At 36.8% G+C, this 144,179-nt stretch overlaps 3 protein-coding genes across 3 annotated transcripts; 1 reads left to right on the top strand and 2 right to left on the bottom strand.

Annotated features, from left to right (window-relative positions):
* Nucleotides 1-32,524: 32,524 nt before the first annotated feature.
* utp11 (UTP11 small subunit processome component) lies at nt 32,525-35,654 on the bottom strand. The gene is given in 9 exon segments (XM_051130465.1): nt 32,525-32,821; nt 33,017-33,127; nt 33,405-33,535; nt 33,897-33,990; nt 34,081-34,194; nt 34,302-34,391; nt 34,393-34,405; nt 35,169-35,230; nt 35,472-35,654. Coding segments are annotated over 9 exon segments (855 nt in total). The 5' UTR covers nt 35,628-35,654; the 3' UTR covers nt 32,525-32,737.
* A 5,131-nt stretch (nt 35,655-40,785) lies between these two features.
* fhl3a (four and a half LIM domains 3a) lies at nt 40,786-89,700 on the top strand. The gene is made up of 6 exons (XM_051130466.1): nt 40,786-41,071; nt 78,527-78,706; nt 81,976-82,150; nt 85,811-85,980; nt 86,387-86,573; nt 88,164-89,700. Exons 2-6 carry the CDS (start codon nt 78,551-78,553, stop codon nt 88,313-88,315), a joined length of 840 nt encoding a protein of 279 aa, XP_050986423.1. The 5' UTR covers nt 40,786-41,071; nt 78,527-78,550; the 3' UTR covers nt 88,316-89,700.
* An 18,566-nt stretch (nt 89,701-108,266) lies between these two features.
* Nucleotides 108,267-128,453, bottom strand: rspo1 (R-spondin 1). Its single transcript, XM_051130467.1, has 6 exons — nt 128,024-128,453; nt 123,439-124,011; nt 119,112-119,303; nt 116,457-116,597; nt 114,655-114,864; nt 108,267-109,130 (listed from the first exon to the last, which is right to left on the bottom strand). Exons 2-6 carry the CDS (start codon nt 123,533-123,535, stop codon nt 108,976-108,978), a joined length of 795 nt encoding a protein of 264 aa, XP_050986424.1. The 5' UTR covers nt 123,536-124,011; nt 128,024-128,453; the 3' UTR covers nt 108,267-108,975.
* Between the last annotated feature and the right edge of the window lie 15,726 nt (nt 128,454-144,179).

Here is a 144,179-nt window from a genome sequence, read left to right as displayed (position 1 = left end):
TGCTTGTTTCCTTCACTTCAAGTGGGCTGCAGCACCTGTCTGTGCCCATGTCTGGTGATGTAATGAATCCTCAGAACTGTATAGGAATATTTGGGGTTAAATAAAACTTGTGCTCTTAAGGTCTTAAGCATTTTGAGTTGCATCTCAAATCTTGTTTACAATAATACAGTTAGAAGATATTTTTGATGAAATCCAATCGATCTAACCCTGCATAGACAGCAACGCAACTACCATTTTCAGGGCCCAAAAAGGTAAGAACATTGTTAAAATAGTCTATGTGACATCAGTTCAACCATAATTTTATAAAGCTACTTTTTGTGCACAAAGAAAACAAAAATAACAACATTATTCAACAATCTCTTCTCTTCCATGCAGTGTTCACTTCGATGACAAATAATTTTCGTCAAGGACATTTTTTCACAGACGAAAACGAGAGTAAATTAAAAGAGACGAAACTAAAACACATTTTGAATGACGAAAATCTATTGACATTTTCGTCAACCAATAAAAACGAGATGAAAATGTTAGGGAGGGATGATTTGGGAAGAGATCCATTCAGAACGAATCTGCTGAGTGATTGAGATGTTAGATGCGTACATTTGAATTGTATCATAACCTATTGGTCTATCCGGTGGGACATAAGCTAGCATACACTTGCTGCACGTCTCATAAAACGTTAAAAATGTCGATATCTGGAAGTAAGAGAAGAGCAGCCATATGGATAAATTTGACAACGCAAAAGAGAACTTAATTCGGTCCGGTTTTCCTCTCACACAGTGCACGAGTACTCTTTCACGTCACATCCCTGGTGAAAAAACCAGCATATGCTGGTAGGTATGTTTTGATGCTGGGATGCTGGTTAGGTAGGTTTTGATGCTGGTTTAAGCTGGTCCTTTGCTGGTTTATGCTGGTCCTTAGCTGGTTTATTATTTAATTTTTTCCAAGTGGTTTTATTTCATTTTGTTATATAATGGCATATTGTGTGTCACCACAGTTAAATCAGTGTCTATCATGTTAAAACCTTAATATCAAACCTATATAATGGATTTGGAAATTTTAGAAAAATGCTTTATCGATGAATTACACTGTAACTTAACCCATTACATTTTAGCCAACTAAATTTACCATAGATGTAGTCGACTAAAATCTTATGATATTTAATCGACTAAAACTAGACTAAAACTAAAACAATTCAGATGACTAAAATATCACTAAAACTATATGCCATTTTAGTCAAAAGACTATGACTAAAACTATATCAAAATTTGCTGTCAAAATTAAAGGAGTCATCAGATGCCCATTTTCCACAAGTTGATATGATTCGTTAGGGTCTTAATGAGAAGTCTATAACATACTTTGGTTAAAATTTCTTAGTGGTAGTGTAAAAAACACCCTTTTTAGAGCGAGCCATTCTGTTGCATTTGCCTTTAAATGCTAATGAGCTCTGCGCCCTCTGTCCCTCTCTTCTGTGGACTGAGGAGCTGTTCTGTTTACTTAAGCCACATTTAGCCACGTTTAGCCCCGAAACTTGGTAACTGGCATATTATTAAGAAAGGCGATTTGCAAAGATGCATAAAAAATCCCTTATACTCAGTTCTGCTGTAGGTGAAACACAATCACAAATGATTCGCGTGAACATAGATGCATTTATGTAGATCGCCGGGTGCATATCCTTCAATAACAAAAGTAAGATTAATCCTGTCTTCAGCGGCTCAGATGTTGGGAGTAAATGGCGAATGCTATGTTCATTATTACATTCAACAATAAAACACCTCAATCGCTCAATCTGAGACATTCTTGTCTTCCCCTGCACCAGAGTCGAAACAATGACAGTTGGAGTCGGACTGTACACAGCTCACTCAGGGCGGGTCTAAGGTAAGACGGTCATGTCAATCAACTGTCGTGGGAGTGGCCTGGGTTTTTGTGACATCACACAGATGAGATACTGAGAAATTCTTGATTTAAAAAAGGGGATACCACTTGGTGGATTTTTATCATTATGGGGTGGTTGTGTACACACACTGCCAACACACATGTATGTTCAAGCATGTAAAAAAGTGAGTTTTGCTTCCGATGACCTCTTTAAGACTAATTCCGTGTCAGTTTTCGATGTGCGTTCAAGTTTTTTCTTTATAGAAAATTCTCGTAACTTCATAAAATTACAGTTGAATCACTGATTAGCCCATGGACTATTGTAACAATGTCCTTACTACCTCTCCGGGCCTTGAATGTGTCCGTTGCATTGCTGTCTGTGCAGGGTCAGAAAGCTCTCAGATTTCATTAAAAATATGTTAATTTCCCAAAGATGAATGAAAATTCTTGTTGCATTCATTTGCTCATGCGCTGATTTATAGTGCCTTACAATAGAATCAAGTGTCTTATGTGGAAAAAAGAACTTTGAATGCCGATATCAGAACAGTCCTGAATTCCTCTTGTCTAAGATGTGCTAACATTATGTTATAGTACAGATATCCAGCTGTAATTTTTTTAAAGCTAAAAGCTTTTTAGGAAGGTCGCAGGTTAATAACTCACCCCGAAGGCCTTCTTCTCAAAGGTGTAAGTCAAGCTATAGGTTTTCCAATACTTCACATTCAAAACCTAGCCTTTGTGTGGTGCCATCCTAGGGGTCCGCTCTTTCAAGACTTAAATCACAAGGTTGACTGTAGCTCTAGGAAAAAAGAAATAAAAAATAAAAAAATAAAATGCCATAGAATCTGAAAGAAGGCTATGCTAAACAATAGGAAGGTCACAAGGGCTGGGAGATCTTCAGGGTCTTTCAGACAATGGCTGTAGCGTATTGTATTTAGCACTTTTAAAAACTATAGAAACCAGATAAAAACACACTTGTTGTGCGGTGTGATTGTTTGTATTTCTACAGTTCTGCAAATGGTCTTGGTTCAACAACATGTTGCACATGAAGGTTTTTCTTTTTTAACAAGTAAAGAAGAAAACTTAATCAGATGTCTGTTTTCGCTACAAAACATGCAATATGCCATTCGTCCACAAACTCAACTTGACATTTCATATTTGAGGGTGATGACCAACTTCTTTGAAATCTCTTTCATTTCTCTGGGTCTTCTGGTTCAGGCCCACCCTCGCTGTCCTCCAAAGCACTGCCACAAGAGAGAAGAGCAATGTGCAAACGAGCCCTTCGGCTCACAACTGCCAAAATAACAACAACAACAAAAAGAAATAAATGAGAAAGATGAAACGAGGGGAGACAAGGAGGGAGCACGAGACGGAGCGAGATGAAATAGAGACCTGCCGCTGAGCTCAAGGACGCAGCGCGCGACTGCGTAATTAGAAATGTACACAGACGATTTAGATGCAGGGATGTGATTAGGGAAAGCAGCCCAGTCTTCATCTTAATCAGCTCACTTCTGAGAGCTCCTTATGGACGGGAGGGGGACACACTCTCAGAGAACAAGACTGAAACCATCCACTCAGTCAAACAGACTGAAGAACTGAGGGAGATACTGTGAAAGAGAAGGAGAGACGTGAAAAAAAGAGATGGAGAGTAGGAAAAGATTGACTGGCGACAAAGAGATTGAGAGCCGTAACAGGATAAAGACAGAGAAAGAGAGAGGAAAAGTGAAACTGGAAACATCAACAATGGTAACAGTGAACCATTCTCAAAAAACTACTGGTAATATATATATACACTACCGTTCAAAAGTTTGGGGTCAGTACATTTTTATTGTTTCTTTTTTTTTTTTTTTTTAAGAAATTAAAACTTTTATTCACCAAGGATGTATTAAGTTAATAATTAAAAGTTTATTAAAAGTTAATAATAAATAATTGACATTGTTATAAAATATCTATATTTTGAATAAACAGTGTACTTTGTTGTACATTGTTATTCATGAAAGAATCCTGAAAAAAAAAAAATCACAGGTTCCAAAAAATATTTGGCAGCACAACTGTTGATATTATCCAACATTGATCATTCTAATAATAAATCCGCATATTAGAATTATTTCTGAAGGATCATGTGACACTTAAGACTGGAGTAACAGCTGATAAAAATTCAGCTTTTTATCACAGGAATAAATTCTATTTTAAAGTATGTTAAAATAAAAAACATTTTGCAATATTACTGTTTTTTTTCTATATTTTTAATCAAATAAATGCAGCCTTGATGAGCATGAGAGACTTCTTTAAAGACTATTACAAGTCTTACTGACCCCAAACTTTTGAATGGTAGTGTATATATATATATATATATACAGTAGTCAACATTTGAAGTGGATCAAAACCTTTCATCAAAGTTGTATATATATACATATATATATATATATATATATAGCGCCTTGCAAAAGTATTCATTTTTTTTGTTTTATGTGCAGCCTTATGTTAAACTGCTTTAAATTACATTTTTCTCCCCACACCAATTTACACTCCATGCACCATAATGACAAAGCAAAAACAGATTTGTGACAACTTTGCAAATTTATTAAAAATAAAACACTGAAAGAAGTACATTGCATAAGTATTCATACATTCAGCACTTAGTTGAAGCACCTTTACAGTCTCAAGTCGTTTTGGGTGTGATGCGACAAGCTTTGCACATCTGCATTTGGCAATTATCTGCCATTCTCTGCCTCACCTCTTCACTTCTCAAGCTCTGTCAGCTTGGATGGGGGCTGGCAGACATTTTCAGGTTTCTCCGGAAATATTTGATTGCGTACGAGCCAAGGCTCTGGGTGGGCCACTCAAGGACATTCACAGAGTTGTCTATAAGCCACTTTTGCTGTGTGCTTAGGGTCATTGTCCTGTTGGAAGGTGAACCTTGAGGTTCTGAATGCTGTGGACTGGGTTTTCATTTCCACATGGGTTTTCATGTGTCTTCACTGAGAGGAGGATTAAGTTTGGTGCAGTGTTGCAGCGATGTTTGTCCTTTTGGAAGTTTCTTCCATCTGCATATATGATCATGGTGCTCAACTAGAGTGACCATCAGCTTGTTGGTCCCAGTATAACCAAGCCCCTTCTCCGTCAATTGCTCAGTTTGGCCAGGAGGCCAGCTCTAGGAGGAGTCTCTAGTTTTTTCAAGTGTTTTCCATTATGGATAATGGAGGCTACATGCTTCTGTGAACCTTCAGTGCAGCAGAATTTCTTTCTGAACTCTTCCCTAGATCTGTGCCTTGACGCAAGCCTGTTTCTGAGCTCTACAGGCAGTTATGTTGACCTCAGGGCTGGTTTTTGCTCTGATATGCATTTTCAGCTGTTAGACCTTTTCTGAGAGGTGTGTGCCTTTCCAAATCATACTCATTCAAATGAATTTGCCACAGGTTAACTCCACTCGAAGTGTAGTAACATCAACAAGTGATATGAATGATATGAATGTTCCTGTGCTAAATTTCAAGTGTCCCAGAAAAGGGTGTAAATACTTATGCAATGGAATAATTTCAGTCATTTATATCTAATAAATTTTAGAAAGGTGTTACAAACCTGTTTTGTGCTTTGTCATTATGGTGTATGGAGTGTAGATTGATGTGGAAAAAAGTAATTTAAATCAGTTTAGCAGTAGGCTGTAACATTACAAAACATGAAAAAAAAATGAAGAGGTATAAATACTTTCGCAAGGCACTGTGCGCGTGGAAGTGTGTGCGTATGTAAATATATATCTGTTTCCCTGAAAAATTGAATCATTTCAGAAATAAAATGGAAAATGAAATGTGTGATTTATAATACTAGTTTCCTGGACATATATGGACAAAAAGAGTAAAAAGTCAAAAGAATTTGTCAAGTAACCTAGAAAATGTGCTTCCGTGGTGAATTAACTGATATTTTTTAAACCTAATGTGACTGAATCAACCTGACTACATCAGGTTACATCAATGAAAGTAATAATGGCTCAGATCAGCTAATGGCACATCACTTTTTGCAGTGTATGCAAGTTCATATTAATGTGTACATACTATTGGGGAAGTGACTAAGAGGCATTATACGATGACTAAATAGTGGACAATAGAGGTAATCACAGACAGCAGAGGCACAGAGAACAAACAGAAAGCAGACAGATGCTAATGTCCACTATCCGTCACTGAAATGTGCCCACTCATCCACCTCTCTTAGACCGAGACAGAACAGTTCTGCTCATGAGACAAAAAAGAAAGACTGACACAAAGAGTCAAATAATGAGTGCGGGCATTTAAAAAAAATCACTCAGTCTCCATCCCTCTCTTTCTCTCTCCTTCTCCTCCTCACCAGCCATGTTATTGATCACCTTTAACCTCTGCTTTCAGCACTGTCAAAACTACCATTTAGGGCCTCCCCAGGGCCAAGCAGCCATCAATGACACCCCTGCCCCATAAATCATTACCAAGCCTGTGAGGGTCTGCTGCCCAGGGGCCTGACATTCAGGGGCAAAACCCAGCCGATATCCCCTCAACACGCCCCCAGGGGTCAGAGGTCATCCCGTCAACCCTGTGCCAGGCGCTCCCTCGGCCCACTGCTGGCACTCGTTTGATTTTTAAATCAAAACAAAGGTCAGGAAGATCGTCCTCTTGCTCTTTGCGCCACGCAAGTGACACTTTTACACCGTTAACACTCCTAATCGGGCTCACAGCCAACAGGACGCGGGCGTTCGACAGGGGAGGCAGGTGGTGTCAGAGGTGACGGCTCCAAATACTTCTGGAATAATCTATAAGTTTGGGTCAAAATAAGGTCTGGACCAGGTCGGTTTCAAGGAAATAAGATGATTCGCTAAAAGATACCATCAAATTTAGTAAACTAAGGTTTTATATTCAGCACTTTTTCACCACTGATGTGGATGTCTGTCTGGCATAAAAATATGGATTTTATGATTAACTGCAGTCTTGAACATTCCTAATATCAATAGCTACTTAAAACCTCAAGAATAATATTTTACTATAGCCTATGTCTATTATAAGTGGCTGCATTTGTACAGCATAATAAAAAATAAATATTTCAATGCTTTCTCTCGCAATTATATTGTTGGGTAGTTATAATGTATATAAATTGCAAGCATCAGAGAGCTGCAATTAATATACGGGTCATTAAAATCGCTTTTGAATGCGCGTTCATTTTTTATTTTCACTTTCGAGATCACACATACTCTGTGTATACTGCAAAGCAGCAATACTTACCACACATTTTACAAGATTAGATGTTTGTCAGAGGTGCTCAGGATCTGCAAATCATTCACCATTTTCCTAAACACTGTTTATGCGGTAAGTGAAATTGTATGTACTGTAATTAACCGCTAGCAATCAGCTAACCATGTCCTTTTAGTCACTCCATAGAATGTTATGTTTTCCGTTTTCCGTGCCTTTCTGAATACAGATTCACTAAAGCATTAGCAGAGGGAATTTATATGTAAACAAAATGGATATTATAAATGAAACACAGTTAATGTACTACTGAATACCTTGTTCAGCTCATTTATGCCATAAAAGGGCGCAGTAGTTTGACAAACTAAAGTTAATAGGTGGTCAAAAATACGTACAAGCAGTATTATTAAGATATTAGCCTAGTATTTCACTTACCTGAGCGGAAATGATGAGAACAAACACAAATATCAAGATTCTTGCCCTGGAAGTCCTGGTTCAGTTTGGTCAACCATAAACGCCTTTTGTTCCTCAGACAGTTTTTTGCACTCTTCTCCTTGATTTGTTATAATGTTTGGCAGTCTGTAGTACTCCAAATGTTTTTCCTGTTCCAACCGATTAGTACAGCCCAAAACATGACAATAATTGACCATTTTCACCAGCAATAATCAGCTAAATTTGTGAGTTCCGTTCGGTTCAGTGGAACTGTTTACATTCAGTGCCACCAATATGAGCGATTGATGACGCGTTGTGAAAACACTCTACTGGATTAAAATAGTAAAAAAGAAACTCAAAAGCTTTAATATACTGTTTAAAAAACAACTTTAAAAATGGAATGTACAATTTAAAAAGTTTTGTCAGGTACAGGCAGAAACAGTCACTTTTTGCAGTATATGCCAATACAAATCACTGCCCAATATAGGAACAGTACAAAGTTAAATGAATAGTTCAGTTCGTACATGTATGCACCCACACAGATCCATATTTACAGATAATTTTGCAAGAAAGAGAGAGTTACCTTTAAATGTCCTCAAGATTTCTCTCTCAGTCCATCAAATAATTCGATTCTCTCAGAAAGATTGAGAAAAATCTCTGCTACTCACAATCCAACCCCAATCAAACACTCTCATTTGCAAGTTGCAAGGTTTTGTTTCCCAAAACATGAATGATGAGCTGATATAGGTGACAGCTGGATGTGAAGAAGCTCGGCATCCCCTCAGGAGGAAAGCCTCATCCCCCTCATCTCTCCCCACACTGGAGGTGAAACAGAGAGGATTAATTGGTTTAGCGCCTTTTTCGCTATGCTTGGTCCCAGCAATTAAATATTGGCCCTGGGCCCTCTGTGACCATTAGCGTACAATGCTGTGTTAACTGGGGCCGCTCCGGTCTCGTGTTTGTGTGCGCGCGGGGCCACGACCGCATTAGCGAAGCGTTAAAATGTTAGCCGGACTAAAATTCATCTCCACGTTCTGAGGGCCAGCGGTAATTGATTGTTGCGCTCCGACTCGGCGAGGAGTTTCTCAAAGGGAGAGGAAAGAGAGTAAATAAGGGATTTCAAAAGCTTATCGGGTTTACTATTTACAGAAAAAGAAGGACGGGACGACGCACAAGAAGTTGAACACATGAAAGAAGAAAAAGCAAATAAAAAAAGCCAGCTCGCATTTTAAGTCTGTATACGCCGGGAGGAATAGTTTAGTGGGGTGGGTTTAGCGGCTTTCATATCTTTCTTTCCCTCTCTCTGTCTATGTCGCTTCCACTCCCTCAAGCCGTCAATTAGTGGGCCCAAGCTTCTGAGGGCCAGGCTCTTCCTCACATGTGCCTTTGTTGCAGTGACATTGACTCTCTCTCCCAGCAAGATGTTTGAAGGTTAGGATAAGACACTGTCCAGGTTATCCATGGGTGCTCTCTGGGGTGCTGGTCTATGCCTCCCAGGATGAATAGTGTGTTGAGGAAGCAGGCTAAAGGGCCTTTCAACTGCACCAGGCTGCTCGCACACAAGAGTAGCTTGGCTTGGGGCCAGTATTTGTGCACTCACAGAGTGCTTCAAGTTGTCTTCAAAGAGCTATTGAATGCTGGAGTGTCCAGCTGTGGAAACTGGACTGAAGAGTCAGTGGGGATGTGCTTGCCATCTCCGCAATATTAATCCGAAAAATGGCTAGTTAAGCTCACGGTGCATCAACGTGACAATTCGGATCATGGCGGCTGTTGTGGTGTTCAATGTCGGACTATCGTCTAGACTTTCTAGAGCATCTGTAGGACCACATCCATCACGGTGTCTACCTCACACACCCCCTACACCCTGCTGGGGGACCGGCGCCATAACTCAACCCTGACATGACCGTCGATGTACCCTCTCTAGGACCCGCTGCACTCGTTCGGGCAGGTCCAGCCGGCTCCTGTCCTCCACCAGCCCCCCCACCTCTTCTTCGGCTCCATCCATCAATCCTGCCATGCTCAACAGATGAGTGGCTTGTGTGCAAAATGCCAGGAAGCCCCAAAAGGGACCAATTGGTGGAGAGTGACAATTGTGATGGCCTTTTGAAAGAGCAGGTTGCCTATCGAGCAAGATGTCCTGTGTTCTTTTCGGTCAAGATTTAGTATTTATCCGGCATTAATAATGGAAAAAAAGAAGAATTTGTTGTGAAGTCTCAGCACTGAGTGTATTCATAATCTAGTCCGCCGCTTCAGAATGTGAGAAGGCTCTGACAATGGCACAATTGTATTCATGGCCCGCCGTTATTAATTATGTATGTTTCGATTGCTGGACAACAACAAAACAAGTGCATGGCATTATCAGTAACAATAACATTGACTATCGCTCCTACACAGTGTTGGGTTGAAAGTCTGTCTGTCTGGGTTCGGTCCAAATAGACCGGATGCAAAAAGCCCACTTTTTAACATAAATTTCCTGGCTGGAAAAAAAGTTGAAAACAGCTTGCTGGTCTAAAACTAAAACATAATATCACAAATAAGAAAAACATAACTGGGGGAAAAAACAAAAAACAAAATACATTTTCAAATGTAATGTAATTAGATATTTAAAATAAATTAAAACTATTAAAATATTAACCATTTAGAGACTTAACTTTGGCAGTCTTAATAAAGTAAAATAAAATAAAGCCATTTAGACATTTAAATTAAATTAAATTTAATTAAATTAAACTTTGGAAGCCTTAATAAAAATAAAAATAAATTAAATAAAAATAAAAATAAAATAAAATAAAATAAAATAAAATAAAATAAAATAAAATAAAATAACATTTTAAATACATTAAAACCATTAAAATTAAACCATTTAGAGAATTAGCTTTGGCAGCCTTTAAAATAAAATAAAATAAAATAACATTTTAAATACACTAAAACCATTAAAATTAAACCATTTAGAGAATTAGTTTTGGCAGCCTTTAAAATAAAATAAAATAAAATAAAATAAAATAAAACTATTTAGAGAATTAACTTTGGATTAACTTTGGTAGCCTTAAAAATAAAATTAAAAAAATACATTTAATTTAATTTAATTTAATTTAACTTAATTTAATTTACACCATTGAGAGAAATATTTAGAGAATTAACTTTGGCAGCCTCAGCCTTAAAAATAATAAAATAAAAAATCCTGGCCTAAATTCTGGTCTGGCCTCATAAAACCCACCAACAGACCAGCATGACCTGCCTGAGATAATAGGAAACCCTCTTGGTCTGGTCCAAAATGTTTTTGTTTTTTTTTCAGCAGGATTAACCCTTATATTGCATGTTGTAAGATGCAGAACATGAACCATTTTAATGACTGTTATACCAAATGCAAGGGTTTATGAGTTACCACAACCCATTAATAACTGGTTCAGCAAAACTAAACCGAATTGTTTACAGCCCACTCAATGGACCCACATAAGCACGTCTCAGGGTTCAAGGGTGAATGGCCCACCCACGTCACTACACGGTGAGGAGACACCCAGGAATGTTGAAGGTCAGCGCCACGCAAGACCATATCTCCAAACCCCACGGGACGCACGCCCCTGCCCTGTCACACCCCCATCAGTAGCCCATAACCTCTCCTGCCCTGCAATACCCTCAGTCCTGAGCATCTGCACCCGAAAGCCTGCGAGACCCCTGCGTTTGTCACTAAACTTCTGCGTCATAGCCGGCATACAAAAGCAACCCAGTGTTTGCGTGAGCATGCGAGCGCGCGCCTGGGCGCAGATGTCCCGCAGCGGTGCCGTGTCAATGCGTCTGTTGTGAACGCAGCAGGGAAACGCGTCGGAGGCCTGGCCTACACAGTGGCTGCCATCTGAATGGATGGAATTCAAGATGGCAACTCTGACGAGCTGAGCATGCAGACGAGAAACAATACCCCTCTCTTTCTTTCCCCTCGCTCTCTCTCACAGTGGCTTTTCATTATTCTTTCATCCCATTCTCTCTGCTCGCCAGAGTCCCATGCGGCACTTTCGCTGTGATGGAGACCCATCCGGGGTTCTTTGGTGCGCACGGATACCGGGCTTTACCCTGGCTGATTACTACGGAGAGGCCTTCAGATGTGTGTTAAATCACAGGGCTGGCTTATAGATTTTTAATGATGAAGTGGGTAAGGCTTGGGAAGTGAAGAATGGCTGAACAGGGTAGTGTTCCTCCTCTGATCTTCCTCTGTACTGTTCCATGCTCTCGTTTTCGCCACCTCATGCGCTTCGGCACACTGTCAAACGCACTATTCATATTTTAAAGATAAACGTGGCAGGATAGAAATAAATGTGTCATAACTACGCCCCGTTCGATGGAACGCTACAGAGGGGAGAGCGCTACCCTGAGGCGGCGGATGATTGATTGCGAACGATCATTCCATGATTGATCTATTGATTATGTGTCCGGCAGCCCTCACCCTGTTAACAGGAGACATATGGCATCACTCTGGGGACATTAGGAAGGCATGCCGCAGCCCATAATGCACCTCTTCCATTTGCCCTATAGTCTCCCAGCAGGTGAAAAGGAGTATGGAGAAGAAGTATAAGTACAGTGCATCAAGATATACATTATAAAAACTCATCTCCCAGCATGATCTGATTGATTCATTTGAATGAATCTCATGTTGCCCTCGGAGCACGTGTGTTTACATCAAACCCAACAAGGTTTGCAGCTAAAGATTAATGTGTGATCCAAAGGGCTCGCTGTGGATCACTAACACCATAATGGGGGTCTTTCGGCGCACGTGTCTTTTCCCACAATTAGCAAACAATGTAATTAGCGTAAAGCAAAGTAGTTTAAAACTAAGGGGTCTCTGGAGAACGTAACCGTAGACCGAGGCTGAAAGCCAGCCTGTAACTAATTATTCACATAGCTTCTTTGAAAAGATATTAGAAGGGATCTGTGTTGTATCATTTCAATATCTAAAATAGGAAACGGTGGGTTCAGATAATAAAGATTAAGAGGAATGGAAAAACATGAATTCTCATCAAATAGATAAAAATCACAGAGATGCCGATAAAAGCAGCTGATCTCCAGGTGAGTTCATGACAGCATTAAGTACAGAGTTGCGCAAAATTCAGAATTGAGGAAATGATATATAATGTTTATAATTGTATAGTTGTATATCTATCTATCTATTTGTTTGTTCTTAAGGCCTATAAATCAGTCGTTCTTCAACTTTCTGATTCACTTTCTGAGGCCCCTTATTGTCAAAAAATAAATAAATAAAAAAAATAATAATAATCTGAAGACCCCCTAAAATATTTGTGGAATTTTTATAACAAAGCTGCTTGTTTTTAAACATTAAATTTACAAAAACAAGGAGTTTAAATATAAATGTATTTGTTTAACTGAATATTTTAATAACCAAATGTGACCCTGGACCACACAATCAGTCATAAGGGTCAGTTTTGAAATTGAGATTTATACCTCATCTGAAAGCTGAAAAAAAAAAGCTTCCATTGATGTAAGGTTTGCTAGAACCGGACAAAATTGGGCCAAGATAGGCCAGATTTGAAAATCTGGAATCTGAGGGTGCAAAAAAATAATAATTTAAATACTGAGAAAATCACATTTAATGTTGTCCAAATGAAGTTCTTAGCAATGCATATTACTGCTCAATAATTAAGTTTTGATGAATTTACGGTAGGAAATTTACAAAATAAATTTATGGAACATGATCTTTACTTAATATCCTAATGATTTTTGGCATAAAATAAAAATCAATAATTTTGACCCATACAATGTATTTTTGGCTACAAATATACCCGTGCTACCTACCTATGCTAAGTTTTTGGGACTAAAAACCACATTCACTTGTCTCAAAATTTCCTGTTCACGCATCAGCTTACAGTAGCATCTCGAATACTGTCTGTATGAACGTGCAAATGAAGTCAAGCCCTATACCAGTAACCATAGCAACAGTGACCAAAGTAATAAAAGACGTCCAAAAAACTGAAAGTCTTATCACTTTCTGACACGACAAGAGTCCAATCGAGCCGCAAGTTCATCCATCAGTTTTCAGGACTCACAACCGTATTCTCTGAAAATTTGCATTGTGTGAACAGAACGGGACTGGACAACTGTCTGTCACATCATTCAGTGCGAGAGAGCCGTTCTGCCGCATAAACGCGCATCTAACATGCGCTGTGTGCTTCCATGTGTGGTTTTGGTAACTTACAGTCAGACTGAAGTCATTGCATTTGGAAACAAAGATGAAGTTCCTAAGGTGAATGCATACCTTGACTCCAGGGGTTAATAACTAAAGATCAAGTCAAAAATCTTGGTGTTATTCTGGAGTCAGACCTTAGTTTCAGTAGTCATGTCAAAGCAGTAACTAAATCAGCATACAATCATCTCAAAATATTGCAAGAATTAGATGTTTTCTTTTCAGTCAAGACTTGGAGAAACTTGTTCATGCCTTTATCAGTAGCAGGGTGGACTATTGTAATGGTCTCCTTACCGGCCTTCCCAAAAAGACCATTAGACAGCTGCAGCTCATTCAGAACGCTGCTGCCAGGATTCTGACTAGAACCAGAAAATCTGAACATATCGCGCCAGTCCTCAGATCCTTACACTGGCTTCCAGTTATTTTTAGGATTGACTTTAAAGTATTTTTACTTGTTTACAAATCACTCACTGGCCTAGGACCTAAATACATTGCAGATATGCTCAAATGTTCTTAAATTCCTTGTTTTTATTGTTGTGATTATTATTATGATTATTTTAACTCCTTTTATGTACAGCACTTTAAATTACCATTGTGTATGAAATGTGCTATGTAAATAAACTTGCCTTGCCTTGCCTTACAGTGAAAGAGAAATGAGCTATGTGTCATCTGAGAGTTTTAGATCCAGTCTTCACTGAAACTGCTCCAGTCAGTTTTGTGTTGTGTATGTGGCTCAAATGCTCCACTCTTCACCCAAATATAAAAGCTGCTGTTGGTTAATGAAGGTTTGATGGATGAACTCGCAGCTCGATTGGACTCTTGTCGTGTCAGAAAGTGATAAGACTTTGATATTACTTTGGTTACTGTCGCTATTGTTACTAGTCAGGAATACGGGCTTGACACCCATTGCACATTAATACAGACAGTATTCAAGATGCTACTGTAAGCTGATGTGCGAACAAGACATTGTAAGTAAATGTGTTTGTCAATCCCAAAAACTGACAGTGTGAACATGTCCATATATTCAGGATTTTTAAGACCATGGCTACATTCACACTGTCAGGTTTTGGAACTGACAACCGCATTTACTTACAGGTGTGAGTCTGGAAATGTCCTGTTCACACATTAGGTTACATCTTGAATACTGTCTTTATGAACATACAACGGGAGTCAAGCCCGTATTTTTTACCAGTAACCAAAGCAACAGTGACCAAAGCAATATCAAAGATGGCGACATCCATTAAAGGTAGTCTCATTACTTTTCGACATGACAAGAGTCCAATCGAGCCGTGAGTTCATCAATCAAACCTTCATTAACCGACAGCAGCTTTTATATTTGCGTGGAGAGAGGACCATTTGAGTCGCGTACATAGCACAAATTGACCGGTGAAGACTGGATCTAAAACTTTAAGATGACACACAGCTTATTTCTCCTCTAAGTTACTGAAGCTACACATGAAAGCACGCAGCACACGTTAGCCGTGCATTTGTGTGGAACACCTTTTCTTCCTCAGACATTTTTTTGCACTCTTCTCTTTGATTTGTTATAACTTTTCGCAGTCTGTAGTACTATAGTAATGTTTTTCCTGGTCTAAACGATTACTACAGCCTAAAACATGACAAGAACTGATCATTTTCAGCATCAGTAATCATCAAAATATGCGAGTTTCATTCGGTTCAGTGGCACTGTTTACATTCAGTGCTGCCAATATGGCTGAATGGTGACAAGTTGTGAAAACACTCTATTAAGAATTCGAATACAGGACTGACAACCATATTCTGCTGCTGTGTGAACATAACCAATGAGAATCCTGGTTCTGACAGTTGTCTAGGGACCAAATTAAAATTAGAAATATGAAATCAGCTTACATCTCAAGTTTTTGCTTATTTTAAAGCTTGTTTCATATTGCAGCCCTCTTGGAACTGTGCTGAGGGCCTCTAATGCCCTCTAAACCCTCAAACTTCAAGGCTTTCTAAACTTTTTTTTAAGATTTAAAGTTTGTCTTGACAAAGATTCCTTTCAGAGCTAAAATAAATAGTTATGTGAATTTCATTTAATTTTATTAGTATTTTCCTACATTCAAATTTGAATTACAACTCTTTACCGAACTACTTGCTCAATTCGGTTTCAAAAATTAAATTGGAATTTGAAAGGTATTCTCATTTCATTTCTGAATGGTGTATTCTCTGTATAATAGTAAACAAATGATTTAGTAAGAATGCATGTGAGAAAAGAGAAGGAGGGCGAGAGATAGCGAAAGAGTAAGAGCCAGAGAGCGAGAGAGTAAAAGAGAGCAACCAGCTCTTTGCAAAGCAGCCTCTTTGTTCCCAGGGATCCCAGCGGTGGGCGGATAGCCCCAGATGAGAGAGAAACATTATCTCTCCGAATAGACCCAGTGCACTGGTTCCAGAAGCTGCACTGGCACGATTCGCCCTGTCCTCTAGGTAATTAATTCTCTGAGTGGCCCTTGTCTCATGGGAACAAAGTGGCTGCTTGTTAGAGCAAAGTGTTCGAAGATCAACCAATCTCGCTGCAGACATGCCGCAGGACTACCACTGTTCAAGAGCGGCCACGTGTTGGCTATTCCACGCCCACAAAGGGCCTCTTCATCTCAAAATTTAGAGTCTCATAAAAACATTATTGTGCAGCATCGGGGATCATTTGTCCACTTCACAAAAGAATCGCAAACCAAAACATTGACCCCTCTGGTCTTTCGGGGTGCATTTTTTAAATTCTGACCCCCTCCCTGCCACTCTTGTGCCCACACTGACGTCCCAGCAGCGCTCCTACGCAGCCAAAGTCACCATGAAGGTATTTCAAAGGTTGCGTGGTCAAAGCCGCTACCATAGAGGCCATTATGTTTTGGCCCTCGCCTTGCTGTCAAACAGAGAAGGCTCTGTTGGGCGATTGCGTCCGTCTAGTGCGTTTTAAATGTCTTTCGCTCACTCTGATGGTTCCTAAATGCGTGTTTTTGTCCCTTGTTGGTTCACCTCTTCTCCTTTCAAACATAGCCATGAATCAACGGGGCCGACTCTCCATCAATAATATTCTAAATATGGCTGCTCCACATGGCTCCGCTCTTGCACACCGTGTACCTGCCAAGCGCTTGGGCAAGGTCATGTCAGCCTATTAACCATATTAAAACATCGCAATTATGGTAATTGGCAACTACTAATGCAACTTTAGGTAGCTTTGCTCTAGGCAATTAATCATAATGGATTAGCCACTAACGTGTAGGGGGAGGGAGTCGAGAGGTACAGGGTCACATGCTTTAGGCCCATCCGACTGGTCAGAGCTTGACCCTGATTACACTGAGCTCATTCAACTTCACTGCGCTCATCTAATTTGCAAACATCATAGAGAAAATAGACCTTGTGGAAAACTAGTCTTCGGAAAATTTCAGTTATGGCTTTAACATTGCTAGATGGCTAATCATGTCTAGTATATCTCAAGACAAGTGCCGTTTCTCAAACGGAAGGCTGCATCCTCCGGAGGTCGCATTTGTAGGCTGCATACGTCATAAAGAAGATCTTAATTTGTAATATTAACAGTTATAAATTTGACCATTATTCTTAGTGAAGCGTAAAAAAGTAATGCTCAGTTAACTGAAATAAACTAGGATTGATGACGTATGCAGCCTGCAAATGCAACCTCCGGAGGATGCAGCCTTCCGTTTGAGAAACGGCCATGGATTCTGTAGAAATACCTAACTCAGGTGATACATTCAAAGTGTAATCTACAGGTTGTTAAATATTTACCTTCACCTCGTCAATGAAGCCTCTGCGGGTATTTTGTGACTTATCTACCTGCTAAAGATTACATATAGACTACTTGTCAAACTACAAAAAACACACACACAACATTTTTATTTAGCAAGGGTTGCATTTATAAAAATTCACAGTAAACACATTTGTAATCTTACAAAAGATTACCAGACAAAAGTTTTTGGACAATAAGATTTTTAATGTTTTTTTTTAAAAAAACATTTGGCTAACCAAACCTGCATTTATCTGATTCAAAGTACAGCAAAAACAGTAACATTTAGAATTTTTTTTTTCTGTTTAAAAATAACTGTTTTCTATTTGAATATATTTTAAAATGTCATTCCTGTGGCTTCAAAGCTGAATTTTTAGCATCATTACTGCAGTCACATGATCCTTCAGAACTCATTCTAATATTCTGATTCGCAGCTTAGAAAACATTTATTATTATTATTACGCTGAAAACAGCTGAGTAGAATTTTTTTCAGGTTTCTTTGATGAATAGACAGTTCAGAAGAACAGCATTTATCTGAAATAGAAAATTTTGTAACATTATAAATGTCTTTATCATCACTTTTGATCCATTTAAAGCATTCTTGCTAAATAAAAGTATTAATTTCTATAATTTCTTACAGAAAAAAAAGAATATACGCGGCTATACTGACTCCAATCTTTTGAATGGTATAGTGTATAATGCTACAAAAGCTTTTTATTTCAGATGAATGCTGATCTTTGGATCTTTCTATTCATCAAAGAAAAATGTACTCTACTGTTTTAAATATTGATAATACTAAATGTTATAATGATTTCTGAAGGATCATGTGACACTGAAGACTGCAGTAATGATGCTGAAATTTTAGCTTTGATCACAGGAATAAATTACATTTTAAAATATATTCAAACAGTTATTTTAAATAGTAAAAATATTTCAAAATTTTACAGTTTTTGCTGTACTTTGGTTTAAATAAATGCAGTCTTGGTGAGCAGAAGAGAGAACTTTCATCAAAAAATCCTTAAAAAACATAATTTTTTACAAAAATAATAAGCAGCACAACTGTATTCAATTGTGATATTAATAAGAAATGTTTCTTGAAGGCACTGGAGCCTGAAGTAATGGCTGCTAAAAATTCAGCTCTGCCATCACAGGAATAAATTACATTATAAAATATATTCAAATAGAAAAGACTTATTTTAAATTGTAGTAATATTTCAGAATGTTCCTATTGTTACCCTTTTTAATTAAAATAATACATTTTTTAATAAAATAAATGCAGCTTAATAATACCTCTTTTAAAAAATCTTATCAACCATAAACTTTAACCAAAAAAATCGCAGAGTTTGATTGGGAGGAAAGGAAAGTGTCATCCCTTTTCGGTCCCTGTCGTTCCACAGTGCAGACCCCTCCACCCCTCCTCTCCAAGCGGCCCTGACTGTGTCTCTTCGGGAAGAGAGCGCATTCTCCTTTCATCCCCTTTAGAGGACAAACATCAGCCCCATCTTGCCGCCATCCATATTCATGAGCCTCTTATAAATATCTGATAGCGGCCGCTCTACAGCTGTTTAGCTCTGAAAGCAACGCTTAGCCCATGCACACACACATACACACACAGACTTTAACGTAAGCACTTACTGGTCTGTTCTCGGGCCCTCATCACCTAGTGTGCCCTGGCGGCCCCATGATAGCATCGGCTCATTGCCGGGGTATCACTCTCGGCTTAATTAAAGACTAAATGTGACCGCTAAATGAGAAGAGAATCCAAAAGAGCTGTGCTTACCTTCCACACGATAGCACAGCGCTTATCTAAAGAGAGAAAGAGACAGTGAGTGCATGATAGAGAGAGCAAGAGATGGCAAGGATATACAGATTTCAGTTAATTGTCACTTCCTCATCTCACCAAAGCACAGTACAAGGTGACTGCTATATCAATCATACATGCTTAAATTGTGTTTTGTGTGTATGCAATATATATATGCAATATGTATATACATTTTGAAATAAAATTGAATGTCTGTAGTTGTATGTGTGTATGTGACCCTGGGCCACAAAACCAGTCATAAGGGTCAATTTTTGAAATTGAATTTGAAATTTGTGAAAATACAATTTTTGAAATACCATCTGAGCTAAATAAATAAGCTTTCCATTGATGTATGGTTTGTTAGGATAGGACAATATTTGGCCGAGATACAACTATTTGAATATGTGGAATCTGAGGGTGGAAAAAAATCTAAATATTAAGAAAATCGATTCTTAGCAATGCATATTTCTAATCAAAATCAAAAAGTTTTGATATATTTACGGTAGGAAATTTACAAAATATCTTAATGGAACATGATCTTTACTTAATATCCTAATGATTTTTGGCATAAAAGAAATTATTTTGACACATGCAATGTATTTTTGGCTATTGCTACAAATATACTCGTGCTACTGGTTTTGTGGTCCAGGGTCACATAAATAATTAATATATAATTATTTATAGATTATAATTCTATAATATACAGGTATATACATTAATAGAAATTATATATATATATATATATATATATATAAATCATTTAAAAACATTAATTTAAATAAATATTGAATATTTCAATATTTAAAAACAATTTGAAATTTTATAAATTATATGATTACATACTGGAGTATGATTACATTCTCTCTCTCTCTCTCTCTCTCTCTCTCTCTCTATATATATATATATATATATATTATTATTATTTTTTTTTTTTTTTTCTTTAAATTTGAAATGATTCGCAATGACAATGAGGGCATTTATTCAGCAACTACAAATCAAACAAAATAGTCGAGATCTCATGACAGAGCACAAACAGGCTGAATGACACTTTCATTTACACCTAACATCTCACATGGATATTGATAAACTTCAGCTTGCTTGAAGCATGAACTTGTGTGCTAGGTCGCCAGATTGCAAAATATTAAGCAAAACACAGGGCAGAATATGATTTGCAAAACTGAACCATTGAAATCTGGCAACCACACACATGAAAGCTCCTGTAGCACAAGGTTATACAGCACACTCATTTTATAGCAATAATATTTTGTCTCCTTTATTTCGACAAAAATAAAAATACATTTTGGTTATAGTTTTTGATTTTTTTTAAATACATTTAAGTCTTGCCTTTTATCGTCAAAGATTTTTAGTCATCATATGAAAAAAAGCTTGTTGGTGTGCCATTTTCGTCATAGTTTCCGTTAACAAAATTAACACTAAATTCAATGTCTCAGAATTTAAATACAGGACTACATTATATATAGTTACTCAAAATATCAATTTTTATTTATTTTATTTATTTATTTGGGTTGTTTTGATTAAGTAATATTAACTTAAACAAATACAAGTATCAAACTAAATTAAATGTTCATTCAAAGTTTTTTTATATTTTATATATATTTTATATATATATTATATAAATATATATTAAAAGTTTGTTTTATAGCAAAAGTCATTTTTTGGCAAAAGAAAATAACTTCACATTTCAAGTTTCAGAGTTACAAAAAACAAAACAAAAACAAAAATAAACCACTGGTTTTATCACTCGTTTTGTAATCTCATCAGCTGACAATGTAGACACCTGACAAGCTTTGTTGTTGTGATCATAGACTGTATGGTTGATTACATGCAATACAGGGAGCAGCTTTTCTCTTACCAATAGTAACGTGCCGCTTTAGCAAGGTTCTGTGAAAATGTTTCAGCCTTTATTTTTATTTTGTGCTCTGAAGACGATATCACAGGTTTATCAAGTTCGTCGAAATTATCCATCCTCGATCACTTTTAGTCAGCTTTGACGAAACGTGACTGGCAGCCTCGTCACCTGACCTGAATACAGCGCGCTGATTGGCTTAAAGAGACTCACCGGCTTCTGTTCACAAACAGCAACGGCTCTTGTCGGCTTCTGCAGTAAAACGTGAACTCGTGATGCCTTGATAGTGGACAAAAAGTGACTTTTTTGCCACAATGTGTTTAGGGTTCAGATCGCGCTTCTTCTTTTTTAATTCTTCTTCTTTTTTTCTTCTTCTTCTTCTGGTGTTTATTGTTTTTTGCAAGTAAACTCTTCATATATAATAAGTATAGAAAGTTATTATAAAAGCTTATCAAATAAATGTGCATTCTTAAAAATAAAGGTTCCAAAAGGGGTTTTTTACAGAGATGCCATTGAAGAACCAGTTTTGGACCCCCAAATAACCTCTCACTCAAGGGTGTAAATTTCATCCAACAGCTGGAGGGGTTTCAAATTTCAAATTCACAAATTTCTCAACAGCAATTTTTATTACTTTATTATTTTGCGTCCTCCAAATAGTTTAGGTTTCGTCTGGGACTGAGGATGTCTCTTTTATTGATATTAAACCATAGCAAGCCAACTGATCTGCCACTTAACATCATATTGAGCAAAACCCAAAACACATGTAGGTAGGTGCACAATATTGGCCTAATACACCATGTTAGTTGTAGTGGGTGACAAGCTACGGTATTAAAAAGCTAACCTCGGTAACAAATTATAATCACTCATAGAAAAATACATGGGATATCATCATTTTTTGTCATGACTAATTTATTAATTATCCAGCATCATCTGTATTAAAGAGAAATAATCACCAGATGTTTAAAGTGAATAAAATAGCCTTGACAGCCTAAGTTACTTACACATAACCACTGAAAAGCTGTGCTCTCTCCCACTGGACTCCTGTGTGTGCATCGGTGAAGGGGGAAAGCAGACAGTGGACCAAACCACTGTGAAGCAAGGGAGGGGGCACTCAAAAAAAAATCTGTACTTAAAATGCTTTTTGGCGTAAATGTATGTACTAAAAACGCTTTTTTGCGTTTATATTGTTTTACTACTTACACAGTTATTTTAAGTATATTTCCATTATATTATTTACAAAATAATAATGACATTTTTAGGGGGGACAACCCTCAGATGGGGCGGTCCTGTCCCCCTTCCCCCCCCGTGATTTACACCTACACTCTCACTGAACAGATCTTAAAAGAACCATTTTTTATAGTGTGAAGAACATTTTGATAATGCAAAGAACCTTTTCCCAATGTAAACAACCTTTTATGGAATGAAAAGGTTCTTTGTGAAACCAATAATGCCAATAAAAAACCTTTATTTTTTAGGAGTGTAGCTCTCTCATACTTTGGGTCACCGGGAGGTTAAAAAAGGGTTAAAAAGCCCCTTAATACCTTTTTACATAAAAGCCACGTCAGTCATGCCAGTCACATACACAGAGAATTTTCCTGTCGGATTTTCTAACCAAAAGACATTGGATGGGTTGGACTCTTTACTAAATGCTAAGTTATAACTAGTTTATGAGGTGAGCACTATGTGTTCTCAACACAAGGCAGAAAAGAACATTCGTGCCTTCCTGAGAAACAGTTCTTTTTTCCCTCAGATAACGCTTCCAGTCCTCCTCCAACTCATTAGAAATGTTAGAATTGCTGATCCAGGCAAGAAAAAATGCGCTTTGCTTCGTTTTCCAGAATATCCTTGTTCTGTTTCCAAAACAAATAGCAAGAAATTTAAATATTGCTCTTGTGGTGTGTGAGTGTGTGTGTGTGTGTGTGAGGGGGAGGGTTAGAGAGCGAGAGAGCGAGAAAGACAGATTGTGAGGTTTAAGATAAGTATCACAGTACCCAGTGGACTGGATGGGTTTAAAGTATTAACATTAGAGAATACAGGACGAGGAGAAGCAGAACAAATCACAGGCAGGAAATGATAAGAAAGAACAGACACTAAGAGAAAAGAAACCACAAAGACTGAGGAACGTAAAGCACTGTGAACATATACAGAAAATAAACATATAGATATGAGGTGGGAGTTTCTTCTGAGAGAAAACAGCACAATTGATTTGAAGAGATAATAGGCAAAAAAATAAAAAGGGCCTATGAGGCACTGAGAGAGATTTTGCGGAGTCTGAGGGGAGAGAAAAGGAGAGATGGGGGATTTCTTTACCGCTCATTAGCCATGCACAGTGATCTGGCTTTTCTCCCACACCTCGCGGCTTATTACAGCCCGAGCCCTGCCTGCCAGCGCAGCCCCCCTCGCCTCCCTCCTCCCCCGGCCCCCACAATCACGCCTGCAATCACAGCCTCTAATTAGGTTAATTAATTTGTATCAGCCCTTGTAGGGACTTGGCTGATGAGGCAGCCATAAGAGTATCACTGCTTGGACCTCATTAAAATACAAGAAAGACGACGAGATACAGAGAATGTTGTTGTTTGTGTACGACAGGACAGGACAGGCTCGTAAAGCATTTCAGATCGGACCCCAACCCCGCTAACATACCCCCACCTGCTCTCTCCGTCCCACCTTGTATTATCCCTTAGGTGACGAGGCTGCCCCGTTCACCCGTAGACAGGGACGATATAGTGCTAGTGCTCGGGAAGGAGGGGCCTTTTTGAACAGAGGCATCACATTACAATCAGCGAGGGCCGCTCATCAGGACACTGACGAACACACTCTGATTAACAGCGCGATCTGATTACAGCAATCACACAGCCCGTAGGACCAGTCCCATGAGAGAGGAAGAGAGAGAGAGAGAGAGCAAGGTTTATTGGGAATGTGTGATACGTATATTGGAATGCAATAATAGGAATAATGCAATACAGAAACGTAGCAAATATCATAACATAAAAGTATTATTATACAGAATAATGCAGTAAATGTTAAAGATTTAAACCTCACGTTCTGCTTGGGCGTCTGAGAGACCACAAAGGCCTCAAAAAACATACTTAACACTAAAGTGTCAGGTTGATAATTAATATTTTAACAATATTTCAAAGCGATAACACCCGATCATACAAAATTGATGAAAAATGTTACATATGTTTGTGTTCTCAGAGAAACCAGATTTAAAGCATGAATAAATGTAAGGAACATTCGCTGACTGGTATACACACTGTAGCCATTTGTTTTATTGCACTTTCTACTAGTTTTGCAAAGGTAAAATCAACACCAAAAAGACGTAATGTTAGTAGAAAAGATTCTAGTCTGTAGGCATGCACTGATGCTAAAAGTCTGACCGACACCAATAAGTCAACAATAACTTTCTTCATGTTATGGCAATAACCGTTTATGGTCAATATTAAAATTCTAAATTATTTTGTCTAAATAAATGCAGTTTAAAACACTAAAAATTAATTATTCTAAATGCTACAAGTGACTTTAAGCATCACAAAGTTATACTGCAGATTATGAAAAATTAATAGATTTTTAAAAAATTATTATTGCTAATAATAAAACCCTAAACGCGACGGATAAGCTGATAATAATTTTCATGTTATTGCTGAAAACCGGTTATTGTCAATATTAAAATTCTACATTATTTAATCTAAATAAATGCAGTTAAAACACTGAAAAACAATTATTTTAAATGCTACAAATGAATTTGAGCATGAAGTTATAATGCAGATGATGAAAAATTAATAGTTTTTTTTTTCAAATCGCTAATGATAAAACACTGACCAATACCGATAAGCCGATAATACTTTTTTCAGTGCTATTGCTGAAAACAAGTTATGGTCAATATTAAAATTCTACATTATTTAATTTTTAAAAATATATATATTTTAAATGCTACAAATGAATTTGAGCATAAAGTTATAATATAGATGATAAAAAAAAAAAAAAAAAAATGTATAGTTTTTTTTTTAATTGCTAATGATAAAACCCTGACTGATACGGATAAGCCGATAATAATTTTCATGCTATTGCTGAAAACCAGTTATGGTCTATATTAAAATTGTACATTACTTAATCTAAAGAAATGCAGTTTAAAACACTAAAAATGTATTATTTTAAATGCTACAAATGAATTCGAGCATAAAGTTATAATGCAGATGATGAAAAATTTATATTTTTTTTATAATTGCTAATGATAAAACCTTGACAGAAACTGATAAGCTGATAATTTTCCATAATAAATAATCAGTTATGGTCAATATTAAAATTCTACATTATGTGGTCTAAATAAATGCAGATTAAAACACTAAAAAATAATATTAAAAATACTTTACATTTAGTTTAAATACTTAATGTGAATTTAAGTATTGCAGTTATAATTTATATATAGTGAAAAATTATTAGTTCTTTTTTTTTTTTTTTTTTTTTTTTTTTTAATCATTTGCTAATGATAAAACTTTGAACGATGCCGACAAGCCAATAATAATTTTCATGCTATTACTGATAACCAATTATGGTCAATATTTTTCTAAAAAAAATGCAGTTTAAAACACTAGAAACTAAAATGAATTATTTTAAATACTTTAAATACAAGTGAATTTAGCCATCACAAAGTTATAATGTACATTATGAAAAATTAATAGTTATTTTGAAATTTGCTAATGAAAAAAGTCTGAACGATACTGATAAGCTGATAATAATTTTCCATAATAAATAACCAGTTATGGTAAATATTAAAGTGATATATTATGTTGTCTAAATAAATGCTGATTAAAACTCCAAAAAATACAAATAATTATTTTAAATATTTAAAGTGAATTTAAGCATCACAAAGTTATAATTTAGATTATGAAAAAAATAAGTATTTTTTTTCATTTGCTAATGATAAAAGCTTGAATGATACTGTGTTTTGCTAAGTTAAAATCAACACCATACAGAAATACTGTTACTAGAAAGGATTCTAGTCAGTAGGACTATGCACTGATGCTAAAAGTCTGACCGATACCAGTAAGTCAATGATAACTTTATATAATATTTATAATATTAAAATTCTGAACTATTTAATCTAAATAAATGCAGTGTAAAACACAAAATTTAATTATTTTAAATGCTACAACTGAATTTTAAGCATTTAAGCATCATAAAGTTATAATGCAGATTATTAAAAATTAATAGAATAATTAAATAATTTATTCATTATCTACATGATAACTTTGTAATGCTTAAATTCACTTTAAGTATTTAAAATAATTAATTTAAATAATTATTTATTAATTTTAATTTTATAAAATTCTATATTATGTTGTCTAAATAAACACAGATTAAAATAAAAAAAAAATAATTAATTATTTTAAATACTTCGAGTGAATTTAAGCATCACAAAATTATGTACATTATGAACAATGAACAGCTATTTTGAAATTTGCTAATGATTAAAGTTTGACCGATACCGATAAGAAGTTTCATGCTATGGTTGATAACTGATTATGGTCAATCTTAAAATGTAATATTATTTTGCCTAAATCAATACAGTTAAAACTGTAAAACTGAATTATTTTTAAATGCTACAAGTGAATTTAGGCCTCATAGCATTATAATGTACATAAAAAGTAATGGTTATTTTGAAATTTGATCATGATCAGATTTTACAATGTTATTAAATTATTAGTGTTTTTTAAAGATTTGATTTAATTGAGCATTAGATGATGGCAAAGGTATCTTAATATAATTAAAAATAGAAAAATATCCAATAATCAACTTACAGTTATATTAAAAAAAAAACTAATAAAAATTAAAAGAACTGTAATATTGGCTAATAACCAATAAGGTACCGATATATTGTGCATTCCTGCCAGTCACATTTCTGAAATATTAATTCCTACATTGTGGTAAAAGTGTTAAAGCATGGGAACTTATTACAATAATTTGAAAGTAAAAATTACACATTATTTTTACACATCAATGGGGACTTTGGGAAAGGGTCAATTTCAGTACGGAAAGTTAAAGGGAAAAATCACTCATTAATTTACCTTTATGGCGTTCCAAACCTTTATGACTTTCTCTTTTTTTTTGCAGAACACAAAATAAGATATTTTGAAGAATCTTGGAGTTCAAACAACATTGGACCCCAGTGACTTTCATTGTATGGACAAAAATCAAGAAAATCAGAACACCATACAGGTTTAAACAAGATGATGGTGAGTTAATGATGAAAAAGTAGTAATGCTGGAGAGCAGTTTACAAAAACCTACAGGGAGGCTAAACAATGTAGCAAACAACAATAAGGCACATCCGTTAACGGGCCATAATAGACCATAAAGCCAGACTGTTGTTCTATAAGGCTGAGTGAAGCAGAGTGTGGAGGGATATGCAGAGACAGACAGACAATGACACCCGGCTGCCTGCAGACAAGGACAGATCCAGTAGTTAAAGTGTAATGAACACATCCCCCAGGCACACGGCTGCCAGTGGGAGAGTGATGGACTAACGGTAATACCCAGGCAGATGGGTGCGCGCCACGCCTTGTCCTGTCCTCTCACCCGCAGCGGGTCCCCCCCATGGGCCCGCCACGTCTGGGGAGCAGAGGGGGAAACTAGCTCCACCGGGGAGGAGGCCTTAGCGTGATTTAGACTCCCATGCAAATTTAATCAATTCGAGTGCCTCTTCCAAACAGGCTCATGGCTAATTAGTGACAATTTAAAGGGGTCTCTGTGATCCCACCTCACACACAAGCGCGCACACTCGCGCACAGTGAGGGTTATAAAGATTTTCCTTCAATCGCTTTCCCTCTGGCACAGAGACAAACCCCCACCCCTCGAGCTCTCGCTACAATCCGCTACTTCAAAAGCCATGTGACAAACTGCGGTGCGACTCAAAGGGGCAGATATAAGAACCTCAGCCATTTTTTCTCCACACGACCCGCCGATTCTACTGTTCACCCACCCGGTTACCCTGCACCGTAATTGGCAAATCGATTAGTGCTGTTCTTAACCTCACTCATGAAAGGAGTCTTTGAGGCACGGCAGAGGAGAGGCAGCTAAGGGCTTGACATCCAGCGGGCTCAGGTGCTGTAATAACAGCCAAGGCCAACGTTCTCCGGGTCAAAACTACTTCGAGTCACCCATGCTATTATGTACGGAGAGTGATTAAGAAACGGCCTTACTTCCAGTGTGTTTTGCGATGCTCAGTTCACTATACAGCTGTGAAAAGCTCTCGCATTAATTGCCTACACAATAATGCTTTCATATTATTCATGATATACTATGTGCGTCTGTAATTATAGTTTAATCCATGGAAACTGTTACAGCGTGATGTATTACATGAAAAAAAATCCAAATTAAGGAAAAAATAGAGAGATACAAATCAGCAATAAGCAAACCGCTCTGCTATGAAACGGTTCTTCCTAATCACTTACATACTGAGGGGCCCAACGTCATTTACAGCTCATTTTATTAGTGCCATTCAGAATCACTTCATATTAATTACTCAGGAGTCAGGTTAAGACATTATCCCAATTACACATACTAATGATTTCACTACGGTATCTTTTTTTTTTAAGATGTGAGAAACACTTGACAATTCTAATTGAAAATGAAAAATACATGACCTCTATATCCAGGTTCTTGATATATTTGAACCCCGCTTGTGGCCTTAAAAGTCTCACAGACTTTTGGTGTTCATGGCTAGGGGTTTAAACTGAATTTACTTTAAACAAAAGAAAAATGTCTTCATTTAAATTTGTCATGAAATTCCCCCTATTTTTTTTTTTTTTTTTTTTACTGGCCCTTAAAGGGATAGTTCACCCAAAAATGAAAATTCTGACTTCGATTATTCACCCTTATGTCAATCCAAAACCATCTTCGGAACAAAAATTAAGATATTTTTGATGAAATCCGAGAGTTTTCTGACCCTGCATACACAGCAACACAACTGACAAGTTCAGGGCCCAAAAGGTAGTGAGAACATCGTTAAAATAGTCCATGTGACATCAAAGGTTCAGCCGTAATGTTATGAAGCCTGTTATAAGAATACTTTTTGAGTATAAAGAAAACTAAAACAACAACTTTATACAACAATTTCTTGTCTTCCGTGTCAGTCTAAGTGTTGTGATGCAGGAGCCAGCGTTTTGATGTAGAACGTCCATCTCTCTTAGTTCATCATCTGGGGCCAGTTGTTAAAAACTTTTTAAAACTTGATCAGAATGATCTGGATTTGGAAATCCCATGTTTTGCGATCCAGGATCAGGTAACCCATCTTACTTTTGTGCCTGTTTTTCAAAAAGCAAAATTAGATTGGATCACCCTGATCCAGATTCCAGATCTGGATTACTAGTGCTCTACGGAGCCCCTAATGATGAAACAAAAGAAAAATGAGATATGGGGGGGAGCCAATGTTTTGCATTGCATTTACAAAAATAACTACTTCTGACCGGTCCATCTCTGATGATCGTGCCAATGTAGTTTACAATGTGTTTGAGATGTTGGCATGCACCAGAGACAATTTCATTTTACTGGAAAATGGAGTTAAAGGAGAAGTCCACTTCCAGAAAAAAAAAAAAAAAAAAAAAAAAAAACAGATAATGTACTCTCCCCCTTGTCAACCAAGATATTCATGTCTTTCTTTCTTCAGCCGTAAAGAATTTATGTTTTGTTTTGAAGGAAACATTTCAGGATTTTTCTCCATATGGTGCCCAGATTTTGAACTTCCAAAATGGAGTTTAAATGCAGCTTCAAATGATCCCAAATGCGGTCGAGGAAGAAGGGTCTTATCTAGCAAACCGATTGGTTATTTTCATAAAAATAATACAATTTATATACTTTTTTTTGTGTCAAACGCTCGTCTTGTCTCGCTCAACTTCAAAATTATCTTATATCACTGTTTTATCTTTTTTGTTAAGGATGTTTGATCATCTTTGCATGTTCACTTTGGTCGGTACTTCTGCAGCGATGTAGGATGATGTAGGATGTTTTCGACATACCCTAACTGTAATATAACCCTTAACACAGAGTTCAGGGAGAGCAAGACAAGAGGAGTGTTTGAGATTAAAAAGTATTTAAATTGTATTTTTTTTAAATGAAAATGTCCGATTGTTTCGCTAGATAAGACCCTTCTTCCTCGGCTGGGATCATTTGAAACAGCATTTAAACTGCATTTTGGAAGTTCAAAATCAGGGCACCATATCAGTCCATTACATGGAGAAAAATCCTGAAATGTTTCCCTCAAAAAACATAATTTCTTTACGGCTGATGGTTTCCAGTAAAATGACATTGTCTCTGGTGTATGCCAAACATCTCCAATCTTTTAGTCTGCTTAAAGCTATAATCGACTGCAAACCCATATTCAGCCAAATCTGCCTCCATCCAAACAACAACAAATTGATACAACCAAGACTTCAACTTATATTTTTTTTCTTTTACAGTAATTTGCTTCACTTGGATGTGCATCACAATATGGAAGAGTTGACTCATTGCTATTTTCATTACTTTGCGACTTTACTGAAAAATTGTTTGAACTCACATTTGGTCACTCGACCTAGTGTGCAATGCTCACATTTTACAATTTATCCATCTCTAACTGAATGATCACCGCCCCCAAAATATCCTGTTTAAATGTCACATTACATAAGCTAAATAAGTTGCAAACAGCATTTAACAATGACTTTAAAGATCTTAAAAGTGCACTCAGTAAATTATGTTGTGCCGACTCTAATATTGTAAAATGTATAACATGCATAAAAAACACTCCATGTACAATAAAACTTTTTGTAGGCAACTTCATGTTATGTGATTGTACAAAAGTTTAAATATTACAAAATAATTATGCCATTGCGTAACTTTTTAATTGAGGTAAAAAAAAAAAAAAGAAAAACACTGTACCTTTAAAAAAGCCATTTTTTCTTTGCATATTTGATCAAAAAAAACTCTTTACCCAAAACAACAAAGGTGACCTGTGGTCGTCAGTACAATTCATATTTACAACAACAGAATGAACAAACCAGCAAAAAGCGAGTAAACGCACTGAGGGTCAGCTCAGGCTTCCAATGGTATCCCATCAAATAAGCCTATTAAAAACTATTGTCATCTCAACGGTCTTGCCCCAATCCTTTAACATATAACTCGAGAGCTCCATAAGTGCCACAGGAGGCTTCTTTTACATCTCCTATAATGTGAATAACTTTGAAGGACTTTGACCAATATCTTTCACATCTAGGGGTCACTACCAACACTGCAATGGTAGACCTGCAGCCTTGACCCCTGTGCAAAATCTGATCTGAATGAAAGACAGGCTTCAGTAAGAACAGTGGCCTTCTGTGTAACGACAGACGGAAGCAGAGCGGAACTGCGCACACGGCTGCATGACCCTCCACTCCAAACCAAGGCGGTTGCAGTGACGAATGCCCGACCACATGACGCACAAGCACGCGCACACTCCGCCTGTCACTTCTTTTGGCTGAGAATTGTGCAAATACAGAAGGTCAATATTGATAGGTCACACGGAGCTGCTTTGTAAATATCACCAGGCTTAGACATGCATGTTCATGTCACTGTGAACATATAGCTGCAAATCCTTTTTAAAAAATGGAAAATTAAGAAGTGTATGTAAGAATTTTAAAATGTTGAGCGTATTACAGTACAGAAGCACTATGCATTCAACATTCATTACAAGCAGCTTTTCCTGTGGTCAGCATTGGCACAGACAGAGTCCTGGCCTGCTCCTCCCAAACACAGTGACATTTCCCTGTTCCTGATTCACCCCTCCTCTCTTTCCCAGGAGAGAGTAATGGATGGGGCCTGTTTATGAAGCCGCTGCCACCTGCATGATCAATCAAGCCACGCAGAGACGACACAAAAAGCTCAGTCTGCGCAGACAGCGCACAACCTTTCACATGAACAATTACACAAGCAGCAACAAGATTGGTACAAGAGTGTTTAAAAGTGGGCCAGTTCTGAGGAAATGAACTTTTGCTTGAACTCTAAAAGTATTATGTATTCAAATGAACATGCAATAAAGGACAAAAAAAAATTAAATGACTGTTGTAATATTTACTGAAAACTACTGGGACTATTATTAAGTCTCAATGTAAAGATAATGTAAATAAAGAAAAAAAATACATATGCTAAGTTTTTTTTTTTTTTAATTAATTGCATTTCTGAATTATGACCATAAACCATGTAATATTTGAACACCATGTAACTCTCAATAATTTAAAATTTGCAACTGAATTTTAAAGGCGTAATTAGTTACATTTTTAAAAGTGATGCCTACATCAAAAGACAGGAAAGTTGCTCATTTTGTATCATGGTTGTAGATTTGAAAAGATCAGATGAGATGTGCTAGTGCCATCTACTGTTAAATCCAACAAACTACAAAACATTAAAGACAAAATTTTATTTTATGGCAACAAACAATTTGCAATAAATATATACAAACTCCTTGCCTTACAGTGTGCAAGATTCCCAGCATGGTCTCTCTCATATGTTCTAGAAGTTAAAGACAAATCCACAGTCCACTTCATAGATTAAACTGCTGACTGGTGGCCACAAGACAAAACGAGATTCCTTGGCGTGCTGATTCAAAGACGTCATCTTTTCCTCTTGGCCTCAAATCTATAGACGGCAGGAGCACTTTTGGTTTCCTCACGGACCTTCACTTTCTTAACCTTATCCTGTCAGAGATAAAAGCACAATCCAGATGTCACACAATAATGAAAAATACATTTTGAAAACACAACCAATACTTTGTCGTATAAGTCAGACGAGTTTCTGAAAAAAAGGATAATTGGTAAATACATGCATTACTAAATTGAAATGATTAGTAAGTGCCTATGTTGAAGGGGTGAAATGTAGATAAATGCACTTACTTGAAGATCTTTTCTAGTCTGGATCTTTTGACTAATGACAAACATGTCCTTTTCTCTATCAATACGCTGTGAAAGTCTCCGATATTCAAGTTCCCGCTTCTTTGCAAGTTTCTGAGAAAGGGGGAATAAACTTGTTAAAACAAACATGAGAATAACAACAGTAAATGCAGCTAGTGAAGTCAGTGTGTGTATATGTATATATATATATATATATATAAAATGCATTATAATGCATTTATAAGTCATTATAATAACTTACTTTTAGAAAATATTAATAAATCTTTACTCTTTTTATTTATTTTTATTATAAGAAATAAGAGATTGGAGAAACACACACTAAAATACTTAGATTACATGTACACAGCATGCTATACAGTGACTGCATTACTTTTATTCTCAGAGGCTCCAGTTCTCCCACAATGCTTTTCTTTTCCAGGGTCTCAATTGTAGGTCTATTATATACTCGTCCCACCAGTTCGGGTACTGTGTTGAGGTGTGTGGCCAAGTCAAAGTCCTCCACTAGCATGAATAAGCAAAGTTTGAAAATATAAAAAAAATATAAAAATTAAAATAATTTCTAGTTCAACAAGGGGTCTGCAGCAGTACTGCATGTAGTTCACCAAGTATCATTTGATCTTAAACTTTTATGAAAATATACATTAACAAACATACAATCATACAGTATTTACTTCACCTGAAGCTAAACTTAAGAAGCCAGAGGCAAATGCTTTATATCAACCACATTAAAATGTATTAAGTGAAATTAAAATGTACATTACATCAATACTGATTATTTTACTGGCATATGATACTAGATAATTATACGGCAAGTTTAAAATACAAAGCTGAATTTCATACAATGTTTAATAAGTGCAGTTACCTTCTTTTTTTGATTCCACGTAAAAAACATGTTTATTTTTCTTTTCCTCGTTAACATCAAGAAAGTGGAGTTCTGACTTCATCCTTTCGATTTTCTGAAAAATAAAAACATTTAACCCATTATTCTCAACTTTAAAGAGATGAAGCCACACATGCACAGATATATAGAAAAAAAAAAGTCCTACCTTCATCTCTGACACTCGTTTCATTTCCACATATCTGATGTCCTGGGTCCTCATCACCTTCTTCTGCTCCTCTGTCATCACATCCTCCTTTGTTTTGATCATGTGAACTCCATCCTGAATAGCAGCAGAATAAACAGGGTTTCACAAAACCTCAGAGCAATAGAAAACTCATTGCAGTTTATGATGGCTAAAAGCAATAGTAGTATTAAGAGATGACAAACCTTTAAATGGTTGTGTATCATTTTAAAGTGAAATTCATCAGGGTTCTTATCCATGGCCTTCTTCTGCAAGGCCATGAGGGTCTTCTCTTTCCCGGTGGTATTCACTGCATTACAAATAACAGGTTGGACACAGCGGTTTGTAAATTGTACTGAATCCATGCTGAAGTCAAGTATTTCAACTCTATTCAATTGACAAACATAAAGTAATCTTTGATCTTATTATCTTATCAATTTAGTGCATTATTACACCTAAAGTCACTGTTATTACCTTGTACACGTATGTTATCTTGATTAACATACCTTATATTTACAACTATCTTTACTGTGTGTGACCCAGGACCACAAAACCAGTCATAAGTAGCACGGGTATATTTGTAGCAATAGCCAACAATAAACTGTACGGGTCAAAATTATTGATTTTTCTTTTATGCCACAAATCTTTAGGATATTAAGTAGAGATCATGTTCCATGAAGATGTTTTCTAAATCTCTTACCGTAAATATATCAAAACTTTTGATTAGTAACATGCATATCTAAGAATTTCATTTGGACAACTTTAAAGGCGATTTGCGCAATATTTTGATTTTTTGCACCCTCAGATTCCAGATTTTCAAATAGTTGTATCTCAGCCAAATATTGTCATATGTTAACAGAAAGCTTATTTATTCAGCTTTCAGATGATGTATAAATCTTAATCTCAAAAAATTAATCTAAAAAAAAAATGGTTTTGTGGTCCAGGGTCACAATGACAAATTGCTCCTCATCACAAACCATTTCAATGCTATCTCTTATGGGAGAGCATTTAAACCAGCAAACATAAAACATCAAATTTAAATAAATAAATAAATAAATAAAGTGGTTTCTTACTCTGCACGAAGTTTGTAGTCCTTCTTCTTCTCTAACAGTCCCAAATGTTTTCTGAAACCGAGCTGGGAAGGTAGAAATGTCACGTTAATAAACAAATCGTAAATATGGAGAGCCAAACCTTTTTGTTCACTGCTGGGGAAAGCTAAAGTGCTTCATCCGATTATCTTGCCACTACAATTACATACCTACATTATTTTATTGCTCAAACTAAAAATATAATCCGTTGTTCCACCAGTTTTGAGTCCTTCTAACGTTACAACATTTAGCAAAGCAGCATGCTAGTAAACAGTGTTTTAAACCTACCTGTGATCGCTCTTTGTGGTCTCGTTGTTTAGATTTCAAGGCTTTTCGAAAAGAAGACATGGCTGCAAATATCTGAAAACAAATCCAATTATTAATTATGAGAGGAAAAAACCTAGACAGGAATTTGTATGTACCCCACACCGCACAAACTCGCATGTACGGCTCTCAACTCACGTGGATACGATGGAGCGCAGTAGCGTGTTATTTCTCGGCGGCAGATTCGCGGAATTTTTTTACATGTAAAATCCTATTCCTGGTTAAGCGCATAATATTATTAATATTTGGATATTTTTTTAAAATACAAAAAAAAAAAAAAAAAACATATGACATAACAGCAATAGAATACATAGAATATAAACAATAGGTTAAAAGATAAATGTAATGGTAACGAAAATAAAAGGTATATTTTAATTACAAAAATATATAATTCTACAGTAGTCTAATTCTTGGTATTATTTAACCGTGTAAACGCGGCAACTAAACAAAAATATAGATATTGCCGTGTATTTGCCTGCTTTATTTGTAAAGTTTAGCGTAAAAGAAATGTTGTTCAACAATTGTTGACACCAGATGGCAGTGTACTCCACTGTAATTCACGCACACATATGCTATGATTCATCCAAAAAGTACCTTTAAATTTTGAATGAAACTTCCATTCAGTCAAAATTGTTTTTTAATCCAGTAAATTCTATGTTTTCAAATCCAGTCATTCACTCATGTTCCAAAAACTGCATTTACTCAGAGTCACAAAGCTCCAGTGAGAAGCTGTAGGCTAACCTTGACACTGAGCGTACACGACAACATTAGCAAAGCTTTATATGGCCATCTAATCAGTGATATCCATCACATGAGTTGTCTACTGTTTTGTAAGAGGAAGATAGCCAGGCTCACGGCAGGGAAGAACTCAATAACAAACCTTGGGTGCTGAGACACTTAGTTTATATATCCTGACCATTGTGTTGACACTTTAAATCACTTTGGTCATGATAATGACAGCTTTTATCTGCCAAAGAGATTGGTTAACACTAACAAATAATACTTGGTGTTTCTCAAACAGGGTCTTTAAAGGGTGTCCTACTCCATTCCAGGCATCTACTGTGAATCTTAACCAAAAGGACAGCTTTCGGCCATTAGAGTGACAAATGTCAGAGCTAAAGTCTGATGACGACACCTGTGTACCTCTTATAGCTCTGTAGGTCCAGTTTATCCATTACTTGGCTTGTCTTCTGAGAACGAAAGGGCGGCAAAAATAGCCATTTGGTGTGTCAAAACATGCGGGGCATGGGATATAAGCAAGGGCAGATTTGAAATAACAACCAGCTTTTCCTCTGGCGAAAAACACTGCGCATTACTCAGAAATACAGAACATCATGTTCTGGTGCTGTGAGCCTTTTCCCACTGTGTTTTGTAACACACAAGGCACTACAGGTACAGAGGAACTTACGAAATGAAACACTCAAGTTTCAGTACAAGGAACCTCAAATTGAACAAATGGAAAGTCTTTTGGACTTGAAGGACAAACACATTCTGTCCTCATATAATATGTTTTCCTCTTTTTCCTGTTTAATGTTTGAAAAAAAATCTCAATTTGTGAGATTTGCAAAACACGCTGATTCTTTGCTGAGAAGGAAACCCGTCATGGGGTCACTTTTTCCATATGATGTCATAGTCTTGATTGACCCAGGGTTTGTGGCGTATACAGACATATAAAACCAAGTGACCCGATGGACTTTTCCTACAGAAAATGAACCACAGTAAGGCATGTAAAACAAAAACATGAGATTTAAAGCATTTCCCTGACTGAATTTCAATCAGATTATATATGTTTCTCAACAAAAACAATCTTTAGGGAAAAACTAAGCATCCTAACCTGTGTTTAAAAGAGGGCAGAATGTTGAATGGGCAAAACGGGGGGTTATAGGTTTATGATAGCTTGGAGTTTCTGGAATGCCCTTGCTTGACAGATATATTACTGTTTGGTTTTTAATACAGGCCTTTAAAAATCACACAAATGACATAATGTTACTGGCCAGTAGCTGAGCTCAAGACCTTGGAATGCCTTTCTTAACCAATGTAAGTTTTCTATACACAAAGGGTGAGATTAATACAAATCAAGAGGAGCTCCTGTATGAATTACACTGTATTGTAGTACATAGGTTTCATCTAACTTTTGAGTGGTCATATTCAAGTAATAGATGTAGTTTGCTTGATTCCATTTGTACAAATTGTAAATTGTGGATAGTCTGGATTGTGGGAAATCTTATTTACGTTTTACTCCTGTGTCAGCGGGAAAGGATTTTGAGGAGTATTTTTTAAAACAGAGGAAACCATTTAACAGATTTAAAACTTATAATTTCAGGTTTTACCAAGGATGTTAACAACGCCGTCTGAACCCTAGATCCTTCCAGGAAGAGGCCTCTTTTGAATGTTTGGTTCTCACTCTCAAAATTCGACCACAAAATCCTGTAAAGAGTGGATATGGGACAATTAACAGTCACCCAGCTATTTACATTACTCAGTTTGAGCTGGCAGTACAAAATGTCAATAAAAAAGGGTTTTAAGGTCCTAAAGACATGTGAAACCTCTAAAGACATGACAGACAAGGACACCGTTGTGTATGTTTTTCAGGGAAAAGTGGAATGACTATCGTAAGCAGTGGAGGTATTTCACAATTTACACATGATTAAATTTGGTGTAATTTGATAAACCTTTCTTTTAAACTGTTAAAGAGTGGCAATAAAAGCTCAATGGCATTACAGTCCTGATGGTGAGAATCAGACATCTGGTACATCATAACGTGTTTAAGAGAAAAACATGTGGTCTCTGTCTAGTAATTTAATGAATTTGAATTACGTATGAACTCTTTGGTAAGGTCACATACAAGAGGCCACTGAACACCTGTTCTGAGACTACTAAGTCTATTTATTGTTAGCAAAACATACATACACTACCATTCAAAACAGTAAGATTTTTACTGTTTTTTAAAGAACCAAGCCTGCGTTTATTTGATCCAGTAACATTTTTAAATATTTTTTACTATTTAAAACAACTGTTCTCCATTTGAATATATTTTAAAACATAATTTATTCCTGTGATTTCAAAGCTGAATTTTTAGCATAATTACACCAGTATGTGACTGGTCCTTCAGAAATAAAATATTCTAATATATATATATATATATATATATATTATATATATATATATATATACATTATTATTATTATTATGTTGAAAACAGCAGAGTAGAAGTTTTTCAGGTTTCTTTGATGAACAGAAAGTTCAGAAAAACAGAATTTATTGTAACAGAAATATTTTGTAACATTATAAACGTCTTTAATATTACGTTTGATCAATTTAAAGCATCCTTGATAAATAAAAGTATTAATTTCTATCTTTTTTCTATCTTTATTTCAGATATGTTCTGATGTTTAGATCTTTCTATTCATCAAAGAATCCTGAAAAAAATATACTCAACTGTTTTAAATATTGATGATAATAATAATAATAACTGTAATGAGTAATGATGCTGGAAATTTAGCTTTGATCACAGGAATAAATTACATTTTAAAGTATATTCAAATAGAAAGCAATTATTTTAAATAGTAAAAATATTTCACAATATTACTGCTTTTGCTGGATCAAATAAATGTAGGCTTGGTGAGCAGAAGACACTTCTTTAAAAAAAAAACATGAAATATCTTACTGTTCAAAAACTTTTGACTGGTAGTGTAAGTAAACTCAAGATACAGCTACTAATTTAGTTTTTAGTTATATAATCTTTAATGATATGGCTGGACACAAATCGTTTTATTTACAACAATTGCTCAATGTTTTCTGTGGTTCCCTGAATTAGTACAAGGACAAAGTCACTTTATTTATTCTTGCAAGAGGCAAGTATCTTTATCCAAGTATTACATTACAAACATAACTGCATGGAGAAAACTAATATCAATGCAACACTTACCTCACTGTTATACAACAACACATGTAAGTGCCTGAAGTGTTTCCACAGAAAACTCTTGTGAATATCCTGTGGCAATAATTTGTTCATCCATTACAGTAGAGTGAGACAAAACTGTTTTAAATCATTAATCACATAATTTCCACCACATTGTCATTTTCATCACAACTATTTCACTATTACTAGTGAGCATAGCATTTTAATATTAAACACAGTAATGTGTTAAATAACATTCTGTAAAAAGCGATATTTTAAATATTTTTGGAATAAAAGGTTAATTTTTTGCAGCTAATATTAAATATTAAATTATAATTTTTTTAAATATTCTTTCATATTTTCACATTCACATTCATCACATCACACCATAGGAAATTGTTAATTGTTAGATTTTTTATATTTTAAGATACAAATCTATACAAACAAAGTAGCAAAAAATTACGGCATATTTAAGAAAGTTGAAAATTTTCCATTGATAAAAGTTTCCAGGCAGTTTACCATCATACTTAATAAAATAAAATAAAAAACCCAATGATATAAAACTATAAAAATAAAAGTTGAACATTAAAAATCAACTACCCTCATAACTAAAATACAACAACTCCCCAGAATATCCAAAGGAAGTTACAGGACATGTGCTCCACTGAACGAGACATCTGTGACCCCGGACCACAAAATCAGTCATAAAGGTCATTTAAAAAAAAGAGAGAGAGAGAGAGAGAGACAGATATATTTATACATGAATAAATAAGCTTTCCATTGATAGTTTGTTAGGATAGGAGAATATTTGGCCGAGATACAACTATTTGAAATCTGGAATCTGAGGGTGCAAAAAAATCGAAATATTGAGAAAATCCAAAAGTTCTTAGCAATGCATATTACTAATCAAAAATTAGGTTTTGATATGTTTATGGTAGGAAATTTATAAAATATCTTCATGGAACATGATCTTTACTTAATATCCCAATGATTTTTTGGCATAAAAGAAAAATCGATAATTTTGACCCATACAGTGTATTGTTGGCTTTTGCTACAAATCTACCCATGCTACTTAAAACTGGTTTTGTTGTCCAAGGTCACATTTGTTAGTGGACCAAGTCCACAAAAGTTGGAATGGTTAGACTGGTTAAGACAAAACAAATAATTTAACCTCTGTTAACTTAACCTAGTTTATATGCTCCATCCCCCATGAGCAGTGCGTTTACGGAGTGGAAAAAAAAAAGTTGCTCATTGTCAGAAAGATTCATCCCCCTCAGATGTGGGTGTCAAGTAACAGGTAAGAATTTGTGCAACTTTCATTAACTAGCCAGACATCTATTGCGCTGTAAGCTAACTACAAACGGCAAGTCAGATAACAAAACTGCCTCAATTTAAAAACCATTCAATGAAACTTTCTTCAGAAAAGAAGGAAGACCGTTTCATCCATTGGGGCGGGAGCTTGTGACTCGCTCAACTTCCTCTATAGTAGCGCGTGGAAGAGTTGAGCGAGAGCATTCTCTCATTCGGTGCTTTGAGGGAGAGCTGAACACTTCTGCACACCCGTGAGGAGCAACAGGACTACAGAGCTATTAAACAACAGGCCAGCTAAACTGACCCCAGCTCACTCGGGACACGGACAGAGTACTGAAAGAATTTTGACAGGGTAAGCGCAATACTTCTTTTCTTCCCCCCCCGTCATTTAAATTTAGAAACTCACGTCACAGAGAGCTAATGATTATCAACACGTTTTTTTTTTCATTCATAACCAGAGAGTAAAAATCGATGACTGGTTTGCTTGCGCGAGTTTTCATTCATCGAGGTTATGGAAGCATGTCCTGAAGAAGTATTACCAAGTTCATTGTTTTACCTCAGTACTTGTAAAATCTTATTCTTGACTCTGAACACTTACTTAGCTTACATGGATAAGAAAAAAGTGAAAAATAATAAAACAATGTTTGTAACTATGATGATAATTTGAATTTTAGATACATGGAAGAAATCCTAGCATCACCTGTTGAACGCTTATATTGGACTTTAATGTAAAATGTAATTCATATGCCATTTATTCCTGAGTGAGAGAAAGGCTAATTTATTTAATGTTTCATGACATGGTGAACGTTTTGTACTTCACACACTTCTCAGAGGAATCTGACACACGTGTCACGACATGACAAGTTTTCTGACAGCCAGACCTCAAGTCTGAGACCTCAATGCACACATGCAGATAACCATTAGAAAAAAACGTATAAGGCATACATATCGCGGTGGGCGTGACATATTTGTGAGTTTAGTCAAAAACAGATCCAGGTTGGAACTTGATTGCTCATTTTTGAACATCCCAGATCATCCCAGAACATGTTGCATTCCAATGTGTAGTGAATGGTTTGAGTAACCGCTCATAAGGTTTCCGGTGCATATTGCTTCAGATAGCACATTTTTACAGCCCTGTTTGGTGAGGCAATAATATGGAAGCTTGCTGAGAATGATAACTTTTTTATTGATTTATTTCATAATATGTGGTGTGTTACCTTAAGTTAAACATAAAACAGGAAATGAATTACACATATCAGTGAGTGATGTGATTATAAAGGCACACCTTGAGTGAGTGGAAACAGGTGAGTGGAAATAATTTATCTTTCATTGGGTGTGTCCTCTTAATATATCCAATCCGCGGATGATGACTAAACACCGTTTCATTTAAGTAATTTTTCATTTAAGCAATGCTTTCTGTCTTAGGAAAGTCTTGACAAGACAGACTGCAGTGAGTAGGTCAGAAAAGTTGACAGGAAGAACAGAACTGCGTCCTCTACTCATTTCCTCTTTCTTTTCTATTTTCAAACCCAGCTGCTGAGACTGACCTCTGTTCTCTGGCGTCCTGTAGACATTGCATACAGGCAGCCAGTCAATTGAATGACTCATCGAGTTTTTAACTCTTAAAGCATTTTTTAAAGTGTTGTACTGTGCGTTTTAAGTGTAGTATGACATGTGCTGGCGCGCATGTGTTTGTGTGTGCGTGAGAAAAAAGCAGAGAGATCTTTGAGGTGCATCACTGTCTTTTGGTGCATTAAGAAGCCTTTGAAAGTGTTTACATCAGAGCCAGATTCCCATTCTGTCTGCCGCCAGCCCTCTACCATTGCATTCCCATTCATTATTCCAAGAAGGGGAGTTCAGAGGTGCTTGTGGAGAAACAAAATCATCCCTTTGAAACTTAAGTTCCATCCGTCTCATATACATGCCATTAACTTTATGAGGCCTTAGTGTGTCTCACAGTATCACTGCCTGCACCATATCAACTTATTTTCATGTGCAATATGAAACTCAGTCCTTTATCCAAAACACTTGTTTGCATGCCATTTCTAAGCCACTTTTAGACGTTTTCAGTGCTTTATCTGCCACAAAACTATCTTAATTTGTCTTCAAAGTCTTCATTTTGTATGGGTCAAAATGATCGATTTTTCTTTTATGCCAAAAATCATTAAAATATTATCATATAGGATAAGTGAAGATCATGTTCAATGAAGATATTTTGTACATTTCCTACCGTAAATATATCAATTTTCTCTATATTTAGATTTTTTGAATCCTCAGATTCTGTTTTAAAATAATTGTATCTCGGCCAAATATTGTCCTATTCTAACAAATCATACGTCAATGGAAAGCCTATTTATTTCATTTTTAAAACCCTTTTGTGGTCCAGGGTCACATTTATAATTATATTATATATTATATATATATTATAAGATTTTATTTTATTTAAAGATATGATGCAACTTATGAAACTTTTGCAAGAATGCGTAAGTAAAATGCGTAAAATCAGTTTTGCCATCACAGGAAAAAAAAAATACATCAAACAATATATTTACATATATTACTGTTTTTACAAACCTAGGAGCCGGAGGTGCTTTTTAACATATTTTTGATCATATAAAAGCAGGCTTCTGAGAATTATAAACGTCTTTAAAAAGAAAAACCTATATTTTTACCTATATTATTTACATATTTTAGCAATTATTTTTAATTTAAATCACCAGCCATACAATTAAAAAAGATATAGAATGCTTTCATTCCAACTTTTTCCTTTCTCCACCATATTCTATACATATCGTAAAAAGTGCTTCATCAGAAGTGGCTTGTGAATAACTCATCATGTTGTCCATCAAAGAAATCCAAGTCCTTAAATTGGGCCATATTTTATTTTGTACTAACCACAACAGGGCTTCCTCTTATAAGAACCGTGGTTTCTGAAAGGTCTTGCTGTGCCAACAAAATATGGTTTGTTATTTTTATAAAGAGTCTTTTCTCTTGTGGTTCAAAATCCCTGCACTCTTTAGTAGTATGGAAGGTCCATAAAGTCCAAAAAAAGTCCATAAAGTGTGATGTTGTCATCTTCGGACTACATTTTTTGGTGTCTGGAATATTCAGGAGGTTGAAAATGCATTTGTTTTTTTTTCCCTGTTGGGTCAGGGTGATGTGACTGCAGTGTGATCATGGTCACATTCTTTGGAAGCACTTAGTTTTGTTTTCGGAAAGCTGTATCTTATACAGTGACTGTTGTTCATCAGACAGAAAGCAATGCATTTTATGATACAGCTTTCCATAGAAAGTTCTGTTGAATACTGCTTGAGAATTGCATTCTATGCATCCAAAAAAAGGCATACTGCTCTCGATATACATACTATATACAGCAGTGTTTGAAAGAATAGTGTGGTATTCTATTAAAAAACTACCACTTGTTTGGTCACAACAAACCGAATGTAGTTGCCAATTCACAAGTAATACAAAAAGAGCACACAAATGTGTCCAAGCCATAAACATTTATCAGACCATTTATATGTAAATCAATTGGACTGTACATCTGTCCAACAATAAAGCAGCTCTGTAGCCAAATGTGTAAGATAACGCAAAGCCAGAGACAACGAATCCTTTAATTCATTTCTAAAAAGAGTGCCAGATGAAGCAATGTGAATTCAGATGTCTTGAATGGCTAACACATGCCAGTACACTGTGTTTACTGTCTTCTTTACATCATCATCATGAGTTAGTGTGCCAACTCTGGGACCGTCCCATACACATCAGAGGCTCGCTGTGTGAAAATCTCTATTATTATCTCAGGATTCAGACTTTTTGTGTTCTACTGCCACATTTCTTTTAAAACTGCTCATGTGGGACATATAACTGGTTGTTTGGAGGGTTAACTTTGAATTAAGGGAAGTTACTGGGGGTTTCCTGCGGGGGACTCCAGGTGCATCTGTGATTCAGTGAGATGGTGGCTTCCTCCCAGGCTGAGGAAAAAGAATGGATGAAATCAGATCTTCACAGCCTGGGCCCCAAGAGACGCAACCCTCTGCTCGGTGTGCTATCTGCTCGCTTGTACTGTTTGTTTACCTTTCCCCTCTCTTCCTCTCGCAGGCCTTATTGTCCTTCATAGACAGTTAGTGTCTTGCTCTGAGCCACTTGTTGTTAAACCCATTTGTCTGTCTTTCTTCCGGTTATTTCTCCACAACACTTATCGTTTGCTCCAATATGCTGCCCTGTGTCACTGCGACCAAGGGGTCAAGATTCAGCTGGTTAAACCCCTTCTGGTGGACAATACTATATGTCTTCCTCTATTTTGTAAAAAAAAAACATTAACAGATCTCAGAATGGCTGTTTCTAAAAAACAGCCATCTGCTGTCAAAAATCGTCACAACCCTAATAGACAGTGCTAATAGTGTAGTCTGTTTTCCAAACAAATGAAGTTTGATTCTTAAACAAATGACCCTTATGAATTGCTTTGTTTTAGTGAATCAAAACCATAGTCTGCATCTAGTGTAGTCCGAATCTCAAACAAATGACTCTGATGAGCCGTCTTAGAGAATCAAAACCATAGATGGTGCAACTATTGTAGTTTGATTCCTAAACAAATGACTCTTATGAGTCACTTTGTTTTAGTGAATCAAAACTATAAACAGTGAAACTAATGTAGTTTGACTCTTAAACAAATGACTCTTATGAATCGCTTTGTTTTAGTGAATCAAAACCATAGTCTGCATCTAGTGTAGTCCGAATCTCAAACAAATGACTCTCATGAGCCGTCTTAGAGAATCAAAACCATAGATGGTGCAACTAATGTAGTTTGATTCCTAAACAAATGACTCTTATGAGTCACTTTGTTTTAATTAATTAAAACCATAGACAGTGCAACTAATGTAGTTTGATTCCTAAACAAATGACTCTTATGAGTCGCTTTGTTGTAGTGGATCAAAACCATAGACAGTGAAACTATTGTAGTTTGATTCCTAAACAAATGACTCTTATGAGTCGCTTTGTTTTAGTGAATCAAAACTATAAACAGTGAAACTAATGTAGTTTGACTCTTAAACAAATGACTCTTATAAATCGCTTTGTTTTAATGAATCAAAACCATAGTCTGCATCTAGTGTAGTCCGAATCTCAAACAAATGACTCTCATGAGCCACTTTGTCTTAGAGAATCAAAACCATAGATGGTGCAACTAATGTAGTTTGATTCCTAAACAAATGACTCTTATGAGTCGCTTTGTTTTAATTAATTAAAACCATAGACAGTGCAACTAATGTAGTTTGATTCCTAAACAAATGACTCTTATGAGTCGCTTTGTTGTAGTAGATCAAAACCATAGACAGTGAAACTATTGTAGTTTGATTCCTAAACAAATGACTCTTATGAGTCGCTTTGTTTTAGTGAATCAAAACCATAAACAGTGAAACTAATGTAGTTTGACTCTTAAACAAATGACTCTTATGAGTTGCTTTGTTTTAGTGAATTAAAATCATGGACAGTGTAACTAATGTTTTTTGATTCCTAAACAAATGACTCTTCTGAGTCACTTTGTTTTAGTGAATCAAAACCATAGTCTGCAACTACTGAAGCAAAACCTACATGCAACTAGTTTTTTTTTTATTTGTTTTCCCCCAAATAGGCAAATAGACTAAATCAATCACTAATGGAACCAGAATGGGAATCATTAAAGTCCTTACAATTCCCATCCTTTTTGGCCATTCAAAACTTGCTGAATCAGACCTTATGAGCGTGTTTAGCAATACCACATGGCATGTGTCTGTAAGCATGAGTTGCTTCAGTTAACATCTGTGAGTTACACGGATTAAGCAATTGCCATTTTTCTAATGCTTCATGCGTATTATGTCTGTCATACCAGCTGTATCACAAGCAACAGATGTTACTGTTCAATCCATCCATCCACACTCTTTTGTCACCCAGTCACAGTCCCTGAGTCACCTTTGACACACCTCATCTCTGTACAGTTCCAGGAATACAGTCACCCCAGAGGTGTGGGATGTAAGAGACGCTGTAAGCTGGGTTCTTTCACCCCTCGTCTTGCACACATATCACCAACTCCCAAGAGGAAATTTTCCCAAATCTGTCAGAGAGATGCATTCAACCTGACAATGAATACTCACACTGGAACGTAAACACTGGTCCGTACTTGTAACAGTCACATAAAACTTGTCTGGTTGGCATACTCAAAGCCATGACTGTCAAACTTACTCTAACATACTATCAAAATCAGAGTGAAATATGTGTATAACTGCAGGGAGTTTCCTGTAAAATCTGGATCCACTGCAAATAAAATCTGTAGTTGGATGTTGGAAAACCAAACCCATGGTGTACTGCAATAGAAATCACAATGCATTCATACATTTTTTTTATTAATATATATATATATATATATATATATATATATGTATATGTATATATATGTATATATATATATATATATACTAATGAAAGACTCGCCTGATCTTACCTGAGCACATTATAAATAATCAGGGATGTTGATACAAAATGCTCTGTTCATCTTCATGGCTGGGAATTTTTCTCCATCTGACAATGACTCACCACATGCTGGAAACTTACGGTTCAAACATCTGTCCCGCAGACTGATTATTTTGACTTGATTTATTCTTGCTGATAAATCAAACTGTTTTTAATGTTCCATCTGTTGTGCCACCCTCTTCGTCTTGATGAAATTAGTCAGGTCTTTGCACTCCGCACGGAGAACCTCAGTGACATCAGTTTTAAGTATTTAAAAAGCATTTCTGGGAGAGAAAACAAACACTGAGAGGTCACAGAACGAACTGTAGTAAGAAAACAACTGTAATGACAAAAACAAATTGGAGTAGGATTTACAATTTTCACTCAGCAATGTGTTTTTCACAAATAATTGCAAAGAAACATTGAATTAAACATGGAGTATTAAGGAAGAAAGACTACAATTAAAAGTGTACACAACACAAGCACTTTAAATTATAAATAAATTTACATTTTACTGTTAATAGTCTAATTATGGAAACATTTCTGTTTTCAAGCAAGTAACCTATTGTGAATGTAAGTAAATTATTTAATGCTGCTGTTGCCATTAAACTTATTAGCAACTTAATACTTAACCATGGTTCCCCGAGAGGGAACGAGATGCCGTGTCCCCATAGTGTCCGCTAGAGGACACAGCACAAGTTCCCAGGAAGGGCAATGTTTCAGGTTACGCATGTAACCATGGTTCCCCGAGAGGGAACGGGATGCTGCGTCCCCAAAGTGTCTACTAGAGGACGCAGCGCAAGTTCCCTAGAACTTGAACATAACACGGCAATGTAAAATACTTGTCATCATGTATTTCACACATGCTCAGTTTCAAACATGAAAAATGTGACTCCTGAGCTGTAATTTGTCAAGTAGGGTCAATTTGATCCAGTAAAAGCTTTGCTAGCTCTTCAGTGGTAAAAGCACAGAAGCATTAAGCGAATAGTAAACTAGATGTACAGTGTAGGAAAAAATTAAGACTAATATTTAGATTTGGGAAATAGAGACAGTGGGCCAGCTGTTTAAGCTTTTTACTGGGCCTAGAATCATCAAACGGAGCCATTAATACTCCAACAAGCCATTTTAAAGGATTAATCACAATCATTACATGTTACACGTGCAATTCACCACCACACAGTTCCTGTTTTTGCACAAGGCTTATCTTAATAAAGCTCTGAATCTCCCCATATGCACACATGTACAGATTCACATGTGTAGGCAGACACTTATTAAGCACATATAGGGTGCCAAGTCTGGATTGCAAGTGCTGATCACTTCCCAATGCTTAATTAGCCTCCACATCTGTAAGAGATGAAAGCAAATGGCTGTGACATCATTTCAGATGAGAGGAAATCTGACTCAAGTGTTTCCATTCCGTGTTTGTGCATCTGTTTTGTGTTTGTATGTAGTGATGAATGACTCATTTCGGTTGCTTTTGGACTTCTAAACAAACCTTGACTTCGACAGCATACGAGCTGTCATAATCTTTTATGGAGCATGATGAACCGCCTCACCCTTGCTGACCTACGGAGCACACTGCAGTGGAATGCGTAAAAAACCAGCGCTCACTGGGATCGCTTCTGAATTTTTTAGTCTCCTACCCATCCGATTTATGCTTATGTTTATGTGGTGCACAGCTGTGCAAGAGTGTTTCCCTCTTAAGTAAACAGCTGCGAAATACTTGCATCATGAAGAAATCTGGTAGTGCAATGCAGATGCATGTGTGAACGGTCAAATGCACTAGCATAAGTATGAGTGTACACATTCGGTTTGTCATAAGAATGTAAACAGGCAGAACAAAAAAAACTGTGCCTTGCAATAAAAATGCCAATGGTCTAGCTGCTTATGTCATATATAATTTTATTTATAGTTCTGTTTGAAATATATATTCCATTTGAAATGTATATTAGAATTTCTGTCATATATGTGGAATAATCACAAGTTTTATATTAAAGTTTTTGAGCAAAAAAAAAAAGTTGTATTTATTTGGTGAAATTTTATATTTTTAATATATTTTCAAGTCTATAAAATTTATTCCTGAGATGCAAAAGCTGAGTTATCGGCAGCCATTACTCCGAGCTTCAGTGTCACATGATCCTTCAGAAATTATTCTAATATTCTGATTGAATATTCAGTGTTCAGTTATTATCAGTTATTACTGGTACTCTGTTATTAATAATGATTTTATGGTGAATATGTTTTAATTAAACTGTTTTTAATATTTTTGTGTAAACCATGAAACATTTATTTGACATGAAAATATTTTGTAACATAAGTCAGTTTAATCAATTTTATGCAACCTTGTTGAAAAAAAAAATATTTTTTGGGGTACATTGACTATAAGAATTTTCCTTTGAGCAATAAATTAGCATATTAGAATGATTGCTAAAAGGATCATGTAACAATGTGATCAAGACTGGAGTAATGATGCTAAAAATACAGTCACAGGAATAAAGTACATTTTAAAAAAAGTTCTTTTAAATTCCAAAAATATTTTACAAATCTTACTGGGTGTCAAACCACCCAAATTTGAGAAACTTCCCGGCTCAAATTCTGTATTTTGCTAATATATATATATATATATATATATTTTTTTTTTTTTTTTTTTTTTTTTTGAAGAAAGATAGACATGCATAGTGATAAAAGCCAAAGTATTACATGTCATGGATAAATATTTACTGAGTAATCCACTTTTTTGTAAAGGGGGGTCAAAATGGTAATTTTCACTTGAGATTCAGAGCCTAATTACAGTTAAAATGACTTCAGAAAGATAGCAGCATCATAATTCTTATACAGAGATTGGTCGTTCTGTTAGTAAAATCTGTTGACTTCAGCAATCTTTGTTACATTATGTGCCAATGGTGACCATTCAAAAATTTTATTCTCAAGTTTGCATGCTTGTAACTCAAGAAGTATTGAAGCTATATCTTAATGTCCTTTTAGATATTGGGTCTTAACAAACTTTCCTGGCATCTTCATTTTTAAGGCCCTACATGGTTCGGTTCCAGAGATATTGGAATTTCAATATGACACCTGGGGTAAATTGTTAAACTGTACATATTTTAAATGGTCAAAAACCAAATGTTGGTCAATTTGTACAAATATGATGCTTCTTTTCTTATAAAGAGGAATGTCTGAGGAAGAAATAATGTTGAAACTAGAAATGTATCTCATTTCCTTCTGTCAAAACAACTGCATTAAACATACCTGTCTGCGTGTGTGCCTATAACTTAAGAAGTATTAAAGATATCATCATATGATTGTAGATTCTAGTCCTTAATAAACTTTTGGAATCTTCATTTAAGGCCCTGCATTATTCAGTCCCAGAGACTAAAGCGTAATTTTTTCCTCATCGTGTGACTCTGCAAAAAAAAAGTGTTTCGACTGCAGTTTTGCTAAATATTCCTCTTTCAAACTGCGTTTCCATTGGGCGTTTTTTATTCGCATTTTTAATTTGTGCATTTAAAGCGTAATGGAAATGCAGCTAATCCTACCTGGCACAGAGTTTTTTTAAGAGGGTTATTCTTTTGCAATTTTCCATGGAGCAGAGAAAGCGGAGGTAGCTGTCGCCTTTTGTAAGTGAACACCTTCACGAGACTTTCGCTGACCATGGCTCGGCACTTCACAGAAGCCCATAAATGGGAGAAGTGTCCTTGTTGTGTCTATAAAAGGATGGCGGCTATAGTGAATAGAAAGATGAAGATGATTTAGTGTAGAGGGCCTGGATAAGAGCAGAGGGATGAGAAAGCAAAGACACTTGTTGTCTGACACTTGTTGACAAGGCTCCCTTGAGCAAAACCTTGCGAATACAAAGAGTTCCTTTGAATGCTTCAATGACTTGTTTGCTGTTGCACATGAAGTTTACCAAACCATAATTACATTTTAAACACACTTCTCAACTATTGTCATATTTGGATACAGAGTATGTCCACAGGCGAATAGTGTCAAAACTCAATTGTTGCCATTATAATCAACAGCGCTGTATAGACTGCTGTGTTGACAGCCAGGTTGATTAAAAAGGGAACATTCTAGTTTTGTTGCATTACGTCATCATAATGATTGCATTATAAATGGTTATTTTCCTCTTGTAGCTTTGGAACATCTTTATGTGAATATGGGTATGTATTTCAAAAGTTTTGCATCTCTTGCCTAAAGAGAGAATTAGCATTTTGCCAAAACACACAAACCAAACAGTAAACCATATAATCTTGAGTAGTAAACAGTGTCTCTCCAAAAAGTTAAAGCAGTCCTGTATTACAATTTTTCCAAAATAGTAGGTCTTAGGAGGAGTTGGAGAAGTATTAAATGGACTTTGAATTGGAATGAGAGGTTCTTCACTGGAAACAATAACATTGTGTTTCTCCCCATGGTATGAAATTGCCATTCTTTTATATACAAGAGACAGAGGGATATTGAAGCGGTGCAGGAAAATGGATGAAATGCATAATTACACAAAACAAGAGCCGGATTGCCTACACTCAAATGCAGGAGAGCTGATACTAAAAGGCATTGCCTCAACATGAAAATATCCAACTGCTAAATATTAAGCTTAAAAGCCCTTTTTTCGTAATCATATACTGTTTATGATTATGAAAACAGAAATATTTAATAATGCGCATTATGCTCTACATACAGGAATATTACGTAGAGCGAGATGCTTTGAGTTTGAACTAGGCTGCAAGCTCAGCTCTAAAAACTGGAGTCTTTCCTATTAATATGCAGCTGTCTTGACAAAATCTATATTTTTGGATGATCTATGATGAGATTTTCAGAAAGCCATGTGCAGAACCTGGCGCCACTCGCCACCTAAGACCGATGTCTTTACGTCTGGATTTGGGTCTGTTTGGCTGTCTGCGTATTCATTTATCTGTGGTGAGCTGCTCCACTTGGCCTAAAAAATGCACAACTGCACCGTGGAACTCAGTTTGTCAAGTAAATCAAGCAGGTTTGTTTTAGTAAGTGGAACAGATGGAGGTTATAAAGGGTTGCAGGGTTTAATGAGGTTGGAAACATCATGGCAGAAAGCTGCGGATACTAACGGAGCTTTGAGAGGAAGGTACCCGAGTTTGATAGACACTTAGATGAGACCTTCTGATTTGATATCTGCATAATTATACAGTCTTATCTGCATTCGCCAAACTACCTATGCTAACGTTTTTTTGTTTCCACTCAAGAACGTACGTTTTATCACTTGCAATGAACAAGCCACTGAAGACAAATGGTGTTTTTGCATGGCTGCATGATAAAGAGAGTCCCACGTGACACAGCGAGATAAGACCATGATGAATTGCCCTTCTTATCCTCTGCAAAGTCAAAGAAATGTATTTTTTTTCCAACTTGCCCCATCAGACTTAAAAAAAATAATGTAAGCAATCAATGTAGAGTATTACAGTACTTACTGAGTGCCTTGAAACAGACTCGAATCTGACATAACTCTGCAGAAATTGATCCCACATCATAGTATATCGTTCCAGCTAAGTGAATATGTGCAATGCTAATTTGCATGCTAACTTCAGCCCTTTTGATGCATTGTGAAATGCTTTAGTTACACATATACAAGAAAACCAATTGTGATGGTACAACTAGCACAAAAATCCAAGGTTAAAGGGATAGTTATCCAAAAAATGAAAATTACACCATGATTTACTCACCCTCAAGTCATGCTAGGTGTACATGACGTTTTTCTTTCAGACGAATACAATCAGAATTATATTAAGAAATGTCCTGGTTCTTCCAAGCTTTATAATGGCAGTGAATGGGGGTTGAGATTTTGAAGTCTAATAAAGTGCATCCATCCATCATAAAAAGTACTCCACACAGCTCCAGGGGGTTAATAAAGGCCTTCTGTGAATCGATGCGTTGTAATGTAAGAAAAATATCTATATTATAAACCATAATCTCTAACTTCCTGCTAATTGTCGTATGCACATGTTCCAGCAGACGACGTAGGACGTAGGCATAGCGTAAGCTCTGGTGAGAAGTGACGAACACGGAAGCACAGTGAAGAGAGCAAATCAAAACACCGGTAATGAATTAGAAGTACAAAACGAGGATCTGTGAAGACAGATGTCGGAGAATTTTGATATAAGCCAAGAGGAGATTGATTTGTTTTTGCTGTATACAAAATGTGGTTCTTGCAAGACTAGCATATTTTCACCGGAATGAGTTTTAAATATGGACACGAACACACTGATTCACTTCAGAGGGCCTTTATTAACCCTCGGGAGCTGTGTGGAGCACTTTTATAATGGATGGATGCACTTTATTGGACTTCCAAATCTTAACACCCATTCACTGCCATTATAAAACTTGGAAAAGCCAGGACCTTTTTAAATATAACTTCAATTGTATTCATCTGAAAGAAGAATGTCTTATACACCTAGGATGGCTTGAGGGTAAGTAAATGGGGTAATTTTAGTAAATGCATCTTACAAAGTACAATAAATCAATAATATAGTATGTCTTTTTAACACAGGGGTGCCCTATCCTATTTCTGGAGATCTACCTACCTGCAGAATTCAGTTCCAATCAGTAATCCAACACACTTATCTCTAATTATCAAGTCCTCCTGAAGATTCTAATTAGCTGGTTCAGTTGTGTTTGATCAGGTTGGAAATGAACTTTTTAGTAAGGTAGAGGAACCAAGAACCAGGAACAGGATTGGGCACCCCTGTTTTAACATCCGCCAAATTAACATACCACTGATCCGGCAACCAACCACAGGCGCCATGGGAACTGCAGAAGAGATCGACAGGAGGTTACCCACAATTACCTCACCCACCTCGGAACTCTGCGACTTAGGTTTCTGCTGTCATTTGACCTAATTTTGGTACCTCTGAGATTCAAAACTAGGATGCCAATGAGAGGACACAGCTGCAGATATGACATTTTAGCAGTTTTTGTTGTAGCTGGATTGAGGAGTTATACAATGAAGGAGCTGGCGAATTAAACAACGACACGTACAGGCACAGTCAATGAGTGCAGAAGTCTGTGCTTGGAGTCTATGAGGTAATGCTTCTCCACTAGCCCCACCGTCTTGAGAATGACAGAAGGGATTTTGGGGGATGGTGTAGCGGATGGCGGGGGCACAACTGTTTGATTTATGGTCACCTTTGAAGTGAGCTCATTCCAGCAGCGTGGCCAGTGCTCTGCTTTCTGGTGCCTGGAGCGCAGTCCCCTGCGAATGGAAATGGGGAAAAAAAGACCCCTGGAGGTCGCCAACACCCACAGCCATTTGCATGCAAAGTATACGCTTCCTCATTTTATGGCAATTTATAGGCATGCGTCTAGCCATGTGCTAAAGTTTTTTTTTTTATTTCTTGGTTTGCTTTTCTGCGTGTGACATTTATCTTGAAGGTTACAGAAAAACGTGAACTGGAAAAGAGAAAGAGAGGACGAGGAAAAAGGGAGGTGGTCTAAATGAGTCCTTGGAGAGTCATAAAAGAGGACCAAGGGAGACATGTTTAAGCCCAGTCCAGCTGCCAATGGCGGTTGTGTTTTTCTTAGATCCTTCCACTGGAAAAAAAAAAAAAAAAAAAAAAGTGCGTTTGCACATGTGCGCACATGTACATGCAAGACTATATTTAGGAGCGCTAATTTCCTTCTGCAGTAAGTTGAAACAGTTTGGTTAATTCAGATTCTTTGTTTGTATATAAGCCTAATATGTCTGATAGCAGCTGTCATCTCTATATGAGGGCGGTTTAGCAAAGTGAATTAAATAAAACAAATTTTACACAAAGTAAACTTATGCAAATATGGTAGGGATGCAATGAAAAGTGTGTCCAATATTTCATACAATAAATTTGTGTATTTAGTCTAAAAAAATCTAAATCTTTTAAAAACTAAAATGCATTTAGGCATCAGACAATTTTTTTATAGTAATAATATGAAAAACAATCATTTTGCAATTTGCTAAAGATTACTTTTAATTGACTACACAGAAAAAAAGAACTCTCATATTGTCCGATAACAGGGACAATGGTCAGTTTAGCATAAGTATATTTGACCGCAGAATTCCTATACTGACCAAACTTAAGTATTCCAGAGCGCTATGAAACAAATCGTTTTTCTTCTATCCACAACTGGGAATTGGACCTGACAGTCTTGTCCAGATCATTTCCAGACTTTATCGCATTATATAATCTTATCTTGTCTGCTGGATTAGAAGCAGGCCAGTGTGGGGTTGTGGTTATACACTGTGGAAAGCAACCACCAACTGGGTTAGAGAAGAGATGTGTGTATGCAGCTGCTCGTAGTGTCAGCCCCTCCTGAACAACTCCCCCATTGTTTCTAGATCTTCTGCTGCGTTTATTTTCATTTTTGTGTGTGTGTGTGTGTGCATCACCATTATCATCCTCCCTGTCTGACTTGCTTTTTTGTCTGTATTACTGACAAACTGTGTTTGTTTGTCTATCTGTCAGATCCTGCGGGCAGATCTCTTGCTGAAGTGATATAGGAAGACGCCCCTGAGAAAACTGAGACTTTCGGTTGATATGCAATGAAAAGAACTAAATATAATGAAATGAGTAGGGCTGCTCCCTAATAGCTGACTAATCGTTAGTCGACGAGAAGAGGCTTTATATTAGTCACTTAGTCGCAGAAAAAAAAAAGTTGGTCTATGTGATAATATAGTACATCGGATAGGACATCCAAACGCTTACCTATCACTAATCGATCTCATATATGGCTTTTCATCTGAAAGATGTATTTAGTAGAAACTTTACATGGCCACTCAATCTAAAATGTGCACTATTCAAATGTCTGTGTGGTGTGTGGAATCTGAATAGTAGCGTGCTCAGTGCTTGACAGATTGAGGTGTCATGGGTGGTTGCGGTCACTTGCTCTTAAAATACTCCATCATTTTGGTCATACAGATAAATGTAATACATCTTTCGAATCTGTAAAGACTATTTGTGTGCAATCATAATGATGAACGTTGCACCTTTGTAAAATATTTAAAGCAAACAGGATGTGCTTTCTGTCTTGGTCTCTGTGAAACTTTGAAACTCTGAGTATACTGCTTACAGTCAGTGTCGCCGACTTCATCTCTTAAGCCAAAAACAAAGAAAGCACTAGTTTATCAATAAATTATTAAAATGTTAATGCAGCCTCTTCGCTGTTTTTCCTAGACGCATTCATAATTATCATATCTGCGCTGTGGCAAGCTTTTTTTGTGTGCGCTTGAGTGCTTAATAGGCTTTTATATGGAGCTATTATCCACCTTATTTTGGCTGTAAGAGTGGGAGCGGCATGTCTGTAAATTTAATGTGTCTGGCTTCCGGTCTTATCTGTGTCCAGCTATGTTTATCTGTACAAAACAGCTCATTTTGCGGCTTGATATTGCAAACTGGTGTGTCTTACCATATTATTTTAATGTATTATCTTAATTATGAACACAATAGCTTGGAGTGCAAACTGTTTTACCGTTTACGGCACTTCAATATTCTTCTCGTTATTTCTCCATGGCAGATTATGAACAGGAAGTCTAACACATTACCAGAAAACAGCTTACTTCCACATTAAAAAATAAGGTTGATATGGTTTATTACTAAACGTGCATCTAATAGTCAACCAAAAAAAATCTTTAGTCAAGCAGGTAGAAGTTTTACTTAGACTTTTAGAAGTTCAGATGTCTTATAGATTAGGTCTGAGATCAACTGACATAAAGGAAGACTGCCACAATGCAGCTGTGCTTTAGGCCACTTCACAACAGGAAGTCAGTATAGTTTCTGTGTTATTGCCAGCAGCTGAACAAAAGATAAAAGACATTAGACCTTTATGGCTGAAAATAAAAACAGGATACTTTTTTATATTTGCACTTTTTTTCTATATTTTGCTGTTAATTTTTCCCCTAAGGATTTTTAAAAATGAAGCTTTGCCATCACAGGAATAGATTACATTCTAAAATATATTCAAATATTTTTTAAAGGTAGTAATATTTCACAATATTACTGTTTTTCCTGTGATTTTGATTAAATGCAGCCATGGTGAGCTTTCTTCTTACAGAACTCAAACTTTTGAAAGGCAGTTTATGCAACACATAAGGCAAGATCACAAAGTTTGATTAAGTTACAATTAGTAAATTAGTAAATAAAATTAGTAAATAGTTTCGGTCCTTGATTCTGATTGGTTGAACCGCGTTCAAAGCTGTTGTAAATTACTCTACGAACATACACCTTTGTTTACTTCTGTGTGTACCTTTTTTGCTCTCTTTTATTTGGTGAAGCCTTACTACGTATATAGAATAACCATTTTATAAAAGCAATAAGCCCCGTGAAGCCGTGGTTTACAGTGAATTCATAACGGCTAAGGGGGCTTCACGTCGTGCCTAACAACGCCCCTCAGCTGTTATAAATTCACTGTAAACCACGGCTGCTTGGGGCTTATTGCTTTATTTACATATTGTATGCATATAAATGCATATAATAAAGGTGAGTGGACACAACCACCCTAATTTGCTAGAAATCCATCCTTTTTTTAATTCCCTTTTTTTAATTTATCAAGCCATTTTGATTTTCTGAGCAGTATGATGTCATACTGATCTGGCCCCGCCCACGACCGCAGACAGACTGTCCCATATTAGCATATTTCCACACTCAGCCAGTTGTACCCTGTCCGCCATTTTCTCCGCACTCAAGCATCTGTAGCAACAATGTCTCGTAAGCAATGCAGGTGTTTTGTAGTTGGATGTAACAGTAAACATAAGAGTCTTCATTTTCTCTCAATATCAGAACCACTGAAGACGCAGTGGATTAGTTTTGTTTTTGATGGTAACGTGCCACCAAATACACAAAAAATAGAAGAGAGGGGCAGGGTGAGCAGTAGCTCATTATCATTTAAAGAGACATGCACCAAAGTGGGTTAACTTGTTTTTGACAAGGTAAAAAGTGTTTACACGACCGTTTTAACACTTTTAACTAAAGAATCATACCAACTGATGACCCCTTTAAGGTAGATCTGTCTTTAAAGGTTTATAAGTTACTGTTAAAAATCAGGTTTACTGTGTAGAAAATGAATGGGATAAAATGCAACGGTTGCAATATATCCTACCAAACTTCCTGTTTCAGTAGCAAAGACTACAAAGTTCGGCTGTTCATTTAGAAACTGCACTGGAACATTTCATAAGCTGTTGGAACCTGTGAGACTTAATTTGGTTAAGTTCCATGAGGATAAGATATAACGTCTGTGTGTATGTGTTTGGGATGCCAATACAACTCACATGATGAAGGCGAACTTCACTGCTGGGTATTTTATTGCTCCGTGGAGCCAGGACACTGTTTATATGTTGCCAAGGAGAACTATAAACGGGATGGTAGAAAAATAAAAGGATAATATCCTGGAAAGACTTCTGATGGTAAATCATCCTGGACGCTTCCCATTTAGCAGGATCCCTTCATATGTTCTGGCATTATGAGTTTTTTCCCTTTCTGTCAGCTTGCCTCTGCCAGGGACAACGAGATCGGGAATCTGTCTGTTTCCTGCCGCACTGCTAATCTTTAGAAAAAATGTGATAACACAGTAGACAAACATTTAGTTCTCACAAGGCTAAAGTTTTTTGTGTGCTTAAGGCATTGCCTTAAATTTAGTCACCAGTGTCATTAGTTACTCACCATCATGATGTCCAGACCTGTAAGACTTCCTTTTGTATGTGGAACAAAAAGGTGAAAAAAATATTTTGAATCCAAGTTAATGAGTGGATCATAAGAAGCAGTTAACTGAATGATTCATTCATTTGAATCATTTAATCCAGTTCACAAAAGACTCTGGAATTGGATGAATTTGACTAATCTGATTATTAAGGTCAACAATCCAAATGATTTTCAGTGAATTATGGCCTAAAAATTCATTCTGTCTTGGAATATAGCACCATGAATTGTGATTCAATAAAAAAAGAAATCTGAATGAAGATTCTTTAAGATATTAAATGTTTTGCTCCAAAGAAAGTCACACAATTTTAATATTTCTTTTAAAAATACTCTTATAAAATAGTAGCGAAGAGCGAAGACGCATTTCACTCAGTCTGGCTATATTATTATATGGGTCAAATTTGCATCTGTTTTTTCAGGCTTGATTGCTTGCAGGTGCGCAGTCTGACCCAGCAACCGCTGCTGCTCTCATTCTGGTCAAGTTGACCTTGCTGAATTAGTGTTTTTCATAAAAACAAAAAAAGCTAAGTGAATCAAAGACCACCTAGGACTGCCTAGGTACCATTTTAAACCCAAATGAGCCCTATCTTTGTGCTCTGCAGTGGTCAAACCCACTGACATGCATTACGTAAAAGGGAGCATGCACTCCTTTACTGTACTGTGCTGTGCCAAACTCATAATTATTACAATCCTTCTAGGAGAAGGATTGCTTGCCATGAATAAAAACATTTGTTAAGCAAATCTATTATTAATAGAGATCAGATCTAATATTTATAGGTACACATCTAGAAATAAGGATCAGAGAGGAAACCTGTTTAGGAAAGGCCAGCTTTAACCACTCTGTGACCTTATTAAATTCCTGTGAACTTAAAATGATGTCAAATGTCAAAGTTTGTTGGGGTCAAAATACTTCAGTGGCGAAATGATGGCCGTGTGAATGCACATTTTGGCCCAAAGACAAAAGGCACTTTAAACTAATATGGCAGACTTTAGTGATCAATTATTTAAAATAATTAACCTAGAATGAAAAAGAATATATAAAACGGCCTGTTCCACTACTAATAAAAAGTCAAATGTCATTTTTTTAACACTGTTACATTAGTAAAAAAAAACTAAAACATATTAATATTATGTATAATAATATAATATAATATAATATAATATAATATAATATAATATAATATAATATAATATAATATAATATAAGTTATTTTAAGTTGTAATATATTTCACAATATTACTGTTTTGCTGCATAAGGTGTCATTGGTTAATTAATGAATTAACTAACTTGAACGAACAATGAACAATGCATTTATTATACTATTCATTAACCTTTGTTAATATTACTTAATAAAAATGCAGTTGCTCATTGTTTATGTTAGTTCATAGTGCATTAATGTTAACAAACATTTGTGTTTTTAAAAATGCATTAGTAAATGCTGAATTTAACAAATGCTTTACATTAACCAAAATTAATAAATGCTGTAGAAGTATTGTTCGTTTTTAGTTCATGTTAACTAAAGTAGTTAACTAATGAACCTTACTGTAGTGTTACTGTGTTCGAAAACTCGAAAACAGCAAAAAATCTTACTTATGCCAAAACTTTTAGACGTTAATGTAATAAAATTTATTATAAGGTTATAAAATGTATCCAGTTTAGATGAAAATACAAGTACAAACCAACATTTGGTCCCAAAATAGCTACACTGTTAAAAAAAAAAAAAAAAAAAAAAAAAGAAGAAAAAAAAATTGGTTTCAACTTAAAATAATTTGTTCCAGTTGTCACTTAAATTAACATTAAGTAACTTAGAATTTCAAGTTGAAAAATTTTAAGCCAGCAGGCTGACGAATTATAATATACAACTTTTTGAAAGATTTTTTTTTTTTTTTTTACAGTGATATTTTAATGTAATGCTAAAATTGGAACCCTGATACATATTCTGGTATAATTCTATATTCTAATCACAAATCATACTTAGAAACTGCACTTAGACATATTTCAAAACATGAAATAAAATGAAAACTTCCATTCACTGATAATTTACTGTAAAATAAAGGAGTTTCAGCCTATTCTCAAACCTAGACGTGGAAAGCGTGAAAAACAAAGTACTGCACTTTCAGCTAATTTGCTCTGTGTTGACATGAGAAGGAATGTAGGAGATAGCACCAAAAACCTTGGAGACTAGACCTAACAGGCCACACTCTGATGCCAACACATAGCGGTTGTGACTAGCAGAGAAAAGTACAAACAAAGAAAGCAAATAGGAAAGGCCTTGAACCCCCTCACAGCCTGCTAGGGAAGGAAAATCACAACTTGACTTGAATAATCACAACTATGTTCCAACTGTTCTCATTGTGTTCTTATAACATCAAACAGGTCAGAGCATATCAACTTCATGCAGAAATGTGGGGTGGAAAAGAGAAACGAGAGTGAAAACGGCATAAACGTTTTACGTTAAATTCTTGGTAATTGACTGGATGGATTTGGACTCTTCAGTTACACTTGTGTTTAGTCAATGCATAGTGTCTCAGTCATTTGACAACACTATAAACCGGGTTTGGAAAGTCAAACTTGAATGTTACGCTCAATCTACCTCAGCGGCGATTATTCTGACCAGTGTAAATAACTTGTCATGTTGAGGATGAAGCGGTGTGCTTAAGACCAGTTTCCATCACCAGCATCAAAAGACATCTGATCAAGGCAAGTGTTCCAGAGGTTAAAAAGCTCTCTACTACAGCATTTTGAAAAACCACCAGTGAAATTTAGGAGCCCACCCTTAGCCCAAGGAAATGCTTTACAAATGCCCCTTGTGTTTGCCAGACCACCTTTCTGTGTCTTTATTTTCTACTCGGCATGGAGAAGAACGAGTCCAGACATCTGACGTGTAGCATTGCCAAGCCTCTGCAGCTCTCTGCTCTAATCGTAGGGTTGCTCTAGGAATATACAGAGCGGGACGGGCAGTATTTTAGACATCCAGTGTCCACACTTCACATCTGATGAGTGATCAGCTTAGAGTTGGTCCTGTTCAAGTCAAGTGTAATGCAGCTTCAGTGGGAAAAAACTGATTTTGCTGTTTGAGTTTTGTAAGTCAATCTGTGCATTCATCACCAGTTTTGCTTTTATTTCCCTTTCCCTGTTTGCTTTCTTTTTTCTACTTTGCCTTTTTTTCTTCCTGTTGTTTTACCTTTTCTTTCCAATTCCCTTTAACATTGCTTTCTTTTATCATTCCAATTCACTTTTCCCTTCCTTACCCATTACCTTTTTTCTTGTATTCCTTTCCCTATTTTCTTTTTTCTTTTGCTTTCCTTTTCTTTCCCATTTCCTTTTACCTTAGCTTTCCTTTTCATTCGCTGCCGTTCTCTTTTCCTCTGGCTTTTTTACTTTGTTTTCATTTTTCTTTCCTTTTTCCTCTTTCCTTTTCCTTTTCCTTTCCTTTCTTTTCCTTTCCTTTTTCTTTCCCCTTTCCAATATACATTCCTTTTCTTTTCCTGTTTCCATTTCCAATTTTTATGTTCCTTTCCCATTTCCTTTTCCATTTGCTTTCTTTTATCATTCCACTTCACTTTTCCTTTCCTATTATTTTTTTCCTGTATTCCTTTTCCTTTCCTCCGTTCTTTTTTCCTTTGCTTTCTGTTTCCTTTCCCATTTTTACTGTTTGCTTTCTTTTTCTTTTCCATTTCCTTTTACCCTAGCTTTCCTTTTTCAATTGCTGTCCTTTTCTTTTCACCTGACTTTTTGACTTTTTCCTTTCCTTTCCTTTCCTTTCCTTTCCTGTTTACCTTCCTTTACCCTTTTCTTTTCTGCTTTCCAGTTTACTTTACTTTTCCTTTACTGTTTCCATTTGCTTTTCATTTTCTTGCAAGTTTTCCTCTTTCTTTTTTCCTTTGCTTTCCTTTTCCATTTCCATTTATTTTTCTGATTGATTTCCCTTTCCTTTGCCCTTTTGCTTCCCTCTTCCCTTTCCAATTTAATTTCCTTTTTCTTTTACTTCTGCTTTTTTTCTCTGCTTTTGCCTTACCTTTTTCCTGTTTTCCTTTCCGATTTCCATTCCTTTCCTTTCCTTTCCTTTCCTTTCCTTTCCTGTTACCTTCTTTTCCCATTTGTTTTCCACTTTTCAGTTTACTTTACATTTCCTTCCCTGCTTCCATTTGCTTTTTATTTTCCTTTCCCTTTTCCTTTTACCTTTGCTTTCTCTTTCCATGCTTTCCTCTCTTTTTTCATTTGCTTTTCTTTTCCATTTCCATTCCTTTTTCAGTTTGATTTCCTTTTTTCCCCTCCCCCCCTTGCTTCCTTCTTTCCTTTCCAATTTAATTTCCTTTTACTTTCTCCTTTTCCTTTCCCCTTACTTTTTTTTTCAGTTTTCCTTTCCCATTTCCTTTTCCTTTCCTTTCCTTTCCTTTCCAGTTTACCTTCCTTTCCCCTTTTCAATTTACTTTCCTTTCCTTTTCCAATTACTTTCTATTTTCCTTTCCTGTTTCCTTTTACCTTTGGTTTCTTTTTCCTTTGCTTTCCTTTTTGTTTTCTCTTTGCGCTCCTTATTCTTTTTCCCCACTTACTTTTACCTTTGCTTTCCTCTTTCTCTTTGCCCTTTTATTTTTTCCTCTTCCACTTCTTTTTTTCAATACATTTCCATTTGTTTCCATTTTCTCTGTCTCTTTTCCCTTTCCTTTTCATTATCCTCCCTGTCTTTTCCCTCCCACTGCCACTAGTTGCATGTGTTGATATTTACCTGATTTTATGTGACTTTAGGTTACAGTTCTTAAACATTACAGCAAAGGCGTATTTAGTTACAGAAGGTTGATGACACATGGAGGACAGTGACGCCAATGACCATGTTTGGTCATAAATTCTACTCCGCGTAGCCACTGGGAAACAGAAAAGCGAGCAGGCTCGTGGGATTACAATTGTGTTTGTTTGTTCTGGGAGCAATAATACACTCGCTGCCTCTTTCTTACTGTCTTACATTATCCTTTGAACACCCCCCTCCATCAGTATCCCAACCTTAGCCGTCTTCACCCCGGTTAAAATACTCCTCCTTGCTCTGACTCTCTCCACCGCTCTCATTTTGCCCTCCCTGTAATGCAACAAAGCTGTTGAGCATTTAATTCACCAGGTCTTTCTCTGGTTTGTCTTGGGTTCTGTAACCTGATACAACTCAAACCATACAAACCTCCTCTTTTTAAGCTTTTCTCTTCATCCCAGTCCGCCCTTCATACTGTCAGTTTCTATCTTTGTATTCTTCTTGCCTCTGAAGCACTTACCGGCAAATACCACAGAAAGTGAAGAAAAGACAGCCCTTCCTGCATTCTTCGGGCAGTGACTCTCCAAAACCTACTCTGGCACTCTGGAGTCAACTGCATACTTCTGTCAATAGAAAGCAGATGTTAAACTGTAATGTATGGCAGTTTTTTCCCCCTCTGTCTCTCACTACACAGAAAGAAATATGTAGGCAAGACCTTTTTTTTACCATCTACATGGATATAAATACAGATGATGAATAAATCTACCTCTATTTTCACCTTTCCTTGGCGCAGTAGCTTGAGCAGAAGCAGACCTGAAATACAGAGGTTACTGCGGTAGAAGCACTAACAAAAAAGTGTCACCCTGTTTAATTCAGAGCATTCTATGAAGTAATAAATATCATATGTCACTGCGCTACCTTTTCAGTATGTGTGCTACTAATCATCGCACCCCTCAAAAATAGCTACAGTACCATTTAGAAAGTTCAGTCCCTAAGATTTGTTATGTTGTTGAAAGAAGTCTCTTATACTCACCAAGGCTGCATTCGTTTTTAAAAATAAATACATTTAAAAATTTAAAAAGTAAGTAAAACGACTGTTTTTTATGGAAATGTTATACTTTTGTTAGGATTCATTGGTGAATAGAAAGTTCAACCAGCAGTTTTTCATTTTTTAAAAATGTAACATTATACATGTCTTTTCGATAAATTTAATTAATCATTGCTGAATGAAAGTATGATTTCTTTTTTAAAAAATGGTGTATTTATACACTACCAGTCAAAAGTTTGTGAACAGTAAGATTTTTAATGTTTTTTAAAGTCTCTTCTGCTCACCAAGCCTGCATTTATTTGATCCAAAGTACAGCAAAAACAGTATTTTCTTTTTAATATTTTTACTATTTAAAATAACTGCTTTCTATTTGAATATATTTGAAAATGTAATTTATTCATGTGATTTCAAAGCTGAATTTTTAGCATTATTACTTGTCACTTAATCCTTCAGAAATCATTCTAATATTCTGAATTGCTGCTCAAAAAAACATTATTATTATTATTATTATTATTATTATGTTGAAAACAGCTGAGTAGAACTTTTTCAGGTTTCTTTGATAAATAGAAAGTTCAGAAGAACTTCTGTGTATCTGAAATAGAAATCTTTTGTAACATTATAAAATGCCTTTATCGTAACTTTTTATCAATTTAAAGCATCCTTGCTAAATAAAAGTATTACTTTATATTTCCCCCCAAAAAAATGAAAAATTTGAATGGTAAAGTGTATAATGTTACAAAAGCTTTTTTTTTTTCAGCTAAATGCTGATCTTTGGATCTTTCTATTCATCAAAGAATCCTGAAAAAACTTACTTAACTATTGAATATTTATAATAATAATAATAATAATAATAGTAATAATAAAATGTTTCTTGAACAACAAATCAGCATATTACAATGATTTCTGAAGGATCACGTCACACTGAAGACTGGAGTAATGATGCTGAAAATTTAGTTTGATCACAGGAATAAATTACATTTAAAAATGTATTCAAATAGAAAGCAGTAAATTTAAATAGAAAAAAATATTTCACAATATTACTGCTTTTGCTGTATTTTGGATCAAATAAATGCAGGCTTGATGAGCAGAAGAGAAGTCTTTAAAAAACATTAAAAATCTTACTGTTCAAAAACTTTTGACTGGTAGTGTACTTACGTTTTCCCTATCGTACAGTGGATAATAAACCACACACACAAAAAGCAATCACATTACCACCTAGCTATGTGCTAAAAACACTCAGAACACCTTAACAACTGTATAACAACGTTAGTACAGAAACTGCCTAGCACTGTGGCGGTGACTTTTTGTATGAACAAGCACTGGTTAATTATACAGTAGCAGCAGCTTGAATATAAAGCAGCATGATCGTTTGTTTGTTTTGTTGCGCCTCTTTTTTGTTTTTTTCCCACTTCGGCTTAATGCCTCACTCATACAGAGCTGTAATTTAGAATAAAATTTTTGTGAAACAGAAAATTTCCTTCTCCTCCTTCTTCTCGCACAGGGGCTTTAGCTAGACACTGCTGACAGTGGCTTTGGGGCTTTGCTAATTGACTGTGCAGCCCTGTGTGTCCTTTTTAATGACTGCTGCGCTAGCCGTTAGCGAAACAGTCTTGGCACAGATCAAGTCTGAAATGTCAAACAGCTATAGTGGAAAAGCCAAAAGGGGTCAAATAAGACTGTTATTGTTGTGTAGGGAGTTAGAGTTAGCCTTGGATGATGACTTACAGACACATCCATATGCCTTTTGAAGGGTTTGTGAAGGTGATTTTCAGGGCATATATCCACACCTCCCTTCAGCTTAAAAGCTGGGAAAATGACATCCTTGTTAATGTTAGCTCCCGAAGCAGGTGCTCATTAATGCTCATTGATGTTTACGAGGTGAACTTGACTTTGCCATCCTCGTGCGGCACAAGGCTGTGTTTTAAGGGCTCAATGGAAATGACATGTTAGGCCTGGTGTATGTCTGTTTTTAAGGCTTGTTCCTGTTTCACATCTAGCATGCACTAAAACATGCTCAAAAATGAACAAACAGATCCGTACTGATCAGTCAACCAAGAGTACCTGCCTTCTTGCGTCAATGAGGCTAGCAGCGTTTTAATCTTTTGCAGGGGTAAATAATACTTTGGGTCGATAAAAAGGGTTAGAAAGAAAGAACGAAAGAAAAAGGATTTGTTTATGTGGGTTGTTGTCTGGTTTACGTCAAACCTTGTTGTTGCACAGCTGTCTCAGTGTGGATTATTTTGCTGATGATGGTCATTCTGAGGGATAACTGTGGTCTGTGACGTCTGCTCCACATGGCTGGGCCTGTAACAGAAGATGGATTCACGGTGTAAGTGAGATCAAGCCCTTTGCAGTTACGACATTTGGTGTCTGGCCAGTACGAATGTTAACTGTTATCACTGTCACACTAGAGAAAATGTGTAGGTTTTAAACTCTGTGGCGGCAGTCGAACAGATCATTTACTAACACTGTCAAAGCGTCCTCTCCAGGGAGAGTAAACAACAGAGGCCCAATTTCACAAGCACAACCATTAGCAATAGGCATATTTCACAGCAGGAGATCTTAAGCATTGGTCCAGAGATTTTTGCTGAAAGTTGTTTATTTATTCATTTATTTGTTTAGCCTTTTATTCAATCATAATTAATTTAGGAAATAAATAAATTGACAAAAATAAATAAACCCAATTATAATTGGATGAAAATCAATAGTGTATATATATATATATATATATAGTAAAAGTAGCTACTAAATCTAGTTATTTCAGTAAATCGAGAACAAAACTGGCAGTCTGGCAAACTTTTAGGTCAGTGAAGTTATTACGCCTCATTCACACGAGGCGTTAGCGCTTCTCATTTACTTTGAATGGAGTGATGTCAAGCGTTGCCCGAACTGAATTATGGGTCCGTTGCGTCGCGTCACTGGCCTCGCTTGCGACAGAAGTTACAAATTTTTCAACTTTTCAAGCACCAACGCAGGCGTCAGCCAATCAGTTTGCCTTATGCAAATATACTAGTGCAGATGCTAGCCAATCCCGTTCAGTGCAGACACTGGCCAATCAGCGCGAATGTTCAGACACGCCCTCTGTGAAGTTTTAACGCTGACGCCCCGCGGCGTTATTTCAAAGCATGCAATTTAGGCTGCCCTCGACTAAAGATTTTTCTGATTGACTAGTAGTTGTTAATTTTAACGTTTAGTGGACTATTAGTTACATTTTAATAAACCATATAAATTATATTAAAGGAGAAGAAGAAGTCCACTTCCAGAACAACAATTTATAGGTAATGTACTCACCCCCTTGTCATCCAAGATGTTCATGTCTTTTTTTCTTCAGTCGTAAAGAAATTATGTTTTTTGAGGAAAACATTTCAGCGTTTTTCTCCATATAATGGACTGCTATGGTACCCTGAGTTTGAACTTCCAAAAGGCAGTTTAAATGCGGTTGTAAACAATCCCAGCCGAGGAAGTAGGGTCTTATCTAGTGTAACGATCGGTTATATTCATAAAAATAATACAATTTATATACTATTTAATGTCAAACGCTCGTCTTGTCTTGCTCTCCCTGAACATGAATGACACACAGCAGCAATATTAGACTGCTGTCACTTTAAGAGCTTCCAAGATACAGTATACTGTTACACGTGTTTTCTTTCTCAACTGTTAGACCTAAATTACTGTTTACAAGGATGCATGGAAAGACAGACATTTTGACACATACAAGTGTCTGTATTTAACTATTATATAAAACGTCAAAATTCAATACTTCCGTGCTCTATGAACACCATCTTAATGTAAGCGTGCCTCTTTGACAGCGCTCAAAAAAAGTCTGTCAGACAGCACAGCTGATTGCATTTCAATGGCTTAAATCACTTGATTTTAAACCGCAATGCTTAAAAACATGTGCAAATGATACGTTTTCATGACCACAAAGTACAGCAACGTCACGCGAGCGTGTAACCGGCGACAAAGACAATAGCCCATAATCTCTACCAGTTGACAAATTTCTACCGGTTAATCGTGTCTACTGGTATATCGCCCATTTTGTAGTTTCTTCCAGTTTGAGTGTTTGAGAATATCAGCAAATGCAGAAAACAGCTATTTTATCTACTGTACTGTATTTAATATACCTAATGTAAGTGGAGATTATTATGTCTCATCTGTCACGCATCGAATACTCTGATAAAGATGATGTGTGAATGAGCGAGAGCAAACGTTCGGATTTGTTTTTGAATGTTATCTCCTCTTCATCGGCAATTGCCTCCCTGCTTCCTCCGATAAGACTCGCTCTCCCTCTCTTTCCTCCTTCTCTCTGCTGTTTTTGCCTTATCTGATGTGGCATGAGCCAAACCTAAAAGGCAATACCAAATGCACATGTAGATCTTCTCCACTGCAGCTTTCTCATTTTGAACTGATACTGTGACTTTACAACAGAAACTGAAACATTTTGTCAGGCAGACATCACTTCCATGTTGTCTCTGGATCCTGTCAGCTCTTAATTTTAGCACTTCAGATTTGTCAAGAGCATCTGACCTCTGAAATTCAATACGGAGTTGATGTACTGTCTTCATGTGTCATTTTAATGTGGCATTAGTGATAGGCTGTTACTGTGTTTGTTAAGGTGGATAGAAAAAATATATTATTTTGTTACAAATACCTGCTAAGAAGAGAGTGAGCAATACTAACTGTAATAAAGTTAAATGAATATACATTCCTTAGCCTCAGATGATATTCAGTAGTATCTGCTGGTGGTGTGTTTTCTGCTGACTGTAAATCAAATCTAGAGTTATCGCTGTTCCTGGAGCTGCTCCAATGGCAGACTGATCTCAGTGTGCTGCTGTCTGTTTATCCATATGCTGCATTTTCACTCGCCAGTTTGATTTATAAACCTTTGTGATCCCACCCAGCCTTCATCACTCTGTTTTGTCCTTAAAGCTTATAAAAGCTACATATTACATAAATGGTACCTACCACTCTTTCTCATATCTAACAGACAAAATTACATTCATCAGATTTGCCACAAGCCTCAAATTATGTGGCTGATCATGGCAACCTCAGTATTAATCTGACAGAATCTATTCTGCAACAGGACGCTTGACACAGAACAGGAAGTTATTCTGTTTACAGAATATTTAATGATAACTATATCTGACGACGCAGTAAAAGTTGGTGAGTTATTGAATTTAGAGTGTTTGCAATACTCACAGTGAGGTGGCAAGTAGCCATTGCCTCCTGTTGCCCAGGCAGACGTTTGACCGGCTGAGCTCTGGCTGGACCCTAGGAACAGGAAGGGCCCGGGTCAGTTTCCCAGCGGGAGGCACAGCCGGCCCGTTTAAAGTGAAGCGGAGCGTGATGGGAGTTTGGTCAGAGGATTAGTGCTGTTGTCTGTGAAACTACAGCGGGACGGGGGTCTGCGTGAACATGCTGCCCATGCCCCTACTGCCCCGTTCCCTTTCAGTCTGGCCTCTCTGAAGTTAGACAAACATGCCATTGTGGCCTTGTCATTCACCAAGAATCTCACAGACTGTTCTGAGAATGACCATCATATCCTTCAGATACAGATAGGACCAGAAGGCGACAAGATAGCTGCTTTAAAAATTTAAGAGCTGGCCTAAGGCAGCTAAAACCATTATTTCCTTCATAGCTGTGCAGGAAACAGCTTGACAACTGTCTACATTGGAAACCACAAAGCTGCATGTCATCTCAGAATGTTCATATTTAGTAGATATATAGCAGGGGCGTTACCTCCTGAGGAAGCAAGGAAGGTGAGTCTAAAATAGTGGATAAAAAGAAAATTCATAGTACAAAAATAAAACAATGCCAATATTACAAAATCGAACATTAAACACTTGTTTTTTTAAAGAAACATTGTCCAACTGCAATACCAGCAGGTAAAGTTACAACAGGAGTCCGTGTCTATCTGAGTTTTAACAGACCCGCTAATGCCTGTGGTGAGTTTGGTGGGGGTAATTCAAAAATTAATGGGTGAAAGTCACGTGAGAGGAGGCAATGCCTCTATTACGATTTGATTGGATATGACTGGTTATTAGAGATGCATGATATTAGCGAACCGATATCGGAATCGATTATGGCTTTAAATGTACATATCGGCATTGGCTCGATATGAAAAATTATGCCGATATGTCTTGCCGATAAGAGGAGTAACTCACATGTGCTCAGGGTGTGCTAGCGATTAGACTAGGTCAGCAATGTGACTCATTCTTGAAACTATGAGATTAGATTAACTTTTTGAATATCGCTGCATTTAATCTGAGAATGCACGTATAGAATGACACTTTCGTTGTGTTAGAGTAAACCGTAGTAGCATGTGCAGAGGAGGCAGCGGCAGCCTCCCCTGGGTCCTAAAATAAAAAACTATAGCTTACATGCATAAAAAAAACAATAATTTAAAAAAACAAACACGACACTTGTAAATTGAATAATTTTATATATTCTGAATTATTAATTTATGTGTAATATGTTACATTTTGTTAAACAAATTATGAGCTCTTTTAGATTGTGTTTCTGATTATATAAAGCAGTAATTTATGTTATAAAATCATGAGTATGTTTTGATTTAAAGGTCAGAAGCTATAGCTTAAATGAATTAAAAAAAATCACAAACACGATACGATACGATAATTAAATAATTTATATACTGATTTATTTATTAATGTGTAATGTTACATTTTTTTAAACAAATTATGAGCTCTAAAAGATTTTCAGAATTTTTTTCAGAACTCGTTTGCTTTAGACTATCTGCAATTGTTAAATCTTAAAACAAATTGTTAAAGTTACCACTGCATTTTTCTAAAAAAAAAAAAAAAAAAATGCAGCAATTGATATATAGTTTTTAGTTATTTTCAGAGCTTCAATGTACTGTCATTATGTCAACTTCATTATTGTTTATTTAATTCTAACCAATAAGTTCTTGTTAAAAACTAACCAAAATTAAAAATAATTAGCTAATAATTTCCACGCAGGAGTAACTTGATGATGTTTCGAAACAAAAGGAAATCAGCCAAAATGAGTTGAAAAATATCAGCATATCGGCAAAAATCCAATATTGTGCACCCCTGCTGGGTGTGTTCAGCTGTGATTGGTTCATGCAATAAATCCTGCATCTTTTGTTTGTGTGCGTTTTGCATTTAGTCTAAATTAACAATATAATGGGAAGACCAATTTTAAAAAGTAAATAAACAACTCACACTTAGATATAACCACTTACTGTTATGTAAAAATAAGACTTGAAATGGCATGACAACATGATCTGTGGAAGTTATTAGTGAGTAATTAGCTTTTTTTACTTTTTTTAAAAGTAAATCTCTGTCTGTGACCAATATTTACTGAGTTTTGATGACTGATGATCTGAAATTTTCAAAAATAGTTTAATAAATAGAATATTGATTACAGATAGACAGACAGACACATAGTACGTTAAACACATTTTCCATGAAGACATGGTGCGGTATGTTCTGATGGTTTGTCTAAAAGCAGTGACATTTTGCAGACTAGATTAAATAAACAGAGCTGATAGGTCACGGTGTTTTGTTGGACATCCTCAACCCTCAAGGACTGTTTTGCTCACAGTTTTGGTATTTTACCACAGGCCAGTTCATCAGTCACAAAACACTTTGTGCGAAGAAGAGGAAATTCCTGCTTACACTTTCAGCTGCAGTGTGTCAGAGGGTTCCTTGTTGTTCTGTACAAAATACCACGTTAGCTTTCAACCAAAGCCAACTCTGACTTTATAAGTAAAGGGAGAGGTCTCACTTCATTTTCCCAGCTTCTGGATTAAATCATTTCTGGACGTCTATAGCCCTGGGGTCACTGATGACATCATGCTCTCCACCTTAGTCCAAACTGCCCATTTACTCTCAAGTTGCTTGTTTCATTTGTTGCTCTCATAAGATGTTTTAGAAAGGAAGTAATAACAACCCCCGCTCTGACAAAATAAGTATATTTATATATCGTCTTAGCTGGAACAATATTTCCCTCCGTACAGTGAAGGGCTCGGTCCTACCTCATATTTAATGATTACCAGGAGGCGAGTTATTCTAACTAAAGCTCATGTCTCCCTAGAGACCGTAAACACACTTGTAGTCAGGCTGCAGAGCGCCTATTGTTGACGTTACTTGGGTGAACGATGAGGCCTTCAAAGTGTTCTTGATGGTCCTTCCTGGCGTGCGCAAACAGCCCGTCCTGTGTTTAGATTAAATTTGATGTGAAATTTTGCATATGCTCACCAAATCAAAGAAGAGATGCATAGACCTGTCAGATTTCATTAAAAGCAATGTATCTTCATCTCCACGTCTCCGTGACTTCTTTTTTAGAATATGCTACATTTAGAACTAAGCCAGGTTTCAGTTCTCCTTCTTGCAGTCTAATAAGTTGGCAGGAAGTGACAATCATTAGCTCTGGAGATCTGAAGAAAGATGAAGGAAATTGATGGCGGTCATGGGATGGATCCCAGGTGTTCACACACCTGCACAAAAGCTGTCTTTGGTTTTACTTGGGCTTTACTTGGCTTTACTTGTTCTGCCTGTTACTTGTCATCAAAGGGTACCAGTGTTGTTATCGTTAACTAAAACTGAAAAAAAAAAAAAAAAACTAACTAAAATAAAACTAAAACTACTAAAACCTATTTTTTAATTTTTAAGAATAAACAAAAAATGAATAAAAATAAAATATAAAACTATTAAATATTAATAATAGCATATAAATATTAAAATAAAACTGCATGGTATAATGATGTTACAGGTTCAGAATAAATAAAAGGAAAAAAATTAAAGGTACCACTTTCTTAGAAATGCTTTAATAGATTTAATTTGGTATTGAAAACATTCAACTTTAAACAAGTAATAGTATTGTTTTCTAACAACTTGAATATATGGGAGTTCAAGTGTACACATCTTAATAAATATAAATAAATAATTATTTACAAAAAATATATATTTTCAGGGTAAGGAGTATTTTAATTATACATATTATGATTTATTAAATAAGCAGTTTTTGGAGAGTACTAAGAAAAGACTTTACTTGGTTTTCCTGTTATTTGTCACCAAAGTGCACCAGTGTAGAGCTTAGATCGGGCCCAAAAAATTAAACCCGATCCTACCCGAGCCCGTGCACCTTGTGTCCGAGCCCGACCCGGTCCGACACATTAACTGTAATTATGAGCCCGAGCCCATTTTAAACCCGACTATTTTTTAATAGGTGAGCCGTTATAACAGACGTTCTCAACTACAATTCTAAGTTGTTTGAACTACAGAAATTAGTTTAGATTTATCTTAATGAAAAAATGCAACAAGGACGAAGCATGTAAACTGCATTGTTTGTTTATTCAGAATGGATCGCAAATAGATCTGAATGAAAAAAAAAAAAAGCCTAAAAAAACGTGAACAATGATAAACACAGAAAATGAAAATGTTTCCGTACCTCCGACTTTCCTCCAAACTTGCTCAAAGTTAATTCCCCCGTTTTAATTTTTTTTTTCTGTACGTCTTCAAGCTCCATGTTGCACTTAGGCTATACACATACACAATACAACACAGCTGGCCCGGTGTTATGTGTGCAAGTGGAGGAGACGCTGTCGCGGGAGCTAGAGCGTTGCTGCGCATGACACGCGTTGCAAATTGCGCAACTTTGTAGACCTACACGTGTTGCTCAGGCCGACTTTGCTAAAATATTCGTATAATATTTATAATTATGGCATAGCTCTCCACCCAATTAGGCTAATTAAGTAATGATTACAAAAAAAACACACACACAAATGCTTGATCATGGCCCCGCCCAGCCCGGCCCAGCCCGGCCCGGCCCGGCCCGAAGATAGTGGCAGGAAATATCGGCCCGACCCGGCCCACGGGTCGGGTCGGGTCGGGTCGGGTCAAGTCTGGGCTCGGTCTCGGGCAGAGAATCTAAACTCTACACCAGTGTGGTTATTGTTAACTACAACTTGTTAACTTAAAAAATAAATAAAACTAAAACTATTAAAACTTTAAAAAAATATAAATTATTTAGGAATAAAATATCATAAAAATGTCAAACAAACAAACAAAATTAAAATTAAACAAAAAATTAAAACTGAAAATATAAAAATAACCATATATAAATACTGTTAAAATAAAACTACTGGGCATGTTATGGTTAAGGATGTTAAAGGCTTTTCAGAATAAATAAAAGGAAGTTTAAAATGTATGCTAATTTCTTAGAAATACTTTAATTGATTTAATTTGATTTTAAAACATTTTTAAAGAAAAGTTTCAGTTTAACGACTAAAAAAAAAGTTATGTGCTGTAAACAAGAAATAATATTGTTTTCTTACACCTTGAATATGCAAACGTGAGTGTACACATCTTTAAAAAAATATTTTTTTACAAAAAAGTTTTTAAATATATGTTCAAGGTAAGAAGTATTACTAAAAAAAAAAGACTTCACTCGATTTTACACTAAACTAAACTTAACTAAAACAAAAAAATTGTTAATGAACATTAAGCTGAATTTTAAAATAGAAATTGAAACTACAGTTAATAAAGTTGAAGTACTAAAATTAAAGACTGAAATGAAACTGAAAGTACTAAAAAACAAAAATAAAAAAATGAAAATCTAAAATAAAAGTAAAAGCTAAATATAAAAGCTAATTCAAAATATTAATAATAATATATAAACCGTATATAGATATTACTAAAATAACACTGTTGACCATATCGTGATATAATAATGTTAAAGTTTTTATCTGAATAAATAAAAGGAAAAATCTCATTTAAAATGTATGCCAATTTTTTTTAAACCATTTGAAAAAAAAATTAAGACACATCTTCACATCGTACGTATCTTAAAATAAATTATTTTCAAAAAAGTTTTTAAATATATTTTTAGGGTAAAATGTCATTTTTATACATATTATGAATTATTAATTATCAAACGTTTTTGAGGAGAGTCACACCACATTACATTTTACAATCTGAACCATCCTAACCTTGTCTCTACAAAGCTAAATTATATTTTAAAAGAAAATTAGCATTTCTAATGTACTTTTGACTAAATTAATGACCAGAACAACAACAACAAAAACGTGCGTGATGATGTCATTGACCCGCCATGTGAGAAACACAGATAGCCTTGATGAGAACAGAGAAGGTTCATATTCCCTCAAACGCAGGTCTGTAATGATGTAAACCAGGGGCAGCCTCAGGCCACGGGAGCCTTTAACATTAACACTCCCTAATTTACGAGCAGATCCAGGGCAAAGAAGCTTTTAAAGCCAGCTCTCAGCTGAGAGTAAGTAGTATCATCGTAGTAAAAGAGTGTCAGCTGATTATTTATGACGCTTCGGGAGGTGCGTTGCCCTTTTTTTTATCTTAGCCTTTCACACCCACGATCATTTCAGCCCTTTGTCATGCCAGGGGAAAGAGGAAAGATGAAACACGGTGGTTGATATCTTTCATCTTGCATCCTGTGATTATACCCTTCTTGTGGGCGTGTGTAAGACAGGGAGTGCAAATAGATTCATTATTTCAGCAGTGGCTGATTATTATTATTAGCTGGGTGGAAACTGATACACCGAGCTTGTCTCTGCCAGGGAGGCCTATCACTTATCATAAGGCTTTCCTCCAACGTCTCGGTAATGTTTTGGCAACCTGATAGCGTTGCCGCAACGCTGTAACAATATTATTCCGTGACGGGCACTCGCAGAGCCGTACGCTCACGTTAAGGTCAAGCTGGTGTTTTTATTATGCTGTCGTTTTATGAGTTTACTGTAAATGGTTTTAACACCTCGCATTGTGAACGTGCGGTATGTTATTGCAGCGAATGTGAACAAATCTGATCTGTACTCCCCTATGAAGAGGTTCGCCTGATGTAAGACAGGCATTACAAAATAAAAAACACAAACCCATCTGTATTGTTTGGGATCAGTGTTTGTTCTTTCAAAAAAATTTAAGAGTTCTTGTCACTTTTGTGGTTCTCTAAACACTCTCTCTAGGTGGTCTGCGCATCCAAGGCAGAAGTGTTTACTTCACAAATATTTGCTGGTGAAGCATGCAAATGTGCAGACCTCCAACAGAATGGGGTCTTTTTCCAGTCAAGAATATAGTCTTACCTTTGTGATCTTGTAGGCCTTTTATCTTTCAGGCAGTGGATTGACACAGCAAAACTCCAGAAATGTGGTGAAACTTATAACAGAGAGGATATCAATGGCCAAAATGGACATTTACAGTTTACATGCACCTTGCAGAATCTGCAAAATAATGCATGTTATTTTTTAATTTAGTACTGACCTGAATAAGATATTTCACATAAAAGATGTTTACATATAGTCCAGAAAATAATAGTTGAATTTATAAAAATGACCTCCTTTAGAAGTTTACATATGCTTAATTCTTAATACTGTTTTGTTACCTGGATGAGCTGTGTTTTTTTGTTTAGTGATAGCTGTTCATGAGTCCCTTGTTTGTCCTGAACAGTTAAACTGCCCGCTGTTCTTCAGAAAAAATCCTTCAGGTCCCACAAATTCTTTGGTTTTTCAACATTTTTGTGTATTTGAACCCTTTCCAACAATGACTGTATGAATTTTGGATCCATCTTTTCACATTGAGGACAACTGAGGGACTCACATGCAACTATTACAGAAGGTTCAAACACTCACTGATGCTTCAGAAGGAAAAATGATGCATTAAGATCCAGGGGTGAAAACTTCTGAAAAGAATGGATTGGATGGAAGAATGTATATTTTTCTTATTTTGTCTAAATATTATATATTTTTTTCATTTACTACTGCCCTTTAGAAGCGAAAGAAGATAGTTACATGTTTCCCAGAAGACGAAATAAGTTTATCCTGATCTTCAAATTTAAAAAGTTTTCACCCCCCCTAGCTCTTAATGCATTGGGTTTCCTTTTGGAGCATCAGTGAGCATTTAAACCTTCTGTAATAGTTGCATATGAGTCCCTCAGTTGTCCTTGGTGTGAAAAAACGGATCTCAAAATCATACAGTCGTTCTTAGAAACTGTTCAAATACACAAAAATGCTGAAAAACCAAAGAATTTGTGGGACCTGGAGGATTTTTCTGAAGAACAGCAGGCAGTTTAACTGTTCAGGACAAACAAGGGACTCATGAACAACTATCACTAAACAAAAAAACAGCTGTGGATCATTCAGGTAACAACACGGTTAAGAATCAAGTGTACGTAAACTTTTGAACAGGGTCTTTTTTATAAATTCAACTATTATTTTCTTTTCTGGGCTATATGTAAACATCTCTTATGTGAAATATCTTATTCGGGTCAGTACTAAATAAAAAAATATACATGTATTTTGTATGACCCCTCTTATTACGGTAAAATAATTAACATTTTGCAGATTCTGCAGGGTGTATGTAAACTTTTGACTTCAGCTGTATGCAGACAACATTTTAGAGGGAAAAAGGCCTTTTTCAAAAGTTAAAGTAATTTTAACTAGCTACAGTGTCTTAAAAATACAATCATCACAGTATGAAACATTGAGAAACCTTGGTCTTTGCTTTGTGGCCAACCAAAACAAAGCTCTTAAAAAACAATGATCATCTCCAAAAAAAGGGGGGGGGTCCAACTTAGAAATGTCTAAAAGTGGGCTCCCGTTGAAGCGCCGCTACAGCTGCCACGTCACACGCAGCACAGAGTTGTGCGCTTGCTAAAATTTCAGCTTACTCCCTCTCGTTTCCCAGCTATCATCACAGAGCTATAAAACTTAATAGACGTTTTGCACAGTGCCTCATGACAGATCTGCCTGTTTGTGTTTGTTCGTGTGTGTCTTGCTCTCAGTGCGATGCAGCTGTGATTGAAGGCTCACCTCTCTGAATCTTGCTTGTGTGTTACAGGGAGTGACTCGGAACGGGAGCAACATGAGCGATCGCTTTGACTGTGACAACTGCAAGGAGTCCTTATACGGCAGGAAGTACATCCAGGCGGAGGACAACCCTTACTGCATCCCTTGCTACGACAGTCTGTTCGCCAACACCTGCGATGAGTGCAAAGAGCTGATTGGCCACGATTCAAGAGTGAGTTGAGCTTTTTAAAGGGATAGTTCTTCTAATTTGCACACCCTTGTGTCATGCAACTCGTATGACTTTGTTTTTTCATGTGGGGCACAAAAGAAGATATTTTGCAGAACGTTAAAGGGATAGTTCACCCAAAGATAGTTTACATTTGGTCATTAATTACTCACCCTCATGTCATTGCAAACCCGTAAGACCTTCGTTCATTGTCAGAAGACAAATTAAGATATTTCTAATGAAATCCGAGAGCTTTCCATTGATGTCACATGGACTGTTTTATCAATGTCCTTACTACCTTTCTGGGCCTTGAACATGTCAGCTGTGTTGCTGTCTATGCATGGATTTAATAAAAAATATCTTAATTTGTGTTCCAAAGACGAACAAAGGTCTTACGGGTTTGGAACAACACAAGGGTGAGTAATTGATGACAGAATTTTCATTTTTGGGTGAACTGTTCCTTTAAGAATGCTGCTCTTTTAAATACAATGAAAATAAGTATGGACTATTGCTTTAAGGAGTAATCACATTCCGAAATTGGCTCATTGTCAAAACTGACCGCATCTTCAGACCTCCAAAATCTGAACTTCTGACTGAACGATTCCCGCCATACAAATAGTGTCGGGTTCACTCTCTACAGCAAAATGTTGATTTTACAGGAGCATATCCATGGTGGTTGGAAAAATTTGAGACTCTATTACACTGTGAAAGCGTTTTTATGTGGTTTCAGGCTGAAACTGTCCTTTTAGCAGTTCTTTTGAGAGAGGCATTTATTGTCCAATTAGAAATGTCATTCAACTTCAGTCAGGGCAACAATGTTTAAAACCTAAGGCAAAACATTAGCAACCAATTGAGTCTTTAATCCTTCCCGTTTTGTGAGTAGCTAATCCCTTCAAAATTAAATGGAAACCAAACAATGCAGTTCATTTACCATCGTAGTAAACTCCCCACAGGAAATCACGAATCCATGTGCTTACAGACAAAGCGTCTGATGACTTACTGACAATGAGGGACAGCAGATGCTAAATTAAGGCGGTGTTTGTCTTGGCCATTTGCAGCATAGGTCATAAATTTCACCCTCCCTGTCTTATTACTATGTGTTTACATATTTTACATGAGGAGTTGACCCAGGCGCCATGTTCTTCACAGACACACACTTATAACTAGATGCACATGTGCTAACGTTTGAGAGGCTGAATAGCCATTACTTGAGATCTTAATCAGAAATGTACTTGGGATCAAGGAAAAGCGGTTTAATTTGTGGCCTCTTTTGACATTTTTTCTTATAAACACAGCTAATCTGTTGGTATGCCAACTTGTCTAACAGTAACCACAATTTTTTTATGTTCTAACAAGAAGACCCCAGTGCACCATCTTCTGCTAGTAAATTGACTCATCCTCATGTTGTTACAAACCCACTTACTTTCTTCTGTGGAACACTAAAGTACATTCTTCAACATTTTTTCTTTAGTGTTCCATTGACGAAAGAAAGTCAACTGACATGATTTTTGCACAAACTCTCCCTTTACAGTTGAGGTCAAAAGTTTACAGTTAAATGTTAATTTTACCAAAATAAGAGGGATCATACAAAATGCATGTTATTGTTTATTTATTACTGACTGAAAAGATATTTCAAGTAAAAGATGCTTACATATCGTCCACAAGAGAAAATAATAGCTGAATTTATAAAAATAACCCCATTCAAATGTTTACAACCCCTTGAATTTTAATACTGTGTTCTTACCTGAATGATCCACAGCTGTGTTTTTTGTTTAGTGATAGTTGTTCATGAGTCCCTTGCTTGTCCTGAACAAACTACCCGTTGTTCTCAAGAAAAATCCTTCAGATCCCACAGATTCTCAGATTTTCAGCATTTTGTGTATTTAAAAGTTTTCCAACAATGACTGTATGATTTTGAGATCCATATTTTCACACTGAGGACAACTGAGGGACTCTAACTATGCAACTATTACAGAAGGTTATAAACACTCACTGATGCTTCAGAAGGAAACACGATGCAGAGCCGGGGGGTGAAAACTTTTTGAATTTAAAGGTCACGGTAAATTAAACCTATTTTGTCTTGTGGGAAACATGTAACCATCTTCTGTAGCCCTTGAAGGGCAGTACTAAATGAAAAAAAATGATATTTACACAAAATAAGAAAAATGCACACATCTCCATTCTGTTCAAAAGTTTTCACCCCCCGGATCTTAATGCATTGTTTTTCCTTCTGAAGCATCAGTGAGTGTTTGAACCTTTTGTAATAGTTGCATATGACTCCCTCAGTTGTCCTTAGTGTGAAAAGATGGATCTCAAAATCATACAGTCATTGTTGGAAAGGGTTCAAATACACAAAAATTCTGAAAAACCAAAGAATTTGTGGGATCTAAAGGGTTTTTCTGAAGAACAGCGGGCAGTTTAACTGTTCAGGACAAACAAGGGACTCATGAACAACTATCACTAAACAAATACACTGCGGTTTTGGACAATACTGGCATGAATCCTTTTAAATTTGTGATAATTTTGCACTGATAAGGGACAACACAAACTACGAAAACATATTTTACTACACAGCATAAACTGTTTATACATAGAAAAAAATTTACATTTTCGATTAATCAAAATATCCACCATTAGCAGCTATTACAGCTCTGCATAATCTGGGCCTAAATTCATTGTATTCTAAACTTAATTGGCAATCAATTGTTGAAGCTATTAAGGTGTGCTGACCCAAAAATCTTTTAAAAACCTGGGCCAAGTTTAAACCAGTAACCAGGCATCACAGCTGCCAAAGGGGCATGTCTGACTTTGACATGTATATATTGCCATTATTATGTAATCAAAATGAAACTTATTACTGCTGGTCTTCAATGATAATGTCAAGTTACTTTAATGTATTTGCACCAAAAAATGATAAGGATTTATGCTGATATCGTCCAAAACCACACTTTGCCAGGGGTGTTTCCAAACTTCTGGAGGGCAGTGGAAACACAGCTGTAAATTCAGGTAAAAACAGTGTTAAGGATCAAGGGGATGTAAACTTTTGAACAGGGTCATTATAAATTCAACTATTATTTTCTCTGTGGACTATATGTAAACATCTATATGTGAAATATCTTATTTACATCAGCACCAAATAAACAATAACATGCGTTTTGCATGATCCCTCTTAGTTTGGTATAAAAACATTCTGCAGATTCTGAAACGGGGATGTAAACTTTAGACCTCAACTGTAAATGTTCATAACATCTCTCTGTTGTGTCCTTGTGATTCAGGAGCTATTTTACGAGGACCGTCACTACCACGAGCACTGCTTCCGCTGTTTCCGCTGTGACCGTTCACTGGCAGACGAGCCCTTCACCAGCCAGGACGATGCTCTTTTGTGCAATGACTGCTACTGCAACGAGTTCTCCTCCAAATGTGTGGCCTGCGATAAAACCGTCATGCCTGGTACGAATGACATCAGCACACCTCATCAGTCATAACTCATGTCTTTACCTGACAAATCCTGTTCAGACTGGTCTCAAATCTAGTCCCTTCGCAATCTGGCACCATTCCTTCAGTGTGTTCTCAATCATGTTGTGTAAGACTGCAAGTCTTCACACTACTGTAACAGACAGCTTGTCACGACCACGGGTATGCAGGTAACGTTAGAATCACAAACATGAAGGAGCCAAACACAGAGAAAGGGGAAAAGTTCTGCCAAAGTAAATGCAAAGCATCAGCAGCATGACTAAAACAAAGAGAGAGAGAGAAGTGAGGGAGTGTTGAGCGGTGAAGACCAGGTTAGATGTGACAAAATAATTGCCAGTCTGCCTGGCTTGCTGTCTCTCAGCCAAATCATTGCGCATGGCTGCCGTCCAAGCCTCTGATGATAGGAGGAGATAAGCCAGTAAACTATTTCAGCAAGTTTGCATCCATCTGAAATGCACGTAACAATTCCAAAAGGTTACGTATGTTATTTTACAAGGCTTGCAAAGTGAGCCCTGTATTGAAAGTCCTTTTATGTATTTTTCTGATGCCTGCAAGGCATTGATTTTCCATAAATGTGGTTGGATTTGTGGTTAGAGTTTGTTTCTAACCTAAGTATGAAACCTCTGCAATTTATTCAGCCTAAACCACTTGCACTACTCTTCACAAGTCTGGGGTCAGGTTGGGGTCAGCTGATTTTTTTCCTTCCAGCAAGGATGAATTAAATGGATTTAAAGTGATTTCTATTTCAAATCAATCATGTTCTTTTGAATTTACTTGTATATTAAACCTTTCTGAAATAAATGTATTCCACAATATATTAAGCAGTACAACTGTTTTCAACATTAAGCACAAATCAGCATATCATGTTGTTCCAAGACGTCCGTTTATCGTCCGATAATTTTGATGAAATCCAAGAGCTTTCTGACCCTGCATAGACAGCAACGCATGTTCAAGGCCTGGAAATGCAGTAAGAACATCGTTAAAATAGTCCACGTAACATCAGTGGTTCAACGTAATTTTATGAAGCTACAAGAATAATTTTTCTGTGCAAAGAATGCAGTGTCTGTGCAGGGTCAGAAATCTCTCAGATTTCATCAAAAATATCTTAATTTGTGTTCTGAAGATGAACAAAGGACATGATGGTGAGTAATAAAGACAGAATTTTCATTTTTGAATGAATTATCTCTTTAAAAAAATGTTACTGACCCCACACTTTTGAACGGTATAGTAATATCAATTAGTCGTCCTGGTTTTTGTAGCTTTTAACTTTGCACTGTTAGAATCTTCAGCACTGACAATGCAACCATGTTGTCATATTATTTGAATACTGAATTGTGATTGATCTTCTTCCTGACATGTATTTGCATAATGAAATCCTGTTGGTCTTTTCTTTCTTGCACCTATTTAACCAGCTGAAATCGAAATTTGACTGCAAAGACGTGTGCTAAATATCATGACAACGAGAAAGCAGTTCTGATGTGGTGTTTTCTATTTTGCTGCCTTGCAAGTACTGTTGTTCCAACCTGGAAATGTAAATCTAGTTGCTTCTGAGATTAAAAATGTGTAGCTGTTATTTTCTGAGGTGAATAAAAAAAGCTGTGAACAAATTACAACCTCTAAAAGCTGCCAAACCAAAAACAAGGAGATAAAAAAATATTCTGCCACAATTTTGAAAGTGCTACATTATAGGAAGAGAAACACATTGTTAGTGGTTAGGACCTCTGTTTGTGATGTACAGATGACAAAGGAAAGACAAAGGATGGAGGGCTCTGTTTCATAGTTTATACTTAGGTTTGATGAATGTGGTGACATATTTCGGGGTGAGTGAGCAGCCTTGCTGTAACTTGATATTTCTTCTAAGTATTCTAAGTGTTTTTTTTGTTATCCAGTGGATTACGACCTTTATCTGCTCTCTGTGTAAAGCTTTGGTGATTTGGGGGCCTCTTTAAGGAGGATTTTTCTTAAGTCTTTTGATCTGGGTACTGTGTGAAATGTTTAGTGGATTGTCTACGTCAACCTTTAACCTGCTAATCATTTGATGAGCCTTGACTGTCAGACCATCATTTTGTCACTTTGAAAGCTCAGATTCAGATTCGTCTTTGGTAGGGAATTCCCAGCGATAAGTAGTCTCAGGTGAGATCTCTTAAGAAACAAAGTCTTTCAAACTGGGTGACGTGACTGTTGGTGACATGCTCATCTGTAGGTCCCATAATGGGATAATGCAAAGAATCTAGGCAATTACGATGGGCTTCAAATGAGATCAAAATGATGCTATTACGTAACTGAGAGATCTGACATTTCTCAGAAACAAACACATCTCCCTGACTTTGAGGACTAAACAATGGCGTAACTGACCATGTTTATTTTGTAACAAATAAACACTATGCATTGGCGCAGACTGAACACCATATGTTTGAGTTAGTGTAAAACATGACATTCTGTTGCCAACAGGTGGTGCTATGATCAAAACTGAATATTGGCCTTTAGATGTGTTCCAGCCAGGACTCTTACTAAACGTGATGTTTGGTGCAGATTGGACATTGCATGTTTAAGTTAGTGTAAAACAAGACATTTCCTGTTGCCAGCAGGTAGCACTATGACATATAACAGTATATTGGCCTTTAGATGTGTTCAAGCCAGGAATCTTGTTGAACGGGTGAAATCTGGGGCAGATCGGACATTGTATGGCTAAGTTATAACAACATCCTTTTACACAGTGAAACATCAAACTTAGTCACGCCACCACAAACATACCCTTTAACGAAAGCGCAGGATCTTGTCAATTTAACATCGCAAAGACCCTTAGAGTAGACTGACCAAATATAATGTTGATGTCATTAAATCTGTAAGAAGAGTTGGTTAGTGCATAAAACATGCCACTTCCTGTTGCCAGCAGGTGGCGCTGTGACTAGAACTGAATATTGGCATGGGCATGTGTTCAGGACAGGACTCTTATCAAACATGTGAATCTTGGTGCATCTCAGACATTGTATTCCTGAATTATAACAACTTCCTTTTTTATGGCAATTTAACGTCACAAAGGGCTTTAGATTAGACTGACCAAATTTGGTGGTAATCTGTTTAAATCTCTAGGAGGAATTTGTTCAAATACAACGCCTGAAATGGCAGAAACGGCAATAAACTTACAGAGAAAATTCAAAATAAGAGACTTCCTGTTGGGTTTCAGACTTTGTAACGGGGGACTTTTTTATAGGTATTGTTGTATTACATATGTCTACTGAATTTCGTACATGTACGTGAAACGTAGCTCCAGAGGCACTTCGTTTAAATTTCATAGATGGTGCTATAGAGCCATTTTGACACACCTACTTCTGAAACCAACATCAGATGTGAATGTTCATGACTTCTGATGCGTGTGCAGAGTTTCATGAATTTTCGAGCATGTTTAGGCCCTCAAAAAATTCATTTTGGAGAATAAGAAAAAACTGAGCAATTACAATAGGGTGCTCACACCATCACCATAAATCAATCCAAATATATAGTCAATTCACTGCCATAGTTATTACATATGTAAAGTAGATTAGATTTTGTGGCAATGTGGTCAGAGCAGCTGTCGAAAACAAGGAAATTGTTTATTTTAAAGGCTTCCTTCCTTTTTCTCTCTCTCTCTCACAGGAACCAGGAAGCTCGAGTATGCCGGCTCCACATGGCATGAGGGCTGTTTTATTTGCAACAGCTGTCAACAGCCAATAGGCTCCAAGTCCTTTATCCCAGATAAAGATGACCACTATTGCGTACCCTGCTATGAGAACAAGTTCGCACCACGCTGTACTCGATGTAAACAGGTCAGTGGTGGAGTTTTACTAGCTTCTCTGCCTGAAATACATAACCATGTGTTCCTCATCAGTCCACGCACACATTCCTGCACAAAAAGTCAGAATTCTGACCTCATTTCTCCTTCCTGTTGCATATCAGAAGTCTTGCTGGTCACTGATTAACTCTGGCTGTCAATTTCACATCCTGTCCTGACAAAGCACCATCTGTGTGGAGTCTTGGCTCTATAGTTCTATGGAATTGCGTAGCATACAATTCCTGAATATTACATGTACAAGAGGTCTTATGCATAACAAACAATGGTAAATAAACAAATTTGAATGTCATACCTTGAATGTAGCTTGGTTTAGGTAAAAATTACAGAAGTCATGCTGACAGGTTACTGTTTGTGTCTCTGATGAACTTTCTCCACCTCAGGCCTTGGCTAAAGGTGGCGTGACCTATAGGGATGAGCCGTGGCATAAGGAGTGCTTTGTGTGCACAAGCTGTAAAGTCCAACTAGCTGGCCAGCACTTCACCTCCCGTGATGACAGCCCATACTGCCTCAAATGTTTTGGCAATCTCTACGCCAAGAAGTGTGAAGCCTGCAAAAAACCTATTACAGGTAAAATGGACATGGACGTCACTTTGGTTTAAAAACTGATAGGGACAGTGGTGCCACAAGTTTTATGTCAGGAATTACCAGCCTGATCTCATGACGAAAATGTACCTTTGGGAACTTTTTTTCAAGATGCGAAATACGTATCGACATGTACGTTTCATAAAGTATTTGATGTGAAATGTCCACTCAGTGGCGCAAAAAGCGTGTATTGTTCTTTTTATGTGACGTTGGTTTTGTATGTCACCACAGTTCTGACTTGAAATGTCTGTTAAGTGGCGCTATAACTCTAATACTTCGTGACGTTTTAAAATAACATACCACCTGCATTACACTTCAAGGGTTAGTTCACCTAAAAATGAAAATTAGCCCATTACTTACCCTCCAGGCATCCTAGGTGTATATGACTTTGTTTTTTCAGACAAATCCAATCAGGATATTAAAAATTATCCTGGCACTTCCCAGCTTTAGAACTGGTACGGGCGGGTGTTTCTCTTCATCAGTCCAAAACAAGTCCAATTAAGTGCATCCATCCATAATAAAAAGTGCCTTACGCGAGTTTGTGGGGTGAATAAAGTCCTTTTGTAATGAATCGATGCATTTTTGCGTCAACTGGTCGTACATGGAAGCATTTCCGGGCAGATGACATCAGCAACATCGGCGTTGTGTCGCCAAGAAATGACGGATTTATAAAGAAAAATGCTGGAAGATTTCGATAAAGGCCAAGAGGAGACTGTTTTTTCTTTTCTAAAGTAAGGAAACTAAGCTTTCTTTGCTCCTGTAAACAAACATTAGTTTGTGTGCAACTCACCAGCCCATGCACAACGGCAACATCCAACATCATCCGCTCTGAAGCGTTTCCATGTACGACCAGTTGGGGCAAACTAGATTAAAGTGATTATTACGTTTTAAATATGGATTTTTTTCCTACAAAAATGCATTGATTCGCTAGTCCTTTATTCACCCCCGGAGCCGTGTAAGGCACATTTTATTATGGATGGATGCACTTTATTGGATGCACTGTTTTGGACTAATGAAGAGAAACACCCACCCATGCCATTCTAAAGCTTGGAAGTGCCAGGATCATTTTTAATATAACTCCGACTGGATTCGTCTGAAAGTAGGAAGTCATATACACCTAGAAAGACTGGAGGGTGAGTAAATAATGAGCTAATTTAAATTTTTGGGTGAACTATTCCTTTAAACCTATCCAATAGTATGAGCAAAGGTATATGTGACATAAAAATTTAATCGCGAGAATGCCGATTTAGCTTGTTTTCCGATTTCTCATCTTTTAGCCCTTTCATCGCGAATTATGTTTTTCAAGGGATTCGTACCCAAAGATTCCACATCCTAAGTCTTATTCCATGCCAGCTGAGCTACCGAGCAACCACATTATGTCCTATACGGAGCTGTAATGTATGAAAACGATTACAAGTGCTTGCTGTTTTACCGCCTCTAGTATTCATTTCTGTTGGAAACTGCAGTGATATGTACAGTACTTATTGGCACGCATTTCGCGTCATGAGATCAGGTAGGGGATTACAGATGTGTTTGACATTATGTGATGAACTCATGATTTTTATTTCCTCTTAGGTTTTGGTGGAGGAAAGTACATTTCATTTGAGGAGCGGCAGTGGCACCAGCCATGCTTTAACTGCTCTCGATGCTCCGTGTCGCTGGTGGGCGCAGGCTTCTTTCCCGAGCAAGATGAGATCCTCTGTCGCAACTGCAACAGCAACTTATAGAACGCAACCCCTATCCACACACCTTACCTTCCCATATACATGCATACATGTACATGCACACATCTATTTTACACCGCTGTGCCTTCACATCTCATTTACGCCTATGCTGATACTGCTGTTTGACATCACATCAAACCAGCAATCTGCCACCACACACAACGGTCTGAGCTTTACCAGACTACTCAAAGAATAGGCTTGCTGGTTTACGACTGGATAAACAAGACTTTTAAAAGATGCACCAAAGATTGGTATTGAGTTGAGAAAGCCACGCAACGCTGAGTTCCAACTACAGTCTATCCAGAATCAACACTCCATAAACGTGTAGGTCTCTATGCACAGATAAAAATATCCGATCTGCCTACTAGTTATTCCCATCTTTATTTTTCCTGGCCAGCCAGAACTGTCATTAAGCTGGTAATGGTCATTAATGGGTGGATGTAGTCTGTGTTTGCAGCCTGTGAAAGAACTCAAACAGATTCCTTCATAAACACTCAAAGGTCAAAGGTTTGGCGTACTGTTAAAGTGACTTAACGCCTGTTTAGAATTGTTCCAAACACTCTGTGCCAAACAAAGTGTACATGAATGAAAGCACAACTGATTTTTAGTTTGGGGTACAATGAAAGTTACACTTTGAGAAAAGCTGAGCATCTAAGCATTCACACACCATATGTGTCACATAAATATGTGTGACTGCTGTAGTTAGTGAGCACTTTTTTCTAAAACGTCACTAAAGCCTTTTGTCTTTCTTAGCAGAACTTCAGCATCAAACAACATTTGATGCATTGCACATGCATTCAGTTCAATGGGAGTCTTCCAAAATGCATAGCAATGTCAGAAAAAATAACAGCTGAAATGTTTCTGCTGTCCAGAGATGTGTGGGAAAATGAAGTTTGCAATGCATTATATATATATATATACAGGTGGAAGACAGACTTGCATTTGCACTACTATAGCTTGAATTATCTATAAAAGCACAGAAACTTCGAGATACAGCACGCATTACACTGTATATACACAAACTACATATTACTTCATGTTCACTTTCTGTTTGATAATTCAGTTTCTTAAGTCTTTATAAACATGTCTCCTCCGTGTTAAGAGTGAGTGAATGAAATAATGTCAAAAATGATAGTATGCATGTTGTCAAACTTTGTCAAATCGAGACGTTAAGTATTGTTATTTTATTGATGCCAATTTTACTAGTTTCACCTTCTGAGTATTTCTAAATGTATGAGTATATATTCACTTTGAGCTTTATTGCAGGAGAGAAAGAGCTGGCTAATGTGCATTTCTTAATTAAGTGATTCAAGCTTTGTAAGTTTGAGGTGTGGTAAAAAAAATAATTGATTGTTTATTGATTGTTGATAAATATTTTATAAATGAAACCAATTGTAATGTCATTTTTTCAGAGACTACATTGTGCAAAAGCAGCAAAAACAATTATTTTTGGTAGAACAAATTGACTTAGGCCAAGGATCCCAAGATCCTACTAGTATCCTCTACAATTTTCAATCTCATTCAGGGTTACCTTGTGCCTCTAGATGGGTGTGTTTATGTGCAAACGTGCTGAGTGTGCTATTTCTTCGCCTTGATGAGGCATAAGAAGTTAAAACAAACACGTGGCCAAATCCGCTCTCTCTCAACACTGGTGAAGGTCTTCCTCCCCTTCTCTTTTTCAGCATTTTCACCAAAGAAGGAAATGGAAAAGGAGCACGGGAGATGGTGGTGGTGGGGGAGGGAGGCCTTCTGGTGGACGTCGGGAGAGCATGTGGGAGAGAACAGCCGAAAACGAAAATGAGAGGACGACAGAAAAGAGAGGGAGGGAAGATTGAAGCTTTTGGAGCTGGTCCATGGCACTTCCACTGGGGTTCAGTTACATACACACAGTCAAGAGGTTTATGGGAAAAAGAGAGGGCTAGTGAGGCAATGGAGGAGGGTTAGGAGGATCACATGAGTGGTGGGTGAATCATTACCAGGGAAGGCTTGTGGGAAAACCGGACACTCTGAAGTTGAAGTGATTCAAGGCTTCACCGGCTTAAGTGATTCCTGTATTTAATTCATCATGAAGTGATGAGGCCACCAAACCTGATATAGTCACTCAGATGAGTGATGAAGCCCTACAACTGCTGAAAAGTTGTGAATAGATTAACTTTTGTCTGACATTATACTGTCTGTATTAAATAAGCAAACCAACCATAATAAAGACATTTCACTCAAACTATAAAACTCATTTAAATGGATTTCACTTCAGTAAAATTACTAAAACTAACTGTGCCTGACACTCAAGTTAAGAGTATAGGAGTAGATCAGTATTGTGGGCCAAAACCAGCAGGTTAATGTTCTGCTGGTTAACATGACGTCGTTAGCCCCTGCTGGTAGATGTGGGTACTACGGTGCAACAATTCAAAAGTAGCCCTCTATTCTGTCAAAATACATTTAATTGCAAACAAGATATATATTGTTTGCAAACTAATAACATTTTATTATTGTATAGTAAATGTTTTATTAGTTTAAAAAAAGGAAAGGACCAAAAACAGGTCCCTGGGGAATGCCTTTTGTAAAAAGGGCTGGTGGGATTGTGTTATTGGGAGAAAAAAAAAAAAAAAAAACTGCATCAGGGTAAGAAGTGAACCTGAACTGTACTGTGTCTGCAATGCCAGTTGCTTAAATATATTACTGCAGGCTGATAACATTTTGTTATTGTATAGTAGGTGTTTTACCAGTTTACAAAAAGGAGAGGAGCGTGAACAAGTCCCCGGAGAACACCTATAGTAAAAAGGGCTGGAGGGATCGTGTTATTGGAAAAAAAAAAGCTACTAAAACCTGCATCAAGGTAAGAAGTGAACCAGAAGTGAACTGTGTCAGTGGTGCCAATTGTTTAAATATAGTAGTCAACATTTGAATTGGTTCAAAAAAGTTCAAAGTTGTCTTGAGACAAGAACGGGTATTTTTTGGTTTTAGGACAACCTCTTGTAAAAAGGTCTGGAGGGATTGCGTTACTGAAAAAAAAAAAAAACTACAACCTGCATCAGGGTAAGAAGTGAACCATGCCAGCGATGCCAATTGCTTAAATCTATTACTGCAGATTGACAACATTTTGTTATTGTACAGTAGATGTTTTACTGGTTTACAAAAACATATTACTGTAGACTGACAACATTTTGTTATTGTATAGTAGATGTTTTACCAGTTTACAAAAAAGGAGAGGACCAAGAACAAGTCCTGGGGGAACACCTATAGTAAAAAGAGCTAGAGGGGTTGTATTATTGAGAAAAAAAATAAATAAATCTTGTATCAGGGTAAGAAAGTGAACCATGTCAGCGATCCTAATTGCATAAATATATTACTGCAGACTGACAACATTTTGTTATTGTATAGTAGATGTTTTACCGGTTTACAAAAACATATTACTGCAGACTGACAACATTTTGTTATTGTACAGTAGATGTTTTACCGGTTTACAAAAACATATTACTGCAGACTGACAACATTTTGTTATTGTATAGTAGATGTTTTACCAGTTTACAAAAAAGGAGAGGACCAAGAACAAGTCCTGGGGGAACACCTATAGTAAAAAGAGCTAGAGGGGTTGTATTATTGAGAAAAAAAATAAATAAATCTTGTATCAGGGTAAGAAAGTGAACCATGTCAGCGATCCTAATTGCATAAATATATTACTGCAGACTGACAACATTTTGTTATTGTATAGTAGATGTTTTACCAGTTTACAAAAAGGAGAGGAGCTTGAACAAGTCCCTGGGGAACACCTATAGTAAAAAGGGCTGGAGGGATTGTGTTATTAGAAAAAAAAAAAGCTACTAAAACCTGCATCAAGGTAAGAAGTGAACCAGAAGTAATCTGTCAGCGATACCAGTTGCTTAAGTATAATACTGTAGACAGTATCGCATGCAAAGCCGTTCATGTTTGACAGTTCAAACTGAGACACCAAAAGGAGGAGGTCACTGACAACCTGTGGCGAACTGTCTCAGTGTTATGTCAAGTATGAAATCCAGACTGGAAAAGCTTATTTTAAACCTGGTGCAACGGAAACTGACAAGAAACAAACTCTCTCCAACCCATTTTCTTCAAAAGGGAGATGTAAGATGCATGTGTAATTATTTAAATCTGCAGGATCTAGATAACATTCCTTCAGGATTGGTGTGACAACACCAGTATTGTTGTTATATCTCACAAAAAAAGGGAGGATGAGTGAGGGATGTTGTTCTCTAGATAACTAGAGATGTACTAGATTAAAGAAGGTTTAGCGATAGAGGAGAGACTAAGACAGTGTTGCCAACTTAGCAATTTTGTTGCTAGATTTAGCAACTTTTGAAAAAAAAAAAAAAAAAAAAAAAAAAAAACCATCAATACAGAAAATTTCTTTAAATTAACACAGTACATTCTGCCATATTTTACAGACTTATTAAGTGTAGCATACTAACTAACTTCCAATACACTGCTTAAAAATATAATTGATCATAATGTGTAGATTTACTAGTTAATATGAAAAAAAAAATAATAATTTATTGTTCAAAAATGTGTAAATATTCCATAATTCAATGCTGTACTTAAAATAAATATATGATATTATTTATATTGTAATATTATTGTTTTGTTTTTTTGTTTGTTTGTTTTACTAACAAATCTAACCGAACATTTCAAATCATATTCATAATCATATTTTCTGCTGAGATTTGAGTGATCTGATTGTGTATTCTTGTGTTGTGACATCACAATCACATTTAGCAACTTTTAGCAACAAATTGTCTGGCCTTTAGCAACTTTCCCTGAAAATTAGTTGACAACACTGGACTAAGAATGTTTTTTTAAGTTTTTTAAACAAGCCTGCATTTAGTTGATCCAAAATACAGCAAAATCAGTAATGTGAAATATTTAACTATCTAAAATAACTGCTTTCTATTTGAATATATTTAAAAATGTATTCCTGTGATCAAAGCTAAATTTTCAGCATCATTACTCCAGTTGTCAGTGTCACATGATCCTTCTGAAATCATCCTAATTTGCTGATTTGCTGTTCAAGAAACATTTATTATTATTATCATCAATATTTAAATTAAAAATAAATTTAATTTTTTTCCAGGATTCTTTGATGAATAGAAAGATCCATTTATCTGAAATAAAAAGCTTTTGTAACATTATACACTAAACCACTGAAAACCTTGGAGTCAGTTTTTTTTTTTTTTTTTTAAATTTAGCAAGGATGCTTTAAATTGATCAAAAGTGATTTATAATGTTCCAAAAGATTTCTATTTCAGATAAATGCTGAACGTTTCAAAAATCTACTCTGTTTTCAACATAATGATGATAATAAATGTTTTTTGAGCAGCAAATGAGAATATGTATAATCAGAGGATCATGTGACTGGAGTAATGATGATAAAAATTCAGCTTTAAAATCACAAGAATAAATTACAATTTAAAATATAATCAAACAGAAAACGTTATTCTAAATAGTAAAAGATTTAAAAATTTTACTGTTTTTGCTGTACTAAAAATCTAAAAAACAGTAAGATCTAAAAATCTTACTGTGGTAGTGTAAACATTCAGAAAAAAGGAATAGTATTACATTTAAAGTGTTTTATTGTGTTCTATTGCTAGTTGCTATTTACAGCAGAAAATATGTAGTTAAAGATTGTTCTACATTACAGCGCGTGATAAAAATGTAAAAATGATTCTGATGAACTGGTTGTTTTAAATGAGTCAGTCAAAGTGATTTACTAAACTTCATCGAGAATTAGTGGTTAGTGAATCATTTTGTGATTATGCATTTTTTGGACATGTCCACACACACACACAAATATATACATACATACATTTTGTGTATACTATATTTCTAACTTAAAAGAATATATTTGTAAGTAAAAAATAAACATTTGGGTTTAGTATCCAAAACTAGCGTGACCATAAAAGTAGAAAGAGCAGAAATAAGAACATCTGATTTTATTATAAGTTAATTTCCTTCAAACAAGACATCACTGATGGAAGCTGTAAACGTTCATTTTAAACTAAAATAATATCGCTGATGTAATTTGTGCAAACAGAATTAAGCTGCATTCCTTGGATTCTACTTCATTTCTTATTTATCCAGCTCATGCCCAGAGAATCAGGAGAGAAGTCCAGCCATGAGAAAGTGTGTGATGTCATCTCACTTTATCCTCAAGTGACATCTGAAAGCTTTGTATATTAAGTGCTGAAATGTCCATAACAATTAGCCCATACGGTGAAGCCAAACGCTCTCTGAAAATACCAGATGATTTATTGTACACACTGCTGGTTCCCATGATGACACTAAGCAGAGAGTAATGAAGCACTGTGGGAAACAATAGCTTGTTTTGTGCGCACTTTTATTTGGTTTTATGTCTCGATAAAGCCATTTGTGATTGCGGTTCTTCTATTCCTTAAGTCTCATGACGTATTTTTAACAGAGCAGCTTGCAATACTGGTTCATGTGTCTGCTTGTTATTACCAAGATGCATTTTCTAGCACATGCCAGACAGTGATTATTCAACCAGTAAAGACATCACGCTAAATTTGGCTATAAAATTAGTGGGGGGCTAATGGAACTTAAATGCTCATTAAAACCGGGACTCCAGCTCAACAGAAAGTTGCTCTATAAAGCACAGATCAGGCTGTTTAGCAGATAGCATCCACATTACGTGCTAGCACGTAGGTCACACCGCATGACAAACACTTGACCGCAATTTAACCATTATTGCTAACTGTGTCAAATGCTTAATTTTTCTTTTGAAAGCTTGTGTTCCAGACAGCCAAATTGAACAACAAAGTTTCAAGTCAGAATGTTGTTAAAACGAATTTCCAAGAAGTGCATTTAAACTTGTTTACCTGAATGATCTTTGAAAAATCTGTGGATGACCTGAGAAATCAAAGTCCTATTTGCAGGTAATGAAGTCAGTTTGTTCTTCTCCTCAAATTCTGGCGAACACAACAGAAACCTAAAAATAAAGTATTAAATGGTTAAACAAGGTCAACATGCTAAGCAGTCTGGGAGCTGAGAAGATTCACAGTCAGTGATAGTCCTTATGACTCACATCCATTACACATTTCAGCACAATTCTTCCATGTGTCTCAACAATGAGGGAAAGAAATTTAACTGTTACTGTCATAAATGATGTCAGAGCTGATATCGTATCACTTGCAAAACAGCTGCACTTTACAGTGTGACAGATTCCCATAGGTAGACGTCTAGACAAGCTCAGAATTAGTCAGCTTGGTTAGTTACACTGTGTGAGTATTTCTAAACAACCTTTTAAAAGTCAATTACTGGACTGTTTTCTGATATCATTTAAGGTCAGGATGACAAAGCATGGAACACGGCTACAGCTGACAGGAACACTTGCTGATTTTACAAGTCACTGACTGATGAGACAATTCCTGGCACTAACATGGTCACAGCTGTTTGATTTTAAGAAGATGGGGAAGAGACACAGATGCCCAAACACTTACAAAAGTAGTACTACCATGAAATGAATGTATTTCCTATTTCTGACAGTAGATGGTGATGTAAGTTTTCCTACTAACAATATAGAAAAATTGTTACAGATTCTTTGAAGTTGAATGCTAAGCAGTTGGATTATATTATGGGATAACTTTATGTTTATGGGAAAAGTTTATGTTTAGGCAAGATTAAATAAATTCACTTCAAGAATTAAAATTTCCTTATAATTTACTCACCCCTGTCTCATTCGAAATGTTCATGTCTTTCATGTCAATTAAGGTTTTTGAGGAAAACATTCTGGTATTTTTCTCCATATAATGGACTTCAATGGTGGCCAAGGGATTGAAGGTCCAAACTGCAGTTTCAGTGCAGCTTCAAAGGACTCGACCACGATCCCAGTCGAAGAATAAGTGTCTTATCTAGCAAAACGATCCGTCATTGCCTAAGAAAAATACAAATTTATATACTTTTTAACCACACATATTCATCTTGCACTAGCTCGACCTCACACATTAGGTAATCACGTAACACGTGACATAGAAGTATTGTTTACAAAGCAAATGTGCAAAGAAAGTCAAACGGCCTTTACCAAAAAAAAAAAAAAAGGTTGAACAATGATGTTGGACGATTCTGAAGTTGGAGAAAATGAGTTTTTCACCCTACCTTTTTGAACCGAAGTACACCAACAAAGAGTTAACCGTGCGACTTTTCCAAAGTGATTATGTAACACATAGAGTATATATGCATCGTAGAGCTAGTCCAAGACTAGCATTTGTGGTTAAAATGTATATACTTTTTTTATCTAGAAAATTACTGATCGCTTTGCTAGATAAGAACCTAATTCCTCAGCTGCGATTGTGTAGAGCCCTTTGAAGCTGCATTGAAACTGCAATTTGGCATTGAAACTGCAATTTGGACCTCGTTGGCCACCACTTAATCCATTATATGGAGAAAATTCCTGGAGTATTCTCCTCAAAAAACTTCGTACGAGAGCTATGTTGCCAAGTCGGCGGTTTTCCTGTGGAACCGGGCTACTTTCATACTATTGCTGTGAGTTGTTTTTCATGTTCGTGGGTTGAAGCGACCCCAGTAACGTAACATTCAGCCCCCAGAATGCTAATTTTACCAGAGGAACCGTATTAAAAAAAACGTATACTACAAAACAGAAAGTTCCGGTCCTTGATTCTGATTGGTTGATCTGCATTCTAAGCTGTTGTAAAATACTCTACAAACATACACCTTTGTTTATTTTTGTGTGTTGCTTTGTTGCAACCACAACTGTTTCTGAGGAACTACATTGTTTGGTGGAAGAATACTGTTTTTATTTAGATCATTACACTGTACTTGCTCTGTTCTATTTTGTGAAGCCATACTACGTATGTGAAATAACAATAAGCCCCATGAAGCCGTGGTTTACAGTGAATTTATAATAGTTAAGGGGGTTTAAACCTTGCTTTATTTTACCCCCCGGATGAACTTATTTTCATTCTGGGTTGACAATTCAGTTCAAACAATATGTAAAAGTGAATTTTGCATCTGATGATCCCCTTAATTGTTAAAAAAGCTTTTGCATTTTTTCTATATAGGACAGTGGAGATGAGAGGGGGGTAGGATCGGGAAAGGTCCACGAGGTGGGATTCGAACACGGGACACCCGAAGCTCAACTGCACCATATGTCGGCTATCGACGCCGACTAGTTTTCTTTATTTTTAATTTTAATTTTACATGAACACATCAATTTCTACATACATATATACACACATATACACTGACCAAAATTATAAACGCAACACTTATGTTTTTGCCCCCATTTTTCATGAGCTGAACTCAAAGATCTAAGACTTTTTCTATGTACACAAAAGGCCAATTTCTCTCAAATATTGTTCACAAATCTGTCTAAATCTGTGTTAGTGAGCACTTCTACTTTGCAGAGATAAAATAAAATAATAAAATAAAAGCCCACTCTAAAATGTGCAGTTTTATCACACAGCACGATGCCACAGATGTCGCAAGTTTTGAGGGAGCGTGCAATTGGCATTCTGACTGCAGGAATGTCCACCAGAGCTGTTGCCCGTTAATTGAATGTTCATTTCTCTACCATAAGCCATCTCCAAAGGCGTTTCAGAGAATTTGGCAGTACATCCAACCGGCCTCACAACCGCAGACCACGTGTAACCACACCGGCCCAGGACCTCCACATCCAGCATCTTCACCTCCAAGATTGTCTGAGACCAGGCACCTGGACAGCTGCTGCAACAATCAGTTTGCGTAACCAAAGAATTTCTGCACAAACTGTCAGAAACCGTCTCAGGGAAGCTCATCTACATGCTTGTCGTCCTCATCGGGGTCTCGACCTGACTGCAGTTCGTCGTCATACCTGACTTGAGTGGGCAAATGCTCACATTCAATGGCATCTGGTACTTTGGAGAGGTGTTCTCTTCACAGATGAATCCCGGTTTTCACTGTACAGGGCAGATGGCAGACAGCGTGTATGGCGTCGTGTGGGTGAGCGGTTTGCTGATGTCAACGTTGTGGATCGAGCGGCCCATGGTGGCGGTGGGGTTATGGTATGGGCAGGCGTATGTTATGGACAACGAACAAACGTGCATTTTATTGATGGCATTTTGAATGCACAGAGATACCGTGACGAGAGCCTGAGGCCCATCGTTGTGCCATTCATCCACGACCACTACCTCATGTTGCAGCATGATAATGCACGGCCCCATGTTGCAAGGATCTGTACACAATTCCTGGAAGCTGAAAACATCCCAGTTCTTGCATGGCCAGCATACTCACCGGACATGTCACCCATTGAGCATGTTTGGGATGCTCTGGATCAGCCTATACGACAGTGTGTTCCAGTTCCTGCCAATATCCAGCAACTTCGCACAGCCATTGAAGAGGAGTGGACCATCATTCCTTACAATCAACAACCTGATCAACTCGATGCGAAGGAGATGTGTTGCACTCTGTGAGGTAAATGGTGGTCACACCAGATACTGACTGGTTTTTTAGACCCCCCCCCGGACCCTCCCAAAACAGTAAAGCTGCACATTTTAGAGTGGCCTTTTACTGTGGCCAGCCTAAGGCACACCTGTGCAATAATCATGCTGTCTAATCAGCATCTTGATACGCCACACCTGTGAGATGGATGGATTATCTCGGCAAAGAAGAAGTGCTCACTAACACAGATTTAGACAGATTTGTGAACAATATTTGAGAGAAATTGGCCTTTTTTGTGTACACAGAAAAAGTCTTAGATCTTTGAGTTCAGCTCATGAAAAACGGGGGCAAAAACAAAAGTGTTGCATTTATAATTTTGGTCAGTGCATATGTTTGTTTTTTGGTCTTGTTGGTTTTATACATGTTTTGGGCACTTCTCAGCTAGACAGGCAAGGAGGCGTGAACTAAAACATTTGCATCCCTCACAGCCTGTTTTCATTATTGTCAAAAAATAATGGCAGCTATCTGACTAAGTTACACAGAGTGTTGTTATTCTGACTACTTGATTATAAATCAATGACAAACAAGTCTCAACACATCATCTGCATTAGGTCACCACAGTCTGTGTACTAACACAGAGGAAGTGATCCTTCCCGTCTAGAAGTTGTAAAATTTCACATAGAGACAGCAGAATTCACTACAGAGTTGTTTTTCTGCTTCTCATTCGTGTATATAAACATTATATCCGGACAGCTGAGATTTCTAGTGAACAGACAACATCATAATTTAGAGGTTGGTGTGTTTAAACTAGCGAGAGAAATGGAGCAAGAAGAGGAGGAGGAAAAAGAATTGTGAAAGGAAAAAAGGGATGACCTTTCACTGTTGCCGCTGTGAAACGTGGCACTAGGCATGTGCAGTGGAGGAGCCGTGTAAAACCAGGCAGTGCATTCCAAGGGTTTACTCATAATCCCAGAGGAGCTCTCCACCGGTCTCAGTCAGCGTTCGGTTTTGCGCGGGTGTCCACTTGACGCGGTGCTCGGTGTTGCTTTAGCCACAGACATGTCTGCGCAGTCAACACTTGGAGACACAGATGCTTATATATGCAAATTAAGCAGAGACTCACAACATAAAATACTGGAGAAACATTACGCTCGCAAAAAGAAAGACGACTTTGGTCGCAATCTAGTCCTGAGGGGAATTAAAACTGGTCACACGGGATGTTTCTCCATCAATATTAATCCAGTTCAAAAGTACAGTCAATGTATTTGATATCTCTGTCAGGGACAACATCATTGAGGTCTGTTTCGGCAAATAGAGCCAGATGTATTTTTGCTGTAGACATTTTTCAAAAACCTCATCACTCTCGATTGCTGTCATCGCAACAGGCTGAAATGAGAGATGAGAGAATTTGTAGCTCAATGGCAAAACACAAAGTCATCTGTCTAAGTCTTTAAGTGACACCCTCAGGCTCGATGTTTAATGGTAAAGGTCTGGAAGCTGCGTCTGTGGTTTGGCTTCCCCCAAAATATATTCTTCCTCCCTTCTCTGTGTCTTTATCTTTCTCTCTCGTTCTGAGGTCAAGACATTTCTTTCCTGTGGATGGACTACGATGGTTTGAGCGGTTATCCAACACTCCATTCAAGCAGCCATTTCTGTGGGTGAAAAAGGGCTGCGTTGTCTAAATATAACAATGTGTCAGGCTTACAGCAAGACAACAGAGCATCAGCCATTACATTTGTGTTGGTATATGACCAAAACTCCACAACTTGGCAGCGCAGCATGTACTTGGATGTGCATATGGAGCTGCGTTTTGTCAAGCTGTGGTGGCTGCAACTAAACATTTATTTGCATTAGCATTATTTGTTTCCATTATGATATTTAAATAGGGATGCACAGATATTACATTTCTGGCCGATGCCTATAAACTGCTATTTCATGGCTGATATTATACATTGCTGAAGTTAAAATTCTGTTCTATGTAAATAAATAAATAAAAAAATAGAGGGAGAGAGAGAGAGAGAGAGAGAGTTTTAAATTATAAAAGTGAATTTAGACATTAACGTCAACATTGTTTTGAGGTTTGCTAAAGATTATGTTTCACTGTGATATTAAATTACACCGATTACGTCAGAAGTTTGGAATAACTGAAAGAATTTTGAAAGAAGTCTCTTAGGGTAATCAAGGCCGTGTTATTTTATTAAAAATACAGTGTCATGATGTGAAATATTAATACAATTTAAAATAAATATTTTCTATTTTAAAGTCTTCAGTGTCACATGATCCTTCAGAAATCATTCTGATACGCTGATATGGTGCACAAGAAAAATTTCTTACGATACACTACTATTCAAAAGTTTGGGGTAAGTATACTACACATTTAAAAGAAAGAATTATCCATCCAAATCAGTAAGTCATAAAATTATTGTTAAAAGTGATTATCTTATGTGCAAGACTAGATAAAGAAACGTTCAAGTTCTAGACATAGCATTTTAATATACCAGCATAAGATGGTCAAAAGCAAACATGCAGTGCAAAATCTGAGTAAAACTCAGATAAAAGCTAAAACACACAAATGTGTCCTTGTGTGAGATTGAAAAGCAAATGTGAAGCAGATGAGGTGCAGGAGACAATTACAGTACTAACACCCTACAATAATGCTCTCAAATTACTCCTAGACTAAGGAATTCAGTCAGAGGTTAAAAACAAGGAGGTCTGTAATACCTGCCAATAACTAGTCTATCCATTAGCCTATTTATCTTGTGCTACAAGTATGCTATTTGATTACCATCTTTGCTTATTCTGAATTTTATCTGAGTGGTGTCATGCTGACACTGATTGGCTGATTCAAAAAGAACATACACAGTCCCACATTTCACAGCAGCTATGCTAAGACAGGAAAACATTTCTTTAAGTTGTTAAATTCTGTATTTTCAGTAGCTATTGGTGTCTCTAAGGGTACTATGGCATTTTCCAAGCCTAGTTTATTGAAGACACTACCCTTGGTCCGTCAAAACTATATCAGGAATTTCAGCATTAAATTAAGCATTTAAGAGTTCAAACGTAATGGTGAGGCTAAAATATATATAGCATGACAACCCGCCATGTGGCCCTGAGGTGTGTCACAATAGTTACATTGATGTCTAAAAGATTTGGCCTCTAACAAAAGTGAGGCAGTATTCACGCCTAACGATCAAAGTGAATTATTGAAATAATTAAATATAATTATCCTTAACATTACTTCCACTTTATCGTGTCTCATGAGTCCATTTGGCAAGCTTCCTGTTTTTTCTTTTTATTTGTAATGCTATAATTACAAAAATACTACTCCTTCATCAGAACAAAACAAGCTCATTTTAAATGATGCGGCGCCCTCTAGTGGACAAAGAATAATTAACATTCACTATACGCCGTGTAATTATTTCTGATTTTTTTTTAGTTATCTCACGTCCTGTATTTTATTTTTAATTTATTTCACATTTAATTTTTTATTTATTATATTAACAATTTAATTTAACTTACATAAATGCAGTAATGTGTTAGAGGGCACAAACAACCTCACATTTATAACTGTAGTTTATGTGCTGTAATGTTTTTGCTTATGAATATTAAATTACTCTGCATAACGTTCATCCAGTAAGCCTACCTTTTGGCTGAAGTTGTTAAATGAAGTAGGCTACTCTATAGTTACTGGGATGGAAAACAACGAAAAGCAGCCAATCGCAGTCTGAAAGGTAACTTGCTTGTAAGGTACACAGGAAGCGGTTGTTATATATGTGGCACACTTTAAAGATAATGGTGACACGATGGTCAATAATAATACCTTTACGATGTATGTAGCGCCCTCTGTTGGTCAAAACATTTTTTTTCTGCGTGTTCGGCGTTAGATTTAGGCTATAATGCATCTTTGTGGTTTGTCCGGTATCTGACTCAAGGATAGATGAATGAACGAATGAATGAATGAATGAATGAATTTCAATATGTATATGTCAGTAGGATTAGAGCCTTGACAAAATCTCATACATATCTGACATATCTTTTGACTGCTGCAGATATATTCCAAATTTCTTTGCCCTAAACTGTGAATTGTAAATTTGTACAAACAAATGTGTGACTTTCTAGAAACCTAATGTACAATTGGCTGTAAATGTAAAATGGATGTCATGTTTTTGCAGTTTAAGTTCCATGCAAGGCCGTATTTAAATTTTGTTCCCCTCAAGTTTCTATGCATAGGCTGTTTCAGCAAGCTTAACAGTCAGAAACTGTCAACATACTTGTTTGTCTTATTTCTAAATAGTATGTCTATTTATTTAGGAATTTTGTTAATCTTGTTGATACCGGCAAATAAACTATTTTATTATTTTTTAGAATCTAGAATTAGTTCTAGCTATAGCCGATAAGAACATCGAAACAATGATAATAATCAAACCATAAAATTAAATTTTCAAATTTTCAATCTTTTAGGTGCCACAGACCCCCAAGAATGATCATCATCATGTGAGGGACCCCCATTCTAAAATGTAAAAGACATTTATATGGTTTCTTGTATAAATACCCAGTTTACACTGTGAAAAATTAATATTATAAGAAAGTAAAAAAATATGAACTATATTTACTTTCTATTAAATTACATTATTATTTATTTTTTCTAAAACAAATATTTAAAATGTATTTTAAAGTACAGTATTTATTTATTCATCTTTTTAATCAAAATGTATAATTCATTTTTGTATAATTTGTATTTATTTGTTTGTTTTAATTTTTACTTGTTTATTTTAATTAGTTTTTGGATCGTTTGTTTCTTTAATTCTTAATCATATTTATGTATTCATTATTTTAGTAATTAATATAATAATAATAATAATAATAATAATACAATTTTTACATTACTTTTTACATTTTTATGCTTTTTCTCCAAACATTTCTGCACTTCCTTGTGGCCTTCTAGGGGTCCCCGGACCCCAGTTTGAAAACCCCTGTTATAAAATATTGTAGGCAACAAAAACCCCTAGTGCTGGAGTACAACAATCACTAGGTGGCAGCACTTTCCTACTATTTCCTATCAAAACCCAAGATATAGGATATTCACAATCTACAAAAGGTACGGAGCGTTTTACTCTTTTTTTTTTTTTTTTTTTTTTTTTTTTTTTTTTTTAAAAAGCCTTTATCTTTAATACATTTATTTACAACCGGTCTTCACATTTTACTACTTGGATAAACGGCTTTCACACCTTTTAAACACTGAAAAACAAATTCTGCGATAATCTAAATCAATCTATATAAGTAAATGATTTAACCTTGTTCAAATTAGCTCATATTACACCTATTAATGAGCAAACAATCGTACCTGAGCCGTTATTTATGTCACTGTAATTGCAATATAATATAGACAGAGAAGAATCATTTTACAAACAAAACCACGACCATGCAGCCTAGACTTTATCGGTCTCAATAAAGTTGATTTAGAAAACCCGACAAGAATAATGCTTCAGCTAATACGAGCAAATAAGAAAGTGCCTAAACTGTGAATCAAACTGCGCTTTCCAATGCTTGGAAGCAGATGTTTGTGGAGTTCCCAGGCAAGTCAGGCAAGTTCTTGGCTCCAGCGGTCTCATCCTGACACGCACAGGAGTTTTATACCCTGTCTGCACCTGCTGACCGAAGGCTGTTTCTGTTAGCGTGGATGCCCATCATCTCAAAAGCTCGCTCGCGTATGAATCACCAGCCAGTGATTATAAAGAAAGGTTTCGCAGTTTTTATGTTTTTATGATTCTGTTTGAAAATACAAAATGGATTGTGCTGTATTGATTCGGTTATATATAGCTTGCATGTTTGAGTCTCATAAAACCTCTGGGTTTCCAGTGGGTCAGATATATCTTCTGCACTGGCACGACGCCTCGCTGGTAGACACCACAAACACGGTGCCAGCTTATAAATCCCACCACCCACACACTCCATCACGCTCTGTTCCAGAGGCACCCCTTTAGAAACATCCCTTTTTGGCCCCCATTTTCCCTCGCCTCAGATCTCGATCCATACGAGAGAGGCTGTTATGTTTCAGAGCAGGAGAGATGAAAACGTGGAGCGGTTTTCTCTATGGGGAATCCCTGAGTTCAAGTGAGGAGAGCTGGACTCGGTTATAATTTGAAAGAACAACACAAATTGAGTAATTGGTAAAAACAGTGGGAGAGCACTGGATAATATGCGGAGACTATATGACATGCGGGGACTTGTGGCCTCATTTGCCCCGGTGGAGTCCGTGACCTGAGAGGGAGGACGGGGGACATCTTCAGTTCTGTGACTAAGCAAAAATGCTTGGCACTCACGAGGTGAAATATCCAGACGAGGGCATATTTATGATGTTTTTCATATAGGCTATTACAGTTTTTCATTGTACGTTATCCAAGCAGCATGTTCGACGTGCAGAGCCCTTAAAGGTGATGGGGAAAAAACGCTATAGCGTTCTCTCGCAAAACTTTTGCGGTCCCGTCAGGGAAATTTGCGTTCGCTCGCGAAATGATACAAGAGAAGTGAGAAAAATTAGACTATATAATATTTAAATGCTTTTCCCTGGTGAAAAAAATGTTTTGATGCTGGAATGCTGGTTAGGTAGGTTTTGATGCTGGTTTAAGCTGGTCCTTTGCTGGTTTTTGCTGGTCATGTTGCTGGTCAAGGACCAGCATGAACCAGCAAAGGACCATCTTAAACCAGCATCAAAACCTACCTAACCAGCATATGCTGGATTTTTCATCAGGGTTGCTTTCCCTGTCCGAGATATTTTGCGTTTTGAGGAGGAAAGAAAAAATAATTAAATACGTTTGCTAGCACACGCAAGGTTTCTCGAGGGAATGCAACATTTCGCGGGAGAAAATTATACTTGAATGCTTCCCAGCTGGATAAATTTTCTTTTAAATCTTTTGTGACTGAAATAATCTGAGGACCCAGAAAAACAATATTTCAGTCTTTTCGCAAGTGAACGCAGTTTCTCGAGAGGATAAAATCTTTTGTGCTTACTCGCAAAACTTGAGTTCTCCCGACAAACTCTGCGTTCTCTCGCAAAACTTTTGCGTTCCCGCCAGGGAAATTTTGCGGTCGCTCGCGAAATGATACAAGAGGATTGATATAATATAATAATTCTATCATATTATGTTTAAATGCCTTTGCTTTCCTCGTCCGAGATACTTTGAGATTACTCCCAAAACTATGATAGAAATCACCTGAGGAGGGAGGAAAATAGTTCAATACTTTTGCGAGGAATGCAACGTTTCGCGGGAGAAATATATACCTCGACGCGTTCACTGCCTGATAAAGTTAACTTTATTTCTTTTAAATCTTTTGTGATATAAATAATCTGAGGAGGCAGGAACAATTTAGCTTGCAAAACGTTTGCATTCCCGCCAGGGAAATTTGGGTTCACTCGCAAAATCTTGTAATTTGAGGAAAGGGAAAAACATTTAAATTATATTTAAATGCGTTTGAGTTCTCTGTCCCAGAAATTGTCCATTCACACGCGTAACTTGTGAGATAGACATTTGAGGATGGAAGAAAATGAATAAGCCTACTTCAGTAATTTTGCAAGCCAGTGCAGTTTCTGGAGGGGATTAAACCATTTGTGTTTACTTGCGAAACTTGGGTTCTCCTGAGAAACTCTGCGTTCAATACTAGTTAAAGCCTAGTTTAATACTTTTGCGAGCACATTTTCTCGAGGGAATGCAATAGCCTACATTTAGGGAATGGAAAGTTTCGCGAGAGAAAATTCTACTTTAGTGCTTTTGCGTTCCCTGCTCGAGAATTAGTTTTTACTTGTGTGACAGAAGTAATCTGAGGAGGCAGGAAAGTTATATTTCAATATAGTTATATTCAGTTTCTGGAGGGAATTAATATTTGTGCTTACTTGCAAAACGTGCGTTTTCCTGAGATACTCCTCATTCGCTCGCAAAACTTTTGTGCTAGAAATAATTTTAGGATTGAGGAAAAACAGTATCTCAGTACATTTACCAGAGAACGCAAAGTGTTTCAGGCGGACGCAATACTTTTGCGAGAGAATGCAAGTGAAATATAATTTTTAAACCAATCTTATATTTTTTCATCACTATGTTCCCTTAGGGGCTCCGTATTAATGAGAAATCAAGAGCTGATCAGCCGTTTAAATACAGAGAAGGGGACCGAAGGGGAGGCCCGGAGGGGTGCGAGAGATGAAACGAGGGAGAGAAATGATGGGAGAGGAGCGAGAGGGGGTGAACGAGAGGGAGAGCTCCGTCCCATGGAGCCGGCGCAAGAATTTATGGTCAGGAAGGGGGATGAAAGTGTAATTTACGGTCCACTCTCTACCGTTCTTCTGCCCTCCCCTCTGTAATGAGAAACGGCTGTTGCGGTTGGAGGGTGCGAGCCTGTTTAAGCTCCTCCCCCTGGCGATGACACATCATTAGTTTTTATTTCTGTCTCAAGTTTTACGGCCCTTGCCCGGGCACCCGTACCGCCGTACATTCTTAACCACAATCGCCATCCTGTTTGAACGCTAATCACGCACGTACAAACACAAAACAACCTCCCGCCCAAATAGAGTCTCTCTCCTGTAGTGACACGGACCACCCCAGTGAAACACTGCTGTGCTCTGCCCCAGTAAAGTATTATTCATTGTGAAGAGACTTGTGACCACTAGCCCAGGTCTCCCGTACTTAAATACACAAATACACAGACATCCACAGACGAAAAAACTCATATGAACTGCAACCAAGTGTTTATTTATTTGTTTATTTACCTTGAAGAATTTTATAGAAATAGATATATAATAACAGTATGTATATTGCATCAAGATTAACGGAAGCTGACATTTTCAGTGTCATAATTCTCATTAGGGGTGTATATGGTAAACACCTACTGACCTGGTCTGCGTTTCCCAAAAGCATCTTAAGCTTAAGTAGATTGGAAAACCATTGCCACCAATGGTCTCTGCTTCTGCTTTTGAAAAATGCAACCCTGGTCAACAGGCTTTGGAAAGCAAACTCAAGAAAAGTGTGACTGGATGCTACGTGTAAATAACTGTATGATGTACAGCATTACTTCCTCAGATACTGTGTGTTCCAAAGCATTATGAATGATGTGATATATTGAATCTATTGAAACCATGATAACTGAGCAGTTAAAAACCTATAAAGCATATAATTAATGCAGCTGAAGCATTATGCTGGTTTAGTTCCTCAATGGCTTGGTCACAAGAAGTGTGCTGTAGACTTCTGTTGACCTCTCTCTTCTTCTCGCCTCACAACATAAAGGTGCACACAAGAACACAGATTCAAAAACACAGACACACACACACACACAATCTTTCATATACATACTTCAACACTGTACATTCCTCATATTATTGCTGCCTTCTTCTGTGCAGAAAATACTGTATTTATTTTTCCCCTAATCGCAAGACTTTTATTTTACATTTACCACTAAAACAAGTAAAACCGCTCCATCGGTTGTAAGTTATAAGTGCGTTTGTCTCTAGATATATAATAACACTTTTTGCATCATATTTGGAAAGTTTCATCATCATTAAAGTTCTTCTTTCTCCACATTCTCTCTGTAAACCACAATATCAGTTCCAGTGCCTTCTTTTGTTATAAACAACAGAAAAAAAAAAAAAAAAAAGACATAAAAAAAGCACTTAAAGAAAAATATCTTTTCACTCTGAGACAGGCTCACAGACAGACTCCAGACTGTTTGCTACCTGTCACGAACATAAGGAGATCTAACTCTGGAGAAAAAGAATGTGATTACATCTGGAATAGGTGAACCACAAGAGATTCTAATGTATTTTAGATGTTCTTTATGCAACGTTTGGACGGCGGGCCTCATTTGCAGTGTCGACTATAGTTCAGAAACCTTTCCGATAGGTCTAAAGAGGAACATATGGAACATTTCGCCAACCACAAACAATGTTGTTTCCTGTGGGAAGGCTTACAGAAAGACGACCCTACACACACGCATAGCGCAGTCTTTCTGGGTGCTTGCAAATAGCGTGAGACTAACCAACCTAGCTCCTTGGTTCCCTCAAACTTTACTCAGTTCATTATTCAGTACAGCAATCCTCCAGTTCTCATTGAGCATGTTTTACGTGTAGCAGCGTTATTCCTTTTTTTTCTTTTTTGCATAATTTTGATATTGTCACAATCAAAAACTGTTTGTCTTCCACCAGCGAAGATGGGCCAGGTATTCTCCTTTTTAAGGGCCCACCTGACACCACTGTAAGATTAGGTCACCATGCTCGTTGTGATGGTGGGGACAGTGGTAGACCGGTTCGGGGTCTTTTTCTTCTTGTTGCCCCCTTTGCTACTTTCCTTGGAGTCTCGTCCGCGGATCTTGCCATTTTTTTCTCCACGAATTTGCGGAGTCTTCTTAGTTTCTCCTAAATAAAAGAAAGTTGCAATAAGAGAACCCAAGATTAGTATTAGTGTATTGTCTTGTTTTTAAGCAAACAATATTTAAAAAAAAAAGTTAAATATACTTGAGAAGCAAAACTGGCAATCTTTTTTTGAGTTTCTTTATTATTGTTCTTGTTTTCAGAATTAACCTCACTAAATTTGATTCAATTAATATTTAAAAAAAAGGGGGGAAACTCATTGACTAACCTAATTCAAGATAAGCTTTAATACATATGTAAGTTTGTATTTTAGGTAAATTATTATAACTATATAAAAATGTATATATATATATATATATATATATATATGTTGGTCAAGTATTTATCACAAATAGTAATAGTAACTTTATCAAAAAACATCATCAAAAAAAGTAACTAATTACCAGGGAAAGTAATTATTGTGTTACTTTTTAAAAAATGTTCAAATATGTCACATAACTTAGATGCCCACAATATTAAATATGTTAACTGAATAAAACATTGTACACTAATCTACACTATATTAACGTTGCTGTGGGACAACGTGAGACACAGGGGCTAAAAATCACGTTATATCGTTTGAAACTGCAAAGTCTACTTTCAATGGTGTATAGTCATAATAAGAACAAAACAATGTGCTTTTGTAAAGAAAATAAAAAGGGTGTAGTCTCTGCCATCTCGGTCTCCGTCACCTCTCTTCACAGACACGTAAATTAAACAACCTGAATCTCAGCGAATACCTGCCTCATAGACATGAGAAATATATGTATAGAAAGTTTGAAAAAATGTCTACTTTTAAATGAAGTAAGTTACGTCAAAAACAAATACTCTCTGATAAAGTAATCTGTATGATACCAACACAAGCTCCAGTTTTTCCCATCTAAACTTGTTATATCTAATGTAATCACGTCCACGAACGGCTCCGCTTAAACAAACGTGAATGTTCATCAAGTTAATCTCGGCTACTTTTCGTTTCTGGAAGAAGACGCGCTGAAAGAAAATGGCAGAATTTTCCTCAGAAGAAGAACGCGACGCAACACGATGTGCAGCTTTGCAAGTCCTATGGCTGACAGAGAGCCTACTCGGATGAAAACCACTTTAGTGAGCTCAATTATAGTAACGCCGCATTTTATTGCCAGTAACGGTAATGGCATTGTAACGGGGGATACAGTAATTAGTTTGATTACTTGTTACTTAAAAAACAATGCCGTGAGTTTATTTATAACACTGTTATTCCTATCACTGATAATAGTAAAATGTAGCTATACTGAATATTTTAAATGCAAATATAATGAATGCATTAAATATATTTCTAAAGCTATGCACATGTAAACATATATCCAAATGTACAAAAAAGTAAGTGTAAACGTTTCGCATAAATAAATACTGATTAGGTCATGCTGAACTGTTGTACTGTCCAAAAAACAGTACTGAAAAACACAGGCTCGTTCGTTTCCCATCAGCCTCACTTGCACTACTACAAGGGGGAGTCAGGGCCTCCAGACTGACTGATATTTGTTATGAAGTTAGTGTTGTGAGTCTCAATGTTCCCTGGAAACCAAAGTCAACACTCATTTGGTGCTGGAGAGCATTCACTCTGCACTTGATAACATGAGCCACACACACAGCCGCTCTGCGGCTCCTGAAATTGGCTCTCTGCTCATCTCAGCGCCCTGATGTTTTACCACAAACTGCTGCATTTGTTTCTACATAAAATGCATGATTAAAAATAGAATGGAAATGACGCAAACAAACATTTGTTTAATTAAACCTTTGATTGTTAATACGAGTTACATAAAACGCAGTTTCACTTTTACAGATTTTTGACTTGAAATGTGATCATCGTAAAAAGACAACTTTCTTTGGCAAACATTAAAGAGTTTAATGGACTTGAATCTAACAACAAAACAAGCAATAATTAGCATTCCCTTAGTTTACTTAACAGACCTGCCAAGGCCTGTAAAGCACAAACAGCAGTTCGTTCTGCTATATATAAACCCTATATCAGAGATATGATGTTGTTTGCAATTACGCCTTTTACGTTTCAGAAGCGTCAACAACTAAATATTTCCGCAATATTACAAAAGAAAGTGTGCTGTTGTACTCCGCTGCAGGAAATACTATTCAGAGCTACTTTGGGGAGTGCTATTGCTTTTACACAACCGATCAATAAACAAGACGTTTATGTTGTAATATGTTACTTGACACAATATGGCTAAATATTTAGTTGGTTTCAAACAAAATCACAGTAAAGCCACTGCACATTTCAGAGTAACACAATTGTGGTGCTTCATTTATAAACGAGTCACTGTTTTTGAGCAATAAAACACTTGAGTGAATAAGTCAATGACTCAGACGCTTGTTTGTTTTGTTCCAAAACAAATCAGTAGCATGTTTTGAACAAGTCGGTTGGATGAATGATTTAGTGACTAACTTGTAAAGACATCTGATTGTTTTGTACAACAATGAATCTGTATGTTTTGAAGAAATCAGCTACATGAATAATTCAACGACTCATTCAATGACTAAATCACTGACTAACTTGGGAGTGAGAACAATCATAGCCACCACATTAAAAGGTCGCAACGAATTGCTCAAAACTGGCCACTTGGAATGAAAGCCTTTGCTTCCATGATTCTTTGCGCAGGTTTAATTGTGTGACGTGCCTCCTTTATGGAGTCGGAAAAATAACGCGAAGCACGTTCCAAGGAACGGAAGGGATTTCAAAGGCTGTAGGGATGAGCCCTTCAGAATGGAACGCAGTGAGTCACTTGTTTGGTTCCTGAATGAATCAGTGTGTTTTGAACAAATCAGCTGAATGAATGATTCACTGACTCGCTTGCTGTTAACTTTCCAGATTCGTCCAGTCAGATGACCGGAGGTAAATGTTTTATGTATTGTATAAAAAATCATAATCATCGGTGAGAAGATTTCAAAAGACAGAACACAACAAGTCTAACTTAATTCATTTAGCATTCATTGCTTTGAGAACAGCAATCCTGTTCGTGTGAAGAATTCAAAGGTCTTGAGTTTACAAAAAGCCTCTACTTGAGTGTCAGTTCATCAGGATTTTAAAACCGAGGTGAAGTGAAAAAACATGGAAGGAAATGGAGCCTTAAACTTGTATCCACATGGAGGAGACTTGTTAGCTTTGATAAAGCTGTAAGAGCGCTTGGGGAGGATCCATTCATTTATGACAGCAATAATTACACCGCTGCTCAATCCAACCTAAACACCATCGCCTGACAAAGGCAATCACGCGTTTAGCATATTCGGTTTTCGTGCAAAGACATTTATTAAGCTACAGGAAGGGGAAGAGAAAGGGGGGGAGCTTGGCAAAATCAACACAAAGCGTGAGATCTGCAGACCAGTAAATCACCGGTGTTATACAAGCACTGCCCCCTGTGATTTTTACAGCAGCCCTGTCAGCCAATTCCTGCAGATGTATTCACAGCCCTGCTAATTTAGCACGAGGTGCACATTTACGCACTGAGAAAAAAAAAAAAAAAGAGGCCAATTGGGTCATGCAACCCATAACCTATGAGTTTTTTGACACCTGAGTTGCATTAATTCTTTTCGCCCTGAGAAGTGGGTGGTGCTGCTTTGCTTTTGTGGTGAAAAACATGTTTTGACTCCAGCCGGCACAAAACTGATCCTATCTTAACGCAGTTAAGGAAGGCATGATATTATGAGATTGAACTACAAACAAATGACTTTACATGTGTCCAGGCATATTAGTTCCCCATAGCTCTCTCTCTCTCTCTCCCGAGGCTTTTCCGACAAGTGGACTCTCTAAGTTTAGAAATTTGGCAAGCGATATAGCACTTTTATGGGGCAGTTTATAATATTTCACTGTTAATTATTCTTATGGACCCCAGGTGGAAATTCTTTCCACAAATACGGGCGTCATGCAGAGTAAATTTGCCTCTCATTTCTCAAATGACGCTGTCACACCTAGTCCAGCAAAGCATGGAGCCTAGTTCTCCCGACAGAAGAACACCGAGCACTTGATTTTGTGAGGCTGTTCGCACAGAATAAGACGTAATTTCCAGGAACGCGCTGTTTCTCAACAGTGCGAAGACAACTCTAGAACTCTAGAAGCTATATTCTGCTGTTTATTTTAGAATCACTAAAAAGGGTGATGTTAAGATTAGCTTGACTGAGTGGTGAGTCATGCAATTTCCTGATAAGAATCGCTTGAATATGATGTCCACGTATGTGATTTAATTAAAGGAGATCTAAGGTTTGGAAGATGAATATTGGAAGACATAAAAGAGAAAATGCTTTGAGTGAAAGCAATCACACAAATACATTATATTAGCCTGGATTGATTTTTTGAATTGTCAATGACATGTTAAAAGGTCTGCTATAAGCTTTTGAGTTTTAAATTTCATTAAACAATCATGAGAAAATCTGATCGAATTAGCTATTTTTATTTTTGAAAAGCCTAGTGGTTATTAAAGTATGGAAGACTTCCTTAGTTCTCAAATCTTGCTCACCTGCAGACATTCATTCAAAACTATCAGGTTGACAACAAACACAAGATCCAGTGAGGTTTGAGGTTTTTTACAATTTCTCCTTTAAAAGTTGACAAAGGTATTCTTGTATGCATGATAAACTTCAGTCTTAACTAACTAGATAGATAGATAGATAGATTTTTTAAGCTGATATTTATACATCATTTATACATCTGAATGCTGAATAAATAAGCTTTCCATTGGTGTATGGATTGTTAGGATAGGACAATATTTGGCCACGATACAACTATTTGAAAATCTGGAATCTGAGGGTGCTAAAAATCAAAATATTAAGAAAACGGACTTTAAAGTTGTTCAGATGAAGTTCTTAGCAATGCAGATTACTAGTCAAAAAATTAGTTTTGATATATTTATGGTAGGAAATTTACAAAATATCTTCATGGAACATGATGGAAAAGAAAATCGATAATTTTGACCCATTCAATATATTTTTGGCTATTGCTACAAATATACCCGTGCTACTTATGACTGGTTTTGTGGTCCAGGGACCACTAAATTAACCAATGAACTGAAAATTAAATTATTAACCTCTGTCTTCCTCCATTCAAACTCCTATATTTTAGGCAAAAATGTACACAAGCCATGCAGGTTCACTAACGTTCCATTAAAGCTCGAGAGCCAGAGCAGCATATTAACCCCACTTTCCAGTAAGTTAAAGCAACAAACAAAAGGCCGCCCTTAGATCCGCAGCCAATGACGAAAAGATTACAAACCAGCTGCGCTTCTGTTTATTTACTGGGAACACTCGAGGATTTATTTACACCGTATTATGTCAAAAACCGTAAATAAACGTAATTAAATTAGCGCTGGGAGACTGTTTACATGTTTTTCCGATCGGCCAAAAAAGATAAATGATCAATGAATCAACAAATCTGTAATTTGCAAACACGCGTATTGAAGTCGGATAACAGATTTCACGCATTCCTTTCTGCATAAGTATTTCCTATCCATCCACTTTCCAACATTTTTGTGTTGTTCTTTCTCTGATTTACCTTTGCAAGGGATCTTTTTCTGCACGGTACATCTTTGGGTCTGTGTCTCTGGGACGCAGCCCGAGGGCGGAGCGGCCCCTGTGGAAGTGGCAGGACTTGGAAGCAGTAAGGGCTCCCTGGTACGGGTCTGGTTACCCTTTTTAAAGCCACAAGTTTTGTTCTTCTTCATGCAGGGGCCCCATGAACTCCATTCACTTAGATCACATTGGACTGCAACACAGACATACACACACACAAAAAACAGAATAACCAATTTTTTTTTTTTTTTTTAGAATGAATCTAGTATATACCAATTACACAACTGACTGTATTTTCAGACAATAGGGAAAAGGCAGAAATTACTTGGGGTTTGAACATTTTGTTCCCCTCGACGGGGGGTCTGAGAAACAAGTTACTCCAAACAAAAGTTGAAGAAATTGCATTAGGAAACCCCAAAGAATTCACAGCAGAGATTCAGACTGCTAAAATCCAGCATCACTCACATTTTCCAATTACATTTAGCTAAAAAGCAGATCATGTGTTATGATTGTATGAAGTAGGCTCCATTTTTATTCAGCGTAATGACAAGCTGTCAAGCTCCAGACTTTCGGTTGCATCAAGCGGTTTCAAGCGTTTTTCAATTCTTTTCTAAGTATCCAATTTTTTCGGTCTAATGTGTTTGAGGGCAGGGCAGTCAAAGGGAGCTCATCCCTGCCAAAAACAATCACGGAATGAAAAATACAAAGCGGTGGACTGACCCATTGACGCAGGTGAGGCATCACAAGCTTTGGCAAAATGTCACACTTGAAGTCGAGGCTCCCAATTTAAAGGCCAAACGGCCTGGAGGAGCCAGCACCACCATTGCAAGTAATGCTATTAGTACTGTGTTTGCTTGCTTCTGACAGAAATATTTTCAAAAGAAATCAATAAAAACCCTTATCATCCAACAGGCCTTTTGCCAACGTTCCTCTCAACAGCGATTGAGAAACCACAGAAAAAAGAAAACAGAATTGAAAGAAATAAAAAACACAGTTTTATAATTCCATCAGCATAACTGAACTGCAACAACCATATCAATATATAACTCATTCTACGACAGAAGTACCACGTGCACACTGATTCGATGACATGCACTAAACCAAAAACTTTATATTAGTGACTATACACAAAATAAAACCAGATCAGATTCAGATTTTTATATATTACTGTTATAAAATATTACATTCTTGTGTGATGATAGTGTATTTCAATGCAATAAAACTTTACATATTAAATATTTAATAAAAAACTGCATTAAAGGGAGAAGCGCTCTAGTGAACTCGCGTCAAAGGCTGACACGGAAGAGAAAAAATTGTTAAATAAAGTTGGTATTTTTAATTTCTTTGCACAAAAAGTATTCTCATATCCTCTGATGTCACATGGACTATTTTAACTATGTCCTTACTACCTTTCTGGGTCTTAAACATGGTTACACTGCTGTCAATGCAGGGCCAAAAAGCTCTCAGATTTCATCCAAAATATCTTAATTGGTGTTCTGAAGTTAAACGAAGGTCTTACGGCTTTGGAACGACATGAGGGTGAGTAATTATGGACAGAATTTTCATTTCTGAGTAAACTACCACTTTAACTACAAAAATTGCATCATTTAACAGAAATTTACATTTAAAATCAGTTTTCTAACATAGCGCCTGGGCACTCGTTTTTCCTATTACTGAAAAAGACACATAAGCAATACAGAAAATGCTGTTGTACAACGTATTAGAATTGAAACAACAACCTTATATACGTTCTCTGTCAATAGAAGCAAACCTTTGTAAACTCACCTACACACTCCATGGTGCCATTGACGGTGAATCCCTCAGGACAGCTGGAGAAACACCGCCCTCTGTGTGAGTACAGGCCCTCCTTACATTTTGTGCAAAAGTTTCGGCTAAAACACGCCTCACAGTTTTCTATTTTACATTCTGTAATAAAGAAAGACAATAACAGTTACATACTGAATTTATCAACACATTTTTTTAATAATTCTGCTTTTGACGCTGAACAAGTGGACCGTCACTCTTACACGTTCTTACAGTTTCTTACCCAAAAATTAGTCAGGTCAAGAATGTCAGGACTCTCATATGGCTTCCTCACACTTCTGTCTTATTACAAGCCTGCCGTCTTTGATCAAACATACAAACTGCCTCAAATTAGGGGCAACTGTGGATTCTGGCAGAACGAAAACCAGACACCTAGCAAACAAAACAGAATCCACTTCCCCACCCATAACCCCTTCACAATTATCATTATTATCTCATTCTGATAAACAGGGGATTTGGTTCTTAAATATCCATCTCACTCTTTTCCTTTTGGTGCTGTAAAACCCTGTTTACAGTGTGATCCTAAAAAAAAAAGTTGAAAATCTGATGATCATGTCATCCAGAATGATTTGTGATGAAAAGCATGAGTAAATGCTCCTCATTTTAGGTCATATTTTGTTGTTTTAAATGGTTTAAAACCCTAAAATTGATTATTTACTGTTTAAATAAGATTTTAAATCTCTTTTTTCCCCTCACAGTCTTCTGACTGACACAGTCTGAACTTAACATCAAGAAAGACTGCAAATAATTTCACGAAAACAGATATATATATGCGAAAACGTGCAAAAATAGGGTTCTTAAATTTCTGTTCGAATACCTGGGACATCAGGGAGAGCAGCAGAAGCACACGGATATCTCGGATATCACTTGTCCCGGCCAAAAGCAGAAGAGGGCCTAACAACATATTTGAGCCGTGTTTTTTGTTATAACCTCTGCTCTCAATTACTACTTTAAATGCCTGACAACTAAATTAGTAATGTTTGGAGCAAATTCTTTTGCACTCAAGCATTTACAAATGTACCCTTAATGCAAGACAAATGTTGTTAACAAGACATCATGGGGATCTGGAGACAAATCAAATGCACGCATTTGATTGAATAATTGCAATGGGGCAGCTACTCAGAGGCCTTGAGATGAAGGAGGGGTTCGCATGCCCAACCGTCTTTCAAAACACGACAAAAAACACTCAAAATGAGAAAGAAATGAACACGCCGGAGGGAAATGTTGACAATGAGAGGTCCGGAGCAATTTGGTGTCGACACTATGGATACGACATATTTTGGTCTCAATGTGTGGGTCATAAAAATACTTAGGCTAACAAGCGGACAGCTGCATGTGGTATTTCAAAGCAAGTGTAAAGTATACAGTCAAGAAATGATGAATTAAAGGCTCCAGAGGGTTGTGAAATAAAAACAGTGCTCCACTAATTTCTCACTTCCCTTGATGCTAACATTTAAATTTAAGGTTATCTAGAATGAAAGTTTAAATCAGAACCATCTGAGAGGTATTAGGCGGAGTGATGCAAGAGTGTATCTTGGTAACAAAAGTATTTTCTTCCTATAACAAAATATAATGACTCCAAGCTGTGGTTCACACTAATTGGCTATCAAAACACGCTTGAAAAGGGAGCAGGACGTTCAATTTACAACTGGAAAAGCTCTGGTAGGTTGAAGTTAGAAACGACTCAAATAAAGCTATTAATTTCCTCCCACAACAGGAGTAAAGAGGTACCACCAATCAATTTACGAGAGGTATTTCCTTGTTTATCCCCAGGTTCTCCCCAGTTTTGCCTTTATCACAGTAAAAAAGCTCACGCACATGATGGGAACGAGCCGCCGTGTCTCTTAGAGTATGCACTATTAAAACAACGAGGTAAATCCTCATTATGCTTTTTGCGTAGGGTTTGCATAGAAAGACCGAAAAATATGGCCAGAGTTGAACTACCATGAACTCTGCATTTACAGCCTACAGTAATAACACAGACTTCCTAGAAGAAACAGACAAACAGCCGCATAGTACCAGTGTTTTGCTTTGTATTACATCCCCAACCCTGTTTTTCTCCCACAGAGTAAGAGGAAACAGATCACTGGCTCAGCATTTGGCATCCATGGGTCAGATGCGCAAGTTTAATGTCATTGCCGGTTACAGTATTAATGAATGTGATGAATAATGTGATTGTTTCGTAATTGCATAATTTGTGCAATCTTTCCAATGACGTTAAACACACCAGAACTGACGTTAAACCCCTGTAAACAGGCTAAGGAAGGTCATTTTATGACGATTTGCTGTTCAGGCAAGTCATCTTCATTTTTCACGAAGGGAGCGGGGTAAGATGTGTCAGCGGGCAAGCTGTGTCACTTCCTGTTTATCTAAGAAACTCCACATTTTTGTCATGTGATAACATACAGCTATTGTTTTCATGCAAATACATCAAAAGAATACATAAAAACATTTATATTGTGAAATATTACATTTTTAAATTGTTCTGTTTTATCGTCAGTCTTCACTGTCACATGACTTTTCAGAAATCATCAATCAATCAGCTTACCTTACTCATTATACACTACATATTTACAGGTTTGAAACTGAAAATGTACTAGTATATCAAAGACTCACGTGTGCATTTGTTCATATCTCGATTTCGAATGCCATAATATCCAACAGGACACGCAGCGAGGCAAATGCCTATCTGACGGATGTCATTCCGCTCCAGTAGGATGAAGAGCCGGGGTCGACATTTAAGACAGCCGTTGTACTCTGAGCAGTGTTCGCAGCCATTCGAACACGATGGTGGTACTTCAGTGCTTACTGAAGGAAGAAGAAAGAGAAATATGAGTGGCAGTGTTTCCTTTCAGTTTACAAAACCCAAGTGCTTACAATGACTAGTTAAGTAAACTAGTTAAGCGTTTTTCAGTCACTTTCCAACTTCTACCTAGATTCGAACCTGTTACTGTGAGTTTACCATCATTACTAAATATCAGGATAAATAGGTTTATTATACCATATATATATATATATATATATATAACAGACAGATAGACAGAACACTGCATGCCACTGATACTACTACACCACTACTAGAATCCCATAATGACCGAACAGCCCCCAAAACACAACATGTGACAGGCCATGCTAGTTACTTCAGCAGAGCTGTGTATAATAAAACAAACTCCGTAAGTGTAATATAATTCATTTGAGAGAGCACTGCGAGGACAGTCGATTCAATTTGGGACATCACACACAGATTTCTGACAGGTCAGCTAGGGAGAAACAGGCCTGAAATTTCAGTCTGTACTTGTTCTGTCCAGGTGCCCCAAAATGCTGACACATGATGAAATAAAATCAGTTACAGATATCTAAAAAATCCTTTGTGACTTCCATGCCTTGCTTGTAACATCCAAAAGTTTCTGCGCTTGAAGCCAAGAAGAAATAAACGATTACTCTGAAAGCATGTCAGAGTGCACATCCTGTTCCTGGTAGGCTGACTGGAGTCAAAACTGCGGTCATCTGCTTTAATTTATGGGTCTATGTGTGTAGCATTAGCTCTAAATATACACTCTCACAGGGCAATCAATCACCACGCTGAAAAGTGTTAAAACGCCTGTCCCACTGTAAATTAGCTACAAGTACAGTAGTGATGCAACCTAATGCATAAATACAACCCTTAAGTTTATTAGATCACATAATCTCTTCCTGAAAAATAGCTTTTACCCACTACTATCAAAATTAATCCACCATTAATATTCAGTAGCAAAGACTCCATGGTGAGCTCAGCACAAGAAGGACCAACAATCACCCAAAAAAAGTCCATAAAAAGATCCTTAAAAGTGTCCTTTATCCGATCACTGCATTCCTCTGTACAGCTGAAATAAATGAATAATAAATGAGCAGGAACAACAAACATGAAACTAGAATTGGTTGGTTAGGTTGCGCAGTGTGCGCTACTCACAAAAATTGTACACTTGCTACAAAAGACAGCATCAGTTGCGACTGCGCTTCTAGACAGTGATATATCATTAAGACCAGAACGTCCCGTTTGGATTTTCCTTTTTAAGGGAAAGATGACAGAATGTGCAAGTAATAAATAAGACCTTTTTATGACCAATCTCACAGTGAGATCATCATACAACCTAATAACTACCAAACACCTCATTACTCTGAAGGGAAAGAACTTTTCCTGAAATAAAAAAGTAGTCAGTGTAGTCACAGCATCATTAAACAAGCATTTCTAGACATAATAGACCAATCCATGTGATTGGATATCTGATTCTGTATAGTTTTGAAAACCTCTGCCTGCATTCTTTCAGTGGTCATTCCCTAGTTCCTATAAATCAATCCAACTAGTTGAACATGACAGAACAGTCCATGGAGAAAAATTTTCCATGCTCTTTAGTTGGCTCTCAGATGACTGTAGCCAATTAATGTCAAAATATATTGTTTTTATTGCTTTTTCTACATTAGCATGTTCATTGTTTATGCACTTACATCACGTTAATCTCTGGTTTGTATTCCAAAACAAATGCACCTCCAGACACAGTGACATTTTCATCTTTTTTCTTAATCTAGTCTAGAAAGAGACGCTCATTTGAACAATTTAAAATTGGTATTAGAACATACTTTGAGTACATATCAAAACAGTAATTTAGAAGGCAATGCAAACATTGATCATGATTATTTTTTTGTATCAGAATGTACACACGTCTTGGTCTTTAACGTTATTTGTATTGCGTTTGCAGCTCACACTCGTAATTTCCCCCTTGAAACCATAAAATGAGTAATATAATCCAGTCAAACTACATTAAACTTTTTTTTTATTTAATTTTGTTATCCCTGAGAAACATTAGGTGTGGTGATGAATTGTACATTAAAATATTAAAACTTTCCACTTCATTAACAAGTAAGTGTGAAAAAGGCCTATAACCCTACAGGAGCTGCTTGAATATGGCAGAACATTGGTTCACATTAATCTAAACCTCAGTGAGGAACAAAACTGAGTTTTGCATTTAGATGATTTCAGTAATAACTCTTCATCATCAGTGTTTTGAGAAACTAACTGAATAAACAAGACCTTTAGTGACATCTGTCACATAATATCCCGTATATTGCCAGACTTGTATTCAGAGAATATATCTTGATTTATATTTAATTGCTTTAGTTTTCTTATCCCACTGGCAAATACATTTTGTCTTGTTTAAAACATTAACCAAGCAAAATTTAGAGAGGTTTATGCATAAAGCAAGAAATAAAATTTGCTAATGGGGTAAGAGAAATAAACTTAAATCAAGCTATATTCCCTGCAAATGCGTCTTATTGCTTACACAATTTTAAAAGTACATTCATCTTGTTTAAAGGATGTTTAGACATTTTTTAGTGGAAAACACAGCAAAAATACTGTTAAAAATTATTTTTGTAATGTGCATGAGTAGGCAGAATAGTTGAAAACCGTTTTGACGTTTGAGGCGTCGTGCCATAAAATGAATGTACAGCGCGGTATCATAATTTCAAATCGTTTATAACGAACAAAAATAAACACTTAGACAAAATGAAATATTTGATGTTTTGCTGGTATGGTTTGGATATTTTAAAGGGAGGGAAAAAAGCAGCATGACTGCTGATCAGTCACTTGTATAAAAACAGCTGTCAGAGGTGTTTGCTTTCATTTTGTTGATGGAGCTGCTAGAAAACTGCTATCAAGAAGCACTGGTCAGACGCCCTTACAGTGAGGTCAAGAAGTCTCAACAGATTGTGAAGTATCCGCAGATTTATTTCAGCAAGTAACTCACTGTTTATTTCTCCTCGGATAGCTTCACATTCTCAATGGCGTTGTGTTTTGATTTGCACTTCTAGACTTCCTTGTGCTACTTGATTTCTAGCTTTAGCGACCTGCTATAACTCTTAGAACACAATACATGTTCTTTTTGTTGCTTACAGTTTCTGGCAAGTGTATAAATGTTAAAAAAAATACTGTTGTCTCTTAACAAGAAAGTTAAATAACAGCAGCCTAACCAGTAACAAATGCAATGCAGATTTGTGACCATCCACTGTGAGTGTCATTGCATTACCCAAATATTCCTCTAGAGGAGGCTGTACACTCCTCAACACTGCCAGAATTGGTCAATCTACAATTTCCACTGAAAAATGCCAATCTCAACCCTTAATATTAAAAAAGGTCAGATTAGGATAAAAAAAATGGATTTGATTGTCATGTTGACTTTTTAACATTACACAGAAGTATTGCACAAAAAATTAAACTTTCCATAATATAAATGTGTTCTTTAAAATACAAAATACTAAACCTACATCAGCGCTCTTATGATGAGATGTGCACACATACATAATAACTTCTTCTTCAATTTGTAGGTCGATGTCCCACCATTATTCCAAAGCCTCAAAGTATTTACTTATATACTATTTGCTAAGCCACTTTCAATAAACATAAATGTGTTTTTTAAAATAAGAAACACTAATGTCAGTGCTCTCTCACACATAAAAGAACTTACGCAATATTTCAAAGTGAGTTCTGCCGCACTGTGTGGGTTTCGAATCTAGTGTTTCCATAAAAGAAGAAAAAACAATAAAAAACTATTTTTAAAAAGTCATAAAAAGGTACTGGCTTTGAAGCCATACAAATTACAAAAATAAAGCGTGTTAGGCATTATATTTTGGTATTCTGGAAAAAAACCTCTAATGGGTGAAATTTGGCTATGCTTGGGAACATGACATGCTCATTTACAATTTCCCCTGAAAAAGCAAAAGTGCTATTAAAAGCAACAGAACAGGTTCTACACAAGCAAAACCCCACAAAACTGACTGAAAAAAAACTCTTTTGAGGCGCAAATAATAGGAACTCACATATAAACAAAATGTGAAATGTCGTTTCGAGAGACAGTGAGCTACTTAATGATGTGAGATGTGAGATTAAGAAAGAGACATCAACACTTACTTCGTCTCTGTCTTCTTGCTTTGGAGGCCTTGAGGTTATCGGCGTGACCCATGGAGCTGAGGAAGACAACTGCCAGCGCCACCAGTCCCAAATGCATAGTCCCTGCTGCCCAGTCACGCTGGGTCCCGCCTGCAGGCAGACAGATCACAGCTGAGGGGCCCCCTTTCACGCTGTGGCAGGTGGAACGAAGTCGACTACAGCCGGTCGCGGCGCCCTTGGCTGGAGGCCTCTGCCGCTGCGAGTCCGTGCATGTTTGGAGAACAAACCATAGCGCTCAAGACGACGAAGATGAGAACGGCGAAGTTTGGGAGAGGAGAGCCGGGCGAGATGAGATCTTGTGGCCAACGCGAACTGCCCTTCAACCCATGAAGCCGGGGGCGAAAGCGAGAGAAGAGAGAAGCTCGAGGCGGTCGCAGCCAGGAGATCCTAACGTGAGTGAGCAACCCAGCCCAGGAGCATGTGTCTTATTAGGGATGCTGGGAGGAGGAGGGGGAGTGCCGAAAAAAACGAGAGAGATGGAGAGAGGTTCTGGACTCCTACGCGTGACAACGTATCCGTCAGTGCCAAGATCTGCTGCAGAGAGACAGACAAAAAGGGGCGAGCGAGGGAAGGAGGGAGTTGGATGTGGAGAGGAGTGGGTGAATGGGGGGAGAAAAGCACAATGAGACATGTATATAAAATGGTACTTTGTTAAGTCAGCATGTCAAAAGAAAGTCCAAATATCTTGCCCAGGGGAAGAGATGCAGGTCTTTCAATTTTGCGCTTTCAAAAGCGAATACTTTTGTACATTTTCTGTAAACTGTCATAAAATACTTTCTGGAATCAAGGAAAAGGCGACGGAAAGAAAATAGCCTTACGCAGGGCTTACATAACTGCACTCTTTCATCTCTATCACTGCTCTTTCTCAACGAAGTTCAGCATTTCTGCGCTCTAAATTTGTTAAATTGATTCATGGAAGTCTGGTTTGGAACTACAAATGCGGACACAATAGTTGGAGTAACATAACCCGAAACTGGTATTTTGTCCATTTAAACCACACATTCCTACCATGCTTATTTTTTCCTTGGCCAGATAGACTCATGAGCCGGGAAAGCAAACAAAATGTTTCATTTTAAATGTAATTTCCCATTAAGACTGACAAGAGCCAAAGCGTCCGGCCCCTAAACTAAAGTTGATTCGACAAGAAATAGGGCACAAATACCACAATAACCTTCGGTCGATGAACGTTCAAAAGTAAGAAATGGAAAAGAAAAAACAAAACAAAAAAAACAACATGTTTACCCCATCTGTCAGAAAACAATAAGCTGAAAAATGTCTCTCAAGCAGCGAAAGCGATCACATTTACGCCTCTCACTATGACAGATAGATATGTTTATAGAATGATTCTTAATCACATTCCAGCAGAAATGGATGAGCGTTCTGGATTTACGCAAGAGAGACATCATGCCTGGAAGTATCAGGAAAGCAGGGCCATATTTGGCCACAGGTCCTCTGGATCTTGTATCATGTTATTTGTTAATTCTTAGCATACCAAAAAGTGCTTTTAAATGCCAACAAAAACTCTACACATATCTATATTTCATTGTAGCAATTCGGCACTCCTCAAATATGAGAAGCTGAGTCTATAAAATGTAATTTATGATCCAACATACAAGACAAACATGATTTTCCCTCAGTTTGGTTTGAATTTGACTTCAAACGGGTGAAAGTGCTGCGGGTCGAAAAGACACTTTGTGCAAACGTAAAACAGTAAGAGAATCTAATAGTGTTTAATTGTTGCAAGATATATATCACAAACAGAAATCTCAGTGATGTGGTGAAACTAAGCGACAGCAACCACATACACAGATGCAGTAGCGGATGTGGTTTAAATGAAGGAAAAATAAGAATATAATATTCATCTTGCACATCAAGCATTAAAAAGATAATTTCTCTCTAGTCTAGACGGAATCTTCTTACAACCTCCTCTCCCTCCACCAAAACTTACAGACGTCTCTCCTACCCCAAGTTTATTTATCTTAGACAATGAATAATATTCCGATGTCTTCGACACCTTCTCCGTATTTATCAGACAGAGCCAAAACCTTCTGTTGCCTGCTGTTCATAGCACTCGTCAGCAATATTAATTAGGAGAGATATGTCAAGTCTGACGCACAGATATGCCATCGCCCTGGAAGCAGAAAGGGGATTTACCCAGAAAATGAAAGATGACGTTCGAGTTTCACAAGAGGAGAAAGGGCTCAGGTGAAATTGAAAAAGAGAGGATATCTGGAGATTTAAAGGTGGTCCATCAAAATTTAAACAAAAACAATGCATAAAGCCTTCCTCTTTTACCAACGTTGTTTGTTTACAATTAAGTCATACTCTCATTTCCCAAATACACCTCTGAGTGTGACATGAAGGGCATCCCCACCATCTGACTGAGCTTTTCTTAGGGCACTGTGACAACTCTTCATATTTCAATTCTCTGGTCTGTCATCCATTAACAGACAGCTGATCTACAGTTCTGTTTTTGCTCATTTAGCTAAACAACAAACCAAAACTTGTGCAACAATGAACTCCAAGTGCAATAATTAACTCAAGAATATACAGCTTGCTATCACAATAATCAATATATTCACCTGTCTACAACTAATTTGTAACTTTGCTAAACTGCTATTTTTTTATTTAAATGACTTTCATCTAATGAATCTAAAATAGCCAAATATTTGCTAAGACTTAACTGTGAATTGCGTAAACTTTCTGTATATAAAATAAGTCAGCTAAATATAGTATTTAATATATGTATATATGCTGATTTTAACATTAGCCAGTCAACTCGCAAGCCACCTGGAATCCGTCATGGACCACTGGTGGTCTCAGCTCCAGTCCTTTTCAGTACATCACTGTTTTTCTTTGTTTCTTTACTCTGCCTTTTTCCATCTTGTGTGACAAAGGCCAACAGCCCAGCTTGTTCCGCAGAACATATGTTCGAGCTGTTGCATTAGGCAGCAAGATCAGGCGGAACCATGAAAAAGGTCAGAGCAGTAAACAGGCCATAAACAGAGTCTGTAATAAAGCAGAGCAAAAGCAGAGTGGATGTCTGTCTGGCCTGCTCTGGAACCATGGCTCAGACCCCCTGGAAATCCTTCGCTCCAGGAAACCCAAAGAAATGGGGAAAGACGGTTAAACGTTTAACATCCATCCCAAACGGCTTGCTATAAAAGCTTATGGACTAGACTCAAGATCAGAAATGGTAATGCACGGACAAAGAATTAGTGCTGGTGTTTAAAACGGTTGAACGGAGTGTGTATTTGGCACATAAAGTACTTTTTGGAATAATGTTTCAGTATACATGGCAGCCAAACGAATAAAAGTACAAAACTAAGCAATGATCACGCAATAACTATAACTAAAGTGTACAATAAATCTGATGTCTTCAGTCAGCGCAGCAATCCATGGGATTCAGCACACTTAAATGTGAGCACCTCTTTGCCCTCAACCTCACACTCTCTCTTGATCTGAACTGAATCTACGCCAGCACTCATGAGTCAGGACCACATCAGCGTCATCAAAGTATCTGTCTACGACAGTAAATGATGCTGTTAAATCTGTGTACTGGCACCAGGCGTGCAGCTGTCAGACTGCACCTGTCTTTATATCCATACCGTCATTTCTCCCTCTGGACCGGTCCTCTCAACAACACTTACTGGTTTTACTGCAAAAAGCTGATGCCAGATTGCCTAACACTGGGCCAGACACAGAACAACAAATGTTTCAAAGTCATAAGATCTGGACTTTAGGAACTGGCAGGCCAACGCTTGGATATCCCTCTATCTTTACAAGTCTTTGCTACCAGATCACTAAAGTGTTTTTGTTATATATCTGGCCCTTAATAATAAATAAAAGTCTAACACCAGAACACTGATTAGGTATTACAAAATTAATTCTTTAAATATTGTGAGCATGATTTTTTGGTCCAAAAATCTGAATGACTGAATAATAAGACTAAATCAAAATAATCACTAAAAATATATAACGCTGCTAACAATAATAATGATGATTGGTGTTTAATATTTTATTTTACAATGTAATTATGATAAGCAGAAATGCATGTTAATAATAAGAGTATTCTAAATAATACTGAAAATGTCTTAATATTAATATTCAACATTTTAAAATATAGTATAAAAAGTAGCCTAACACTTAATAGAAATAACTGTTGTTGTTGTTACCGTTGTATGTTAAAACGTAATTATTAAGATTAAGATGCGTATTAATATTTATAATTTAGAAGTATTATCATAATGATTATATTTAGGAAGGAGAAAGGAGTTTAAGTATCCGTTTAAGTATAAAATCTTGTATCATAAACTGATAATAATAAAACTGAAGTATCGAATACTGACTTTCCGCCACGATGTAATCAAACATTTCGATAATGTATAAAAAAATGTCAATATTCGAACAACGAAAAGTTCTGCGTAGAATCACGGTCCAGTTAATTTGTATTTGGACAGCTTTAAGATGTTAAAAATAGATCCATTTATGCCGTGGCGATCTCTGAGAAATAGAAATAATGAAGTAAGCCGATCGTATAACCTACCTACTCTGTATGGCGAGCCTCATATTGATCCTCTGAGTGCGAGTCTCTAAATGTGTCTGTAAATATGGGTTTCTCCTTGCGCTGCTAGCAGACACCAGCGGCTGAACAACAGACTGTCTACTGGGATTATTATGGGACAAGCGCTTCTTGACTTGCTTTGACTTCGGTTACAATGTCATGACCGTTTACATCAGTGTCCCAGTGCGTAATCTGAGCAACAGTGGACATGGGAGAAAGGAAAAGAAACAAAAATGACTTTAAATAGAAAATCCCAAGGATAAATCCCCTAATTCCACTGAACTGCGCTTATAATGGAGCCGACAGAGGCCTGGTTTATTTTGCGGTTCTCTGTCGTAATTCTGAAGCAAGTCCCACATAAATCCACTTTTAAACTCCGGACAGCATCCAAGTCATTGCGGAGAGCTTCTACCTCACGAAGTTTGCATCCAACTCCATCCAGAGCCGTTTCAGCGTGCTGAAGGTTGAGCTGGCCCCACCCCTCAAAACACACACACTGAGAGACAAAAAACCTGTGATGGAATTGTGTCGAAATGTTGTTTATTTACATGATCACTTTCATGAGAAACATCCGTCGGTCTATCTGTAACAACAAAATAAACGTAAACATCTGTCGAGACCTCTGTGTCTTTATTCTTTGACCGTTTGTTAGATGAAATATTTCATGATATTTAAAGTAAGGAATCCTCCAAACTTTTATTTAAAAGTAGTAAATTCTAATATTTGTGGAATATGAATAAATGTATTATAAACGTTTTATGAACTTTGCCAAGGTTCTGACAACCAGCAAGCGTCTTGTTTTGCTTGTTCTGTTGTGCATGAGAATCTACAAACCACAGACACTGAGCTTAATGTTTTCCTGATTTGCTGTGTAAACACATTTGCTACCTCAATGTCGCATTTAAAAATCTTTAAAAATTTGGTACATATGGTACACATTTGGTACATGCACTTTTCATGCTACATATATATCAGATGCAGCCTTTACGTCACCTTTGTTGATAAATACACCTAATTTTTATAATGATCGGATAACCAGTCCAGAGTCTGGATCTGGACCGCAGTCCATTAATTAGTGACCTCTGGTCAAAACAGGTGAAAGGCAAGAAAAACAAGTACAATTGTAGGACATGTCTCCCTTGGTTCCACTCATTAGAAAAGGTAAATGTTTACTTAATTCTTAAGAAATTCTTTCACGACTCATTTTTATGCTTAATCTTATTCTAAACTGTTTAGGTTTATTGTAACCTAGATGGATACTGGACTTTGGCACAAGAGGTCCTATTCTTTTACTTGGTGTGATTTATCCTCCTCCACTCATGCATATTGCATCAAATGTAGCCTATGCATTAAACAACCTATTTATTTAAAAATCTTTCCAAAGTTGTTTGATTTTGCACATTTGCAATATAAAAATCTTGATTTGTTTTGTCCTCAAGGCACACTGTTTATAACGTAAACAAATAACATGGATGTTACTATTACATAGTCACATTCTAGCTTTTATTTCTGGGTGGCACCTGATGATGGTTCTATGCCCAGAACGCATGGACAGCATCCAGAGCAACACATTAAACGGCATAATCAGAATGTTACAAGGCTGACATTATAAACTCTGTCAAATCATTTAGCAAATAAAGGAACTTTATACCTGCCAGTGAGCTATTAGTCTGCATATGCTTACTACTGAAGTCACGCTAACATAAACTATCAAAGAAGATAGCTAGCTCATTCTATACAATACTCTTTCAGAAATACATCCAATAGCATGTTTCCAAGAAGCACCGCAAAACCATTTTTCATGTTACAACAGCACCAAACGTATTGTGTATCAAAGATGGGTGAGAAATCACACAAAGTAGTGACACAAAAGAACTCACCTGTGAGCGTTGGTAGCCAAATTATGATGACTGACAGGCGAATTACATCATATCAATGGCCAATCAGGAAAACCCACTGCGTCTTTCAGTGATGAGAAAGCTACTTTGCACTGCTGAAAAAAACAATAGAAATCATCAAAGAACTTGTAATGGTTTCACTGGCCATAATGAGAATTGTATTGGTTTTAATAGAAACTGTAATGGTCCCTGTGGGTCTGTGCTTTGATTTTTTGCCTTCTATTGGTGGCTTGGTAAAACCACTAAATCCTAATGGAATATGTCCCAAAACACACTACAAGGAACCATTTTTAATGGTTTTAATTGTTAATAGTTGATGGTTTGTAATGTGTATTTGTGGAAACCATTAGAATTTCTGTAATGGTATCTATTCTTTTTCAGCAGAGTGCAGCTTACCAAAATAAGTTAATTATAATTTAAATTTAACTGAGATATATTAAATAGCAACAACAAAAACACTTAAATTAAGTACATAAAGTCGCAAACCTAGTATACTATCATGATGGCAGTTTTTAATCTGTTCACGTACATGAAAAGTCCAAACGAACCGATTCACTGAATCAGACTATGCTACATATAATAGAGTAACCCTGTTAAAATGAACCGATTCACTAGTGTCGGACTTTCTTACGTTTGGATGAAACTGAATCGATTCACTGGAAAGAACCGGACTTCTCAACATTGCATATGAGGAAGTGGTAGACCGTTTAGGATGACCGATTCACTCGGATTTATGTATTTCGATTTTTTAGAATCGTAAAAAAAAAAAAAAAATTAGAGTCGTTGCGGCAGGCTTCTCACTGCAATTTAGTCTTCAGTGCCGCCTTTGACTGAATATGTGGAGAGCTTCTTAAAGCCCCAGATAGTTTTATGTGAAACCGGGTAGATTATTGGCATAAATAATACAGGCTAAAACAAGTGCAACTGGCATTGTTTCCCGTAAGTGACTACCACTGTACTCAGTACTCAATCTTCGATGGAAATATATTGAGGTAGGTTAATTAATTCCTAACTCTCTCTTGCCAGCAACACTCATCTTGGGGCTGAGCCTGCAATGTTTCTTTTAGCAAGCTATGATTTTTTTCTTTCTTTTTAACCACAAACTTACATATATCATGGTGATCTCTAGATTTCCTCCATTGTTTTAGCTTGTCTTCTGCTTGACCAATCCTTGGATTGCTTGTCAGGACAAAGTTTAGAGTGCGTGCCATAGCCTAATAAAGAGCAGGAGAGTTTTCTTATGAGTTTTGGCTGAGCTACCAATATAAAAGAAAATATGTATTGTTTACACCAGATCTGGCCTCATATAAACCAATCTTGCATGACATGGAATCACACTAAAAGTTTTTCCTAGTTCAAGGATAAACGTTTTATCAAAAGTTTCCACTGAAAAACAGTTAGCCCACAGCACAGCTTCCCTCCTTTCTCCCTTTGTCTGTGAGTTTAAACAAGCATTAGGTGTTGCCATTTTAATTCAGGTAATTGAGAGCCATTTCCTGTCTGTTTATTGTTACTGAGAGGGATCAGTGTTTAAAGGAAAGAATTTAAAATGGATATTTTTATCCATCTGCATCTGTAACTGGGTTTCAGATTCAAGATAGCCAGATTATCATTATATGATTTAAAATCAAATGATTTCCTATTTTTATTTTAGTTTTAATCTTTTAATGCAATGTTCATTGAGACTCTGTGAAAGAAAACGAAAGAAGTGGGTGCTGTGCTATTCTGAAATCAGTTTTCAGTATTTTATGGTCCATTCACAGCAGCTAAGAGTTGACCTGACCTGACTGCATATGAAGCTGACATTAATCATAAAGCACTTTCCTTTTCCTCAAAATCCAACAGGGGGCCATAAACATCAGTTCCTGGCGATTCCTCTAACCAGATACCATGAAAACTTTGACCCGTCTACAGTTTTTGCTGGCATTTAATCTGCTAACAGGTAGGTTTAATGTCAAGCATTTTTGGTTGCCTTGATCTGTTACACCCTTGCAGTTTTTTTAAATATTTGTATGTCGTAAATTGAATATATCTCAATTTTTTTCTCCTGTTGAAATGGAAATTCATTCAAATTTATTCCAGGGCCTGCTACAGAGAAGTATCCCAACAGCATGATCCTACCAGGACCGTGACAACCTCCCATGAAGCTTTAATTAATACAAATCCATGCAGCAATTGTTGTACACTCATCTCTCCAATCTCAGCCATCCTTCTGTGTTGCTATTTATCAAGTAAGTGGTTACAAAAGTGAGACAGGAAATGTTACTAACCTCCAACATACACATACTGCATGCAAAACACATAAAAACCAACACCTCTAACGGGAACGTGTATTTAAGTATGTGTTACTTATGTGAGAAAGTGAGTGGTTGTGAAAGTGAGACGTAATGTTATCTCCAGCAAGTTAAAACATTGCATGCTGTCAAAACGAAACAGGATCTGTTCCAGTGCAGTAAGCCTAATTTACACAGGAACCAACCGATTCATACTTTGATGATTTGACCGATTTGTTGAAAAGAACTGACTTAAAAGACCATGTCCAGTGAATATGCTGGCCATGCAAGAACTGGGATATTTTCAGCTTCCAGGAATTGTGTACAGATCCTTGCAACATGGGGCTGTGCATTATCATGCTGCAGCATTAGGTGATGGTCATGGATGAATGGCACAACAATGGGCCTCAGGATCTCGTCACGGTATCTCTGTGCATTCAAAATGCCATCAGTAAAATGCACCTGTGTTCATTGTCCATAACATACACCTACCCATTCCATAACCCCACCGCCACCATGGGCCACTTGATCCACAACGTTGACATCAGCAAACCGCTCACCCACACAACACCATACATGCTGTCTGCCATCTGCCCTGTAACCAGGTTTCAAAAACCGTTGAAAAAAACACCTCTCCAAGGTGCCGGATGTCATCGAATCTGAGCATTTGCCCACTCAAGTTGGTTACGCTCCCTCAAAACTTGCGACATCTGTGACATTGTGCTGTGTGATAAAACTGCACATTTTAGAGTGGCCTTTTATTGTGGCCAGCCTAAGGCACACCTGTGCAATAATCATGCTGTCTAATCAGCATCTTGATATGCCACACCTGTGAGGTGGATGGATTATCTCGGCAAAGGAGAAGTGCTCACTAACACAGATTCAGACAGATTTGTGAACAATATTTGAGAGAAATAGGCCTTTTATAGAAAAAGTCTTAGATCTTTGAGTTCAGCCCATTAAAAAATGGGGGCAAAAACAAAAGTGTTGCATTTATAATTTTGGTCAGTGTAAATTTGACTGTGAAAATACCCACAAAAGATTATTTAAAGCTATATGTGTGTTAAATGAGAAAGTATCAAGTAGACATTACATTGTAGCTTTAGAAAGAAATATTTTATTTGATTCAACATAGAATTTATTACACATAAACATTTAGGCTGTGACGGCCTAATGTAAACTATGCAACATAAAAGAAGATAATCTGAGAAACATCTCAGTATTTTTTGTTCATACAATGGAAGTCACTGGTAACCAAAACAGCCTTGTTACCAGTCTTCAAAATGCCTTCTTTTATGTTCCACAAAAGAAAGGTTTGAAACGACATGAGGGTGAGTAAATCATGACAGAATTTAAATTTTTGGGTGAACTATCTCTTTAATGTTTTTATTTTTATTTTTTTTCTAAATAAGATACTTAATCTGCCAGCAGGTGGCGGTCATTCGATTAATTCAAACGGCTGATTAATTCAGAAATGAAGTAAATGGTTCTCTTTATGAATGGAATTTTGAATCTTTGGTTCACACTATTCGTTCAAAACGCGGATTCATTCAGAAACTAAATACCGCTGCTATATGGCTTCAAAGGGTAATGTGTTTTCTGCAAAACTGAGCAAAAACACTCAATATTGTGTTTAAAATATAACACAATATCAACTTCTTATTTACTGAACTGTATAAAATCACATTTAAGCTTGTGACAGATCGCACTCGTTTCAAATTACACTGTGATATGTGATATACAGTGGGTACGGAAAGTATTCAGACCCCCTTAAATTTTTCACTGTTATATTGCAGCCATTTGCTAAAATCATTTAAGTTCATTTTTTTTTCCTCATTAATGTACACACAGCACCCCGTATTGACAGAAAAACACAGAATTGTTGACATTTTTGCAGATTTATTAAAAAAGAAAAACTGAAATATCACATGGTCCTAAGTATTCAGACCCTTTGCTGTGACGCTCATATATTTAACTCAGGTGCTGTCCATTTCTTCTGATCATCCTTGAGATGGTTCTACACCTTCATTTGAGTCCAGCTGTGTTTGATTATACTGATTGGACTTGATTAGGAAAGCCACACACCTGTCTATATAAGACCTTACAGCTCACAGTGCATGTCAGAGCAAATGAGAATCATGAGGTCAAAGGAACTGCCTGAAGAGCTCAGAGACAGAATTGTGGCAAGGCAAAGATCAGGCCAAGGTTACAAAAAAAATTCTGCTGCACTTACGGTTCTTAAGAGCACAGTGGCCTCCATAATCCTTAAATGGAAGACGTTTGGGACGACCAGAACCCTTCCTACAGCTGGCCGTCCGGCCAAACTGAGCTATCGGGGGAGAAGAGCCTTGGTAAGAGAGGTAAAGAAGAACCCAAAGATCACTGTGGCTGAGCTCCAGAGATGCAGTCAGGAGATGGGAGAAAGTTGTAGAAAGTCAACCATCACTGCAGCCCTCCACCAGTCAGGGCTTTATGGCCCGCATGGAGTTTGCTAAAAAACACCTGAAGGACTCCAAGATGGCGAGAAATAAGATTCTCTGGTCTGATGAGACCAAGAAAGAACTTTTTGGCCTTAATTCTAAGCGGTATGTGTGGAGAAAACCAGGCACTGCTCATCACCTGTCCAATACAGTCCCAACAGTGAAGCATGGTTGTGGCAGCATCATGCTGCGGGGGTGTTTTTCAGCTGCAGGGACAGGACGACTGGTTGCAATCGAGGGAAAGATGAATGCGGCCAAGTACAGGGATATCCTGGACGAAAACCTTCTCCAGAGTGCTCAGGACCTCAGACTGGGCCGAAGGTTTACCTTCCAACAAGACAATGACCCTAAGCACACAGCTAAAATAACGAAGGAGTGGCTTCACAACAACTCCGTGACTGTTCTTGAATGGCCCAGCCAGAGCCCTGACTTAACACCCAATCGAGCATCTCTGGAGAGACCTAAAAATGGCTGTCCACCAACGTTTACCATCCAACCTGACAGAACTGGAGAGGATCTGCAAGGAGGAATGGCAGAGGATCCCCAAATCCAGGTGTGAAAAACTTGTTGCATCTTTCCCAAAAAGACTCATGGCTGTATTAGATCAAAAGGGTGCTTCTACTAAATACTGAGCAAAGGGTCTGAATACTTAGGACCATGTGATATTTCAGTTTTTCTTTTTTAATAAATCTGCAAAAATGTCAACAATTCCGTGTTTTTCTGTCAATATGGGGTGCTGTGTGTACATTAATGAGGAAAAAAAATGAAGTTAAATGATTTTAGCAAATGGCTGCAATATAACAAAGAGTGAAAAATTTAAGGGGGTCTGAATACTTTCCGTACCCACTGTATACAAATATGAGACAAAACACATACAGGGGCACTTTTTGCACTAACATATTGAATTTTAGGGCATAACTGCATTTGTGGAGTTGTTGCCCTGCATCATATCATATCAGCACTCAACTATGTGAACTATAAAATGACGTACAAGTCTGGGGGGTGGGGCCAGTGCGTTAACTGCCTTAAAGTCCCCCGTAGTCAAAATTTTTATCCCTTAAAACTGATCGTTGATCATCAAAATGACATATTTAAATGTTTTTTCTTATGAAAATTATTTTCTCATGCCTTAAAACAGCTTGAATGTAATTCTACCCCCCTTGCTTTATTTACTATACGCAGATCTATGAAATGAATATGCAAAATAGTCCCGCCCCCACATCCACTAACTGTAGTAATGACTGATAAAACTATGTTTTTACTAGCGGACAACTACAGTGGATTCTGTAACATTTGTTAAAAGTTACTTACTTGAGGATGTTGTGCCTTCAAAATGCCTTGAAGGCTCGAATGCAGCCTAGTTTGTGATCCCAGTTCGCGCCTGCGAGCATATGCGAGTGAAGCGCAGACGGCAATGCGGCAGAGGTGTGCCTGACTCCGGGCTACTTTTACACCGTTGCCGCGGGTTATTTTTCAAGTTAGCGATTGGCGCCTAGCGGTTGTGCTCTATTTAATGCTCTATATGCTCTATTAAACGCTTTATTTAATATTTGGTTTTGTGCTGATAATCCTATTGGTACATTTTGCATGCTAATGATAAGAATCTATCCTTTGATGTGATTGGTTAATTAGTTTGTGAGGTTACAAAAAAGGGCTGTTTCAAACCGCATTTCTGGGACAGCCTTTGGGAAACTACAGTTTTAAGGAGAAAGTACTCAGCAATGTTACAAAAAAAAAAAAAACACCACAAACAAATAAACAACATAAAAATCTTGATTTTCACTACAGGGGGACTTAAAATATTAATTGTGTTATTTTTTTTTATAACTAATTAAATTCATGCGTCAAACTGACCCTAAAAATATTTTTGCAAATAATATTAAGTTCAAATAAGTCTTTATATATATATATATATATAATTTGAATGTAATTTATTCCTGTGATGGCAGAGCTGAATTTTCAGCAGCCATTACTCTAGTCTTCAGTGTCGCATGATCATTCAAAAATCATTCTAAAAACAGAATTTCAAGAAACATTTCTTAGTTTTTATGAAAGCTAAAAACTTTCTTAAAAAGTATGTATTTTAAGAGTTCTTTGATGAATATAAAGTTTACTTGAAATAGCAATCTTTTGTAACATTATACATTTAACGCATCAGTGCTGAATATAACTATTATTTTCTTTCAAAAAATCTATACTAACCCCAAACTTTTGAACAGTAGTGTAGAATGTCAAAGACACAACATAAAAAAAAAAACAACGCTACTACTTTGCTATTGTAAACTGTACTTTAATAAATATATTCAATACTTTTAGTGATATTACTGTCCATCAATGGCTAGGTGGTTGCATGAGTGGTTATCTAGGGTGATGATTTGCTCATTTTATCATTATTTGAGGTATCAGTAATATTGTTAATGATTAGGTTTAGGGGGTTTGAAAAGCTTTGATATGGACTACAGCTTCGTTTCTGATGAAATATGTTTGCAGTGTAGTTGCAGACCTCTGAATATGCTGTTCAGCCCTCTAACACTGTGATCTCCTGAACCTTAAGTATGTGTGTTTTATGATATTATCTGGACAACATATGTTAACATTGGCAACAGGTTTTACTGTAAATAATTCCATGTTCAATATATAGCAGTCCTTATTTTTTAAGTTAACATTTTGTCCAGATATGGGCAGAATCGCTGCCTGATTAATTTACAAGTTCCTGAAACCGTTGTAATTCTTCTGCTGTGAATTGCTTATGAAGTTTTATCTTTAAACCTGATCTTTAAGCCTTTGTTCTCAGGGGAACTTGAAAAGCTTTGAGTACAGGTACCATTGATCATCTTAAAATGTACTGAGTGGTAAAAATGATTTACACTGTTTTTAAAAGTATCAGATACACAGCATCTGTTTCTTTTCACTGGCGCTTTGTAAAGTAACACACGGCAATGACTCTTGCAGACACCAGGGGATGAAGGAGTTCTATTGTCCTGCGCTTTTTCTCACAGATCATACTGTATCTTTGAGCCTGTAGAAATTAATAAACGGTTATTGCCATAATCCACCCCCCCACCCCCAAGGTTTTTAATCCAGCGCTCCCCATGAACACAGAGGCGAAGAGAAAGCAGTGGTGGTCTCGCTCATATAGAAGAGTATAATAAGTGTCTTCAAGAAGGGTGAAGAATTCACAGTGGATGCAAGACATTAAAGAAAGCATTAGCGCTAAAGAAATGGTGGGAAAAGGGTTCTCTGGGGTGGGGGGTTCATTCAAAGGAATAAATCCTGTCTGAGAGCTACTTTATATCAGATACAATTCCACATAGGGGAGGCTGGGGTTAGTTGTCACATGGGGAAGATGCAACAGGATATGTATCTCAGTAACTTTAAGGTTATCTCAGTAAAACATAAAAAAGTAAATAATGAAAATGGGCCTAAAGGTTTAAATGTGTTCCTAGGACATTGGTCTTTTTATAAATGTAAGGTGAGGGTTATATTTTAAATGTTATAATGTATATAATTTGTTGTTGTATATATTTGCCAAAACAATAATTTAATATTTTTTTGTCACCATTTCATATTGTTCCGCTTTTCATGCTTGTTTTACCTTTAATATTTTGCTGAAAATAGCTTACCCAAAAATGAATATTCGGTCATTACTCACCATCGTGTCATTCCAAACCCGTAAGACCTTCGTTCATCTTCAGAACACAAATTAAGACATTTTTGTTGAAATCCAAGAGCTTTCTGACACGTTCAAGGCCCAGAAAGGTAGTAAGGATATTGTTAAAGTAGTCCATGTGACATCAGTGGTTCAACCTTAATGTTATGAGGCTACGGGACGCACAAAGAAAACAAAAACGATGACCTTCTATGTCAGAACGCCAGCTTCTGTGTCAGCAGCACCACACGCATGCATTATGGTACTCTCCTGAACCTGTGTCAAAGACTGACACTGACTGAAATTGTTGAATAAAGCCATTATTTTTATATTCTTGTAGCTTCATAACATTAAAATTGAACCACTCATGTCACATGGACTATTTTAATGATGTCCTTACTACCTTTCTGGGCCTTAATGTCAGTTGCATTGCTGTCTATGCAGGAAAGCTCTCAGATTTTATCAAAAATATCTTAATTTGTGTTCTGAAGATGAACGAAGGTCTTATGGGTTTGGAGTGACATTAAGGTAATTACTGACAGAATTAAAAAATGTTTGGTTGAACTATCCCTTTAAAACTATGACTGGCTCTGTTGTCCCCTAACTATTGCGTTCCATTCCTGGATGTCTGGCTGTCAGTTAAATCTTGTAATATTTTGACAAGCGATTTAAAAAGGCACATGCAGCGCTTGCTGAGATGAGATTTATGACCTTTGGTTTTCATTTGGGAAAGACTTGTGAAGTTTATGGCCAAGTGTCTGCTTGCTATCCCTTCAGACACCCCTGCTTCTTAGTAAGGAACAGAAAGCAAATCTCTATAATGGTCAAAGCAACTATCATGTGTCTGGTACAATTTGTCATTCTCACATGGAATGATTTAGTATTGACTGTGTGGCTGTCTTGTGCAGACCCTTTAAGATGGAAGTTTTATTCACTGATCTTATTTTGCATTTGCCTTTTTTTTCACATATATTTTAGTTGAATTTTTTTTTTTTTTCAACAGTGGCTTAAAGAGATAATTCACCCAGAAATTAAAATTATGTCATTAATTACTCACCCTCATGTCGTTACAAACCTGTAAGTTCCTCCGTAACCTCTGTTCATCTTCGGAACACAAATTAAGATATTTTTGATGAAATCTTAGAGCTTTCTGACCCTAACACAACACAACTGACACGTTTACGGCCCAGAAAGGTAGTAAGGACATTGGTAAAATAGTCCATGTGACATCGGTGGTTCAATCTTAATGTTATGAAGCTACAAGAATAACATTGACACCAAAGAGAAGAAATTGCTGAATAAAGTCGTTATTTTTGTTTTTGTTTGCACACTAAACGTTTTTTTGTAGCTTCATAAAATTAAGGTTGAGCCACTGCTGTCACATGGACTATATTAATGATGTCCTTACTACCTTTCAGGGCCTTGAATGTTTTAGTTGCATTGTGTTCCAAAGATGCATATGTGTTCCAAAGATGAACGAAGGTTGTATGGCTTTGGAACAACATGAGGGTAAGTAATTAATGACAGAATTTTCATTTTTGGGTGAACTATCCCTTTAAGAGTTCATATAAAGCACAACCGTACATATGCTTAAAGGGATAGTCCAACCAAAAAAAGAAAATTCTATCATCATTTAGTCACCCACATGTCAGTCTTGTATGCATTTCTTTCTGTAAGTTATTTTTAAGAATATGGGTAACCACAAAATTTCAGGTCCTATTGACGTCCATAGAATTTTTTGTCCATATGGAAGTCAATGGAAAACCAAACAATATTCAGAACATTTAGAATGACATGAGAGGGAGTAAATTATGAACCATTTTTGGGTGGACTGTCCCTTTAATCTCTCATTAATGCTATTCCCTTTATAAATGTTATTCTCTTTAAACCTCAACAAAAGCAACTGTTGCAAAAACAGTCTTTTCGCTTTTTTATTTTGGTGTGAAGTGAAATTGTGTCGTTAACCTGTGGTGCAAGTATCAGCAGGATTCTTCACACTTTCCATGCCAAATCAAAAAGCATTCCCAGCTCCCACCATCATTGCTATTAAATGTTAAAGTTAAATACCCATAAACAGTGTTCTTGGACATTGAATTTTACAAGCTTTGCTGTGATCGTTAATTAAATTTACAACGCTCTTCTCAAATTTGGTGATTGCAGACGCCTCCAGCTGTATTTGGTCTCTGGAGGTCTGCAGCATGAGGCGGCATTGCAGTATTATTTTCATATTTCCAGCTAAAAGAGTCAAGAGAGTGTGGCGGAGAAGGCAAGGATAGAGAAGACAATGACATGGACTTTAACCTAAAATGCAATGAGATGACTTGGAAACGAGTTAAAAGCTCATATTTACTCAAACGGCATCACTGCGGTCCCTCTCCAAATGGGAGTGCCACACATCACTTAACCTGCCAAGAAACTTCCCCAAGGGAGCACTTAAAATGAGCCAGACAGCCTTTGCAGTGTCAGATAGAAGATGCTTGTGCATGCAAATATTATAAAATAGACTTTATTAAGGTAATAATTTTTGCTGAAGTCTATCAGCCAATGGTAGTTAAGGTTGTTGTAATACCTCCAGGGTAGACTGCAGAATGGCCGCTTTAACGAGGGACCTGGGGATTAATGATGTTTAATGATAGGTTTATGACTCCAGCATCTAACCGTTCGGAGCAGCAGGATGTGAACGTCAAAATAAAACATATGGATGTTCTTCAAATCCATCATGGCTTAAAAAATGGAAAACAAAAAACATCATCATAATCCTTTGGCTGAAACTGGGAAATGAATAATAGGCCGAAGTATGAAATAAAATAAAGTACAATGCCGCGTTGTCACTGCTTAATGGATTAAACATTTCTGCTTTGTCCACGGAGAAAAAGAACCATGTGAAATGTTGTAACAATGTCCATGGAGAGAGACAGACCATCGTTCTGTCACGAACCCGTGACTCTGTACTCAAAATCATACAGGAGATATGGATATCTACACTGCTTTTCAGAATTTCAGTATGGGCATATAGATCGTTTTTTGCATTTTCATTCGCATTAGGTAATTGGTTTCAAATGACAGCAGAAAATAACCACATGTACTCCACTTTACAACATACAACTTGCAAATGTTTCTAAATCCTTTAATGGCTTATAAAACATTGTATTTGTGAAATCATTATTATTATTTTATTGTATTTAATCAGTGAGGTTCATTTAATTAAATTCAGTTTTAAATTATAAATCACGTTTATTTATTTAATGCATTTACTCTGACCAAAATTATAAACGCAACACTTTTGTTTTTGCCCCCATTTTTCATGAGCTGAACTCAAAGATCTAAGACTTTTTCTATGTACATAAAAGGCCTGTTTCTCTCAAATATTGGTCACAAATCTGTCTAAATCTGTCTCAGTGAGCACTTTCACTTTTGCCGAGATAATCCATCCACCTCACAGGTGTGGCATATCAAGATGCTGACTAGACAGCATGATTATTGCACAGGTGTGCCTTAGGCTGGCCACAATAAAAGGCCACTCTAAAATGTGCAGTTTTACTGTATTGGGGGGGTCTGAAAACCAGTCAGTATCTGGTGTGAGCACCATTTGCCTCACACAGTGCAACACATCTCCTTCGCATAGAGTTGATCAGGTTCTTAATTCTGGCCGGTGGACTGTTGGTCCACTCCTCTTCAATGTGCTGTGTAAAGTTGCTGGATATTGGCAGGAACTGGAACACGCTGTCGTATAGGCTGATCCAGAGCATCCCAAACATGCTCAATGGGTGACATGTCCGGTGAGTATGCTGGCCATGCAAGAACTGGGATGTTTTCAACTTCCAAGAATTGTGTACAGATCCTTGCAACATGGGGCTGTGCATTATCATGCTGCAACATGAGGTGATGGTCGTGGATGAATGGCACAACAATGGACCTCAGGATCTCGTCACGGTATCTCTGTGCATTCAAAATGGCATCAATAAAATGCATGTGTGTTCATTGTCCATAACATACGCCTACCCATACCATAACCCCACTGCCACCATGGGCCACTCGATCCACAACGTTGACATCAGCAAACCGCTCACCCACACGACGCCATACACGCTGTCTGCCATCTGCCCTGTACAGTGAAAACCGGGATTCATCCGTGAAGAGAACACCTCTCCAAAGTGGCAGACACCATTTTGGTGTCTGGCACACCAAAATGGTGTGCCAAATGGTGTGTTCGTCGTCACCGATGACGAACTGCAGTCAGGTTGAGACCCCGATGAGGACAACTAGCATGCAGATGAGCTTTCCTGAGATGGTTTCTGACAGTTTGTGCAGAAATTCTTTGGTTATGCAAACCGATTGTTACAGCAGCTGTCCGGGTGGCTGGTCTCAGACGATCTTGGAGGTGAAGATGCTGGATGTGGAGGTCTTGGGCTGGTGTGGTTACACGTGGTCTGCGGTTGTGAGGCCGGTTGGATGTACTGCCAAATTCTCTGAAATGCCTTTGGAGACGGCTTGTGGTAAAGAAATGAACATTCAATACATGGGCAACAGCTCTGGTGGACATTCCTGCAGTCAGCATGCCAATTGCACACTCCCTCAAAACTTGCGACATCTGTGGCATTGTACTGTGTGATAAAACTGCACATTTTAGAGAGACCTTTTACTGTGGCCAGCCTAAGGCACACCTGTGCAATAATCATTGCTCTTGATATGCCACACCTGTGAGGTGGATGGATTATCTCGGCAAAGGAGAAGTGCTCACTAACACAGATTTAGACAGATTTGTGAACAATATTTGAGAGAAATAGGCCTTTTGTGTACATAGAAAAAGTCTTAGATCTTTGAGTTCAGCTCATGAAAAATGGGGGCAAAAACAAAAGCGATTATAATTTTGGTCAGTGTAAATGTGTTAAATAAAATTCAGAAATATTCTAATATGCTGATTTGGTGTAACATTTTCATTTCATAATTTATTTTGAAACTTTTTTTTTTTTTGATGAGCAACAGTTAAAAAAAAAGCAATTATTTGAAATACATTCCCTTTAATAGTGTAGTAATCTTTACTGTCATTCATATTTGTATGTGTTTAATAGTTAAACATTTTAACTAGGGCTGTCAGTTTAACTTGATCAATTAGTTACGAAAAAATAACATGATTAAAATATTTTAACGCAGTTAACGTACTGGCCCCGCCCCCAGACCTGAACGTCATCTTATATTTCATATAGTTATATACAAATATGATGCAGGGCAACAACTCTACAAATGCAGTTATGCCCTAAAATTCAAGATATTGGTGGAAAAAATGCCCCTGTATGTGTTTTGTCTCATATTTATATATATCACATATCACACAGGCAGCAAAAGCAATATGACACGAGTGCTGATTTTGTCCCGATCTGTCACGAGCTTAAATGTGATTTTATACAGTTTAGTAAATAATACATTGATATTGTGTTATATTTTAAACTCAATATTATGTTTTTGTGAAATAAATTCTATGTTGAATCAAATAAAATATTACTTTCTAAAGCTACAATTTGTAATGTCTACTTCATGCTTTCTCATTTTACACAAAAATAGCTTCAAATAATCTTTTGTGGGTTTTTTTTTTACAGTCAAATTTATTTTGCGAATAAATTTTTGTTTTTGATTAATTAATCGAAACATCATGCAATTAATTTGTTTAAAAACTTGAATCGACTGACAGTCCTAATTTGAACACTTTAAATGCTGTCAACCCTTCCAAATAGTGTTTCGCTGTATTTCCAAATGTATGGAATGTTTGTGGCATGTTCTATTGGCTAGTTTAAACTTGCCTTTTTTGTATTTGGAGCTTAACAGACATGTTAACTATGA

Source organism: Labeo rohita, chromosome 16, assembly GCF_022985175.1.
Source record: "Labeo rohita strain BAU-BD-2019 chromosome 16, IGBB_LRoh.1.0, whole genome shotgun sequence".
NCBI classification, from domain to species: domain Eukaryota; kingdom Metazoa; phylum Chordata; class Actinopteri; order Cypriniformes; family Cyprinidae; genus Labeo; species Labeo rohita.
Note: the sequence above shows the minus strand (reverse complement) of the source record. Positions and strands in the feature narration are given on the sequence as shown.

What these genes read in the sequence shown, in the direction of transcription:
- fhl3a (XM_051130466.1), top strand. Translation starts at nt 78,551, where the DNA reads ATGAGCGATCGCTTTGACTGTGACAACTGCAAGGAGTCCTTATACGGC. An exon ending in TGATTGGCCACGATTCAAGA is followed by an intron (nt 78,707 to 81,975) that starts GTGAGTTGAGCT and finishes CTTGTGATTCAG; the next exon opens with GAGCTATTTTACGAGGACCG. An exon ending in CGATAAAACCGTCATGCCTG is followed by an intron (nt 82,151 to 85,810) that starts GTACGAATGACA and finishes TCTCTCTCACAG; the next exon opens with GAACCAGGAAGCTCGAGTAT.
- rspo1 (XM_051130467.1), bottom strand. Translation starts at nt 123,535, where the DNA reads ATGCATTTGGGACTGGTGGCGCTGGCAGTTGTCTTCCTCAGCTCCATG. An exon ending in TGGCACCATGGAGTGTGTAG is followed by an intron (nt 114,865 to 116,456) that starts GTGAGTTTACAA and finishes TCTGTGTTGCAG; the next exon opens with TCCAATGTGATCTAAGTGAA. An exon ending in GAAAAAGATCCCTTGCAAAG is followed by an intron (nt 109,131 to 114,654) that starts GTAAATCAGAGA and finishes TCTTTTATTTAG; the next exon opens with GAGAAACTAAGAAGACTCCG.